The following is a 144,179-nucleotide window of genomic DNA, read 5'->3' as shown; positions in this document are numbered from 1 at the left end:
AAAGGATATTAATTTAGAAGATATAGCAAGGACAAAAATACAAACATTTCCCTGAAGCACCTGAGGGGACACTCTCCCCTATACCATCTTGATCCCTGAGGAAAGTGGGCTCAGATTTAATGAAGTTTCTGCTGAGAAATGATCCTTTCAAATTTATGCCCAAAAGTGACATGACTACGAGATGAGCTCTTATCTCTGCTACTACAGGGCTGGCTTTGGAATGTCATACTTCATTCCTCAGGGCCCCAAAGCTGGGTTGACTGTAAGATCCAGCACGGACTCAACTTGCCCTCTTGGTGGTTTGCTCTTCCAACCTTTCGAAACTCGGAAGATCATAACCTCCAATCTTCTGCTAAAATGAAAGAACGAATGCCAAAGCAAAACGCCTAGCCCTATATTCCAGGGGAGGAAAGGGAACAAGCATTTATTAGCACCTACTATGCGTCAGGCACGGCACTAAGCCCTTTACAAATATCTCATTTGACACTCATAACAGCTTTGTAAAGTAGGTGTTATTAAGATCCCTTTTTTACAGTTGAGAAAACTGAGGCAGGCAGCAATTAAGTGTCTTGTCCAGTGCATCTGAGGCTGGGTTTGAACGTAGGTTTTCCTGACTCCAGGCCCTGCACTCTATCCACTTTGACACCTAGCTGCCATACATTGACCTCAGAAAGGTTCCTTCAATTCGGGATTAGTGGACTAACCACACATGGGGACTGTGTCAGTCTGCTACACTCGGAGCACTCTTGTAAGGACTATGCTTATTGGCCACTCCCAAGAAGTATAGCATAGTACATAGAAAGACCTGGGTTCAAGTCCCATTTCTGACATATCCTGGCTGTATCCAACTTCGGGTGAGTCACAACTTCTCAACACTCTATGTAGCTCTCTACAACTATGAGATGTGGAGTAGTGCTGACTTGCATTCATAGGGGAAATCCTCTTATTTGGGAGTGCCCTAAACCAGAGGTGTAACCCAACACTCCTGAGTACACCTGAAAACAAAAAACAAAAAACCCAGGAATGGCTAGGTGGTATAGTGGATAGAGCACTGGCCCTGGAGTCAGGAGGACTTGAGTTTACCAGCCTCTGACACTTGATATTTATTAGCTGTGAGACCCTGGGCAAGTCACTTAACCCCATTGCCTAGCCCCCCAAAAAACCCAAAAAACCCAAAAGTACACCTGAAACAGAATTAAAATGTAACTGGGAAATATTTAACAACAGAAGTAAAAATATAATGGAGCATAGACTGTGTTAATATGTGGTTTTCTAAGGCAATGTGCCACTGGCAGGCATACTTATGTATGGTTTGAGTTTGACAGGAGAACTCTAAATGAATGAAATCACAAGTCCAGTCCCTATTGTTATGTTATGTATACATGTTATCTATTAGATAGGCTATACATTCTTTAAAAGCAGAAACTATTTCATTTCCAGCTTTGTATCTCCAGCACCAAGCACAGTGCCTGGCATGAAGTAGGTACTTAATAAATGCTTGTTAATGGATTAATGCTTAGTGCTGCTAAGGAGTCCATGAAAAGTCTGGATTATCCTTTGTTGGGGCTAGGAATAGATGAGCCGTGCTGTAATCAGGTTGCCATTCTCACCTCCCCACCACTGGAACCTCACTCTTTGCCTCTGGAACCACTCTGAGCTCTCATAGGCAAGAGCTTTATCTTACTTGGAGTTAGGCCTTCACAGCAATTCCTAGCTTCCATTTTCAAATCTCTGCTTACTCTCCTTCCACCCCCGTTTCCAAATCTCTCTGCTTACTCTCCTTCCACCCCCATTCTAGCTCTTCATAAATCATCTCCCTCTGTTAGAATGCAAGCGCGTTGAGGGCATGGACTGACTGTCTTGTTTGCTTGTATTTATTTGTCTCGGTGCTTTGCATAGTGCCTGGCACTAGTCAGCTATTAAGTAATGAATGGTTTATCTTTCTACAATCTCTTCTAAAAAATTCTGAGTTAGTGAGTCTACAAATGCAGATGAGATGAAGCTTGGGAAGGGTCTGATCAGAACCGCATGGCTTTGTTTGGCCATTGCAAGACTTACAAAACCAAGAGTAGGAAAAACATTATATTTAAAATATGATATCAAGCCCCAAACTAAAAAAGGAAGGACTTTTTGAGTGAAAAGCTAAGGAACATTTCTGGGCTGGACTCAAAAAACCACATCATAAAATGGTATCTGTTTAGCTCTAGGAGATAAGAACAAGAATAGCAAAGAGGCAAATTGTGGCTTGAAAACTTCCTAACACTTGGAGCTCTGGAAAAATGAAATGAGCTGCCTTGGGGGAGGGGTTCCCCCTCATTAAATATCTGCAAGCAAAGGACGGATGAGAGCTCATCAGGTAGGTTGTAGGAGGGATTCTTGTTCAGATATGGGTTGTGTAGATGGCTTCCGAGACACCTTCCAACTTTAAGACTGATTTCATTGTTCTAACTTTTGAATCAACCAATAAAAGTCTAAAGACTCCAGAATTTATAGGCATGTCTACAGTGGACATTAAATTACTGACCCTTTCTCTTTTACTATATCTGTATCTATTTACTATATCTAAAAATATAAAGAAAGATGTTATATGTTGGTTTTAGTGGATTATACTCTCAAGCTTGGTATTTGCCCACAGAGTTATTATGGCAAACAAAACCCCAATTCAATGGTAAGACTTCATTAGAAAAAGTATGCCATGCAGAAGGAAGGAGGTAATTGTCCTCTGCCCTGATCAAGCCACCTTTGGGATATAGTGTTAAGTTCTGGGAATCACATTTTAGGAAGAGCATTGAAGAACTTTAGTGTGTCCAGAGGACAGCAACTAGAATGGGACCTCAACTCATGCAATGTGAGACCTGGTTATAAGAACCAGAGATATTTATCTAGGAGAAGAGAAGATGCAGGCGGTGGAAGACATGATGTTCATCTTATGAAAAAAGGATCAGACATATTCAGATTGGTCTCAGAGGGCAAAACTAGAATCAAGGGATAGAAGTTGCAGAAAAACAGATTTAGAATTGATGTAAGGAAAATTTTTCTAATAATTAGAGTTCAGCCAAAGTGGAAAGGGCCACCTTAGAAAGCAAGGGGTTGGGGGCAGCTAGGTAGTACGGTGGATAGAGCACTGGCCCTGGAGTCAGGAGGACCTGAATTCAAATCCGGCCTCAGACACTTGACACTTGCTAGCTGTGTGAATTTGGGCAAGTCACTTAACCCCATTACCTAGCCAATAAATAAATAAATAAATAAATGCATTAAAAGTAAGAGGTTTCCCTTACTGGAAGTCTTCAAGCAAAGTCTGGATAACCACTTTTGGAGTATGATATAGCATAGATTCTTATTCAATTAAGGGTTATGTTAGATAGATTCTCCCAGATCTAAAGTTTTGTGATCTCATTTATGTCTTTTTAAAGCTAATTCTGTTCTTAGAAAGTGAATGTTAAAAACAAATACAAATTTTAAAATAATAATTCTATTTTCAAAATTCTGAACTTAACCCCCCAAAATAGAGCCTTTCTATATACACAGCAAAACAAAAAGGAAACATTCTATATGGATCTATGAGTCCACTATTTTTTTTTAAAGAAACAAATATAAAATAAATTCTACATATTACTTTCAAAACTATTACACTTGTTTTTACTTCCTTCTGAACTTCCTTTTGCTTCCTTCTGTGTATTTAAAATGTTACAATGGCCCTACTTCAGGACATCATTATCCCTACCACTTCCCTTAAACCCCCTTAGTTAATTAACTAGAGAAAGTTAGGACTTCAGAGCTGAAATATTTGTCTTACCTTAGGCAAGTTATTTAAACTCACTGGGCCTCAGTTTCCTCATCTGTAAAATGAGGATGTTGAACCAGACAACTTCTATGGTCTTTCCAGTTCTAAATCTTTGATGTGCTTACACCCTCCTCATTTTTACAGATAAGGAAACCAGGCGTTTAGGAGAAGTAAGCTGCCCAAAGTTTCTCAAATAGTGGCAAAGGTAGGAATTGAACCGAGGTCTTCTGTAACATGTTGTCTGTCTGTAGGCATGTAAATGTTTGTTGTATTTGTATTCCCATGGTAATCCAGCATCAGGAATGTAAAGCCACAATGAAAACTAAGGCATGCAGAATGCTCTTCCTGCTGAGCTGGGTCTTGAATCAATCCAAATGATAAGTTGGCCTTGTTTTGCTCCCTCATAGACGTTATTAGGTTAGTGAAGATCACACTTATCTGATGTCACAGGCTTTCAGAACCCAAACCACACACATAAATACTTTGTGTTATTTTTGTGGGATGCTGAGAAAGATAAGTACCTATGCTATAAAAGCATTCTGGGGAAGAAGGGAGACTCTAGTCATGAGAAATGGCTCAAGGGACTTCTGAAACTTATTTTCAGAACGTAGAGCACAAAGCCTTTTTGTTTCTTCAAGACACCTGGGTCTTTTAAAGGGAACAAGTTTTGTCAAGCCTTCACTCGCGGCTTTGCTATTGACTACACTAGCTGTATAACCGAAGACGACTCATTTCCCCTCTCTGGGCCTCAGTTTCCTACTTTGTAAAACGTGCTGGTTGAACTAGATGATCTCTTAAGACCCTTCTAGCTGTGCCAGTCTGTGTTCTAAGGTCCCTTCCAACTCTAACACTCTAGAGTCAGTGTTCTAGGGTCCCTTCTGGCTCTAGGATTCCGTGAGATCAGTCTGGCAGATGGGCAGTAATGTTTCTTAGGCACTTAGTATGTGAGAAGCACTCTAATAAACACTTTGCAAAATAAGTCAGGGAGCTGACACTGGGGAAAACCCCCCACAGGTCAAAACAGCAAGATACCAAGCACAAGGTTCTAGTGCTATCATTATTGTATATTATCATCAACCCTTGGTTAACCATAATGCTTGGAAAGTTGAGGTTAAGGGGTGGAGTCAGTGGAGTCAGTTCTGGGGTTCTTGTTAAATAAATTTTCCTGGTTTTAAACCAGGAAGTCCTTTTTGTTTCAAGTCTTAGTTGTTAAAAACAATTCTGAAAAGTTTCAACCCATTTTCCTGCTTTAGTATAAAAACTGTGGGCACCATGGAGTTTGGGGCAAATAGGATATTGACAGGCCAGCAGTCACATAGGGGTGAGTTCTAGCACTGAGATGTAAAGGGGCCAGCTGACAAAGGGGCTAATGGGTGTGATATAATCCTAGAATCTTAGAAGTAGAAAAGACTTTAGAATACAGGACATAGAACATTAGCCATGGAAAGGACCTTGGAGCATCAAACAGCTGTGGTGGAGTCAATCTTAGAGATCATTTAGTGTAACTGCCTTTTTTGACAGAAGAGAAAATTAAAGACCAGAGACAGAAGATGACTGGTCCAAGCTCACACAGCAAATTAATGGCTGAGTAGAGACTAGAACCAAGATCTCTCGGATTTTTTCAGCATACCATACTTTATTCCTTTTTAAACTGTTATTGATTAATTTTGTTTCACTACATTATATAAGCCCCTAATGTATTTCCAAATGAATCTCCCACAATGTTCCATTTTTTACAACAGTTGAATAAAATGACATGAAGGAATCATTGCAATCGATGGTATATAAAACCTTATACTTTAGAAGTTTTCCCACTTAAAAAACTATTTTTGTTATGAATTTGACATTCACAAACATGAACATTTCCATATCCCAAGAACAGAAAAGGAGGATTATATATGACATTATGAATTTCTATTATGTATGACATATCCAACATTTAAAATCAACATATGCCCAACATTGTTCCTCTTGTCTGTCTCTTTTTAACTTTTTTTCATTTAACTACATAAATACACATACACATATCTCTCTATCACGCTCCTCATTGGAAAAAAAAAGACAAAAACAAAATGCTTCCAATAAATAGACATAGACAAGCAAAACCTATTCCCACATTGGTACCTTCAAAACACAACTCTTTGATTTTGCTCCTTAAGGCCATACATTACCTTTCTGTTTTTTTTTTAATGTTGTTGTTTTTTGCTTAGGCAATTGGGGTTAAGTAACTTGCCCAGGGTCACACAGCTAAGTAAGTGTCAACTATCTGAGACCGGATTTGAACTCAGGTCCTCCTGACTCCAGGGCAGGATCTCTATCCACTGCGCCACCTAGCTGCCCCCATTTATTACCTTTCTGTCAGGAGATGGGTAGTATGCTTCATCATGGGATCCTCTGAAATAATGGCTGGTCATTATGTTGATCAGAGTCCTTAAGTCTTTCAAAGTTGCTTCTTTCTACAATATTTTTGTTGTATAAATTATTCTTCAGTTCATACAAGTCTTCCCAGGTTTCTCTGAAACCGTTGCTTTCATCATTTCTTATGGCACAATAGTATTCCATCATATGCATATGCCTTAATTTGTTTAGCCATTCCCCGACTGAACAATACCTCCTTTGTTTTCAGTTCTTTGCTGCTATAAAAAGAGTTGTTATAAATATTTTTGTACATATAGGGAAGGTGCCCCAGGTTCATGGAGGAATGTTTTACAGCCCCTCTTTTCCCTCACCATACCATCTTAGTAAAAGCCTTTGCTAAGAGCCAATTATGTTTCCTATGTGATAATTATTAAGAGCCAATTACATTTGCTATGTGATAATTCAACAGCAAGCACAGTGGTAGAGGCTTGTCAGCTCTAGTTTTAAAAGGGTGGTAACACACAAGGTCCATCTTTGAATCCCAAGATTAGTTATTCCCCCAAATGAGTACCCAACCTGCAAGTCTGAGCATCAAGTTACTTTGCGGGGCTAACCCAGAGGAGGTGCTATATCCACACCAGATCATCTCCAAAGTTTTTTCTGTCCCTAAGAGTCAATATCCTAAATGTCTCCCCAACTCTAATATTCTGTGTTCTAAATTCCCTTCCTCTTCTGTTGTTCCGTGTTCTAAGGCCCTTTCCAGCCCTCATATTCTAAGGTCTCTTCCATCTCTGACATTCTAGAGTCCAGAGTCTAAGCTCCCTTTCCAGCTCTAATATTTTATGGTTACAGTCTAACGTTTCGTCCAGTTCATGGTTCTTCAGTGACTGTGTGCATCAATCTGTCTTAGTGATTTATTTGAAGAGGTTTTGAAGTACGTAGCCTGGCTGAGCATCTCATTTATCATCACAGCAGCCACTGGAGGTACTTTTGTCCAGCCGGTCAGTGGGGAGGATGGAGAATCCCAAGTTCTAGTTTTTATTTTTAGCAGAAGTTCAGGCAAATCTTACACTCTCCCTAGAAAACTCAAACAAACACACGAGGCAGTGTTGAAATCCAGTGGGGAAGTGGGTCACTCTGCTGTTGGACTTGCACCAGATGATAAGGCTTCTGTTGCTGTTTAATAATGTGAGTCGCTATATTCATGACATAATTTATAATGAGGAGGAAGCGGCCGTCCATAGTGAGATTGAGCAACCACTGGACAAAACTCTTTAGCAGCTCATAAAGCCTGGGGAAGGAAGAGCCCGATGGGGCCCACATCAGCTGCTGGAGTTCAGTGGGCCAAGGGGTCATCTGGCCCTCTCTGTTGGGGAAGCTGAGCAAGCTCTTAAACTCCCAGCTTCTTCCTGCCTTTCTGTTCATTCTTTTGGGTCTCAGCAGATCCAGGTAAAATGAAGATTCCATAGAAACAGAAATATGATGCTGAAAGTTAATGAGCAAAGAATCCTCACATGCCTCCCAGGTCTCCATGTTTGGGTTGTCTGGAGTTTTTGCCTGGTCCCAGGTCTTCAAACACTCACCTTGCTGAAGCTCAGTGTTCCCCTGCCTTTGCTGGTTTTATTGTCATTGCCTTCTTTCTCCTGAGTTTTTTCTTGGTCATTTTTTTCTGTGAGGTTTCTTAGTAGGGAAGACAGTCTGGTGTAACAGCACGTGGAACTTGAAGTCTGAAGACGCGGGTTTGAGTCATTGAGTCAGCTATGTGACTTTGGGCAGGTCCACTGGCCTCTCTCATCCTCATTTTCCTCGTTAGATATGCTCTAAAGCTATTGGACTTTGCTTCCTGGTAGTACCACCTAAAGGAGAACAAAGTTTTCCAGGAATATTCTTGTTCTTGGTGTTTCTGTACAGACCGCTTTCCCAAAGCTTACTCTCCTAAAACATGGAATTTCCCATCTCACTATTTCCTTTGCCGAAGTGGGCAACAGCTCCCATCTCTCAGTTTGCTGATGAATACAGAGAGAAACTCTGGTTTTCTAGGGCTCTACGGAAATGTTTAAATGTTTGTGGTCCCCGAAGCTTTTTATCAACTCTCCTCATGGCATCAGATTTTTCTTCCAAATGCATTTACTTGTAGGGCATTCCCCCTTTCCATTAAGGTAACTTGGAGAGGCAATACTTGGAACCACTTCTTGCATTCCTTCTCCCCTACCCCTTTTTAGTTTTTCTGCAAAATATGCCCTAAAGAAGTAACTGTAGGAAGGTGGGGAAAGAGACAGAGACAGACAGACCTATAGACAATGACAGAGACCCAGAGAGAAACAGAGACAAGGAGACAGAGAGGCAAAGACAGACATAGAGAGCAACAAATAGACAGAGATAGGGAGACAGAGAGAGACAGGGACAAAGATGGACAGAGCTAGCCAGAGAGACAAAGAGACAGAGAGTTGGCATGTTTAACAAGCAGCAAAGACTGGCCGTAGGAATGGCTGCCCATTCAATTTTTCCAGATTCCTTTCTACACACACACAGGAAATACGCCAATAATAGCAACATCACAGAAAAGAAAGGCAAGGATGAGAGGAACTAGCTTTCCCACTAATTTAGTGCACAACCTTGAGTTGATCTTTTTTTCTGCACCTCAGTTTCTTCAAATGTAAAATCCATCTCTTCATCTGTAAAATGCAGGAATTGGGACTGGACAACAGCTGAGGTCCTGTTTGGCTCTTATAACACAACTCTATGATCTTCACTGGTAAGGGTTATTTGCTATGCTTATCATAATGATGATATTATAACAATTATGAAGTGTTTTAAAATTTGCAAAGGATTTTCCCCACATTGTCTCATTTTGGGTAACAATTCACATTCCTATAATGCTTTTTTCTTTAAAACGGATGTGATTTCATTGGAATTGAAAAGTCCTGATGAGGAAATTTCATCTGCTAATGCAAGTTCGTATGTGCTCTCCAACTTACAGGCTTAGAGACTTTCCTAGGATGCTGAAAGGCTTAATAACCTGCCCAAAGTCCCTTAGTCAGCATGTATCAGACACAGGTCTTGCTGACTCAGAGGCTGGCTTTCTAGCCTCCATGCCAAACTGTTTCTCACAGTGTTTTGAGGTTTACAAAATATTTTCTTGACAACCAGTTGAAGTAGGTAGTGCAAGTATTATTACTTTATTATGGAAGAGGAAACTGAGGCTCACACATACCCTGGGAAGCAATGGTGTAGTAATATGGCTGCATGGTAGAATAAGCCTTGGAGGGGGTTCAGGAAACATAAGTTCTAATACCAGTTCCATCCTTATTTACTATGTGACCTTAGACAAGTCATTTTACCAATCTAGGCCTTGGTTTCCTTCTCTGACAAATTCAGATAAGATTATGGATATGAAAATGCTTTGAAGAATAGAGTTCTGTGTTCAAGTGCATGATGACAGTATTGTCCTGGGAATGAGTGAGATTCAACTGTACCCTGAAGAATTATAGTAGAAAAAGGATAAGGTATTGGAATCAGGAAAATTGGGTTCTTTTGCTTATTAACCATGAGACCTTGGGTAAGTCACTTAACTTCCTTGGACTTCAAGGCCTTCATCTCTAAAATGAAAGAGCTGGATGGGATGATCCCTTCCAGCTCTAAATCCTATAATACTGTGAATCAGGTCCCCCAAGGGGTAAGTGAAGATTAAATTCACTTAACTCAGGGTTGGCACATGGAACAAGCAGCTTCCTGTATTTCCTTCTCCGTCTGGCTGTGATCTGAGCACTCTAGCCAATGCCTGCCCTTCAGCACTAGTAGATGAGGTGTGACAGGCTGGCCATTGAAGAGGTCTTGAATGAGTCCATTATCTGTGGCTAGACAGCCAGACTCGCCTTGGCCTAAAGCCAGATTCCCAGTCTCTCATTTCCTCCTCCTGCCCTGAAAAAGGCCAAAGCTCTCCCTGTCTCCCTTCACCATCCAGCACCTGTTATATGCAGCAGCAACCTCATGCCAAGGCCACCCTAGGTGAACCGCAGAGTGAGACCCAGGTGGATCAGGCAACGGGGCTTGTTACTTGTCCTCATACCTTGGGCGGTGAGTGGGAAGGAAATCTGACAAGTGAGTTGCCTGGATCTCACTCCTTTGAAATGTTCTAGTAAACACACATGAGGTAAGAAGGGGAGGTTAGGGCCAGAGACAAACAACTTTCACCCAGCAAGGAAAGCATCATTGAGACTTTAAAACAAACAAAAACCCAACAAAGCCACACCATTGCCCCACCTGCCTGAGAATTGCTGATGCAACTTGATGGGGCTGGACATAGTGTTCTGATCAGAGCTGTGGTCCAGTGTGACACGGGCAATCAATTTTAACCTTGTTCCCAGCATGAGGATATGCAAACAGCCTGTGAGGATCTGAGGAAAGAGGATCCAGGGTAATGTTTGATAGGTCATGGGATTACAGGATTTAGTGTTGGAAGAAACCTAAGAGGTCAGCTACTGATTCTACCCCATCATCTTCATTTTACAGATGAGAAAACTGAGGCTCAGAGAATTAGTGATTTGCCCAAAGTAACCTAGCTGATAAGTAGCAAAATCAGGATCTGAACCCTGGACCTTTGACTCCAACTTCAGCACTCTTTCCATTACACCAGGCTGCCTCTCAGGCAGAGTCTAGTCTTATCACAGGGACACAGGAGCTCAGCCACCTCAACAGTTATAAGAAAGCCCAGGTTCAGGTATCTGACATAAGCCCCAGTTCCTCAGCCACTCAGAATCAAACCTTTCTACCACAAGGCACATTTGCAGCCAGAACTTCTGGCTATGTATCTGCTAGACCCACTTCCTTTTGAGTCACAAGCACAGAAACTGTCTCCTGCTGACATCAGGTGGTTTCTCAATCCTGCCTAGTCCTGGTTTTGGAGTCAGAACAGAGGAAGGAAGCGGGTGTTCCCTTCTCCTTAGGAGCTATGCATTACGCTGCTAGGAGGGACCTCAGGACACAAGTTTGCAGCCCCCTGCTCTGGGCCCACCAGTACAATATGGGCCACGTGGCTGGCGAATGACATTGACACACATCTTTCACACGGGATGAGGCCTAACTCTTATAAACCAGGGTTGTGGTTTTTTAGAGGAAATGAAGTAAAGTCCCTTAGACTCAGAGTCCAACTAGGGGGAAAAGGGGTATAGGAAGCACAAACACTTGTGTCTCTTCAGCCTGTGGGAACAAAAATAGGGTACCCTGGGCATGGCACTGAGGGGAGAGGACAAGACTCTGCTGGCATAATGCCCTTAGGCCCCCTTAAGAGGGGGAGGGGTGCCAAACCAGAGCAAGTCTAGATTTTCTCTCACCTGTCGGGTAATGGCTCACTAAAGGCCAAAGATTTGCTGAGGACACCCACAATGCTGCCACCTGGGATATGGACCCTGGACTTTGAAAGTGGTGGTGTTAGTTCAGGGAAAACACTATTTAGTCTCACCATGGATAGGATTATGTCATATCTTAGGGCAGTATCAAACATTACATAGATTCGAACTTAAATGGAGATTAAATAACTTAATCTTAAGGTATTGGTGGATCAAAATAAAAATTGTAGGAACAACACAACTGTTCATTTAAATGAAATGGAGAAACATAAAAATATGTACTATCCAAGTTAATAGACTAAGAGAGATAAAATTTAAATGGTAGTTATAGAAAAGGAAACTGAATAAGAAATTCAAAGTGAAAAATCCAGTAACATATTGATTAACAAGTGGATTCCATGAGGCATTCAAAGAAAAATTAATTTTAATGTTATATAAATTGCTGCAAAAATTTTCCATGAGGCAAATGTGGTCCTGATACCTATACCAAGGAAAAAGAAAGAGAGAAAGAAACTATAGACCCATATCTCTAATAAACACAAGCCTCAGAAGCAATCAAGCAATGGAATAGGGTTTTTGTTAGAGCAAAAAACTGGAAACCAAAGGGATGGCCATTAATTGGGGAATAGCTATACGAATTAGGGGCAGCTAGGTGCTCAGTGGCTGGAGTGCCAGGCCTGGAGTCAAGAAGCTACAGCTAAGTTCAAATCTGGCCTCAGACACTTATTAGCTGTATGACCCTGGGTGAATCACATAATCCTGTTCCCATAGTTTCCTCATCTGTAAAATGAACTAGAGAAGGAAATGCCAAATCACTCTAGTAGCTTTGCCAAGGAGACTCTAAATGAGTTCATGAAGAGTTGGACATGACTGAAAAATGATTGGACAAAAGATACAAATTGAAGTATATAAAAGTAATGGAATAATATTGTGCTATAAGCAATGACAACAGAGACAAATTCAAAGACACCTGGGAAGACTTGTACAATTTGATGCAGAGTAAAGTAAGCAGAACCAGGAGAACAATTTACGTAATGACTACAACATCATAAACAAAAATGACTACAAAATGCTTAACAAGACTTAAGATCAGTTCAATGGCCAATAGTGAGTCCAGAGCACTTATGATGAATATATGTTCCCCCTAGTTCTTTGTAGAGAGGTAACCACACCTTCAGGTGCCTAATGAGATAAAAATTCTCAATGTGTAGATTTGTTTTCCTCTGTCAGTCAGTCAATAAAAATTGTGCCGGGCACTCTGTGACAGGCACTGTGCTAAGTGCTGAGGATACAATGCAAAGGCAAAAGACAGTCCCTGCCCTCAAGGAGCTTACAATCTAATGAGGAGACAACATGCAAACAACTATGTACAAGCAAACTATATACAATTTTTCTTAACTATATTTATTTGCTAAAAGAGAGACTTTGGGAAGGTAATTTGAGGGCACTTAATAATACCAAAAGAAGAAAAGAAATAAAAGTGTCAATGAAATAGTTTTTTTTTAAATACACAAAAGAGAGCAAAAGGGAAATCAGAAGGGAAAACAATCAAGCAAGTTATGTCAGAATCACTGTCTTAAACTTAAAATATGCATTAAAAAAACTAAACTAGGGGCAGCTAGGTGGCACAATGGATAGAGCTACAGCCCTGGAGTCAGGAGGACCTGAGTTTAAATCTGACCTCAGACACTTGACACTTACTAGTTGTGTGACCCTGGGCAAGTCACTTAACCCTGATTGCCTCACCACAAAGCAAAAATAAATAAACAAACAAAAAAACCCAAACTATACAACCCTCATTTTCTATTCTTCTTGTATAAGGAAATGCTTGTGTTTGTTGATTTTGTTCAAATTCATAATAATAAAAAATAAAAATTTAATTTAAAAAATGAACGTGATGGGGCAGAAAGTTAGAAGAAGTGTAATGTAGTAGAAAGAGCCTTGTTCCCAGAGTCAGAAAGTCTAGCTTCCTGTCCTGGTTATGATTTTGATGGTGTGACCCTGGGCAAATCACTGCCTTTCCCTCCGTCTCAGTTGCCTCATCTGTTAAACACTTACATTATTTGTTCTTACTTTTGGGGAAAGGGTTCTTTAAATTGTGAAGTGTTGTATAATATATGTTCTTTATTAAAGCTGGAAGAGTCCCTGGAAATCACTTGGTCTAATCCCCTTGTCTCACAGTTGAAGAAACTGAGAACTTTGGAGGAGAAATGTCAAGCCTAATCAACAAACCAACGAGAATTTGTTGAGCGCTTGTGTGTGTCAGGCACAGTGCTAGGAAGACAAAGACAGAAAAAAATGACACAGTCCCTGCCCTCAAGGAGCTTACATTGTATTGGATGATCTGCCAGGCTGCAAGCTCCCCCTTCCAGTAGTCAGGGCTTGAACCTATCCCATCCATGGTTCCTCTATCCTACCCAGTCTCCCCTTTGCCAAGGGAAGTTGTACAATAACAGTAATAATAACGCATGTCAATTGAGCTCTAGCCCTTTGACATGATAAGCAGATAAAATTTTGGAAAGTCTCTCACAAAATCGCAGTAATTTGCGTCTCCAGACAAAAATACCTGGCAAAATCAATATCTGGCTTGGTTTGCTCCCCGCAAAAGAACCCTCAACTCCTCTGTAAATATTTAGTCTAGTAAACTTTGACTATATAACACGCTTTATTTAACCAAACAACTAGGAATAAAAAACTAAATACAGTTATCCCTTCCACATTGCTACTTTCCCCATCATGGTTTCAATAGATCACAAGTCGGCATAACAAATTAAATGGGAATTTGGGGGGAGTTTTGCAGAAACCACAGATGACACGTGAAGGCCAGCAGATGACACAGAAAAGGTTTAGAAACTCAGAAATACATAAAACATATGTATAATATTGTATAATATCAACATATTTTATCTTTTAATACCATAACAATGCAGACTTCTTCTCTTGTATAAAAGCAGGGTCAAAAAATTTTATGTGGATTTTCCAAATCATGGGAGCATCATGCCCCTAATCCCTGCAATGTGGAAGGGATAACTGTGGTCACAATGGGCTGATAACTGAGCCCCCTGATTGTCAGCAAAATGGTCTTCCTCTGTCCATAGTGAATCAAGGAACACTTTTCTCTTATGTCCAGTTTTACTTAGGAGACCTAAACAGTCCATATGACTCAGTATCAGTGAAGGGATAAGTTGGGGTGCACATCTTCTGCATTGATGTCTCTAGCATTAGAAAGACTATGGATTTGCTACTCTCCATTTTGGTTCTATTGCCAGATCAGCAATCTCCATTCATTTGTCCTCAAAGCCTTAGCGCACATGTTTCCCTGGAGAGGCTGTAGACATGCCAACCTTTCTCCAGGTTCTGCCTGCAGTTTGATATTCTACATTTCTTCTCCTCGCAGTCCACTTCTCTCATGTATAGAAGTAGATTTTTTACACTTCCATGTGCTCTAGAAGCCTCCTGTGAATGAGAGAAGACCTTATTTGTATGCCTGCTATGTTACTGTTATCATAATTCTCACTTATATGGCACTTTGCAAATCACCTTATATACATCATCTCACGTGATCATTGCAGAGGCAGAATAGCATAGGGAAAAGAATTTTGACTTTGAAGTCATAGGACTGGGTTCAAATCCCAGCTCTGCTATATTTAACCATGGGACTTTGATGAAATCCTTTCACCTCTCTGGGCTTCAACTTCCTCATCTGTAAAATGAGAAGTCTGGACTGGATGGCCTCTAAAATTCCTTCTGACTCTAAACCTAAGATCAGCCAAAGTCACTGAGGGGTAGAGAGCTGAGATGATCATTGTAAACCAGTCAACAATGGGCATATATTGAGCATCTACCATATTCCCAGTATAGTGTAGGGCCCTGGGGTGGTGAACCTGTGGTCTTGAGGCAACATGTGGCCTTCTAGGTCCTTGGGTGCAGCCTTTTGACTGAGTCCAAGTTTTACAGAACAAATTGTTCCGTGAAGTTTGGATTCAGTCTAAGGACCACACTTGAGGACCTAGAGGGCTACATGTGGCCTTGAGGCCACAGGTTCCCCACTCCTGGTTCTAGGCCCTGTGAGGGATCCAGAATATAATCCTCGCCCTCAATCAATTGGTCAACAATTATTTATTGAGTGCCTACTATGTACAAGGCTGGGGATATAAAGACATAAATGAAACAGTTCCCGCCCTCTAGAAGCTTATATTCTTGGGGGGTACAACAATATGTACATGTAAAAATATATGCAGAATAAATGCAAATTAATTTTGTAAAGAGGAGTCACTACCAATTGGAAGAATCAGGAAATGCCTCTTGTAGATAGCCTTTGAACTGAGCCTTAAAGGAAAATGGAGATTTTAAGAGGTAGAAGGAAGAACAGAGTACATTCCAGGCATAGGCAATAGCCAATGTAAATATGAGATGGAAGAAGGAGTGTCATATGTGAGGAACAGTAAGAAGGCCAGGTTTGACTAAATCAAAGAGTGCATGGAGAGAAGTTTTATATAATGAGGCTGGAAAAGTAGATTGAGGCCAGGTTATAAAGGGCTTTGAATGCTGAACAAAAGAGGTTATGTTTACTCCTAAATATAATAAAGAATAAATGAATGGAGTTACTTTCAGTAAGGGAGTGGTGTAGTCAGACCTGTGGTATAGGGAAATCAGATCTAGGAATCATTTCCATAGAAATGATATTTCAACCTGTGTGAGTTTATGAGATCACCGAGAGACTGTAGAAAGAGAAGAGAAAAACGCTAAGGATAGATTCTTGGAGAACACCCACAGTTAGGGGGTATGATATGGATGATGATGTGACAAAGGAGACTGAGAGGTAATAGTCAGAGAGGTAGGTGGAGAACAAAGGAACAACAATGCCAAGAAAATCCAGAGAGGAAAGAATATCCAGGGGGAGAATGGGGTTGACAGTGTCAAATGCCACAGAGACATTGAGGAGGAGGACTGAAAAAAAGACCATCGGGTCGGGCAATTAATAAAGGGGTAACTTTGGAGAGGGTGGTTACATCTGATTGATACTGGAAGCTACATTGACAGGGGTTAAGCATTTACAAGGAATGAGTTTATAGTCTAGACAGGAATACAAAACTATACAAATCTACAGTTACCAATGAGTACAGAATATAATTTCAAGAGCTGGGAGATAAGAGATGGTGAGGACGTCAGGGAACGCTTCCTAGAAGAGGTGGAATTGAACTGGGCCTTGAAGGATGGCTGTGGGCTATAACTAGAGGAAGTGGGTGGAAGTAATAGAGAGGCAGATTTTGATTAATCCTAAGGAAGGACTGTCTAACAATAAGAGCTGTCCCCAATAGACTAAGCCATCCTGTGGGCTTGTGAGCTCCCTGTCATTCAGACAGAAGCTGGATCAGTAGATGTCAAGGCTATCGTAGAGGGGGATTTATGCATCAGGTTAAGGTTACATTAGACCATCTCCAAATCTGAGATTGCAGGTACTGCTCTTTACTCTGTGTGATCTGAGTGCATCTGAGCCTCAGTTTCCTCAGCTGTAACAGTACAGTATTGGGCTAGATGATCTCAGAGTCCTTCCAGATGTAAAATGCTATGAACTTCTGGGGTTCCTTTTAGCTCAGAGATTCTATGATTTGGCGGGTAGAATTTGGAGATGTAAAGTGGAGAAAGCATGCTGTGGTGGAAAGAACGTTGGATTTGGATTCAGGAATTCTGGATTCCATTCCTGGTTATGATACTTCAAAACTATGAGACCAAGGGCAAAACAATTAATTTCTCTGAAGCTAAGTTATTATTTCATCTATGAAATGGGAACAATAATACTTATATTACCCACCTCATTGGGTTGTTGTGAGAATTGCTTTATAAACCTTGAAGTGCTATGAAATTTGAACTAATATGATTAGAGGCGCATGAATAGAGGCCACCCTCAGTTTTACCCTCCTAGTAGTTAGAACTGATCTCAGATACTGGGTTGGCTACCTACTACCTGTGTGACCCTGTGCAAGCCTCATCCTGAATCTGGGCCAGTTTCCTACTTTGGAAAATGAGGTTGTTGGATTACATGATCTTTGAGGTTCTTTCCAGCTCTAAATCCTATGATCCTGGCTGATCCCTAGGAGTTGAGGGGTGGGAGTGGGGGTGGGGTGGTACTAGCAAAAAGAAGAGAAGCTTGGCTGGGAGCTCTCCAGCAACAAGTGGAAGATAAATTTTCAGCCCCAAGATGACAGGCAACATTCTGTCCCCAGCATTGCTGGCTGGTGACACACTGGCTTTGAGCCTGAGCCAAAAGTCACTTCCAGACCCCAGGAAGAAAAGAAGGAACAGGTGTGAGCCATCACGATCATCTCTCTCTCCTCTCTCTCTCTCTCTCTCTCTCTTTCTCTCTGTCTCTATCTCTCTCTGTCTGTCTCTATATATCTCCCTCTCTGTCTCTCTCTGCCTCTCTGTCTCTGTCTCTCTGCCTCTCTCTCTCTCTCTCTCTCTCTCTCTCTCTCTCTCTCTCTCTCTCTCTCTCTCTCTCTCTCTCTCTCTCTCCCTTTTCCCCGCCCCCTGCCCAGGGCTACCCAGAATCCCAGCAATAGGCCCCAGTGCAATAGGATGTCTGCTGTTTGGGGGAGACAGGAGTATGAGATCAGACCTCATGCAAGCTATTTCTGGAACTGCTGAATAGGTGAGGGTCTAGTCCTAATTTGTGAAGAACCCAGGACCTGTGTCCCAATATGGGGTAGTAGAATGATTTCTAGATTTGGAAGTAGGATCTCAGATCCTGAGTCTGTTACTTGCTGTCTATGTGATCTTAGACACTTAATTTAATCTCTCTAAGCCTCAATTTTCCCTTATGTAAAATGAACTTTGGTTTTTCTGGATCTTAGGCACATACACACAAACATGCAAAAACTCTATTTTTTTTCATTTTAGAAATGAAAATCAGATTGCAATAAATAATGAAAAGTAAAATAAAAATTAACAATAAAAAAAATGAAAATCCTTTTGCAATAGGATTTTCTTAAGCCTTCTACCCAAAATATACCAGCAAGCATGTCCAAATACCATTGCTTATGAATTGTCATTGTTTTATAATAAGGCAACTTGGCTCAATCACAGAGGCAAGAGGAAAAGAAAGGAGAGGCCTAAAGCCCAGTTCTGTGAAGAGTAGCACCTCTCCCACAGGGACAGGATCATAGATGTAGAATCTGTCCACTTCATTTTACAGATGAAGAAACTGAGGTCCAAAGAGTCAGTCAACCAGCATTTATCAAGCACTAATATTCCAGGCACTAAGCTAACAGTAGGGATAAAAAAAAAGACAAAAAGACAGGCCCTGTTCTCAGGGAGTTCACAATCTAATGGGTAAAAGCAACATGTAAACAACTATGTACAAATAAGATATATCTGTAGGATAAATTGGTGGTAGTCTCAGAGAGAAAGCACTAAGATTATGGGGAATCAGGAAAGCTCCCCCTTTTTTTTTAAACCGGAGATGGCACTTTAGCTGAGACTTGAAGGAAACCAGGAAAACTGATAGGCTGAAGTGAGGAGGGAAGAGAATTCGAGGCATGGGAGACAGCTGGAAAATAGGAGTTGTCCTCTTTTATGGAATGTGGAGTGTTACTTACAAAAAATAGTGAGGAGGACAGTGTCTTTGGATTGCAGAACACTCCAGGGTGAGTAAGGTGTAAGAAGGCTGAAAGGTAGGAAGGCTCCAGGTATGAAGGCCTTTCTAAGTCAAACAGAAGATTTTAAATTGGATCCTATAATTTATGGGCTCCATATTGGGAACCACTAGTGTTGATTGAATGGGGACAGAAGGGAATATGGTCAGACCTGTGCTTTAAGAAGATCAATTTGGCAGCTGAATGTAGGGTGGATGGGAGTGGGGAGAGACTTGAGGCAGGGAGGTCCACCAGCAAGATATTGCAATAGGGCAGTGTTAGATAATAAAGGCCTGAAGGCATATAGAAGAGATATTACAAAGGTAGAAATAACAGGACTTGTTTGGATAAAGGCGAGGGGTGAGAGAGTGAGGAGATGAGGACGGCATCTAGGTTGTGACCCCAGATGACTGGGAGGTTGGTGGTACCCTCCACAGTAGCAGGGAAGTTAGGAACAGGGGAAAGGGAAGGCTTGGAGGGAAAGACAATAAGTACAGTTTTGTACATGTTGAGCTTGAGATGTCTATAAGCTATTCAGTGAGGTTAACTGATTTGCCCAGGATCACACAGCTAGTAAGTATCTGAGGTGGGATTCAACCCCAGGTTTTCTTGACTCTATTGGAGTACAGTGTTCTATACACTAGCGTTCTATGCCACATCCAGTGTTCTACACCATGCTCTCTTTTTAGTCCTTGGGTTGTAGGAAACACTGCTGAGAGATTGTTCTGTCCTTCACAGCTATCTCTAGCCTGTGGCATGTAGCATCTATTCTGGGGTTCTTAGAACTATAGGTCTGACAGAGTACTCCAGGTGTCAAGTTTGTGGTATCAGGCTCAGAGCTAAAAGGGGACCTTAAAGATGATTTGATCCATTTTCCCCACCTAAGACAGAAATCTCTTCTATGACACTTTTGGCTCAGGCAGAACTATATCTGACTAAGCCTAGTGATTATCTACTTTTTTTCCCCTACTTCTTAAACAACAACAACAACAACACATTGTAAGGAAAATGATTTCATGATAACCAAAAGTTCCTGAGAGGAAGAGAGATTCATTGCTTTTATCAACTCCATCAACATATGAATAGTTAATCAGCCTAGACCAGGTAAAGTCAAGTCAAGCCAAGTCAACAGGCATCTATTAATCACTTACTGAAAAAAATAAAGTAGGATCTATAAAGATAGAATGGGGCAGCTAGGTGGTGCAGTGGATAGAACACTGGGCCTGGAGTCAGGAAGATCTAACTTTACACCCAGCCCTCAGATGCTAGCTGTATGACCTTGGGCAGATTTGTCTCAGTTTCCTCATCTGTAAAATGGGGATAATAATAGCATCTACCTCCCAAGGATGTTGTGAGGACTAAATGAGATAGTAATTATTAAGTGCTTAGCACAGTGCCTGGCATGTAGCAAGTGCCATGTAGATGTTAGCTATAATTATGATTATTAGCCATAATAATAACTTTTCCCATTTATGGAGCACTTTATATTTATAGCAGCCCCTTTCTCACAACAAATATTTGAGGTAGAGGGTTCCAGAATTGTTATCTCCATTGTTTATAGATCATTGAAGAACCCTATAGGTCATTTATCTAATTTTCTCATTTTATAGTAGAGGAAACTGAATATCAGAGAGAAAATCTAGTGACTGGTACTAGATCAAGGTCATAAGTGACAGAGCTCGGTTTTGAACCCAGATTTTCTGATTCTAAGTTTGGTGCTCATTCCATTACACCAAAGTGTAATTAACTCTGCTGTATATAAATTTAAGGCTCACAGTCCATCCAACTCAATGGTAATAGGAGGGTTGGAGTATATCCCCCTGTTTAAGTTCAGGCCTGATGGATGCTCATGGGATCAAAGGGACATAGGATTTATAACTGGAAGGTGCTTTGGGGATCATCTAGTCTCAAAGTGTGGTCCTCTGACCTAGGGCAGGGGGCGCCCTGAGACCCTTGCAGGGATTCCTCTAGCTCAAAACTATTTTCACAATAATGCTGAGACATTATGTGCCTTTTTCACTCTCATTCTCTCGTAAGTATATGATGGAGTTAGCTGCAAACGTGAAGAGTGAGTTAATCTTTTCTGCAGAATTGTACTTTTGCCTTACAAATGGACAAATCTACAGATAATGACTGAACATACCATTTTGTTCCTGTTATTTGGTTTTGTAGTTTTTCACTTGTGTCCTACTCTTCATGACCCCATTTGGGGTTTTCTTGGCAAAAATGCTGGAGTGATTTGCCATTTCCTTCTTTGGCTCATTTTACAGAAGAGGAAACTGAGGCAAACAAGAGTAAGTGACTTGTCCAGGGTCATATGATTAGTAAGAGTCTGAGGCCACATTCAAACTCACAAAGATGAATCTTCCTGACTCCAAGCCCAGTGTTCTATCCACTGTGCCATGTAACTGTTCCCTATTAGTTATTAGTACCAATTAATCACCAAAGATCTTTGTTTATTTATTTACCTTCTTTGACAGAAAGATAAAATGCAGATCATAAACATAAAGACATAGAACATAAGTGGTGATGAAATATTCAAAGTGTCAAATAACATTTTAAAATCTCACAGTTTATCCAAGAACAACTGGACCATGGATTTTACTATAACAGAATGCTAAAATAGGTCATTGGTATGATTTCAGATTCCCCATTACAACTAACCTTTAAGAAACCTACCACTTAGCCAGTTTTGATGTGGAATCAAAAAAGAATATCCACAATTCTCTGAAAAGATTATTGAAATGCTCCTTCCTTTTCCAACTACATATCTGTGTGAGGTAGGATTTTCTTCATATACTTCAAGCAAAACAACACATTACAACAGATTGAGTTCAGAAGCAGCTATGAGAATCCAGCTGTCTTCAATTAAGTCAGACATTAAAGAGATTTGCAAAAAATGTAAAAAGATGCCACTTTTCACTAATTATTTTTTTGTTTTGGAAAATATAGTTATTTTTCATTAAAACATTACTTGTTACATGTAATGAGTTTGTTATTGTTATTTTTAACAAATTAATGTAAAATTTTATCAGCTTTAATTTTAATATGTCAAATATCTATAGATAGAACCTTCATAAACAAAGCTCTTTGAAATCCTCAATACTTTTTAAGTATGTAAATTGGTCCTAAGGCCAAAAAGTTTGAGAATTGTTGATCTAGTCCAATGTCCTTCTTTTATAGAGAATAAAACTAAAGCCCAGAGAGATGAAATTACTTACCCAGGTCCACATAAAGATTCTCAGAAAGAGCTAGAACTGGATTTGGAAGTAGAGTCCAAACTCCAGTACTGGTACTTGCTACCTGGGTAGCCTCTCAAAGCCTAGTTTTTTTTATCCATAAAATGAGACAGTTAAAGTGTATAACTTCTAAGGTAGGAAGAACCAGTTCTAAATCTATGGTCATATAAGAGAGGACAGCCGTCTGGATGTAGGGGTTCCTGGCAAGAGCATCCCTGAGGCCCTTTGGTTGAATGTCAGTGTTCCCTGGATTGGAGCTGTAGCGACTAACAGTGGATAGGGGGAAATCTCCTATTTGACCAGTAACAAAAGGCAAAATGTTAGACTGGGGATACAGGCAGTGCTAGAGGAAAGAGTATAGAGGAAAGAGTGCTGAGTTAGGAGTCAAGAGACCAGGATTCTTGCCCCAGCTCTGACACTAATTTGCTGTGTGACTTCAGGTGACTCTTCTTATCTCTCAGCCTTGGTTTGCTCATCATAAAAAAAAAAATAAAATATCTGCTTTGCCTACTTCACAGGGTGTTTTATTGTTATCATCATCAATAATATTAATAATATTAATAGCCATCAATAATATTAATAATCAAACTATTGTATCTATTACTAAGTATTGGTATTATATTAATGATTAATAATATTGTTGTTAATGATGATAATAATGTCAAAACCATATGAGCACAGAATCAAGTCTTTATCATCCCCATCATCCTGTCTGCCACTGGAATCATTCTAAATATGCTTTCAGGGAGCCTGGGCAGAAGATGATTTTCTATCCACTACTTTTATTCAGTTATAAAAAGCACTCATTTTATTCACATATACAACAGTCCATAGTACATTCAACATAAAATAATAGTAGCAGGATAATGACTTGTTTCATGGCCATTTCTATCTGAATCTGATCAAAAAAAGATTAGAATGAAGTGATGATGATGATGATGATGATGATGATGATGATGATGATGATGATGATGATTCTACTCTCACAGTCCATCAACCATCCATGTCATGGGAGTAGGGGATGTTGCAAGTAGGGATGTGAGAAAAATAAGGGAATTCCAGCCAGGGAAAGGAATAACAGAGACTTTGTATACCCTTATTCATGACAGTGGCTATGAAAGCCTGGCAGGAACCCTGAAACATGATCCAATAGGGCTCTGGTAATACCACTGAATGAGTAAAGCATTCCAGCCAGTGTGATGCCACTGTTCCTATGAATATAATACATAGATGGGCCAGCATAAGGTTGTCCACTGGTGCTATTCAAAACCATTGTGATGAGCAATTTGAAATGGAGGACAACATTTGAGATGAGAGGCTCCATTTGTGTTCTGGTATCACAAGAAAGCGACATATATTGGAACAAGTCAGAAATGCCAATACCCCTTTTGCTGGAAATGCTTCAGTGCAGATGGTACTAACCATGAAAGCAACCAAATTACAAGGATAAGGTAGACTAAGGACATTATACTTTCTTATTTTGAAAAATTAAATTTTATTGAAATCTTTTATTTTATATCACCAACATTTCCCACTACAGACCTCTTTTCACCCCTCCCTAAGAGTCAGCCTTTATAACAAAGAAGAAAAAAGGAGTGAAAAAATTTGAGAAACCTGGCAAGCATATCAAAAATGTCTGATGTTATTTTTAATGATAGACACCCATAGTCCCCCACCGCTGCAATGAAGGGACAGAAGTGCTTCCTCATATTTCTTCTCTGGAGCTAAACTTAATTATTATACAGTTAAGTCATAATTAATGCCAGCTCCAACAAGTAAAATTCTACTTAGTACAAATTACAGAATGATACCAAGTCACATTTAATGCAAATCAAAATTCAACTAAGTTGACTTGTGTGAGCTAATCAATGGTTTTAACATGACACTGCTTTGTCAATTTAGGGGCAGCTAGGTGGCACAGGGGATAAAGTGCCAGGCCTGGAATCAGGAAGACCTGGATTCAAATCTGGCCTCAGACACTTACTAGCTATGTGATACCAGGTAAGTCAATTAACCGTGTTTGCCTCAGTTTCCTCATCTGTAAAATGAACTAGAGAAGGAAATGGCAAATCACTCCAGTATCTTTGCCAAGAGAATCCCAAATAGGTCACATGAATGAAAATGGCTCAACAACAACTTTGTCAATCTGCACTTGCCTATTGTCACATGTGGATGTGATGCACTTCTATGTACCATATTCTCAAAAGTTGTGTTATTTTTTTAAAAAAGAGCTCTTAACAAAATGGCAGAGAAGACCATCTAGTTTGTATCGCTAAAATATTTTAAATAACAATAAAAGTGTTTTCACTATACCATCAGTGTAGGCTTATCTTTAGGTATAATATTTAGTCATTTAAATTTTTTTTAAAAATTTTAAATTTTGCTTTCCCTTGAATCAAAAATATTTTTCTTATCTTTTGCTGTTTTAGTATGTTAATAAATATTAAAAACCTATTTGATTCTTTTCCACTGCATATTACCATTGGACTGGAACCAAATGACCACATTTTACATATGATTATAACTTCAAATAGTGCAAATTTGAATAATACACCCACTTCATGGAGATTCATAACTCCAACAAATCAGGACTCATCTGTAATTTCACAGCATTCAACCATGCTTGTTTCATTATTCTTTCCATTTACATTCTTGTTGTCATTATGTACATACATTTATATAGCACTTTAAGGTTTTCAAAGTACTTTTATATACATTATCTCATTTGATCTCCACCAGAGTCCTGTGATGTTGGATCTATTATTATAATTCACTTTACAGATGAAGAAACAGGTTCATAGAGGTTAAGTAACTTGCCCAAGTTCACATAGCAGGTAAGTATCTGAGGTAGCATTTAAAATCAGGTCTTCTCAATGCTATTTCCAACACTTTATCTACTACCCCACACTGTCACTAAATTCCAAAGGAAGCAACAAATATGGGATCATTTTTGAAAAATATAAGGTGCCATAAGAAAACTGGAATAGGCTTTCTCCAGAAGCACCTGAGCTGCCCATCCTAGGAATTTCCGGGTTCAAACAGAATCTGGAGTACTGCTTGTCTGGGTGGCTCTAGAAAGGATTTCAGTACTATTTGGATCAAAGGGACATAATGACCTCTAGGGTTCCTTCCAGCTTTGGGTTTCTGTCATTCTGTAGTTCAGATTTAAGGTGGTACTTACTGATGACTAGGGAGGACTCTATTCCCCTCTGGGCTCATAAGAACTTATTGTCAAGCCTTTCCCAGATAGACACTGGGATAGAAATCAACATGGCCAACAAGAAATCCTTGTGTCAGCCAGGAAAAACTCTTGGTTGTAATTACCTGGAAGAACTTGTCCCGCAGGCTGGGAAGGAGGTTGTGGTTGCCATGGGACCCACCTTGTGTACACAAAGCAAGACTTACCCAGGAGCAGGAAGTACTCCAAGAAGGTGGAAAAGAAAATCAGCAGAGGGCATCTCACCTGCTTAGAGTCAAATGATCTCATCCGGATCATCCTTCGTTCCAGGTAAGTTCTCAATATCTCAGAATATTAGTAGTAATTTACCTTTCTATAGGGTTTTAAGATTTACAGAGCAGCATGTTCCTTACATCAACCCTGCCGCCCATTTTATAGATAAAAAGACAAAGATCAGTAGGATTAATTGACCAAGGTAACATAAATAGTAAATTTAGGAGCCAGAAGCTAAGCTTACAGCTCTCAATTCTCAGTCCAGTGTTCTGTCCACTGCCTAATTTGATATTTCAACAGATCTTTAATCTCATATATGTGGGTTTTCCCTCCACTGATACAGATCAAAATCCATTTATGCCTTTTTATCTTACATGGCTCTTGTCCATGGACTCCCATAAATCCTCCACTGGAGACCCACCCAACATGCTGGGGGTTTCTAGGTCCTTTTGATATTTTGCGGAACCAAGGCAACACTCATGCTGTCCATTTGTCATCCCATTAATTTGTTTAATCACTAGCTCAGTATGCTAAAAGACCCTGTCAAGGAACTGCTTTGAAACAGTAATACATTTGATCAGGAAAGAAATTAATAGTAATGTAACAGAAAACACTTTCCAGGTGTCCAGAGAAAGGTAGCCCCTTTCTTTTTCTTAATATTTAAATTTTTATTTTGAATTCCACTGTTATCAACAAACATTTCAATATACAAAGAAAATTAGAAAGAAGATTTTACTTTTTAAAAAATAGTGAACTTCCATTATGTAGAACTTGTTTTTAAAGAAGTATCTTTTTTTAAAAAGTATCTTTGTTACAACCTTGTTGGTTTATATATTATGTATCTCTGTATATAATATAAATATATTTTATAGAAAAGCATTTCTTTTCTACAAAATATGCTTTTTTTAATTACAATGTATAGTATGTGAATATATTGGTATTACATAAGCTATGTGTTATATAATATTTATATAGTATATTATATATTTATGTATAAATATACATATATCGATAAGATTATTACAAAGGTACTTCTTTGAAAACAAGCTCTATATAACAGAAGTTCACAATTTTAAAATAAAATACACTTTCTTGTTTTTCTTTATATTGATTCATATATATGTATATATCACACATATATAAAAACAACCTTGGATGAAATACCTCAGCATATATATATACACACATACATATCACATGCATAAATATAGAGTATGTGTATGCATTTATATATTTCTTTAAACATACATAGAATATGCATATACATGAATGTATATATGTATATATGCATGTGTATGTGTACACAGTATAAGAACACTGCTCTATTTGTTCCTTTTTGCATTTTTTGGTTTTCTTCTAGGCATTTAAAAAATGTTTTGTTAGTGCTCTTTTGGGAAGAAACGATCACCACCCACTAACCTACCACCCAGTCCACCTTAAGAAAAGGCTTCCCTTGTATCACATATGAACAGTCCAGCAAATCAAATCAAAACACTGACCATGTCTGAGAATGAATACCTTATCTTATATCCTTAGTCCTTTATCTCTCTGTCAAGAGGTTGGAGGTATTTCATCATCAGAGTTTCGAAGTTATAATTGTTCATTGCTTTGATCAGAGTTATAGGGTCTTTCAAAGTAATTTTTCTTCGTATTATTGCTGTCATCATGTGTATTTTTCTCCTGGTTAGGCTCATTTCACCATGCATCAGTTCACAGTCTTACCATGTTTCTCTGAATCTGACATATTTTTCATTTATGGGTCAATAACATTACATTAAATTCATATACCACAATTTATTTAGCAATTCCTAATTGATGAACACTAATTTTGTTCCCAGCTCTTTGCTATTACAAAAAGTGTCAGTATAAATATGATTGTACATATGGGCCATTTCTTTCTCTCAGTGATCTCCTTGGGGTATATGTGTAATAGTAGTACTGCTGAAACAAGGGTATATATAGACAGTGACTTTTTGGATATAGTCCCAAATTGTTTTCCAGAATAGTTGATCCAATTCACAGCTGTAGTAACTGTGTACTAATGTGCCTGCCCTCTCATAACCCATCCAACAATTCCATTTTCCACTTTCATCATATAGTTCAATCTAATGGATATGAGGTAGTTTTCCAAATTGTACTTCTCTAATTATTAATTTGGACAATTTTTCATATGGTTATTAATACTTTTTATTTCCTCATTTGAGAACTGAACATTCAACATTTTTTTAACCACTTATCTCTTGGGGAATGGCTCTTGTTCTTTTAAGATTGCTTTAATTCTTTACATATCTTGGGTATTAGACCTATATTAGAGAAATTTTTTGAAGATTTTCCCCAATTGTTTTTCTTTTCATTCTAACTATATTTATTTTACTTCTGCTGAAGCTCTTCACTTTTATGTAATTGAAATAGTTCACTTTATCCACTTCTTTCCTTAGATGAGCATTTTTTCCCCCTAGCCATCATTATGAAAGCAATCTCCTTCCCTTCTCCTCTTATTCTTTTATGGTATGAGCTTTTATTGTTGGGTCTCATGTCCATTTGGAATTGGTCATAAATTTTGTAAAAGTTTGGCTAAATGTACTTCCTGCAATAGTACAGTTTTCTTAGTATTTTTTTTGTCAGAGTGTCATATTCCAAATGTTTGTATTCTTAGATTTCTCGAAAATGATTATACTTTGATTATTTCAGTGAAATAGCAGGATACAAAATAAAGACACAAAGTCATTAGCATTTCTGCATTTACTTTGTAGCCTGCTATTTCACTGAAGTTACTAATTCTGTCAAAAAATTTTGGTTGGGGGCAGCTAGATGGTGCAGTGGATAGAGTATCAGCCCTGGAGTCAGGAGGACCTGAGTTCAAATGTGATCTCAGACACATGATACTCACTAGCTGTGTGACCCTGGGCAAGCCACATAACCCCAATTGCCTCACCAGAGGAAACAAACAAACAAACAAACAAATAAAAAATTGCCAGTGGTCGTTTAAAAAAAAATTCGTTGAATCCCTAGAACTAGATAAATCATATCACATAGAAAAGTGATGATTTTGTTTCCTCTTTGCCTATACTTATTCTCTCAATTTCTTGTTTTATTGACGTAGCTAGAATTTCTAACACAATATTAAATACTAATGATGAAAACGAAAACATTTACTTTACTCCTAATCTTACTGGAAAGGCCTCTGGTGTTTCTCCATTGTAAGTAATGTCAGTCCTCGGTTTCTGAAAAATGACAAAGGAAAGGTTCATTTATTCCTATTGCTTTCTAGTTTTTTTCCCCCTTGCAAAATGAACATTATGTTTTGTCAAAATCTTCTGTATCTATTAACATAATCATATAATTTTTTATCATGCTATGATCTATTATGTTTATAGCTTTCCTAATATTGAGCCAACCTTGCATTCCTGGTATAAATCTAACCTGGTTATAATGAATAATCTTTTGGATATTTTGCAGTATCCTCTTTGCTATTATTTTGTTCATTATTTTTTGCATCAACCATTATTAGAGATACAGCTCTGTAGTTCCACATATCCCTGGTTTAACTATTAAGGCCATTTTTATTTCAAAGAAGGATTTCTTCTTTGGATATCAGTAGGATACCTTCTTTTTGTATTTTTATAAATGACTTATGTAGAATTAGAGTTAGTTTTCTTTGATAAAATTTGATAGAATTAATTTTAAATCCACCTTTGCCTAGGGTATTTTTTTCTCATTTGGATATTCATCTATGACTTTTTCTTTTCTTTTCCCCAAGATAAAATTGTTTAATTTGTCTTTTAAGTTATTTATTTTTACCATGTGATTTTGCAAAATAGTTCTAATAATTTCTTTTAATTTTTTGTGATTTCTTATTTTTTATTTGGGTAATTTGTTTTTCCTCTTTTAAAAACTAAAATTAACTAATGCTTTGTCTTTTATAAGTCTTTTCAAAAATTCAACTTTTACTTTTATTTATTAATTCAATGAGTTTCTTTTTCTTCAGTTTTATTTATTTTTTCTTTGCTTTCCAAAATTTCCATTTTGGGTTTTTTTTTTACAAGTTGGTTGTTTTTTTAATTATTGCTTTTATAGGTTCTTCTACTTGTAAGCCTAATTCAGTGATATCTTTTATTTCCCATTTGCTGTTGAATGCAGTTAGAGATAGAGAATTTCTGCTTTGGCTCTATCCTGAAGTTTTGTTGCATAGTCTCATTGTTATAATTTTCTCTGATAGAAACATATGTTGTTTCTATTATTTCATCCATACATTCTTTAGGGCTAAGTTATTTGGTTTCCACTTAATTCTGAATCCTTTCTTCAAATTCCTGATTTATAATTTTACTGTGTTGTAGTCAGTAAAGAATGTGTTTAGCAGTTATGCTTTTGTTTATTTGCTTATCACATTTTTCTGTCCTAGCACAGCATTAATTTTATAAAGGGGCCATACAAAACTGAGAAATACATATATTCCTTATGATTCTCACTCAGTAATTGTCCGATATCTATGAAATCTAATATTCCTAAAATTCTTCTTAAATTATTTCTTGTTTATCTTTTTGTTAGGGCTGTCTAGGTCTGAAATGGTAGCATGGAATTATCTGACAATTTTAATTGTTTGTCTGTATATATCTCTCTGTAGTTAAAGTATAAGACATTGATGGAGGCTCATGAGCTAATTTAAGAGTGGAACCAAAGAACAGTCCCCCCTTCTGGGCTACTTTTTCAACTTGTACTCATAGGTTGGGTTCCCCAGAAAACAACTTCCCTAGATTTGAGATTTCAAGCATTAACATGATTTTATTAGTAACCTTATTTTTCACTTTCATATTGGCAACCATGTACATTTACAGCTATACATGGTAGAGAGAAAAAATGAGAGGCAAGATGTGGGCAAGTATGTGGAGCAGCTAATATCCTATTAGACTCTTCACGGTCTCGTCTACCTTACTGTTGTAGAGTAAAGAGCTCCGTATGCATTTGTTACGTATTAAGGATCTCAAAGGGTGCACGAAACAAATGTCACTGACCAATTTTTTCGAGCTGGAACATCCTTACAAACTTCAATGCCATTCACCAATTGTAAAGGAGAATATTAGAGGTGATATTGAGACCTCACTAGTCTCGGCATCTTCCAATAGCTGTGAGTAAAGCCTGAAAAAACTCTCCCTTGGTTTTCAGAGGGTGGCCATGGCAGAGAAGTTTATCTATTTATTTATTTAGCATTCTTTTTTAAATAAGATTTTGAGTTCCAAATTTTCTCCCTCTCTCTCTTCCCTCCTCCCTAAGATGTAAGCAATTTGATGAGAGGTTATAAATGTGCAATCATGTAAAACATATTTCCATATTAGTCATGTTGTATAAGAAGAAATAGAACAAAAGGAAATAAAAACTATGAAAAAAATAAAGTGAAAATAATATGCTTCAATCTGCATTCAGACTACATCAGTTCTTTCTCTGGATGTGGATAGCATTTTCCATCAAGAGTCCTTTGGAATTGTCTTTTGTCATTGTATTGCTGAGAAGAACTGAGTGAATCACAGTTGATCATCACACAATATTGCTGTTACTGTGTACAATGTTCTCCTGGTTGTGCTCACTTCACTTCACATCAGTTCATGTAAGTCTTTCCAGGTTTTTCTGAAATCAAGGCAGAGAGGTTTACAGCAGTATAGCCCCTCATACCACCATCTGACAGTGGAAGGTAAAGGTCAAGTTAAAAAAATGTTTTGGTTTTAAGAATTTTATTCACTATATGTTATTTATGGCATTGTAGATTTCATGGATTATGAAAAATGAGTATTGTCTGAAATTAATTTTTTAATTGAGATAGCACAAAAAGTCACAGAATTCTAAGGAATTACTAGCAAGAAAAATATTTTTCATGTTACTAATTTTATTTGCATACTGCATTTTATGAATTATTTCATGGTTACTATATTAGGAAAAGTATATATTATCAGAATTAATGCTTTGTTACAAAGAATTGTATGCAGAAAAGTGTATCTTCAGGAATCTCTAGTGAAAGATTACAGTTTTTGGAGTTTGGAGCAACCTCAATCCCTATTTCCCATAGGTTTCAATGTGTCAACATTCACATTTTTTACTTTCATGCAATTTTCTAGAAACATTGCCCTTATAAAAGTTGAGGATTGATTATGCTCTGCAAGTCCACACTTTTAAAATTATAGATCATGAGCTCCTACTAATACATTTACTTTTTATAGTTATTTGATGCAATTAGCTCAAAGGAAAGGCTTTTACTGAAATGGCATAATGTGAATAATAATAATAAATCATTTCCCCATAAACCTGAAGTACATTTCCTCACAAATATGTACAATGTCAGTGGAAAGGGTTGTCACACATGCAAAGAGTACTCTAGTAAATAGACACAGCTGTGAGGAATGAAGGTGACTAAGGCACAACAGTCCTCCAAAGTCCTTTCTCTTTTTGTGGTAATCTCATGCTAATTCCCTTTGGGTCTCTGCTAATCAGGTCACTGATCTGCACTCTCTGAGACTTCCCCTCCCTAAATCTCAACTCTGACTTTTAGGACTGACTCTTTCACCTGAATCAACTCTACAGTTGGTTGTTCTGGGCCTGCTGTCTGAGAGGCATAGCATTTCCTCCTGGGCCAGTTGCTTCAGTGCCTTTTTTATTGATGTCCTTAGGACAAGTCTAATAGGCTACCAAGATGTCAGGTGGATTCCACACCCAAGACCTGACTAAAGTACAAACATTGTTAATACCCCACTTGATCATTGAAAGATGAAAGAGAAAGAGATCCAGGAACCTTAGCCCATCTATCAGGCAGCTGCCTTGAGGAAGAAATTATCCCAGTCAGTCCCCATTAGGAAAGTGCTTCAGCAGTCACATCATATTGTTGTGGCTAAGTCTACTAAGGCCTTGGAGTTTAAAACATCATGAAGGTATTGAGCATTTGTTCTTCTTTATGCCAAGAGGGCAAGCTACGTTTGTTCTCTCAGCGTGTCTGGCAGAGAACGGCTCATTTCTGCTTAGAAAAATACTCCTTACTCTTCTGGAAGTCAGGCTTGATTGTATTGCTCCCAGGTTTCCCAGACAATTGAACACACCACACCGTGCTTCTCTGTGAATTGGACTAGCTACAGTGACCCAGCCACATTAAAATCATTGATGGCATTCTGTTGATTCCCTTCAATGAGAGAATGAAATTCTCTCATTTGCCTTAAAGATACCATCATCTTGAGCAATAGTGCATTTTGGGTCACACATCAATGGAATATTTATGATTTCCAGTCTGTCTTGCTTTATGGGAGCATTGACTCATGTGAAGTGACAGAAGTGGGAGTCCACTGAAGCACCAATCTCTTGACAGTTGAGTTTCTTAAAAAAATCAAATCTTCTATATGATCATTGAACATGGTGATGCCTGTGGGACATACAAAAGTGAAGTCCAGGGAGTAAGACAAATACCATATATTTCCCTTTGTAATCAGAAAGGCTGCTGTCTTTGACCTGCCCTGCTGGCATAACCTAGCTTTGAAGTTAGGGGCTGGGTGCCCAATCCTGACATTTCCTGCCAACATGCTGACATCAACCACTCTGCACCTCTTTTGGGTCATGTTGTAAGATGCCATTGCCAATAAAAGGAGGGTTCCTCTTTCTTTCAGAGAGTGAAATCCCTTCTCTCGTCCCCACTGGACTCTGAAAGAACTGGCTCTCTTCTCAATTGCCAGGATTGATTCCCCTAATAGGCTTGCCTATTCTCCTTAAGGCAACCAGGGATCCTTCAGCTAGCTAGCTAATGGCTAGCTAATCTATAATTCAATCAAATTAATTGAGGAACTTGTTGATCTCTCTTACAGGTGTAAAGAAGTATAAGCACTTCATTATACCCCTTTACATGAGTAGTATTTTCCCTTTTCACCTACATAACACACCTGGTAATAATGCATTAGAAGCCAAATGATAAAGTTCCATTATCACCAATGATAACAGTACACCACTATAGAAACACTGACGAATTTATTCCATTTCACATCTATTTATGAATCTTTTTCTTCCCTTTTTTCCCCTTTTCCCACAGCAGCTGTGGGAAGACAGACTATTTCATTTTTCATCTTTCATCTTCATCTACAAATGGTCTTGAGACAAACTGATTTACATGGGTACTTTTTCAACTATATCACAAAGAATCAGAGCTGCATAAACTTTATATATATATATATATATATGTATGTATGTATGTATGTATATATATACATACACATACACAAATATTTGTGCAATTTTCTAAGTTGATATGCAGCTCATAAGGATCCTTATACATAGCCCAGCATACACAGTTTCTGTTTGAGTTTGACATCACTGATCTAAACCAACCCTGAACAAGAGTCCCCACTAAAACTTACCTAGCAGATGGCCAACCAGGCTTTACTCAAAGACTTCCAATGAGAAAGTCCACTACCTTCCAAGGCAACTCATTCCATTTTTAGATAGCTCTAATCATTAGAAAGTTTTTCCCTACATCAAACCTATTTGCCTCTTTGCAATCCTCACTCATTGCACCCAATTTTGCTTTCTGGGGCCAGTCTGAACAAGTCAAATCCCTCTTCCATATATCTCACCATCTCCCTCAATGCCATATGTATAGTATAGGCACTTAACAAATATGTTGATTTGAATTGAATCTAGTCCACATCTCATTTACAACAATAGCATGGAAGATTTTGTCAACTGCTTCACTAAAATCTAGATAAATGTGGGTAGATAGACTAGATAAATAAGGTCTAGAAACAAATGAACAGAACAGTCTAGTGATTGATAAACCCAATACTATAAGCTACTGGGAGGGAATTCTCTATTTAATGAAGAGAACTAAGAGAACAGGAAATTGGTATGGGAGAAAATAGGTTTTGACTAGAATTTACTCTTTATACCACAGGTTCCAAATGGAAGTAAATAGAAAAGGTCACATTATAAAAAGATTTTAGAATAATGGAAGGAAGGAAGTACCTTTGATCACTCTTGGGAGGAGAATTCATAATCAACCAAGGGGTAGGGGAGATCGCAAAAGACAAAATTGTCCATTTCAATGATATAAAAGCCAAAAGCTTTTGCCAAGCAAAATCAATTTAGCTAGAATAAGAAGAGAAGCTACTGAGTGGGGAGAAATCTTTGAAGTATATCCAAGATATTTTGGAAACTGATTCAAATGTATGATTATAAGTCATTCTCTAATAAATAGTGGCCAAAAACTATGAACAGTTAAAAAAAGAAATAAAAAATAATCACACAAAAACTGCTCCAAAATCACTAAAAATAAGAAAAATGCAAATCATCAACTCTAAGGTTTCACCTCATACCCACCATGTTGTCAAAGATGTTAAAAGATGTAAATTGTTGGTGTGAGAGAAAGGGGCTGTGGGAAGACAGCATATTCCTTACAATAATCCTGTTACACACTTTTGGTGAAATTGCAAATTCACCAAATTGTTCTGAAAAACAGTTTGGAAAGATGAAAATTATTAAATCATTCATGACCTTTTGTCTCAGCAATCCTGCTACTAGATAAACCCCCTTTAAGAGGTTAACAGCAGGAACAACAAGTATAATATTATTCCAAAAGGATTCATTATAGCACTTTTATAGTAGAAAATCTAGCACCCATCAATTAGGATACAGCTGAGCAATTGTGGTACATGAATTCATGGAACAGTATTGTGCCTTAAGAAATGATGAATATGAAGAATTCAGAGAAATGTGTATGGGAAGACTTCTATAATGTGATAGTGAAGAAAGTAGAACCAAAAGAACAATATATACAGTGAATTCAATAATGTAGATTAAATAACACAAAATTATATAAGAATGCAAATTGCAACAATAAATCTAGGTCCCAGAGGACTGATGACGAAACACATTTCCTTCCTCTCATTGGAGAGGTTGGGCCTACAGATGTGGAACATTGCATGCCTGTAGATTAAAAAGTGTTTGTTGATGATGCTGTCTCTTGGTTTCACTTACCTGTTTTGAAGGAAGGTAATATTGCAAGGGTGGTTATTAAGAAGTGACTGTGTTTTTTTAAAAAAAAAAAGATATAAGTAAAACATTTAAAAATATATAAAAATTTAACCTATGGTGAATTATATCTATACTTTCCCCCTGATTTCCAGTCTAATAACCCTATTTTTAAAAGAATATAAGATTACTTATTATTATGACTTACTCTTTTTCTGTTGTGGTCTGTTATTTATTTCTCATCTATATTAAACACATTTTTAATAGTTATATACAATTTTATATATTATTGATTTTTTTTAGTGTACTTTACCTCTCTGTGGCAATAATGGTCAGTAATAACACAATGCAATAATAACATAGATGTTTATTCCAAACTCTATTTTGGTTATTTCTATTATAGTAAAAAATATTATATACCTTATTTTTATATCATAATATTAAATTTTAACTGAAAGTAATCAAGCTTAGGGTATATACATACTATTATTTTTATAGAACAATCATCATTCAGTCAGTTTGAATTTCCTCTTCAAATGCTCATAGAAATTTCTCTAGTGGTAGATTTTTGTTGATGAATTCTTTGAGGTTTTGTTTATCATTGAAATGAGATCTTCTGTTTTCAAACAAAATGGCTATTTTTGGAAGGTTGGCAATTTGATGGTCCAATCTTATTTTTGTAGGATTTTTGTTCCACTTTGACGTTTTTTCCTTTGTTGCTTTAGTGAAGTCCACTGTTACTTTGATTGTTTAAATGTGACATTTTTTTTCTTTCTTGAAACTTGGATACTTTTTTCATTGTCTTTACAATTCTCGTAATATGCCCCACTGAATTAAAGTTAGAACTTCTTTTTCATAGTGTACTACGAATTTTCCCTACTTGTAGAACATTTCCTGATCTAATCCATTGTAGAAAAATTCCTCTAATTAGGTCTTCAAAAATACTGTTTGTTATTTTTTGCTTTGACTTACAACTCTGTTTTGTCCGGAATGCTCAGTAAGTGCTTTTTTTCAGGCTATTGCTTCCTAGAATCTATTCTTTATTTTTTTATTATTCTGCATTAATCTTTGTTCAGTTTTGTTGCCTCATAAGAACTTTGGAATTGATTGCATGACATGGGAGACACTGGCACAGGACCGCCCAGCATGGCGGACTCTCGTCAGAGAAGGTGCTGTGCTCTCTGAACAACACAGAATTGAAGTAGCTCAAAAGAAATGTGAGATGCGCAAATTTAAAGAATCCACCCCAAATGTTCATATGGACTATTCATGCCTGACCTGTGGTAGAGCATTCCGAGCTCATATTGGTCTGATCGGCCACAGTTAGACACAATGTAACTTGACTCCAACATAGTGATGTCATTTTGGTACTCTTCGAGAATGAAGGACGTGTGTGTGTGTGTGTGTGTTGTGTGTGTGTGTGTGTGTGTGTCTGTTATTACCTGCTTCCATGGATGAGTTAAACCCAGGAAATAGTTTTGTAGTTTTCCTAGTTGATGCTTTGTCGTGTGTGTGTGTGTGTGTGTGTGTGTGTGTTTATTTACCTTAAAGTTCTTCTCTAATTCCTTTAATGTATTTATCGCCATAAGTAATGGGTAACAACTACATTAGCTTGAAATCACAGTAAAAGGTCAGTGCTCTCTGGAATGCCAGGCTGGACTCTGGGCTGGGTCTCCACCACCATATCAGCTTTCTCAAGTGTGGAACTGGACTGCAAAGAATTTTCTTATTGCTGGTAAGATGGAGTGTGGCTGAACAGTAGCTTTTGGCTACTGAATATGTGGGAATTTTTTTTGGTGGCCGGGGGGGGGGGGATGGAGCTTAGAAGGAGAGTCCCCACCCACTGTGGATAGGTGAAGTGAACCAGGCATTTCTTAGACTTCAATTAGCAGTGGAGTAGATGAGGTCAAGGGCTACTCTTTCACTTAGACCTAGCTGTTCTTGAAGGGCAGAAGACAGTTCCTCAAGGCCTCAGATTGGATCTTGGACTTGTAAGCCAGACTCCAAAACGCTCTAATGAATAGGTATATCCAACAGTCATTGCTTTAAACCTAAAGAGCTCAGGTCAGTGGAGGGTGGGGAATGGAAAAGAGAAACCTTATATCCCTAACCTAGTGAAACAGGAAGTGTGTGTGAGGGGCCTAGGGAAGCAACAAAGGCATCAGGTCTAACTCAGCATTGGATCTGAGATTCTAGAACTATAGGTATCTGTAGCTCCCTAGGCAGGGGCTCTATTTATCATTTGCCCTCATCTCTGGATGGTTCTCTCAATTTTCCTTTTTTATGTTTTTCTTCTTCCTTCTTCTTTCTTTATTCCTGGGAGAGTGAGGTGGGGAGATTAGGAGAGGGAGTAATGTTCCATGGTCAGAGAGTGGCTCTCTTATTGCTCAGCCATCTTATTGGAGGTATGGGTGTGACTCATTCTTAATGAAGTCATGCTGCTTCTTTGTGATCATTGCTTCCTTTTGTAGATACCTATGAACTATAATTTTTATTATACATTCTAGAATTTTGCTAGGAACTAAAGTGAAACTCACTAACCTATAGTCTGCAGGCTGTTTTCTTCCTTTTTTTTTTAATCAGGACGTTTGATCTTTTACCACCCTCTATGATCTTTCAAAAACAAAGACAATGTGTCAGCAGTCATATCTACCAGGTCCACCCAGTATCCTAGCAAGTAGTTCGTCTGTGGCAGGTTGACTTGAACTCTTCAAGAGCAGGTCAGTACTCTTATTATCTCCCTACTTATCTTAGGTATCAACTCCTACCAGCCATTTACGTTTTGTCCCCCTTCCAAAGATCATTCTTCTTAGCAGAGAAAACAGAAACAAAAATAAGAGTTAATCAGCTTAGACTTTTATCTGTTGCCTGTTATCAGAGTCCCATTCACCCCAAGCTGCAGTCTGGCCCCTTCTTTGATCTAGTCCCTACTTTGATCCTCCTCTTTACCCTGATATAAGTAAGCAATCCTTTTTGTTTTCCTTAGATTTCCTGTTAGATTCAAATTACCCTAAGTTCTAGCCTTCTTGATAGTACGTTTATGCCCGTGTTTCCATCTTTGGTACATATTTTTTTAGAGATCCGTGTTGGTCAATAAGCTCCTCTTCATGCTCATCAAAAATCATGTCTCTTTGTGTTTTCAGAATTTCTTTTTTGAGAGCTTCTTGTTTCTCTAGGCTGGCTTCCCAGGTCAGTGGAGAGGCCAGAAACCATATTGCAAAGGATTGAGAAATGATTAGGTTTGTGACGACTTGGAGTCAGGGAATGGAGGCAATTCTTTCTTGGGAGTTTGGTTGTGAAAGTGAGGAGAGACAATAGCTTGGGGCAGGGCTGGTAGGGTCAAGTCAAGGTTTTTTAAGAGTAGGGGAAAGAGATAATATATGAGAAGATAGTGAAGATGAGAGATAAGGATTAAATGATAGGGCTAGCTCCTACAGGAAATGAGAGGGATACCACATAAGTTTGGCTTTAGCTAGAAGGGCAGACTCTTTTTCAGAGTGAAGAAGAGGATGTGTGAATACATAGAATTCACTATTGGCTTGACCTGGGGCGAGTAACTTCCCTTCTCTGAGCCTCAGTTTCCCTACTTATAAAATGAGACTAGACCATTTCCAGGAACATTCCCCTCCAGTGCAAAGCCCAATCGTGTGACTCAGTAGTGGGAGTTCTTATACTAGAGGACATAGGGTAACCTGGCCCCTAAGGTATCCAGGGCTGAGAGGTTGGTTTTAAAGAGCAAGAAATGGATACTTACGTCAGATGAAATAATCCAATCAGCCTGCAAGGTCCTCCCAGCGTAAGGGACTGCCCCTTTTCCATGTTCTGTCTGTTTATCAAGGCTCTATTACAGGAAGCTGTTCTCCTTCTCCAACCTCTAGGTTTGACCCCTTTCATCAATTTATCCACTTAATAATAACTCTCATTTCTATGGTATTTAAAGATGTTTGATTACAGGTAGCTAGGCAGCACCAAGGGAAAGCGCTTGATTTGGAATAAAAAAAATATTGAATTGGAATCTGGCTCTAGACACTTGCTAGCTAGGTGACCCTGGGTAAGTCACTTAACCTCTCAAACTCATTTTTATCATCTGTAAAATGGGCCTAATAATAGCATACCTCAAAGAGCTGTTAGGAGGATCAAATGAGATAATTGTAAAGCATTTTACAAAATCAATAAGGAAGAAAGAAAATTAACATTTATTAGACACCAGCTGTGTGTCAAGCACTATGCTGTTATCATTGCTTTTTGACAAGCAGTCTCCCCACAAAAAGCCTGTCAAGTAGGAAGCACTATTTATTTCCACTTTACAGTTGGGTGAGCTAAGGGACTGTAGAGAAATGGAGAGGCAGGAAGTGACTTATCCAAGGTCATACAGGTTGTCCTGACTGAACTGAGATTCAATCAGGCCTTCTTTCCACTGAGCGGAGGTAATGCTATGGCTTCACCGAATTCTTGTGACATTTAAGTCAAACTACAGAATGAGACACCTGATTCTTTTGAATTCTTGCTCCAGTGAGAATAAGTAGTCAAAGAAAGAATGAGAAAGAGAAAAGAGAAAATGGTGATACAGAGAGATAGAAAAAGATATGAAAGAATAGATCTAGAGATACATGGAGTTACAGATGAAGATAAAAAGAGAACGAAATAAAAAATAGAATAATAAAAAAGAATCCTTATAATTGGGAGTCCATAGAAATACCTGTCAAAAATAGGAGTGGACAGAGGAGGCAGTGTTGTGTAATAGAAAGCCCATTAGACTGTGAGGAAGGAAACCTGGGCTTATTGCAGCCCAGTGATCCTGTGCAGGTCACTCTCCTTCTTTCTACACCTTGCCTTGGTTTCCTTCTCTGGAAGATCAAGCAATTAGATTGGATAACCTCCAAAGCCTCTTCCCAGTTCTGGGATTCCAGTAGTCAGCATAATGTAGTAGAAAGAGCCCAGGCCTAGGAATCAGGAGACTTGAGTTTGAATTCAGTTTCAATTATTAGGTGTATGATCTTAGGTAAAACACTTTATCTGAGCCTCAATTCTCTCTAGTGTGTAACAGGGACAACAGTGTTTACAGTGAGTACATTAATTACCCTCAAAGAGTTATTATAAGGCTTAAAGTTCTATAGAAATGGGACTTTTTATTCTGAGTTTAAATCTTTTTAAAAAAAAGTCTGTTTATGGATTGCAGGTGATTCAAGGCAAGATTCATGGGAGGATAGAGTCGGGGGGATGCAGGCTGCAACACATGACCTGTGAGGATCTGTGTGAGAGAAATCCCATAAAACACGTCTTCGAGGAAAAGAAGATGGGCTGGTTATATAACAAGAGTGAGTAATAACAGTCCAATAACTTCACTGGTCCCCAAGAAATATCAAATGAACCAGAGAAAGACCTCCAGCACATGGGGTAAGTCCTTTGGGGAGGAATTTATGGACATGGACAAGCATGACAAAGTCAGAAAGTGTGGGACGATTCTATTGTACACCATGGAGGGAGGAGATCTGTCAAAGCATATGCTGATGGTCAGCCAGGAGTCCAAAGAACCAGTGAAGAGGGAAGGAAGGAACAGGTGTTTCTGAAGTGCTTACCGCTGTATTTGAGGCGCTGTGCCTATTGCTTCACAAATAGCATCTCGTTTGATCCTCACAACAACCCCAAGAGTTTTTACTCTTTTATTTTACTATATTTTACTTTTTTTTTTTTTACCATTTTATTCCCATTTTGTAGCTAAGGAAACTGAGGCAAAAGACTGGCCCAGAGTTGCCCAGCTAGTAAGTACCTGGAACCAGACAGGACATCAGGTCTTGACTTCAGGCTCAGCTCTCTATCCACTGATCTTCTAGGGGAAAGATTATGGACTCAGAATGAAGCAATTAAAAAAATATATCTATATGGCCAATGTAGGAATTCATTTGGCTTGACTATACATATTTATAACAAGGGTTTTGCTTTGCTTTGTTTTTCACTGGCAGAGAAGGAGAAAATAGTTTTGGGTTTTTTGTTGTTGTTAAATGAAAATAAATTAAATTAAATTTTTAAAAAAGAAAGTATATGCTAATCCTTTAGCCCCCAACCCCTATCTGCTTGGACTGGGCCATCCTTGGAGCGGTAAAGTCCATTTCATTGTTCCTCAGACCTCTACCCAGGGGACCATTGTGTTCTAGTACTGTGGACCCTTACCAAGAGGCTGATCCAAATAGCCTAGAGAAAAGCAAATTCCAGAGGGTGGGCCTAATGCTTCCACATTGTTCAATGACCTCGTGGGTTTAGGGCAGCCCTTCAGCCATGCTCAGGAGTTGGACATTTCTGGACAATCCTTAAGGACCTTGACAAATGGTAACATTTCTTCCCATAATGTAGTACTTTCTCCTCCTTAGGGCAAATTTGCTTCTGACCTGATAACAACAACGCCTTGTGCAGCCAATAGATAATGTAGCCACCCTCTCCTACAGATAAAGAAAGGAAGGCTCAGAAAGGCTGAGACTTGCTAGAGCTGGTGCAGCAGTCAGGGTGCAAAGCTGGTTACCTGCCTTCAATTGTAACAGTCTTCTAGGGGCACAGTGTTATCCAGAGCTGGCAAAAGGTATGGAAGATAGAAGAAGTAGCCCTGGGCATGGGTCCTAAGGGTCTGGTCTAAGCCCCAGCGCTGCTATTTTCTAATCTGAGGCAAAGCCATTTTTCCTTTCCACACCTGTTACCTCCCCAGCAAAATGAGGGGATGGAGTTAGACATCCCTAAGATTCTTCCTACTTCTGACATTCTAAGTTTTACACATTTTTTCTTTTTTGTTGCAAACTTAACACTCATTCACAAACACAAACTGTTCAATATATAAAGAACAAGAAAGAATATTATATTAAAAAAACCATGAACTTCTGTTACATGTGGATTTTAAAAGAAATATATGTCACAGATATGTATATATATATATATATATATATATATATATAATTTAACAACCTAGTAAGCAAAATTGTTGTATTTGTATCTCTTTCTGAATCCTTTTGTTGTGTGCACTTTTTACAATATCATATTGATGATCTTTCATTCACACGTCTACCATGACCTACTACCCCCATCCTCACTACAAAGAGAAGTCTTCTTTGTAATAAGTCTATATAATGAAGCAAAACAAACCAGTGTGTCTGAGAATACTAGGATTCCCTTTCAGTTCTCCATCCTCTACAGCATTATTAGTCTTCAGATCACTTTTTACTTCTCTTTCTCATTTCTCTCCACACCATGAAAACATGGAAAACAGCCTTCCCATTCACTGGCATTGGAATGACCTTAGATGGAATGGAAAGCCTGAATGCTGAAAGCTGCTGTTATTCTGAGTGAAGGAATTTTGACTGAATTAGAATCTGAGCAGAGACTAACCTGGGGGAAAGTTTTGAATTTTTCCAAAGCTAGGAGTGAACAGAAACTAGAAATTCAATGTGTGTTAAGTACCGCTTGCTACGTACAACACACTGTTCTAAGAGCCAAGGAGCTAAAATGATAATAGCTCTTGATTTGATAGCACTTTAAGCTTTATAAATATGACCCTGCAACATAAACCACTTCTGCCTTCCCTCCCTCCCCCAACATCCCTGTGAAGTACAAGAATTTTTATTCTGATCTTACAGATGAGTAGACCAAGCCTTAGCAAGCAGCAAAGCACTTACCCAGGGTCATACTGCCAGCAGAGGTCAAAGCTCAGTGTTTAACCCAGACTGTGTGCACAGTCTCTGACCTCATGGAGCTTACAGACTAGTTGGAAAGATAAGACAAGTACCGAGATAACAAGAATATAGATTAAAAGACAATAAGTACATAAGAAGAATGCAAAGTGCTATGAGATCAGAGAGGGAAGGGCACCACTTCCAGCTAGGAGAACCGGGAGGCTTCATTAAGGAGGTAGAATATGAGCTGGGTCTTAAAATATGTCAACTGAGATTCGGCTGAAAGAGCTTTTCCAGACTCGTCATTCAAGAAATGTTGTGAACAAAAGTGCAGAGACCTAGGAGAACAGGATGTCCTCAGGGAACAGTTACTGGTCCAGTTTGGCTCCAGCCTATAATCTGTGAGGGGAAAGTGTGTGACATGAGACTGGAGAGGTAGAGTGGGGGTCAGATGGTAGACAGCCTTGGATGCCAGGCTCAAGAATTTGTATTTTATCGTATGGGCGATGGAAAAAGCAGCAAAGTGGTTAGAAGAAGCGATACAAGGACACTCTCAAGATCTCTCTGATGAACTTTGGAACTGATTGCATGACATGAGAAATGCTGGCAAAAGACCACCCAGCATGGTGTACCCACATCAAAGAAAGCACTGTGCTCTATGAGCAAAGCAGAATTGAAGTAGCTCAAAAAAAATGTGAGATGCACAAATTTAAAGACATTCGACTCCAAATGTTCACACAGACTATCTGTGTCCGACCTGTGGCAGAGCATTCCGAGCTCGTATTGGTCTGATCAGCCACAGTCAGACACACTGTAACTTGACTCTAACATAGTGATGTCATTTTGGTCCTTTCTGAGAACGAAGGACAACAACCAAGTGTTATTGAGCAGGGGCATGATCAAGACGGATGAAGTGATAGAGACAAAGAAGTAATAGGTTTGGAGTTAGGAGGCCTGAGTTCAAGTACCAGCTCTGTCAAATAAGAGGCACAGGAAAAATCACTGACAACTCAGATTGTAAAATGACTTACAATGGATGGAAGTGCAAACAAATGATGGAAAATCAGCACATAATGTGACAATGTCTTCAAGGATCATTTCAGCAGCAACAAAGCATGGGACTGGTAATGAATACTATGGATAATCTTTGAAAAGTTTTATTTAACTATGATGGAAAAAAGATGAGGATCAAAGATGGAATAGGTCTACTGCTCAGGATAGATGGAATAATAGCAGAGAATGGAAAGAAGGCAGAATGACTCAACATTTACTTTGCCTCTGATTTCTCTTATAAGAAGAATGATCATTGGAATGGGAAGAACAGAATAAAAATGGTCAATAAAGAGTTGAAACCTAAGATAAACAAGAAAATGGTGAGATCACTGAGTTGCCCTCAATGAGTCCAAGACATCAGGATTGGACAAACTGTAATGCAGGTATAACCCACAATCATCTCTTCTATTTACTCTCTGAGTTACAAAGTCCAGCTCAAACACCACCTCCTACATGAAGCCTTTCCTTATGCTAGTGCTCTCTTTTCCTCCAAACTATCTGATTTGTACACATGTACAGAAATAAAATACGTATACATACATACATATATGTATATGTGTGTATATATACACTATTTCCCACGATAGAACCTGAATGCAGGGACTATGTCATTTTCCCCTTTGTATACCCAGTCCCTAGCCCAGTTCCAGACACAAATGCTTAATAAATACTCATCGACTGATTGGTTGGTTGCATGTGTAACTTTGGGCAAGTCATTTCCCTTTTTTCCATCTTAGTTTTTCATCTCTAAAATAAAGGCTTTGAACTAAATGTCCTCTAAGCCTTCTTCTAGATTCAAAATTCTATGAATCACCCTGGTCAAAAAATAGAACTTCTATCATACTGGAGGTCACAATTGACTAAATTTTTTTATGCTGTGTACTTTCAGATGGGTTCCCATGATTTTGGCAAGAGGCACATTAAATCCACTCTGAAATAACTTTTGTCACAAACACATCTATCAACTGTAATTTCCCCCATTTCTAAGGGATGCTGAGAGCACTAGCAATGCTTGACCCTTTACTGTGTTGTTGTTTTTTTTAATTGTTGACTGGCTGCCATATGGATGGCAGCTTGTTTCTCCAAGCTGTGAATGCCTCCCCTTTCTACCTTCTCTTAGCTGTTGCAAATTCTGGCCTTCTGTGTCAGGCTCCTGTTTACAGAAAAAACTGATTTGATTATATCTTTCAAGCAATTATGATTTTTCTTAGAATAGCTCAGCCAGAAACATGTAATCAGAGGCACTGACTGTATGTAAAACCTTTAACTGACTGAATTTCCCACCAGTGATAATAACTTTTCTGGGCAAAAGAAGTATACGAAACATGGTTTTCAACTAAAAAATGTGTTGAGGGAAAGGCTATTAGAAAAAGATTGATGGCTTTTCTTGGAATGAAAACATTTGGAGAACTCCGTGGTAGTGGAAAGAGCCTTGGGTTTGGAGTGAGAGGGCTTCTGCCGCTTATTTTCTATGTGCCCTTGAGCAAGACCCTTCCCCTCTCTGTGCTTTAGTTTTTTTCCCCTGGAAAATGAGTGGGTTGGGTTAGATTAGCCCTATGGCCCTGTCCAGCTCTAAATTCTATGGACCCATAAGCTTCAGGCAGGACTGTCATGGTAAGAACAATAGGTGTGGAACAGAAAGAAGGAGGTAAGCTCCTTGAGGGCAGAGATAATTTCATGTTTGTTTTTGTCTGTCCAGTGCCTACTGCAGAGCTTGGCAGATGGTAGAAATAAGTGTTTATTAAGCACCTACTATGTACCAGGGGCTGTGTTAAACACCTTACAAATATCATCTTATTTGATCTTCACAATAATCCTGGGAGGTAGCTGTCATTGTGATCCTCACTTTACAGTTGAGGAGACTGAGGCAGTCAGAGATTGACTTGCCCAGGGTCACACAGCTAGTAAGTGTCTGAGGCCAGACTTAGTATCTCATCTTACTGACTTCAGCCTGGTGCTCTATCCACTGCTTCCTTGTTCAATGATTTATCAATTATTGATTGAGATAACTGAATTCTTAGAGAAACTAGCTGTGTGACCAGGGGTAAGTCCCTTAGCCTCTCAGTCTCCCAACTAACTCTCTAAGACTCTAAGTTAGAATCAAGTTGCCCATCTTTATCTTCTGAGGGATTTCCCATGTGGTTCCCAGCAGTGATGAAATCATAGGCCTGGCCTCACCCCCTGAATTATCTAAAGCACTTTTTCTTGCATTATCTTATCTGATACTCACAAATACACTATAAGAAATGTAGGGCAGCTATTCATAACCCTTGGTCCAAAACCAAAGTTTTAGATTTACTTGGATTGAGTTCAATATTGAAGGATACTCACAGAATATTTTGCAGGGCAGGTGGAGGGGCCTCTTGCTCCCACCCGGGATTTCCCCAAGAAACAGAATTTGGCTCGCATCTAGATCTTCACACACACGCACACACACACACACACACACACACACACACACACACACACACACACACCCCTACACACACACGCAAACATGCACACATAAGATAAAAGAGCTCTCTTCTCTCATGAAAGCACTTCCAATACATCAAAAATAGAACAGGCTTATTTAACCCAACAAAAGTGCAAAGGCCTCTTGACTTAAAATGTCATCTTGTGTTTGATTCCTCCCCTGCCCCCCAACCAACTCCTAAGGGAAAAGCACTGGGTAGACCTGGTGCCCTCATAAAGGACTGTTGATCTGGGGGGTAACTATGAACTATCTCAGAGCTATGACTATAGATAGAACTTTACACATTGCTATGGACTCTTCAGAAGAAAGTAAGGCATGAGAGCAGGTATTCAAGAAAGAGGCCAAAGCAATTAATTGCCTTCTACAGTCAAGACTTCCAAGTGCCATCCCTAGAGAGATTTCCAAATTTGGGATTTTGGGCCAGTGCACTCAAAGGCACCCTGGTGTACCATTATTAGGGACTTTAAATTTTTAAGTATGGGGGTAGAGTATGTGCCCAAGAGGAGTCTTTTAAGAACCTCCTGACTCCTTCTCTGGTCTCCTTGATAAAGGGGTTAGGTCTTTGATAAGGGAATAAATTGTGAACTCACTTAAACTTTACTTTTAAGAGATCCAAGGACTCAACAGGACCTTCTCAGGCTCTTTCTGGGCACACTCCACATATTTATACTTCAGTATATCAAAAGAGCCATGATTTTCTCATTCTGGACAAAATCTGGCACACCTCAGTAGATGTTCTCTATGACTTAATATTTCTGAAACAATTCATCAGCTGGTGTCCAACTCTTCCATGATGAGCCTCTCCGCACTGAGCCAGGGTGTTCTTTGGAAGATAGACATTCAGCCATTATGGCTTGGTAGGGTGGGCCAGAATAGAGGATCACAGGCCCATAGAATCATAGGAGATTCCAAGCAAATAGAAAACTTAGAGATCAGTAAATCTAACCCCTTCATTTTTTCAGAGAAAGAAACTGAGGCCCAGAGAAGAAAAATGGCTTGTCTAAGATCCCATAGCATTGTTCTTCTGGCATATATGGTCCTTGAGAACCCAAGATCTCCATACTATGACAAAACATCAAGAAAAGACTTCAATCAAGGCAAATGCTTTTATTCAATTTTGCAAGTAAGGAAAGTAAACTACAGAGCAGTTGAGTGACAAAGTACAGAATATTTTTAAAAACAGGGATTTTAGTGATCCTTTAGCCCAATCCTTTCACTCTAAAAATGAGAAACTTGAGACTAGAGAGGTGAAATTTTTTTATTAAACAATTTATTTATTAATTTTTAGTTTCCAGCATTTACTTCCATAAGATTTTAGTTTCAAATTTTCTCCCCTTCCCTCTCCTCCCCCCACCCCAAGATAGTGTGCAGTCTGCTATAGGCTCTACTTATACATTCATCTTAACCATATTTTCACATTAGTCATGATGTAAAGAAGAGTTAGAACCAATGAGAGGAACCGTGAGAAAGAAGAATCAAAACAAAAGGAGAGGAGCAAATAGTCTGCTTCTGTCTGCATTCAAACTTCATAGTTCTTTCTCTGGATGTGGATAGCAATTTCCATCCTGAGACTTTTGAAGTTGTCTTAGATCCTTGCATTTACTAAGAAGAGCTAAGTCTATCACAGTTAGTCATCTCACAATGTGGCTGTTACTGTGTACGGTGTTCTCCTGATTCTGCTCACTTCACTTAGCAGCAGTTCATAAACATCTTTCCAGGTTTTTCTGAAGTCCACCTGCTCATCATTTCTTATAGCACAACAGTATTCCATTACATTTATATACCACAGCTTGTTCAGCCCTTCCCCAATTGATGGGCATCCCCTCCATTTCCAATTCTTGGCCACCACAAAAAGAGCTGCTATAAATATTTTTGTACTTGTGGGTCCTTTTCCCATTTTTATGATCTCTTTGGGATACAGACCTAGTAGTGGTATTGCTGGGTCAAAGGGTATGCACAGTTTTATAGCCCTTTGGGCATAGTTCCAAATTGCTCTCCAGAATGGTCGGATCAGTGAGAGGTAAATTTTTTTTACCAGGATCACTTAAGTCAGTAAGGTTTAGAGCTGGGACTAGGACCCATAGCTTCTGATTATCAGATTAGAATACTTTTCCCTTGTACCACACTATTTAATTCAATATTTCAAGAGATGTGTGACATCATCAACTTATGCATTCCCTCCAACAGAACTATTATTAGTAGTATCATCTGTCTAATTTGGGGGCAAATTGTTCAACCTCTCTGAGTCTCAGTTTCCTTGTCTATAGAATTAGGAAGTTAGATTACATGATTTTTAAAGTTTCTTCCAGCTCGGAAAACTCAAGATACTATGAATGAATTAGGATAGAGATATTGAGAAACTTCTTCTACTGATGCCTGTGTGATAGAGGAAATGACCAATCACGGCCCAGCTCTTAAAACCTGTTCTGTTTGCAGTGTGTTCCGATCTTACCCCAGTGATTTGCTGAGGACAGCAGATTTTTAATGGGAGGTTTAGGTGAGTGGGAAGAATGTAATGGAGAGCAGGCCAACAACGGTCTAGTGCCTAAGTTCGTGCTCTGTATAACCCACTAGGAGGGACAAATTCAAGCATGATCTAAGCAATGGGCCCTCATTGACTGGTCCCCACCACTACACTTGCATAAAAATAGAAATGAAAAATATGACAGTCAATTAACCATAACAACCATAAAATTTTACCACGTGGCAGCTGCTGCTCTATTCTCAGAATTTCCAACTCTTCATTTTCCACTAGATCCTCCACTTAGTTTTAACTCTATGAACACCATGCTTCCTCAGGATAGGCTCATTACCAGAAATCTCACTGTCATGGTGACTGCTTCAGCTGTGGTACTCAACACCTCCTCAGTAGACTCAATTGCTTCTCTCCCCTCTGATTTGAGGGCTGGAGGGCAAAACAAAGAACCCCTCCCAGAGCCTCCCTTTATAGAGGCCTCAGAATTTCCAACTTGTCATTTCTCACCTTCTGATCTCCTTGGTTTCCACTCCCCCATTGTTTTCATGCCCCCATACTGGGTATCCTCTGGTGCCTTACCACCTTCAGCTTCTTTTTATATACTGTCTTCCCCCATTAGATTGTAAGTTCCTTGAAGGCACAGACTGTCTTTCTTATTATTTTTACACCCCCCCCCCCCAGTGCTTAGCATGGCACACTTAATAAATGTTTATTGACTATTGGTTTAACACTCTGCATTTCCCTTCTGTTCTCATTGGGTCTAAATGTAGCCCAAACCATATTGTCTCTTTCAGCAGTTCAACAGTTTCAATATTCATTCATCCAACGTCCAATAGATGTTTATTAAATACCATCCTAGTAGGCCCGTAGTGCTGTGCTTTGCAGGGTATGTGTAGCCTGGACACAGTCCTCGGGAAGCTAGGACTTTATACACTGCTGATCTATAGGAGCAAGTTGGCCACTGAAATGACAACCAAAATAGGCTATGTCTTTGAACAGGGGGGCAGTTTCAGTTCATCAGTATGTAAGGATTTAATGTGAGGTTCCCCCCACCATGAGTCTAAAATATTCAGATGATTGCAGCCAGTCAGACCAGAGAATTGTGTCAAACCCAAAGTCCTTAGAGAAATGAATCATAGAAATAACCAACAGATTTGTAGAATGTCAGAGATGGAGGTGACTTCAGAGCACAGCATGGTACAACTAGAAGTAACCTTAGAACATAGAATGTCAAAGGAACAAGCCTCCCCTCCGTCATCTCTTCTGAGAGCTCTCCTAGCCCAACTGTCTGACTTCCATTCTCTCTCTCTCTTCCAGCATCATCCTTGCTTCCTGCAAATGTGTCCAACTTTGCTCCCATGCTTAAAATATCCTCACCTGACCCTACCATTTCCTCAAACGAAGTTCCATTATCTCTCCTCCTCCCTTTCACTGCAAAACTCCTAGAAAGAGTAACCTATATTCTGTGCCTCTGCCTTCATTTCCTCTCCACCCACTCATTTCCCTTACAATGTGACTTCTGACCCCACCACTTGACTGAAACTGCTCCCTGAAACTTTGCTCAGGCTTTTTGAACAGTTAAAACTGATGAGCTTTTCTCAGGCATTTTCTTTAATCCTCTTCTGTAGCTTTTTACACTGTCTCTGTCCTCCCCAGGATACTCTTCTCTCTGGGCTTCCCTGACATTGCTGTCTCTTGGTTTTCTTCCCACCTAAATAACTCACTCCTCAGGCTCCTCTAATGGTTACCCATCTTCCTTCACTTAACGGTGGGTATTGGCCGAAAGCTTTATCCTAGACCCATTTCTCTTTCCTCTATGCTTTCTAATTTTTCATCTGGATGTAAATACTTCCCAAATCTGTATACCCAGTCTTTCTCTCTTTGCTAAGTTCAGTCCCACATCTTTACCTGGATGCCTTGTCAACATCTCAAATTCAAAGTAGCCCAAATGAAACTCTTCTCTTCTCACCACTGAAACGCATCTCCACTCCAAACATCCCTATTTCTTCTGAGGACACCACCACTCTCCCAATCACCTAGATTTATAACCTAGACTCTTCCTCCTCCCTCACACTCAATATCCAATCAGTTGCCAGTTGCTTCTACTGCTATAATGTCTTTCATATCTGTCCCCTTCTGTTCATTTACACAGCCACCATCCTACCTCTCCTAGACAAGTTGCTGTAATAGCCTCCTAATTGGGCCCCTTTATTGAGGCCTCTCCTCTCTCCATCCATCTTCCACATAGATACCAAAATAATATTCCTAAGGCTTGGTTCTGACCATGTCATTCCCATGTTCTAAAACCTTCAAAGACTCCCCATTGCCTGTAGGGTAAAATAAAAACTATTTGGTCTGATGTTTAAGGGCCTCCAAAGTCTGGGTCCATCCTACCTTTCCAACCTTATTTTATATTATTTCCTTTAGCATACTCCACATCCAGACCAAGCTAGAATAGATGCTTCCTGATCTCAACACTCCAATTCCTGACTCTCAGTCCACAAATATTTATTAAGATCTTATTACGTGCTAAGTGTTAGGGATACAAATGAAGACTGAGAAAAACAACTGGGGAAATCGGGGAAGACTTCATAGGAGAGATAGTTGAAGTGAGCTTTGAAAAAACACAGAGCTGAAAAAAGAAACTGCAGTAGCTAAACATTCAGGGGAGCAGAGAGTAGGAAGGCTTGTATTTTATGGACGGGGGATAGCTTATACGAATTTGCTGAGGCTGTCACCATCCAACAGCCAACCCTTTCTGTGCCTTGCTCATGACATTCAATCTCTGATTCCCTGTTAGTGTTTTCTTTCTCCTCAAATTATTTTGTATTTACTTATCTACTCAAAATAGACGTTGTGTCTTTCAAGTAGAATGGGGTCTGCTTCAGAATAGGGACTGTTCTGCTCCTATCTTTACATGCCCAGTATGGGTAGCCCACTACCTTTCACAAAGCAGACCCTTCCCAAATTCTTGTGTGTTGACTTAGAACTGGAAGAGACCATAATAGAACATAGGCTGTCAGAGCTGAACCTTAAAGCATGAAACAGACACTAACTGAGAGCTGGAAGGGCCCTAAAAGGGGGACAACATGGAATATTAACTCTGGAAGGGAGCTTAGACATAATCTAGTCTAGGACTTCTTAACCACCTTTATGACCTTCGGCAGCCTGGCGAAACCTGTGAACCCCTTCTTAGAATGTTATTTTCAAATGTATAAAATAAAATACAAAAGACTCCAAGGGAAATGAATTATGTTGAACTAGTTTCCAAAAGATTTTTTTTTAAATAAATGTCCAGACTCCATGTTAAGATCTCCTAATCTAGTTCAACATCCTAATTTTACAGGTGGAGAAAATCAGGTCCAAAGAGGAGATATGAATTGCCCTTATCACTAACATTCTACAGATGATAAGTATTCCATCTTACCCCAAGTCCAGAGCTTTCTTTGGGATGAAAGAAAGCTATAACTCCACTCTGTTTTGTAACAGGTACTCTCCTTTAAACCAACAAGATGCCAGGTGGGATCATAGGCATAAACAGTCAAGGATCCCAGAGTCTAAGGGTGACTGGCTGTCCTGGAGGTCTGTGTTGCAACCTGTGTATTTACTGTGTTGAATCTCGCCTCTTTCGGGGCCCCAGTATCAGTGCTTTGAGATCCTTTTTGGCAGGGACCTTCATGTGCTATCTTCTCACACGGGGAGGGCTGCTCCTCCCCTTTCTCCAAGGGGTCTCTGTACAGGCAGATCAGGTTGCCCAAGGCCTTGGCAAACAGAAGGTTTGCGTGGGCGCCCAGCACTGGACATGCTACCTGGGCTTGTAACAGACAGAGGAAGCCAAAGCCAGATGGAGCGTCAGATCAGGCGTTTGTTTTTCTAGCAATTAAGGGAGGGGGAGAAAATGTTGCTTGTAATTAAACAAGGAAAATGTTACATAAACCACCCCCCACAACAGCTGCGCTAATCCCTGGAGGGGACAGCAGAGCAGTGGGTTAAACACTGTCAAGGCTGGGAAATATTTGGTGTCTTTCAGCTTGGAGTATCCAGTGTTGAGGGAGGGGGTTGGGCCATTTAAATTGCTGCTGCTGCTGCTGCTGCTGCTGCCATTTAGGATGTCCCCCACCCCCTAGCCAAGTGGGAATCTGTGGACCTGCAGCCAGGAAGCCTGCAAAAAGCTGTAAGTGGTGAATCATTACAGAATGACAAATATCAGGACTACCTGGGACCTTACAACCAAGAACACAAAATGTCAGAGCTGGGAAAACCCTGGACTCCTCACTTATACTCAGCCCACACGTCCAAATTGTTGCCAAGTTCTGCCGTTAGTCCCTTTGCAGCATCTGTCCCGATGTGTCCCCTTTTCACCACTGAAACAACCACTTACCCCTACCTTAACCCCCTCAAATCCCCGTCATGAACTAGCGAGATAACTTAGTTTATCTCCCTGTCTCAACTCTTTCCTCTCTTGGAGTCTGCACTCTACTTAGCTGCCAAAGTGATTTTCTTGAAGGGCAGGTCTGACCATGTCACCCCCCTTACTAAGTAAACTGCATTGGCTCACTATTACCTCCAAGATCAAATACAAAATCTTCCACTTTACTCCCCTTGACATAGTGTTCTTCACAAGGACACTGGTCTACTCACTGTTCCTCAAACAAATCACTCCATCTCCAAACTCAAGAGTTTTTGCTGGCTGTCCCCCATGTCTGGTATGCTCTAAATCCTCACCTCTACCTCCTCGGCTTTCCTGGCTTCCTTCAAGACTATCAAACTCCACTGAACTTCTACAGGAGGCCTTTCAGAGTCTCTCTGCCTTTCTCCCAACCAGTGCCTCCAAGATTACCCTCTATTTACACACACACACACACACACACACACACACACACGCATATATATATATATGTTTGTTTGGTTTTTTTTGCCTACTCTCTCCCCAGTTGAATGAGGCCTTTTCGGGTCCAGGAACAGTTTTTTTTTTCTTTGTACCTCTAGGTCTTAGCACAGTGCCTGTCTGCTCAATAAATGCTTGTTGACTGAATGAATTAATACAAAACATAGAATTTCAGAGCTGGAAGGAACTTCCACGCAGAATATTCTACCGTCCACCATCCAGGCCACCTTGACATCTGCTCTTCCGCTACTGTGTGCCTACCCCCCCCCCCATCTTGCTCTAGGCATAATAATCAAACCAATCGACTCTTCCTTAGATTGACTCACCATCACTGTGACTTCCAGACCAAAAATCCCTTCCCTAACCACTACTCCTCTGTTTGTTTTGTCTTTCCCTATTAGAACAGAGGTTCTCTGATGTGGGAACAATCTTACTTTTGTCTTTTTATTCCCATAATACCTGGCATACTTCAATAGCTTGACAAATTTGTTTTCATTCATTCGCTCACCACAGAATATTAGATCTCCAAGGGAACCTTGGAACACAGAACATAGAGTGTCAGAACTAGAAAAGATGAGAAGATACTGTCAGGGCCAGAAAGGACTTCAGAACTGGGCATGTCAAAGCTCGAAGGAACTTTAGAGCATAGAACAGGGATGGGGAACCTGTAGGCCACATGTTGCCCCTGGCAAAGAATGTTAGGGCTGGGTGAGCCACAGAGACCATCTGGTCCAATCTCTCTCTTATTTAATAGAGAGGCAGTGCTGTACCACGAAAAAGAATGGTGGACTTGGTGTCAGAAGGTGGAGGATAAGAAAGCCCTAAGAGTCTTGGCTCTGAAACTTACTCAACTGTGTGAGTAGAAATGTTGATTTCTCTCTTCAGGCACCATTCTCCCCTTACCCTGTCTCAATTGTTAATTAAAATATAATGGGTTATTTTTTATACATGAGGAAATGAAGTCCAGAAATGTGAAGTCACTTGCCTAAGGCCCGATAGCTATTAAGGAACAAATCTGGAGCTGGGCCTCAGATCTCCCGAGTTACTCTTTCCATGGCACCAAGCTGCCTCCAGTTGGGAGTTCACTGTTGCCTTGTTTCTCCTTCCATCTTGAAGAGGACCACTGGCAGCTGGGAGGCAGACTGGCATGAGTATTGACTTGGAGTCAGGAAAATCTGAGCTCAAATCCCACCTCAGACACTTACCTGGGCAAGTCACATAACTTCTCCTGTCCTCGCTTTCCTAATCTGTAAAATGAGAATGACAATTGCACCTATCTCACAGGGTGGTTGTGAGGATGAAACTTATATGTAAAGGTCTAAAACACTATATGAGTTAACTACCAACAATAACAAGGACATGACTAATAATAATCCACCTAAGCTCCTCTGGATTCATGATCATTTTTTTGCCTGCTAGATATTCAGCAGGAAGTAGATAGAAATTATTTGTACTCCCATTTTACAGATGGGAAAACTGGGGAAAGCATGGAGTCAGGAAGTTAATTCACCTAAAGGACTTTTACCTAGTCCATAAGAATGAGAGCTTCAGTCTCTAGATTGGTAATGGTCCCTTTCATCCACATTCAGTAGGTCACCAGCTTTTCCTCTCCTCAAGTTGAGATGGCTGGCTCCGGGCGAAGCAGTGAATGTCTGGGCCCCGAGGCCCCATTCTCACTCTATCACCACCCACCCAGTGAGAAACAGGAAGCTGAGATCAGGCCCCAGTCTTTGAGAGTTTTTTTTTTTTAAATGGAACCCTAGAGCTGTCAAGGTTCCCTCCCTTAAGAATATTATCAAAGCTTTCATCTCCTGGTCATTAGCTGGAATACCTGTTGGGAACACCCACCCACTCACCGTTTGATGCTGGTGCTGACTCACCTGTTTTCCCAGTTAACTCTTGGTCTAACATAGATACCTATATTCATTCTTCACAAATTGAGGAAGATAGGGCTGAAGTGTTTTCCCACACAGCAGAAGTGTCTAAGGTCATGCAGGCAGAGCCTCGGTATTATAGGATTTGGAATTGGAAGGAGCTTCAGAGATCCTGCCACCCAAGCCTCTCAGTTTAGAGATAACGCAATGGAAGCCAAGGGAGAAGAAAGAACCTACTCATTGGCACGCAGGTACTAAGTAACAAAGGCAGTTATTTGAATCCAACTATTCTGATCCTAAATCCATTTTTCTTTCCATCATATATCTGTGTCCACACACACAGGAAGAGGTTCACACAGGGGCTCAATTATCCTGTCCAGGGACTTAGTGGTCATGCCTCCCAAAAACTCTCGGTGTGTGCGAATGGTTCAGCCTCTATCTCCCCAATTTGGAAAGAATTCGTATAATCCTGTTTGCCTCAGTTTCTTCATCTACAAAATGAACCTGGAGAAGGAAATGGCAAACTACTATAGTATATTTGCCAAGGAAACCCCAGATGGGGTCATGAAGAGACAGACGAGACTGAAAACAACTGAACAACAACAAACATCTACATTAGAATAAGAGAGAACTTCTGTTCCTATGGGGGTGACCCTAGATGGCCACTGAAGTCTCTTCCACTTCTGAGAGTCTCTGATTTCTGTGATTTGCTTTGGCCTGAAAGTAATCTGCTACAAGTTCCCTATGAATATAATGATTTTTAAAAAAGAAAATAGCTAATGTCTCATTAACACTAACTGCTTGTGTGACCCTGGGCAAACCACTTAACCGCTATGTGCCTCAGTTTCCTCAACTGTAAAATGGGAATAATAACAGCATCCACTTCTCAGATGAGATTTGTAAAGCACTTAGCACAATGCGTGGCACATAGTAGGCGCTATATAAATGCTTATTCCCTTCCTCCCTTTCCCTTCCCCTTCTATACCCCTATACTTTTCACAAGCACCAAAAGAATAGTTCAGAGAAAGGTAGGGCTTCTAACTATGGGGTGGCAGACTGCCCAGTGTTAGTGCCCAAGGCAGTGGAGAATAGGAAATTGGGATAGGAAGGAAAGGAGACTCTGCCTCAGGAATATGCTGGAGCCAGCTCATACCTCTTGGAGAACTGATTGTTAAATTTTCAGTGAGAGAACTTTCATCTTGGAAATCAGCAAAAGCTACAAAGCTGGGCTTTCTTTGTTGCTTTGTTGGTTGTCTCCACTAAAGAAAGTGATAGAGAAAATGTTAATAATGAAGATTAAACTTAAAAGTGTGCCTTGCATATATTCCATCCTACTGTACTCCCAGAGCCTATTGTTAAACATTTACCAGTATACTCCTGCTCTAGTTTTAGTCTGGGTTCTATAATAGACTTTCCTGCTGTGTGACCTTGGGCAACTCACTTAACTTCTCTAGGCCTTAGATAGTTTTCTATAAAATGGGGTTGGGTTAAAATTCAGGGGTGGGGAACCTTCGGCCTTGAGGCCACATGTGATCCTCTAGGTCCTCAAATATGGCCTTTTGACTGAATCCAAACTTCACAGGACAATTCCTTTTATAGTATCCAAAATAACTTCTAGCTATTTTGATGATCCTGTAATAAAATCATACTAGAGTAATTTCCCCGCACTCCGCATGAATTCCTTCCTTGTAAAGTCAGAGGGTACAACTGACCACTATGATGATGATTTACATTTCTATAGTGCTTGTTAGTGTTGTTGAAATATCCAATCCTGTCTGACTCTCAGTGACTCCATTTGGGGTCAGCAGCAACATGGGAAAGGTCTCCCACAATAGGTGAAGTTTGACCTGAATCTTCAAGGAAGCTAGGAGACATAGGAGAAGAGAGAGAGAGCATTTCAGATATAGGGAACAGCCACTGAAAAGGAAGGGAATTGAGAGATGGAGTGTCCTGCATAAGGAAGAGCAGGAAGACCAGTGCAGATGAATCAGGAGAGTTATGTGGAGGTGAGTTAAAAAAAAAAAAACCAAGCAGAAGATTTTGTATTTGATTTTGTAGGTAATAGGGAGTCACTGGAGGTGAGTGAGTAAGGGATTTGACAAGATCAGACTTGATCTTTAGGAAAATCGCTTTGGCAGTGACATGGAAGATGGATTGGAAAAGGGAGAGATTGAGGCCAGGAGACCATTTAGGACTATGGCAGGCTAGTAGGCATCGGTGCCCACAGTAGGTACTCAGTGAATGCTTGTGGAATTGGGTTGAATTCAGATGGACACAGTGCCAATTTTTAGGTTGGGAAATCCACAAACAACACCTTTTTTGGGGGGGGGGGGAAATGCCTTTCTAACAATCAGAGTTATCCCAAAAGAGAATGAGCAGCCCTGTGTTGCATTTTTATTTATCTTGTTGAACATTTCCCAATTCTATTTTAGTCTGGTTTGACAGGACTCCTGTAGAGGGTATTCCTGCTTATCAAAGAGTCAGGCTAAATATACTCCAAGGATCCTTTTAGCTCTGATGTTCTTGGATCTTATACTGAGCACCTTTAGGTGCTGGTTAATTACCCCACCTCTCTGGGCCTTGGTTTCAAATCCGACAAATGGGCATATTGAGTAATAACAAATAATAATAGCTAACACTTTAAGGTTTGCTAAGTGCTTTACAATTATTTCATCTTCTCCTCACAACGACCTTGGTAAGTGCAATTATTATCTCCATTTTTACAGAAGAGGAAACTGAAACAGACAGAGTTTAAATGACTTGCCCCATCATACACATGATGTGTCTGAGGCTGGATCTGAACTCAGGTCTTCCTGACTCCAGGTCCATCACTTTAATAAAGTCATTTACTTGCTCCTAGAATTAGAGGATGACAAATTTTACAATTCTGTGACTACAGTAAGTATGACATTTGAGCAAAAGTGATGAAATGACATTATGTCATAAGCCTCAATTCTCTTACAAATTTGGTAATTATAGACTCCCCAGCAGTGCTGTGTTTGGTGCTGTCAGCTTTGAGATAACTCAGGTGCCCTCTTCTGGCTAGAGGACTGTTCCCATTAGCAGCTGGATAAGCTGGAATCTGGAAATTCTTTGGCTCTTCTTTTTCCAATGTTCAGACAAACCAGGGTGCTTAACTAAATTAAGCCAAATGCTGAAGGCAATGCCCTCTGGTAGGTCGGTAGGGATCATTGTTTGGGCTGAACCATGTTGAATCCACAGGAAGGACAATCTCCAGAAAGGAAAAAGAACTGAGTCCAAGGTCCAATAACTTGTCCAAGGTCATGCAAGTAGTAAATGCCAAAGGAGAATCAAGGCCAGGTCCTCAGATTCCAAATCCAGTGCCCTGGCCCAAACTGCCTCATGGTAAAGTATTTGATTTATTAAAGATGTGAGGGAAGGGTTGATATCACCTCTTGAATTCAGAGAATAAATGGCCCAATTGCTTTCTACATAATTCTGTCTGTTTTGCTGCTCAAAGTCCTCTGTAAAGGTCAGAAGATTGACCTTTACAGAACCCATTGCTTACCCTCTGACCCTCCATAGTCAAATAGGGTGCACATAATTAGCTAGAGTTTTTAGTGTCAGGTGTACAAGGCTCCATGCCTCCAGGCCTCATGGATGGCTGCCTCTGATTGGGATCCAGTCATATGGTGGTAGGATTGGAAACTGGAAGGAAACTCAGAGACTATTTATTGACTAGTCCAAACTTCTCTTTTTATAAGTGAGGAAAGAAGCTCAGAGAGGGGTAGCGTTTTAACTAAAGTCACACAGCTAGTAGTAATGGAACTACTATTTGACTCTAAATTCAGTGCTTTCCATTATCCTACACTCCCATAATGGACAATATATACTACTAAGGGTGTAAAGGCCACAAAGTGAGGTTATTTAATGCCCAGTCAATAAATTTCTTTTTAGAGAGAAAATGGCTTCTTGCTGTACAGATCAGGATCTGTCTTCAAGCTTTGTTGCCCAGTTTCTTTGTTCTACTTTACATAGCCCAAGTCCATCTTTTTGTTAAGATTTGTCTCCTCTGTATGACAAGAAGTATCAGCAAAGAAAATTCTAAAACACGCAGACACACAATGGATTCCTAGAGAAAGGCATGATTTAGCAGATACCTGGCAACCTGGAACCTATAAGTTGTACTATTTGCATTCCAGTTTAACCACTGGCTTACTGTGTGACCTCCAAAAAAATCAAGGGACCAGGGTTATTCTGCAGATTAAATGAAAAATAGTATACATGCCAACTACTGCCAGGTAGAACAGAAAACCCACTGGATTTGAAATAAAGAAGTGCTAGGCTCAAAGCCTGCCTCTGGCACTAATAATGTGACAAGTCATTTAACATGTCTGAACCTCATTTTCCTAATATGTAAAATGACAATAATAATACTTGTCTTACCTACCTCACAGGGTTATTACGAGGATCAAATTACCTCATCTATGTGAAAAATTTCCATGTCTTAAAATGATATAAAAATGTCAATTATTATTACTTCCAACCTTCTTCCTCAAACTGCAACCCCCTAAAGACACACAACACACAACACACACACACACACACACACACACACACACACACACTATTATCTATCTCACAGTGCTGTGATGAAAGTGCTTTGTAAATCATCAAATGCTAGCGAAATATGAACAATTACTTATGCTGTATACAGGGGCACATATAAAGATAAATGAAATCTATGTAGTTTCTGCCATCAAGGAGCATGCAAATTAATAAAAATATGCACAGAAATAATAGAAATTGATCTATTAAATAACAGATAAATGAGCTGGTAGTACAAGGGGGTGTTAAAGTAGTTTCTACAAGTAGTGATGTTCCTTCATACTAAAAAAAAAATCAAGATTATAAAACACAATATTAATTGATTTTAGTCCTATTTCAAAAGGATTTTCCATTTTTACCAAATAATTCATCTAAGAAGACCTTTAAATAGTCTAGAATCATGGTGGTAGACTGTCAGAGCTGGAAAGACTCTTGGAAATTATCTAAAATGTAAGTTATATTCCCAACACCCAGCAGAGTGCTAGCTACTCTGTGCCTAGGTTATTTGTCCTTTGTTCTCAAAATGGACCATGGCATCAGGAAGGTGATGCTATGACTTGCAAATGAATTGGATTTAAGTGAGGGAGGGTTGTGAAGTCACCAGCCTCACTTTCTCCTCTGGAGTCCTCTGGGTCCGGTGGCAAGATATGAACCAGGATGGCTGGAGATGGCCCCCAGGTACTTAATAGATACTTGTTGCTCAGTCTAGCCCAGAGCTACTCATTTAGTTGTTCTTGAATCCCCTGGGGCGATTTATCTAAAAATTCCTTAATGTTGTTTTAAGTGGTAAGTTGTTGCCCAGCTACAGTATAAGTATATTTTGCCTCTGTGACAACAGCATGTACTTTTTGAAGCACTAGAGATTGGTTTCTGTATTTTAATTTAAAACAATAACAAATTGAAAATGCTTGCTCACACAAATTTGTAGTGGCAAATGGTAGGAGAATTTTACAAGTTCTCCTGCTGAGAGCTTTCATAATTATAAGTAGAATAGAATTTTCCATTTTATAATTATATAATATAATTTAAATTTGTAGATTTTTAGGTAAATGTTATCACAATTATTGTATTCAATAAATTAATCTAAAAGAATATTATGAGTATTATATTAAATTACCCTAGGGGTTCATGACACTGTTTTTGCTATTGTTCAAGGAGGTTCATGGAGCAAAAGATATTGAGAACTACTGAGGTAGTCCAATCTAATTTATTGATGATGACATTGAGGCTGAGGGAGGAAAAGTAATCTGCTGAGATCTGCCAAAATTTTCAACATGGTTTAATAGCAAGAAGACTGGATTTGGAGTCAGAAGACCTAGGTCATCACCTGCTTCTGCTGCTTCTTTACTATCTGTGTGACCTTGGACAAGTCATTTCAGTTCTCCTATATTCTAAGATCTCTTCCAGCTATAAAAATCCAATGATCCTCTCCTAATTTACTTACAAACATAAGTTTTGAGTTTCTCTGCTTTTTATAATGGTCTCCTCACCCCCTAAAAGCTTTCCACACCCTTGCCCTTTCCCCAATTCCCTTCCCCTCTCTTAAGTTGTCAAAGTATAAGAAGCCAATGGAAATTCCCGTATCTCAAATTGTAGGCTTCTATTTATATATGACTCTTCAGCACCTGTGTAAAGTGAGGTTCACCTCTATCTGTGGTAGTTATTTCTTCCCAGAGAGAAGGGCCAGAACCAGCCTTATGCTCTATATTCTGAATTATTAAGCTATTTGTTTGAGTATCTTATCCCTTCACTAGACTCACACTTGATAGGGCAGGGACCTTGTCTTCTCTAAACTTTTGTATTTCCCTCAGCATGTAACCCTGACCTCCTAGCTGTTCCAGAAACAAGACACCCCATCTCTTGGCTCCAGGCATTCTCTCTGGCTTTCCCCCAAGTCCAGAATCCTCTCCTTCCTCCATTCTGACTATTGATTTCCCTGGCTTCCTTTAAGTCCCAACTAAAATCCTACTTTCTACAGGAAGCCTTCTCCAACCCTTCTTAATTCCATTGCCTTCCCTCTGTTAGTTATTTCCTATTTATCCTGTATATAGCCTGCTTTGTATATAGCCTGTTGTCATTTCCACATTTGATTATAAGCTCCTTGAGGGCAGGGACTTTTTTTGCCTCTTTTTTTTTTATCTCCCGCACTTAGCACAGTGCCTGGCACATGGTGGTCACTTAATAAATGTTTATTAAATTGAATCAAACCTAACACAGTGCTACACACATGAGTAGAAGATTAAAAATGTCTGTGCATTTTGTAGAAATGTCATGCAGTAGGGGATAAAGAAGAGAAGGGAATAAGCACCCCCTATGTGCCAGTCACTATGCTAAGCATGTGATATTGCTGTTCATCCTCCTTTGAACTGGTCCACTTTGGGTGGTGGCCACAAATTCATAGTCAGTAATTGGGCAGGTAACGCAATCAGGGCCTCTGGAAATCTTCAATTCAAAGGTCATAGGATGGCCAAGTTTCCACAATCAGGAGGGCAGTTAAATTGAGCGATGATAACAGAAGGGTGCCAATAGCCTAGCAAGGGAGTTACCCTTGTCCACACTCTGAAGCTGCTTGCAGACAATAGATAAAAGTAAGGGGAGTCCAAGCATCTGGGCAGCCATTGCTAAACTGGTCTTTATGCTGTGGCTACTTTAAGCTGATTATATTCCCAGAAAGGAGATACCAGAACTAAGTGATATTTTATTGCAGCAGAACAGTAAAGCTCTAGGGTAGCTGGTTACCTGGCTGACTTTCCTTATAACTTCTATGTTTGAGCTCCCTTTTCTTATTTGCATTCTCGAATAAGTTCTGTGAGCTGGGCTAGATTGGAGTATGAGCTATCAGTAGTCTTAGGCACAGAAAGCCTTATGAGCATCTGGCCTTTTTCTCCATTCGGAAGACCACCACCTTAATTTAGACCCCAATCACCTGTCACCCAGACTGCTGCAATAGCCTCCTAATTAATCTTTCCCTCTCCAATCTGTCCTCTATACATCTGCCAAAATAGTGTAAGGCACAGGTCTGGCCATGTCACTCTCCTGCTCAAATACTGTCAGAATGTACCTCTATGATAAGATATAAACTCCTCATATTTTCAGTCTTATTTCATATTCCTTTCCTTCATGGCCTTTGTCTTCAAACCAGATTTACGTATGGGCTGTTCCTGAACTCAACCTTCTAGCTCACACATAGTTTGTCTCCCAGGCCTGAAATGTACTCCCTTCTCATTTTCATCTCTTGTAATCCTTATTTGGCAGGCAGGAAGGAAGCAAGGAAGGAAGGAAGGAGGAAAGGGGTGAGGAAGAGAGAAAATAAGCATTTATTAAGTATTTACTATGTGCCAGACACTCTGCTAAGCCATGGAAATACAAATAAAAGAAGGACGGCCCCTCCCCTCAAAGAGCGTACATTCTGGTAAAGGAAGCCAACACACAAAAGAGAATTGAAAAGGAAGGGAGTTTGAGGAGGGGGATGAAGGCCAGTGTAGGGTCATGGTGGAGTTGTCCAGAAAGTCAGGAGCAGAGCCAGGAGGGAAATGAAAGCAAGCTGGCCTTATTGCTTACACAAAATAGAAGCCCCAGGAGGAACTCACTAATGGGACAAAGTGGCCAGCCTGGCAAAGGGTGTTCTAGCGTAAGGAGGTCTCAGGTGTTGAGGGAAATTTCAAGATAAAACAGCAGCTAAGGTATGATTTTTAAATCTTGAAAGTCAGGAGCAGAGCCTGGTGGGGAATGAAGTCTGGCTAACCGGGGCCCTTCCACAAAAATGAAACAGTAGGGGATGTTAGAACAGAGGGTAGTAGAACATAGAACATAGAATATAACAATTAAAGATGACCTTAGAACTAGAACACAAAATAACAGAAGGGGAAGGGACCCAGCACTTGCTCAGATGCCACCTCCTCATTAACCCTTCTCTAAGTGAGGCTGACTTCTTTGCTTAGCTTTGCCTCACTTAAATCCAATACATGCACAAGTCAAGACATCACCCTTGTGATGTCATTGGTCCACTTCGAGAACAAATGTCAAATGACAACAATGCCCTCCACTATTAGTCAGTATCATCCTTCCTCAAATTACCTCATACTTATTCATCTGTTTTCTTATGGTATCTTTACCCACCACCATCCTGTTTTAGTAAATTATAAGCTCCTTGAGTGCAAGGACTGGTTCATTTTTGTCTTTGTATTCCCACTATCTAGCTCAATGCTTGCACATTAATAAATGTTTGTTGAATCCCAATGAATTGCTATCTCTGTGTCTTTTGGTAAACTCAGTGACAGCTGCATCCTTGACCAATCTTTCTGAATCTTTCCTGTTCCCTTGAGCATCTCTGGGTAGGGAAAGACAACAGTCTAAAGCATAGGTTCCCAAAGAGGGTGATACCACCCCCTGAGGGCCACTGGAATGATCCCAGGGGGTGGTAGTAGTCTCAGGTACAATTGGGGGGCAGCAAATAAAAATAAGTATGTGGTAGAAGCATAAGGAAAAAAGGGAAGATTTTGAAAAACCATTCATACATGTTTCATCTGTCGTGTAATAGAGTTAAAGTCATAGTGATTACATTATTTTCCGAATAAAGACACAAAATGCAAGTTATAACTGATCAGTGGGCAAGTCCGCCAACAGGTCTTACCAAGCAAGTGTTGGTAAACACATGTAGCGCATTGTGGGGAAGTCCAGCATGCATAAGCAGGAATATGTGCATGTAATGACTTGTTTACAATACAATGCTATCTGGTTACAAGACACAATATTGCATCATCAAAATTTCAATGCAGGAAAACCCCCACAAATTTACAATAGATTATTAAATTTAAAATGCATCATTTTTTAAAAAATTGGTTTTTTGAAATGGCAAAAATGTAAAAAAAAACTGCTAAAGGGTTAAAGAAAGTAGATTTCCAGGGGGACATGGAGTAATTTTTTTAAAAGGAGGTGGTAAGCCAAATAAGTTTGGGAATCTCTGGTCTAAAGGATGTTATAGGACTTGATACAAGTGTTGGAGCCCAGGAGCAGTAATCCAGTGAAAGGGATTGGACCATATGACCCGTCACTTTCTCCTTCTGGGCTTCAGTTTTCTCATCTATAAATTTAGAGTATTATATTCTTAGTTCTCTTCTAACCCTCAATGCTATATTCCTATGACCTTCAGGTACTTTTTGCCTTATATTTTAATGGCCCCTCCCATTTTGTCTTGAAGAGATCTCATATTTGCTAGTATGCCTCTTAGATTCTCTGGGCCTGGTAAATATTTATTGAATGATCATATATGCAATCAGCATTTTGCTTCTGAAAATTTTACCTGGAGCATAATCTTATTCCTACCTGATTTCCAGACTCTCTCCGAAGTGTTCCTGCTTGTCTTTTGCACAAAGTGTAACCTGAGTATCTTTTGTGTGCACAGATACATGGTGGGCTCCTGCATGTTTAAGGCGCCAGGAGAGAGATGCACATAAATGACTCTGGGTAAGTAAGTCCAGGTTAGGGCAAGTGAAGGCCTCAGAAGAAAGAAGTCAAATAATTGCCCCTTTCCAAGAGCATTAAGTCATCAGTTTGACAGCCTTCCTGAAAGACATCTTGGTTGTATTTGGGCAGTTATGGTCCTAAGTCTTCCTTAAAGTGGGGGAAGTGGGCTCTGGAAGAGAAAAGGAAAAGAAGCAAGAAGAAAGGGAAAATGAAGAGATGGTGAAGACAGCGTTTGAGCTAGAAGTTGCCTTAAAGTTTATATAATCTGATCTCTTAATTTAATTTCTAGAATTTAACTTTTTTTCACTTAATAAGCATTCATTTTCTCTTCTTCCCACTGGGGGAAAAAGCAAAACAAACTCTTTGTAACAAATATGCATACTCAGGCAGAAAAAAAAATTCCTGCATTGACCACATCCAAAAATGTAGTCTCATTCTGCATCTTGAGTCCATTACCTCTCTTTCAGGAGGTGGGTAGCATGGTTTCTCATCCATACGCTCTGAAATTATGTTTGGACACTGCATTTATCAGAACATTTGAGTCTTTCAAGGCTGTTTGTCTTTACCATGTTGTTATTGTATTAACTTCTCTTGATTCTGCTCATATCACTTTGTTAGTTCATTCAGCCTTCCCGAGTGTCATCCCTTTCATCGTTTCTTAGTGCATGATATCCCATTGTATTTGCATACCAGAATTTCTTCAGCCATTCCACAATTGATGAGCACTCTCTCAGCTTCCAATTCTTTGCTACCTCAAAAAGAGCTATTATAAATATTTTGGTATATATGAGTCCTTTTCCTCTTTTATCTCTTTGGAGTATATGCCTTGTACTAATATTGCTAGACCAAAAAGATATGGGCAGTTTAGTGATTTGGGGAACATGGCTCTAAAAGTTAGGCCAATTCTCAGCTCCTCTAACAGTGCATCAGTGTTTCCATTTTTCTGCAGCCCTGCCTACATTTGCTATTTTCCTTTTTCCATTGTCTTTTCCAAACCAATTAGTGTAAGATAAAACCTCAGAATTACTTTAATTTGCATTTCTCTAATTATTATGACTTGGAGCATTTTTTCACATGACTGCTGATAGTTTGGATTTCTTACCCCTGAAACTGACTGTTCATATCCTTTGACCATTTGTCAATTGCTACCCAATCTTTTTTTCAAATGAGAGAAGAGCCCCAGAGAGCCCAAGGTCACACAGCTAGCGGTCGAGCTCTCACTAGAACCCAAATATCCTGATCAGTAAGTAGTCCAGAGCTCTTTCTACCTCACGCCCAGCTCATGTATAATCAATCCATCATGTCCGTGGCTGTCCTAGATTCAGTCTCTATATTCATGGCCCATAAGCCATAGCACTATAAAGACAGTACCGGCTGCTGATCTCTAGTAGAGATTACCCACCATATATCAATGTGGGTTGGAAAAAGGAAGAAATAATAATAAAAATAACTGTGATTCCTGTTCTGCTTTAAGAGGCTTTTCTTTGTAACAAAAACTATGTGAAACAAGTAGCACAACTGTTGCTATTGTATGTTTTATAGCAGAGGAAGAGACACAGTACCCATACCTGTGTAAATGAGTATTGATCAGGGGCTTTGCCACTCAACATGAGCTTCAGATTCTTCCTGTGTGGTATAGATGCATCCTTTTTGTTAAGGACAGTTGACAAGGCCTGATTGATTTCCATTGCCTTAGACTGACCCTAAGGTGATTGGTTGCCTGCGACTCGGACTCTTATTTGAGAAGTCACCCCCACCCCATGCCAACTTATAAAAGAGAGAGATTGTTTGATCGTGCTTGGCTCTTTTCATTATTCTTATTTTTATGCAATTGGGGTGAAGTAACTTGCCCAGGGTCACGCAGTGTCAAATGTTTGGTCTGAGGTCAGATTTGAACTCAGGTCCTCCTGACTTCACGGCCAGTGCTCTATCCACTGCTCTATCCACCTAGCTGCCCCAGTGCTTAGCTCTTTTGCCTTTTCCCATTTCAGAAGACAGACCAGGGTGCATCAGAATAGATCTTTGTATATGGGGTAGGGTAAAGCAAAGGTCACACACAGCAGAGTGGCCAGCGAATTGGGATGCCTAGGAATTCTTCTCCTTCCAGAGATGGATAATGGCTAACTTTGGGTAAAACTCCTGGGAATTTCATGAGCTTACCTTCTGCAGCCTGAATCATGAGAGGGGATTTCCTAGTTCAAGAGATAACAGCAGCTGAGGCAGCAATCCCTGTGCTTCAGAAGCATATGGTGCATGAGCATTGGGCTAGAATACACAGAGAAGTGTTCTTAAACCATAGCCTCTTATGTAGAGGAAGAGGGGTGGGGATGTGGTGATATTTTACTATCAGAAATAGCATAATTTCAGAATCTACCCTTCTAGGCAGAGAAGGGAGTCAATCTAATGTTTAAGGAGTACCTCAAGTCCAAGAATAACCAAATGTGAAGTGCAGGCATCAGACCTTCTAGACAAAGGGAGCATAAGTAGGGTTCCTGAGTAGCATTGCCTCTTAGAGAAAGAAGAACCTCATCCATGTGGTTTCCATGACTGACAGAGTAATTAATAAAAGGGACCCATGACTTAGGGAGGCAGCTAGGTGGTGCACTTGCCTGAAGTCAGGGAGACTCATCTTCGTGAGTTCAGATCTGCCCTCAGATGCTTCCTGGCTGTGTGACCCTGGATAAGTCACTTAACCCTGTTTGCCTCAGTTGCCTCATCTGTAAAATGAGCTGGAGAAGGAAACCAGTATCTTTGCAAGGAAAATCCCAAATAGGGTCACATAGAGTCAGACATGACTGAAAAACAACTCAACATGACTTAGGGAAACAAAAGATTTGTACCTTTCTACCAATGCCACCACCAGCATTCATTACAGTGAGTTAGTTGAACAGTATGCAGGTCCTATGGGAAGGGGGTTACTTGTCTAGTAGAATGTATACATTTTATTCTTCCTGGGAGAAACCTAAATAGGGGATACTCCGAGTCTTGGCCACTCCAAAACTTAATTTCCTTCTGAGGAGAGCTCATAGGCTCTTATGTCTTTGTATATCTGTTCATAGGCTCTTAAGAATCATTTGCACCCTTTTTATTTTTCTGTGGGCTAAATAAAGGCTTTCTCATATGTGATCTGCATTTCCTAATTTCAGTGCTTGTAAAGGAGGCAGGGACCTTATTATTCAAATTTGGGGAAACCTAGACATGAGCTATACCTAAGTCGCATTTGGAGGTTCTCTAGAGTAAACTCCAGGTAGAGGTGCAATCAGCCAAAGAGAAAATAACCCTCAAGTCAGCCCCCAGGATGACAGCTATGCCATGAAGCAGCTAGATGATGCAGTGGATACAGTGCTGGACCTGGAGTCAGGAAGACCTAAATTCAAATCCAGCCTTAGACGATAGTTGTGTGACCACTTAACCTTTGTCTCCCTCAGTTTTCCCAAATGTAACAAGGGAATAATAATAGCACCTACCTCATAGGGTTTCTGCAAATATTAAATGAGGTGATGTTTGTAAAGTGCTTAGTACAGTGCTTAGCCCATGTTGTTGTTCAGTCATGTCCGACTCTTCATGACCTCATGGACCATATGGTCCATGGGGTTTTCTCAACAAAGATACCGGAATGGTTTGTCATTTCCTTCTCCAGCTCATTTTACAGATGAGGAAACTGAGGCAAACAGGGTGAAGTGACTTGCCCAGGGTCATACAGTTAGTAAGTGTCTGAGGCTGGATATGAACTGAGGTCTCCCTGACTCAGGAAGTGCAGACTCAGGTCCAATACTCTATCCATGGAGCCCCCTAACTGCCCCAAGCACATAGTAGGTATTCAATAAATGCTTCTTCCCTTTCATGTGAGATCAGAGCTTTTTGTGGGGTTTTGATGGGAGTGAGACAGAATCATCAGCCACTAAACGTACTTAGAGCGCCCTCCTTCCTTGCCTCCGCTTCTTGGAATCTGAAGTTACATTCAAGACTCCACTCCCCCCTGTAGGCTTTCCTTAGATTTCCACGCAGGCATGCGAGCGCCCACGCACGCACACACACACACACACACACACACACCCTTCCCAGCCACCCCCACCCCCACCACCCCCTTGCTTCCCAGAAATTACTTTGTATTTCCTTGGCATATATTTTGTATTTACTTATCTATGTACTTGTTGCCCACCTCCTCCCCCTTCTTCTTCCCCTCCCCCAGAAGAACATAAGCTTCTTTCAGGAAGAAACTGTTTTCATTCTTGTCCTTAGTTAGGTACCTAATAGTTATTTGTTGAATTGAGATGACTTGACCAGAGTCATGGAGCTAGTAAGAGTCAAAGTTGGGATTTTGAGCCTAAGGTCAAAGATGAAGTTGGCTGAGATCTACATTGGCACCTGGAGTTGAAAACTTTCCACAGGAACATCAGGTAGATGAAAATCAGCAAAATTAGGATCTGACTTGGAGTATTTTCTTTGACTCTGTCCTATACCTGAGAAGGAAGGGGTGGGGAGGGCAGGGGAGCTCAGTGACTCTCTCCTTCATAACTGAAAATTGTATTCCATTCAAAAACACCCTTGAGAAAGCAGCTTCCTAATACCGAGGCCCCTCACTAAAGGTTTATGCCTTGGGCCCATCCCGTGGTTTCTAGATCTTTTGATAGGAAGAGCTATTTTTGAATGGAAAGAATAGCTAGACTTTACCTGAGTCTTTTGAGACAAGGCACTATTGTTATTGGTCTCAACAGATGGTTTTCTTTGGGCCCCACTTCCAAGGGGGGTGGGAAGGGACGGGAGAGAGAGAGAAGGGAGGAGTTAGGTTGGAAAGAGCTTTGTGAGGTTTCTCGTCCCCAGGCAAGCCTGGATAACTGTCCTATGCATAAAAATCTGCACCAAAAGATCTCAGAGTGCTTATTGCTGATACTTTTCATTTGGCACCTCATAATATACTGCCTTGGGACATTTCCTGTATTTTCACATATGTGACTTGTCTTCTTAGCTAGAATGTTAAACACCTTAAGGGCAAGGAACAAGTCTTAAACTTCTTTGGATTCCCCCCAGAGTTCCTACATATAGTTGGTCCTTAATAAATGTTTGTTAAATGAATGAATGAAAATGACATTGTCAATACCCTCCGCCAGGGAATGGTTTGAAGATCAAACTACCCTCCAAGTCAGGAAATCCCACCCCTATCCCTCTGTCTAACCTAAATCTCCCATGATGCACTGGAAGTATATTTCTTCTTGTCATCAACTGGACTCCTCTTTCTTTGTCTGAGAATGTAATTCAATTTCCTTCTTCCCTTCACTCAGGAAGACAACAGGACTGCCCTGTCCTGATTGTCCTGGAAACAACCATGCCAAGCAGTGGGAACAGCAGAAGAAGCTCCATCTTTTGTTTCCCTGGTAAGCCTAAGGCTTCCAGGAAGAGAAATTCTAATGCTGGAACCAGGAAGTCTGTTAATTAATCAAAGCAGTGATTCTAACACCAGAGGTTCAGTAAACAGCTGGCCTCTTGCCACAGTACTTAGCCATTCTCTTGGCCTTAGGTCATCTGGCACCCCAACCATACCAGAGCTCTTCATTGACCACCTGTGTTGTTTGAATAGAGTCTGCAAGTTACTTAGGCTCTTCCATTGAGAAGAATGTGGTGGCAGAGAAGAGGGAGAGCAAAGGAAGTAGAACCTTTTCCTTTGAGAAAGGAAGGAGTGAGGGAGTGAAACAAGTCAACATCTATCATGCCCTGCATATGGACTTCTAGAGCACTCAGCGTAGTCAAGATTTAATTAAATTTAACTTAGCACACATTTATGGTTATTTTACCTATGACAGGCAATGAGGCAGGCATAGTAGGTCTGGCCTCAAAACTAGATTAGACTTGGGTTCAATTCTGATACTGGCATATGCTGGCTATTTGACCCTGGGAAAGTCATTTAACTTTTCCATGCTCTAATATCTAGCATTTACATGGTTACTAGAGCATTGTATATGTTATCTCATTTGATCCGCATAATAACCTTGTAGAGTAGGTGCTATTATTATCCCCATTTTGCAGATGAGGTAACTGAAGATGAGTGATCAAGTAACTTGCCCAAGGTCACACACGGCCCGTATCATGACTGGATTCAAATTCAGGTCTTTCTGACTTCAACTCTCGTGCTCTTGTCCACTGTGCCAGCTAGCTAGCGCTAGGCAACTCTCTAGGACTATATGTTACAAAGAGGATGCTGACTAGAATTGGCAGATGATATTTCCTTGGAAGATTCCTACATCAATAAAATCATGGGTTTAGGTCCTATCCCTATTATACTTGTACAAAAATCCTACTCTGATGCTTCATGGTACCATGGAGATGACCCTGAGGCATCAAAGGTTATGTCAGTGGACTATAAGCCCTGTCAGTTTCTTTTAACCTAGAAAGGCTTTTAAGCTGGTGAAAGGCTATCTACTGTCTGAGGACCAACCTAGTCAAATATGGAAAAATCCTATCATCAATTGGTTGGCCATTAGGTGATGAATTCTTTGGCCATGATAATCCATGGAAAAAAGGAAAAACAAACATTGGCCCTTAGTCCTTCACCTTCTCCTTCTATTTCCTCTTCCTGTTTTGTGATTTCTCCTTTCTCATTTTAGGTATTTGTAATTTGGCTTTTGCTTTCTTTTTAAAAATAAAATTAGCTAATGAGTTACCTACTTATTAATCTTTTAAAAATATCTAGTTTTATTTATTCATTCACTTTTTTTTCAATTCAGTATACTTTTTTAATATATTGGGATTTTTAGTTTGCTGATTTTCTAATTTCTTTTTAGTGGTATTATAATTCATTGATTTCTTGTTTCTATCTTTTGCTGATGAATTTGTTTAGAAATATAAAATTTCCCTTGAAGATTGCTTTGGCTGCATTCTACAAGTTTTATGTTGTTTCATTTTTGTTATTTTCTTTGGTAAAAATTATCTATTGTTTCTATTATTTGTTTTTTTAACCCATGTCTTCTTTAAGATTATATGACTTAGTTTCCATTTAAGTCTGAGTCCTCTCCTCAAATTGTGTTATTTATTTATTTTTTATTGTGCTGAGGTCAATCAAGAATTTTTAATGTCTATTTTTCTGCACTTAAGATTTTTATACCCTTATACATGGTCAGTTTTTATAAGGATTCCATGAAAAGCTGAAACACACTCTTATGTATATATGCTCTTCACAGTTCCCATTAAGTAGTTATTGGATGTCTATTAAATCTCATTTTTATAGGATTCTATTTAGATCTTTAACTTCTTTCCTAGTTGTCTTTTTTGTTTAAAGTTGTCTAAGTCTGAGAGGAGTAATGGTAAAGTCTCTAGCAATTATCATTTTGTGATCTATTTCTCCCTGTAATTCAGTTAGCTTTTCCTTTAGAAATTCATATGCTATACTATTTGATGCATGTATATATGTATATATATATATATATATGTTTAGTATTGATATTGTTTAATTTTCTATGATGCATTTAGAAATAATATAGTTTCCTTGCTTGTCTCTTTTAACTCCATCTATATTTTACTATTGTCTTGTCTAAGACCATAACTGTCAGCCCTACTTTTTAGCTTCACGAGATAAAACAAATTCTACTCTAATCCCTCATCTTAATTCTGTGTGAATCTTTATGCTGCAGATGTGTTTCTTGTAAACATTATTGGATTCTGCTTTCTAATCCATTCTGCTGCCCTTCTTTGTTTTAGGGAGGAGTTAATCTCATTCATATTTATAGTTATGAATATTAGCTGTGTTTCTTCCTCTAATGTATCCTTTATAATGTCTTCTTTGTTTTTTCCCCCAAACTCATTTTACAAAGAAAAATAAGACAGCAAAATAAAGGGAGTGAAAACAACATAAATTACTGTAATTAGAGGGGACTGAGATTCTACACTTTTGCCTTTCCTCTCTGTACCCATCCCAGACCTAAATTTATTGGTCTCACCCTTGCTGTCCCTCCTTTTAATCCTTCATTTATAATACTTGAAGTTTGGTTTGCTTGTCACTCTTCCCTCTCCAATTCTACCCTTCAGTTCTTCTCTTGTCTCTTTCCCCCCTCACCTATTTCTCTGTTGTTTTCATATATTTATACCCTAAAGTCCTCTTGCGTGTGTGTCCAACTTTCACACTCCTAGTTCAAATAAGATTAAGATTCATGAAAAGTTAGCTTCCCCCTTACACTCTTTCTCCACATTTGTATATTCCTGATGTGCACTAATGAAAAATCATGATTTCTCTCTTTTCTTTTATATCTTTTCTTTTTGGCTAGGCAATGGGGTTAAGTGACTTGCCCAGGGTCTCATAGTAAGTGTTATGTGTTGAAGTCCAGATGTGAACTCAGGTACTCCTGACTCCAAAGCTGGAGCTCCATCCACTGCGCCACCTAGCTGCCCCTATCTTTTCCCTAGTACATACCTTTTCCTCTCCTTTTTCTTCACTCTAATCCTCAAATAAAATAGCATAAAATCACACTTATATCCTGAGTGTCTTCTTTTGTTCCCCTTTGACTCTTGAAGAAGAATTTTGATGGATAATATCTTCTATTAAGAAATCAGCACTTGATCATCACTGAGTCCTTCCAAATTCTTCAAATTTAATTACTTTTCTAAGTTTCTTTTATCTCCAATGCTTACTTTTGTTTCAAAGATCCTGTCCTGGTTTTCTCAACTGGAAAGTCATCTATTCTATAGGAAGGCCATTTCCTCCTCTATAATATATTATATTCAGTTTTGCAAGATAAATTATTCTTGGCTGTAAGCCCTTTTCTTTTTACTTTTGGTAGGTTATATTACAAGATTTCCTCTTTTATATTGCTGCTAAGTCTTAAGTAATTCTGACTATGGTTTCTTGGTATGTGATCTCTTTCTTCTTGCCTGCTTATGGTAGTTTTTCTTTGGCTTAAAAACTCTAGATTTGTAAGTCAATAAGCATTTATTAAATGCTTACTAAGTGTTAGGCATTGTGTTAAGTTCTGGCAATACAAAGAAAGGCAAAAATAATCCCTGCCCTCAGGAAACTTAAAATCTAATAAGGGGGGCAACATATGAACAACTATGTACAAGCAAGATCTACACAAAGTACATTAGAGGCAGTCTCAGAGAGGAGGCATTACTATTAGGAGGGAACAGCAAAGCCTTCTTGCAGAAGGTGGGGTCTTAGTCTAGACATCAAGGAAATCAGGGAAGGCAGAGGCAAGGAAGAAAAACTTTCTGGGCATGGGAAACAGCCAATGAAAATACGCAAAGAACAGCAAGGAGGAGACTGTCATTGGATCATAGCATAGGTAGAAGGGAGTAGAATGAAAGAAGACTGGAAAGATAGGAAGAAGCCAGGTTATGAAGGGTTTTAAAAGCCAAAGAGAGTTTTTTTTGGGTTTGATCCTGGAGGTCATAGAGAACCACTGGAGTTGCTTGACAAGGGGGCATGACATGGTTAGACCTATGCTTTAGAAGATCATCATTATAGCTGACTGGAGGATGGACTGTGTGGAAAAAGACTTTTGAGGCAGTTAAACTAACTGGAACTACAATAGCCTAGGTATGAAGACATGACGGCCTGTACCAGGGTAACAGCAGTATCAGAGAAGAAAAGAGCATGTTGTGAAGGTAGAATTGATAAGAATTGGCAACAAATTAGACATGAGGGATGAAAGAGAGAGTGAGTTGAAGATGATACCTAGGTTATGAGCCTGGAGGACTGGGAGAATGGTGGTATCCTTGACAATCACAGTAAAGTTAGATGAGGGTCGGAGTTGATGGGGAGAGAGATAATGAGTTCATTTTTTGATATGCTGAGTTTAAGATGTCTATAGAATATCCAGTTTGCAATGTATAACACACAGCTAGAGATGTGAGATTGGAGGTCAGTAGAGAGGTTAGGATTGGATTAATAGATCTGAGGATCATCAGCACAGAAATAATGGAATCCATGGAAGCTGATGAGATTACTAAATGAAATAGTCTTGAAGGAGAAGAGAAGAGGGCCCCAAGTAAAGAGCCTTAGGGTTACCTATGGTTAGTGGTCATGACTAGGTTGAATATAGAGCAAAGGAACGGTCAAATAGGTAAGAAGAGAACTTAAAGAGAACAGTTTCGTGTGGTACAGAGGAGAGAGTTTCTGGCCTGGAGTTAGGAAGACACTTGAGTTCAAATATGGCCTCAGACACTTAACAGCTTTGTGATCCTGGGCAAGTCACTTAACCTCTGTCTGCCTCATTTTCCTCAGCTGTAAAATGAGGACAATGATAACACCTACCTCCCAAGATTGTTATGAAGATCAAATGGGCTAATATAGTAAGCTCTATATAAATGTTAGCTATTATTACTATTAGAAAAGGGTGATGTGTCAAAAGCTTCAGAGAGTTCAAGAAGGATGAAAATTGAGAAAAGGCCATTGGACTTGGCAATTAACAAGTCACTGGTAACTTTGAAAAGAGTACTTTCAGTTGAATGATGAAGTGGGAAGGCAGACTGCAGAGAGTTAGGAAGAGTGCGAGAGGAAAAGAAATGAATTGCTAGTCAGCTTTGTGGAGGGGTTCAGCCACGAAAGTTATAGGAGGATAACTAGTGAGGATAGACGGATAAAGTTAGAGTTAGGCTATAAAAATTCCTGGGTGTGTTCAGTTTGAGGTATCTTTCCAAATATAACCAGTGATTTTTTTTCTTTTCTTTTTATTTTGTTCTCTGTCTCTAATAGTTCTGAATAATTTTCTCTTATGCTTTCTTGAAATAACAAGTAGGCTGGGGGTTTTTTGGTTTGGTTATAATTTTCAGAGAGTTTAGTAATTCTCAAATTCTCTTTCTTCATCCTGATTTGTAAGTCAATTGTTTTTGATAGAGATCTCTAGTTTTTCAGTCTTTTGACTTGTTCTAATTTTTCTTCTTGACTCAATTTAGTTTTGTTTGCTCCATTCTATGATTTTGAAATGTCAGTCACTTGGGTTTGGTTGACCATCTTTTTCTCTAAGATGTTTATTATCTTTCCAAGTATTTCAACTTCATTTTTTGTCTCTCATTTCAGCTTGTCCTGTATTTCTTCTATCTACTCTTGGAGTCTTTGTGGATAGCCCATTTTTTTTTTCCTGAGGCTCTGCTTGTGAAGATTTCAGAGTTGTTTTCTTCTTCTGAGATTTTTGTCTTAGGATTCTTTTAACCCATAGCATTTCTTTATCACTGACATTCTCTTCTTTTACTCATGTCTATATATTCAGTTCTTAGATTAGGGTTGTGTACAAGGAATAGGATCTCTCCTTTACTATGCTGCTGGATGGATGCATACACCCAAGTCAATCTCCCACCACAGTTCTATGGTGGGATAATTTATACTTGAATCAGTTCTTTCCCCCACGGCACACCAGAAACTGCTGCTCTTTGGTCCTTAGGCAGGAGGCCATCTGATATGAAGCCTTGCATTCTTCCATAATCTTGGCCTGGGATTTACATATTATCCTGGGATTAGGAACAATTAAGTACTGACATGGGAGTTATCACAGAATATGCTTTCAGTGTTAGATCAAAATCAAGGTAAATGACAAATTAACAAAAAGGACAAAGATGAACAGGTGACCTTGCATGTAGTTATAACAACTCTGACTTGACCTATTAAAACAAGCTACTTAGGCTAACAAAAATGGTAAATGGAAGAAGGTATAAATATTGATTTTGATTATGATTTTTCCCTACAGAAATTTGAGTGATGCAAATAGCTACCATGATAAAAAGGCCAAATGTGCCCAGAAGCTGCCTTACCCAGAAGACAGATAGGTTAACCAAGGGCAACATTAGTTTAGGAGAGAAACTCATCTGTAAAACATTATGCCCTTCCCAGAAGCTAGTTTAACTGAGTAATGGAGCACCTCTCCCATCACTGATGGCATACCCATAGCAAATTTTGTGAGGCACCTCAATAGAATGAAAGAACATTGAGGCCCTACTATTCCAGAGCTGGAAGCTCCCTACGCACGTGCCTGACTACCATTGTATTATAAGTTCATGCCCATTCTTTCCTCCATAGACTCTGTATGTACTTGTGGGAGAGTATCCTCCTGGTGTTAGGGGAAATGGAAATACTTTCTAACTATTGTTCTTGCAATGCCATTTAGGCAAATGGTTTTTATAAACAACTAAGTCTATTGGATGATTGTTAAGAGAAAACTGACTGGTGAGAGCTCATAAGGTAGATTTAGAAGGACATCCATCCACAAAGTTACTCCTAAATCCCTAAAATTAATAGCAGCCACCCCTCCGGGGACACAATCTGCCAGTGTGTGTGGCAATTGGGTAAATGAGCCCTGAAGAAGGTGTTACACAGGCAAATACAAAATAGATACAAAATAGATATGAAATAATTTTGGGGAAAAGATACTAACAACTGGGTGGATCAGAAAAACCTTCAAACCAGAGGTGGTACTGGAGTTGAACCTTGAAGGAAGCTAGCAATCTGAGGAGGCAAAGGTGAGAAGGGACTGCATTTCAGGCATGGAGACATCCAGCACAAAGGTGTAAAGAACAGAAATGGAGCATCCTACCCCAAGAAGGCCTGTATGGTCAGACTTTAGTGTGCACAGAGGGAATTAATGTGAAATAAGGCTGAAAAGCTATAATGGTGACAGGTTGTATTGTGTTTATTGTCTGTTGATTCCCCAGTAGAATTTGATTCTATAAAGCAAAATATAAAATAAGAACTCTTCTTCAACAAGATTTCCTATGTATGTTATGATCATACAAGATTCCTTCACTAACAAAACTTCAGAGATAACTTGAATAAATGACCCTTTAATTATTAAGCCAAAGCAAGTCATAAAAACAGGGAGTGGCACGCTCACCAAAAGTACATGCACTCTGTCACGAAGGAAGTCAAATGCAGAATTCAAATGGAAGCAGGATTCTCTGTGGGTGGTGAAGGTTTTCAGATAAAAATCCTCTTTGTGCGTGACATAGTGATGATGGCATTGAGCCCCCAAATATTATAGGACCTTCTCAGTGAGATATGTGGCCACTCCAAAGAAAATAATCTAAAAAAATCCATACAAAAAAAACCCCAAATAGATTAAAATAATGCCTGCTGCCCATGACATAAAGTTGGATAGTTAGTCCCTTGTATGAACTAATGAGGCTATCCTTGCCCATATGTAGGTTGGGCACTGCAAATGACAGTAACTTGGGCCCCAGTTTGAACAGGAGGAGGGCAGACTAGATCTCATATGGGAAATTGTATATTTTCAATGGTTACAAATAATCCGTGATACACAACATCAACACCAATATTCTTCCTGTGGTGATGTATAGTTATGAATCATGCAAAACCACAATCTCCAAAGAATCAAAATTCAGGGTGACCCAAGGGACAATAGGGAAGTTAAGTGCCTGATGATAGCAAATAAACTGTACTATGTTTTTAGTGATGACCTGTGTATAACAAGTGTCACAAGGGATATTTTCCAGGAAACATATGATTGAAAAAAGAGGGGTGTTGGTCACGTACTAAGGGCAAAGAATAATTGATAGGCAAGCTAAATGCTATAACACATATCCACAAAATTTTTAAAATATGTAGGAGCCTATGAAAAATGCTCCAAATCACTAATAATTAGAGAAATACACATTGAAGTAACTCTGAGGTTCTATCTCACACCCAGCAGATTGGCAAAGATGACAAAAGAAAAAAACAAATGCTGGAGGGCCTGCATAGGAACAGGCACACTAATGAACTGCTGGTAGAGCTGTGAATTGCTCAAGTCATTCTAGAAAGCAACTTGGAATCACACCCCCTTCAAATCTCTAGACTGTGTATACCCTTTGACCCAGTGATATCATTATTAGTCATGTACCCCCCAAAAAAGATCAAAGAAAGAAGAAAAGGACACATGTCCAAAAGTATTTGTAGCAGCACTCTTGTAATGGCAAAGAACTGAAAACTAAGGATGCATCCACCAATTAGGGAAGAGCTAAACAAATGAATACATGAATGGATATGTGAATGTAAGAGAATATTATTCCACTGTGGAAAATTATGAAAGGTGCGGCTTCAGAACAGCCTGAGAAGACTTTCATGAACTGATTCAGAATGAAGTGATCAGAACCAGAATAATTTATACAATTACTATGACATTACAAAGAAAAACAACTTTGAAGGGCTTTAGAACTCTGATCAGTGCAATGATAAACTATAAGTCTAGAGGACTGAAGATGAAACATGCCAACCACCTTCTGCCAGAGAGGTGATGAATTTAAAATACAAAATGAGACTTACATCTTTGGACATGGTCAAGATAAGAATTTGTTTTGCTGGGTCATGCATATTGGTTGTGAGGGTTTTATTTTAGGGACTAGGAGAGAGAAGAAATCCTTATAAATAGTAATTTATTTATTTATATTACCAAAAAAAAAAAAAGACTTGGAGGAAGGCTCCAAAATGTTGGGTAGATCCTCCATGGGGGACTTATGGGAAATTGTTAACAAGAATCACACAAAATGAGAAGGTGTGGGTACAATTTGATTTACCCTGGTGGAGAGAGCCCACACCTCACTAATCATGGATCCTTCAAGATAAGGCATCTGGTGAAGGTGAAGAAGATGACCATAGAGGAGGAGATGGCTAGAGAGTCAGGCATGAAGTGAAATGTAGCCCAGCCTTTCTCAACTGTAGGTACAAACTCCCAGAGAATATTGAAAAGATTAAATGACATGCCCAAGGTCACACAGCCTAATGAGTATTCAAACTGCCCCCCCCATACATGGAATTCTCTCCCTCCCTCATCTGTTCTTTGGCTTCTTTGACTGTCTTAAAGTCTCAGTTAAAGTCCTACCTTCTGCGAGAAGTCTCTCCCAGTGGTCCAGGTTTACCAATTGATATTGGTGTGAGTGCTATGTGCTATATATCATTTGAAATCATTGAGCCTGTATATCCTATTTGCATAGAGAGCTGTTTGACTGTGATCTCTCCTTTTAGACTGTGAACTCTTGGAAAGCAGGGACTGGTTTTGTTTTTAATTTGCTTTGCCTTTCTCTGTATCCCTTGTGCTTATCACAGTATCTGCAACATAGTAGGCCCTTAATAAGTGCTAGTTGATTGACTGACTGACTAATCCAGGTCTCCTGACCCCAAATCCAGTGATCTCTACAACACCCCATTCTGTTTCTTGGCAAATATGTGTAAGGCATTGTTTAGAGCCCTAGGGAAGTAACTATAGATAAAGATAAATGATAAAAGAGACATAGTGCTTACCTCTGTGTCATTTACAATTTTCTAAAGGAGACCACAACATATAGGCATATACATAATTACATTTCAGCAATGCAACAAATGTTTTTAAGCACTGACTATGTACAAGTCTCTCTACTGAGTGTTGACTGTAAAAAGAGAAAAAAGTTGACCTTGTGCTCAGGGAGTTTACAATCTGATGCAAAAGATATGTCATCTACAAAGCTAAGCATAGTATGGTGGTGGTTGTTCAGTCATTTCAATTGTGTCCAACTCTTTGTGACCTCATTTGGAGTTTTCTTGGCAAAAATACTGGAGTTGTTTGCCATTTTCTTCTCCAGCTCATTTTACAAATGAGGAAACTGAGGCAAACAGGGTTAAGTGACTTACCCCGGGTCACATAGCTAGGAATTATCTGAGGCTGGATTTGAACCCAGGTCTTCCTGACTCCAGGCCCAGTGCTCCATCCACTGAACCACCGGCTGCCTCTAAGGATCACATAAGAAGAGTTTAAAGTATGTGCAGATCCAAACAAAGGACTATAAGAAAATTTGAGGAGAGAGAGGTTTTAGGGTAACATAATCATAATACACGCTTGGTAGAAGGCTAGTCATTGTTGGAGGGCAGTCTAAGGGTCTAATTTTGGAGGGCTTATCAGACATCATCATGATTATCACTTATAGAGTCCTTTACGGTTTGCAAAGCACTTTACGTATTTTATTTCATTTGATCTTCACAACAACCCTATGAAGTAGGTGCCATTTTTATTCCCATTTTACAGATAAAGGAACTGAGATTAAGAGGTTAAGTGACTTTCTCAGGGCCCTGTGGCTAGGAAGTGTGTGAGTCTGGATTCAAACTCAAATCTCCCTGACTCCAAGAACATCAGTCTACCCACTGCTTTAAAACTGGAATGGACCTCAGAGGTCATTCGGCCCTATTCTTTCTCTCTCTCTCTTCCTTCCACTCTCTATTTTTTATGAGGAAACCTAGGTTTAGAAAAGAGAAGGAACTTGCTTAAGTTCCCATATACATAAATAGCAGAACCAGGCCTCCCACCCAGTTCCTCTGATTCCAAAGCTAGCGCTTCTTCTATCCCATTACACTGACCTCTTGCTACTTCTCTTGTTTTCTCTTTAGTCCCAGGGTGTAACTTATGAGAAACAGAGAGAGAACAAGAGAGAGTAAGACAGAGAGAGAAAGAGAGAGACAGTGAGAGAGAGAGAGAGAGAGAGAGAGAGAGACAGTGAGAGAGAGACAGTGAGAGAGAGAGAGAGAGAGAGAGAGAGAGAGAGAGAGAGAGACAGTGAGAGAGAGAGAGAGAGAGAGAGACAGTGAGAGAGAGAGACAGTGAGAGAGAGACAGTGAGAGAGAGAGAGAGAGAGAGAGAGAGAGAGAGAGAGACAGTGAGAGAGAGAGAGAGAGAGAGAGACAGTGAGAGAGAGAGAGAGACAGTGAGAGAGACAGAGAGAGAGAGAGAGAGAGAGAGAGAGAGAGAGAGAGAGAGAGAGAGAGAGAGAGAGAGAAAGTTGATTTGTGATGGATTGTACAAGCCTTGTGCTCCCACCCAGCCCGGGGATGTTGGGTGCAGGCTTCTAGACTCAGAGCTTAATCTTATTTCTCTTCCTTTAACTAACCTCCTCTTTCCCCTTACCTCTGTGCAAAGGCAAAGGAAGAGAGGAAGGTTTGGGGGAGAAAAAGGAGCAGTGCATAGTATGTAAGCAAACTCAGTGTAATCAGACAGGGACAGCACGGAGGGGACAATACTGGGGCTGGAGGTCAGAAGACCTGATTCCACTGCTTGCCACTTGCATGTACACAGCTTAGCTATGTAGATGCCACGTCTTTTGCATCAGATTGTAAACTCCCTAAGCACAAGGTCTGTGTTACTTTTTTCTCTTTTTATAGTCAACACTCAGTAGAGAGACTTGTACATAAGTCAGTGCTTAAAAACATTTGTTGCATTACTGAAATGCAATTATGTATATGCCTATATGTTGTGGTCTCCTTTAGAAAATTGTAAATAACACAGAGGTAAGCACTACGTCTCATTTATCATTTATCTTTATCTGTAGCTCTCTCCCTAGTGCTCTAGGTCTCACTTCCCTTACCTGTAAAATGAGGGTATTGACCTACATTGTCTCTAAGGTTTCTTCTAGCTCTAAATCTATAAACCTATGAGCCTGCCAAAGGCAAGCTCATTCTTACAGGTCATTCCCAGGATTCACTCCTAGAATTCACTACAGTTCTGCACATAGAGTCCTGACATCACCTGAATTCATTCCCTGTGCCAAAGAAGGTTTCTCTCTACATGTTGGAAGTTGTAGGGCCACTGTATGGTCCAGAACTTGGAGCCTTGGAGGCAAAGGCTGGCACAGGACACAGCAATGATGGAGCCAGGTCCAAATTCAAGGTGCTTAGCTCTTTCTCTCCCCACCTCTCCCCACTTTCTTTCAGGGAATCCTTAAAAATAACAATGACTCCTACTTCTATGGCACTTTAAAACTGAGAAAGGGCTTTACTCACAATAACCTTGTGAAGAAAGTAGAGGTAAGATTATTATTCCCATTGTACAGATGAGGAAATTGAGACTCATAGAAAGGAAGTAACTTGTGCAATACCACACAGTTACTCAGTTCCTGGATATGAGGCTAGATGTCTCCCGATGTCAAGCTTGGTGTGGTTCTACTATACCACACTACCTTTCATTATTAATAGTTGTTATCGTATAATACTTATGTACAAATTCCATTACATATATCATCTTATTTGACATTCAGAAGCAACCAGGTGGTACAGTAGATATAGCATCAGATTGGGAGTCAGGAAGACCTGAGTTCAAATCTTGCCTTGGACACTTACTTGATGTGTGACCTTCTGCTGGTCTCAATTTCCTCAAATGTAAAATGAAGATAGTAATAGCACCTACCTCCCAGGGCTGTTGTAAGGATCAAACAAGATATTTTGTCTTGCAAACGTGAAAGCACTATATTATAAACAGTACCTATCGTCATCATCATTATTAAATAGCTAACATTTACATAGCACCTACCATGTGCTGGGCACTATGCTAAATACTTTGCAGATATATCTCCTTTGATCTTCACAACAATCCTGGAAGGTAGGTGCTCCATTTTACAGATGAGGAAATTGAGGCAAACAGAGGTTCAGAAATTTCTCCAGTGTCATACAGCTAGTAAATGTCTGAGATTAGAGTTGATATCAGGTCTTCCTGATTCCACATCCAGAACTCTATGCAGTTTATCATCTAGCTACCTGAGTCATCATCATCATCATTATTATTACCATCTTAAAGGTAAGTTGTATAAGGACTATCTTTTTTTGACAGATAAGGAAACTAAAGAGCAGAGAAGAGAAGGAACCCAGATCATGTAACTGATAAGTAGTAGAGCCAGAATCAAACCCAGATTCGTTGAGCAATGAGCACTTAAGCACCTACTGTGTGCCAGGGCCCTGTGCTAGCTGCTACATCTTCAGACTCCATTTCCAGCACTTTTTCTACCTAGTATAGGCAGCATAATATGGTGGATCATGTTGAACCCGAAGTCAGGGAACTTGGATTTGAATCCTACCTCCAGCACATGTTACCTGTGAAATCGCGAGGGGTGCATTTGCCTCTTACAGCCTGTTTCCTCATCTGCTGAGTGTTGATCACCTTACAATCTCAGCAGTGAAAAGGACCATCTGCGTGCCCTCGAGGCTGCAGGTTCCCCACCCCCAATCTAGTCTAACCCAGACCTGCAAGAGAACCTCCTCTACCACCTCCCCACTTGTGGTCATCCAGCCTTGCCTGCAAACCTCTAGGGACTGGAAACTCACTAGCTCGGGCCCAACGTGGCCGATTCCACTTTTGCATAGCCCAGATCGCTAGGAATTTGGGGTTTCCCCTCTTAAATGAAGCCTAAATGTATCTCTTTGCAACTTCCATTCACTCTTTTTACTTTGAGGACCAAGCAGAATAGGTTTAATATATTTACCACAGGTCAGCCCTTCACATAAAGATAACTGCCATGTCCTCCCTAAAGTTTCCCTTATGCAGTCTGCCTCATGGGGCTGGTATAAGGAAAATGTTTTGCAAACCTTCAAACATCACATAAATGTGAGCTGTTATCATCGTGGCCTGGGGCCTGGCACCTGCAGGGGTTGCTCCCAGAATGGGGTCCTACACGGCACTCACAGAGAGCCAGCATGAATATCCTGAGGTTAGCCTAACTCCACAGAGGGGAGTTGGGTATTTCTCATTCTTTTTTGGCTTGTTATACCTAGAACTCAAAGCAGAACTTTAAGGGAAATTTCTAAAAGTTCAGGCTCATATTTATGGTCTCCCCCAAAAAAGAATTAACAGGGTCCGTTCTAGAAAAGGTACTCATGGGGGCAGCTAGGTGGCGCAGTGGATAGAGCACCACCCCTAAAGTCAGGAGGACTTGAGTTCAAATCTAGCCTCAGACCAAACACTTGATACTTACTAGCTGTGTGACCCTGGGCAAGTCACTTAACCCTGGTTGCCTTAAAAAACAAAAAAGAAAGTACTCATTGCACAAAATGTATATCAGATATTTAAAAACTATTTGTTTACTCTACTACAAAGGAAAAATTTAGAACATTAGCATTAACTCATCATTATAACTTGCCACTGTGCCACCTAGCTGCCCTTTCTCCAGGGATCCAAAGGCAATAGGGAACCAATCCTTGTCCTCAAAGAACTTATGCTATAATGGGGAGAGAATAAGTACATACGTAAGTATAGATGTTACACATAATACAAGATAAATACTAAGGGTCTTGGGAAGGGAAGGCAGTAGTAGCTGGGGAGATTCCCACTAGGCAGCCCTCAGTGATTCAAGTACCAAGAAATTCCTGGGGAGGGGCATGATGGGAGAGCAAAGCAGTGGGAAATATGGGTAAATAAATAGAAAGGCCTCAGAAGTGAGTTTCTGGAAGGATGGAAAAGACGAAAAGCTGCAAAAGATTTTGAGCGAGAGAACAGTATGATGAAACTGGAATTTAAGTAAGAACATTTAATGACTTCCTGTTTCTAATGCTGCATCATGTTCAAGACTGATCTAAGTGGGAAAGCTAGTAATGAGGATTGCTGTGGATTGTTGCAATAAGCAAGATATGAAAATATAGATGAGGATGGTAACCATGAGAAAGTACAGGAGAAGATGGATAAAAGGAGTGTCTGCAAGGAGTTAAGACTTTCCCAATTCTCAGGTTGAAAATTATCTTTCCCTGCTAGGACCTCACATAGCCCTTTGTTTGTGTTTTCTAAAGCATTAATTATTTCTTGTCATTCTTACCTACGTAATATCTCCCTGCTAGATTGTGAGCTCCAAGAAGAGATGGGTGCCGAAGAAGGGGGTGGGGAGAAGAGGACGATGTGTACTAACAACCATGGCAAGTCAGTGCCAGGGGGGTGCCCAGGGAGGCCCTATGGTCATAGTGGAAGGGGGTACCCAGGAAGGCCCTATGGTCATAGGGGAAGGGATGTCCAGGGAGGCCCTATGGTCATAGTGAGAGGAGTGCCCAGGAAGGCTCTACCATCATAGTGGGAAGGATCCTAGATTTGGAAACAGACAACCAGGGTTTGAATCCTGGCTCTTTCACTTACTATCTATGTAATTTTGAGGAAATCATTTAACCTCTATGGGCCTCAGGTTCCTAATCTGGAAACTGAGGGAGCTGGATGGAAAGACCTCTAGGATAGGTCCCTTTTAGCTCTAAATCTACAGTCCCATGATCCAATCAAGACCAGTGGATTTTCTTTACCATTTTTGTTTACCCTTACCATTTATAATTACCATTGCTGGAATGACATCTGTTAAACATGGTGTGAGCTGACAGCCCATGCTTAGAATAGGTGCTTTAAAATATTTGTTGAAGTGAAGTAAAAATCCATGGTATTTGATGACTAGTTTTGCGCAATATAGGTGAAGGAGGAGTTAAAGGGACACCAAGGTTTTGAGGCTGGATGGTTGGGAGAAAGGTAGTATCCTGATTCAAACAATGTCTCCAAAGAGCTTAGCACTAGGACTAAAATTCTTACAATTTATTATACTTTTGGATTACTAGGAGGCAACTAGACAGTGCAATGGATCTGGAGTCAGGAAGACCTGAGTTCAAATTCAGATAAGCCACTTAACTTCTGTCTGCCTCAGTTTCCTCAACTGTAAAATGGGGATAGTAACATCACCTTCCTCTCAAGGTTGTTGCAAGGATCAAATGAGATAATATTTGTAAAGCGCTTCAGACAGTGCCTGGTACACAGTAGGTACTATATCAATGCTTATTCCCTTTCCTTACCTATCCTTACTAAAGATGATATCTAGGAGAAATAGTACCATCAACCATTATCAGTCTTTAACACCTAACTACCAAGATTAGCCACTCAGATCCTGAGCTGGTGAGATATAGAATAGGGAGAGGATATGGAGTTTGATGCTTTTCTAAGAGAAAACAGTTCTCCAGAGGCACCACGTTGGAATAGTACAGAGGCACTGAAATGGCTTTGAAATTGGGTAGCCAGACAGACAGTGGAGGAGAACCAAATTCAGCCTCCACAATAACTTTGCCTAGGGTTAGGCAGGGAAAAGTTCCAATAAAGGGATTTGGAAGACCTACACTAGAGTGTAGCTTTGTCCTTGACTAGCTGTGTGGCTTCCAGCCAACTGCTGACCCTCTCTGAGCATCAGTTTCTCCACTTCTAAAATGAAAGGAGCTAACTAAATGATGGTTGCTTCTGGTTCTAACACTATGTTTTATGTTCAAAAGGCCCTTCCAGCTCTAACATTTTATGCTGATTTTTTCAGTCATGTCCAACTCTCCGCGACCACATTTCGGGTTTTCTTGGCAAAGAGTGGTTTGCCAAATCCTTCTCCAGCTCATTTTACAGATGAAGACACTGAGGCAAAGAGGGTTAAGTGACTTGTCCAGGATCACACTAAGTGTCTGGGGTCAGATTTGAACTGAGGAAGATGAGTCTTCCTGACTCCAGGCCTGCCACTCTATCCACTGCTCCACCTAGCTGTCAAATATTTGAAGATGCCTTGCAGTTTTTGTAGTCTATGTTCTATGTTCTACAGTCCCTTGTAGCTCTGACTTTCTATGTTTTAAGGTCCCTTCTAGCTCTATCATTCTGAGCTCTAAGGCTCCTTCCAAAGATACCTTTCTCACAATTTGCCTTTCAAGCAATCACTTTCTTTTTCTCAGAAAAGAACTGCAAATCATGGGTCTGTTAGTTTCATTATTAGCTCATGCTACAGTTGGCAGACGCTATTCCAGTAATTGTACTGATCTGATCAAGTGGCAGAAGTTCTGGGTTTGGCGCTGCTAATGAGCTGTCTAATTGCTTTCGATGGGCCTAGGCACAGAGTATTAATGTACTGCGGTTGTACATGTATCTTTTTCTGCCCCTTGCCTTCCTCTTCCCTCTCCCTCCGCACTGAATCTCTGTGGTATTTGGGTTTCCCTTAGCATCAATGTGAAACTCTTCTAGCCCATGAAGAAGAGAGAAAAATCCAAGTTTCCGCAAGCTGTGGTCTGGAAGGAAGTATTCTTAGTAACCTGCCTGTAAAAACTTGGTTTGCTCAATTCTGGTCCTAAATACAGAACTGCTTTTCAGTAAACGGAAATCAAAGGAAATGTGTTCTCACCTCCCAGCCCTTGGAAAGGGCTTCTCATATACTGAGCCCAGGCCTGATCATCTTGGTCATCTGTTCCCATGATCTTTATCATATCTGGACCACTTGTTACAGGTGGTCCAGACAGTCACCTAGGAAGACCTCCTGGCCAGACTCTCTGGGAGAAGGGACCCAATGTTCAAAAACTTGGAGGATTCCTGGATTTGGAGTTTGAAGACCTGAGTTTGAATTCTGACTCTGCCACTTACTATTATCTGTTTGACCTGGGCAAATCATTTAACATTTCCGGGCCTCAGTTTCTTCAACTGCAAAATTCAGCAGTTGTACTAGATGATCCTCTAATGCTTCCAGTTATTCTATGACCAGTTGTTCAGTGCCATAAATCTTTTACTGGTTTGGGATTGAAGTCACTAGTTGCTATTATCAAGGGACATAGAGGTGGCTTTCTGCTTTGCCAATGGAAGGGCTCAGAAATGAAAGGAAGTCCAAAAACCATTCTTATGCTTTCTATGAGAACCATGTCTTTTATGTTATTGTGTGACCCACAAGTATGTTAAAATAAAACCTGCTTTTCTACCTATAATAAGAGAAGGCTGGGCTAAATGGATCTTTCAGATTCCTTCCAGTTCTGACATTTTTTGTCCTGAAGTCTCTTCCATTTCTGTTATTCTCTTGTAAGGAAATCCCCAGATAAATTTGTTGAGTTTCCAAATCAATTTGAGGAGATTACAGGACCTATGGACCTTTGACTGAAGTTGTCAGAGGGGGTATCTCCCATGGAATATGGGCATGACCCCTGGGGCTTTACTAATTACATTTCAGAGATAGTACTCCCACCATGACTGAATGACTGAGACTCAGGGTGATGGACTCTTACTGGAAAAAGAAACTCACTGAGATATCAGAGCTGCTTTGCTGGCGATGCAAAGTTCAGCTGCCTTCCAGAAGGGAGCTGATAGACTTTTCAAGACCTTTTGAATATGCTGTGTGTGTTGATGGACTCCTGTGAGTCCTTCTGGTCTCTTGTATCTTTGTGAGGTAAAAATAAAAGCTTCCCTCTTCTGTATATGCATTTGGTTGTCGGTGATGGTCAGTCCTGTCCAATTCAGGACAAAGCCCCCATTTGGGGCTTTCTTGACAAAGATATTGGAGTGGTTTGCCATTTCCTTCTCCGGCTCATTTTACAGATGAGGAAACAGACAAACAGGGTTAAGTGACTTGCCCAGGGTCACACAGCTAGTAAGTATCTGAAGCTGAATTTGAACTCAGGTCTTCCTGACTCCAGGCTCAATGCTCTATCTACTGCACCACCTAGCTGTCCTTGGTACATTTAGTGTTTGAATAAAAGCTGGGCCACTTTTGGGAAAAGCTAGACATGAGCTGAATGAATTAGAGATCTTCCTGGAGCAATTCCTGGGGAAGCCAATAAGTCAGAGAGAGGCAATGACTCTCTTGTGGTCAGGATGAAACCCAATTTTATAATTCCAAGGCCTCGGTGCCTTACAATTCTACTGTAGGAACACAGTTATCATTTGGGAGAGATAACTAGGCCCACTACACTGCTGAGAGCAAGAGGGAGCTCACGTTCTCATCAAGGTAGTGGCTGTGGCTGGAGTCTCTTCCTTCTCTCATTGGACCCTTTGCTCATTCTGGCTGGAGGCGGCTTGAAGTGTAAAAGATGTAGCCTGAGGCTGGGATGGGGCAGGGTGGGGGAGAGGACGCCCAAGGACTTCAGTGATTATTGCACATCTCCAACTGCCTGCAGGTCACTTTTCTGAATGACTAAGAGGGGAGTAGTATTTTATATTCTTTTTACTTTGAAGCGTCTTCTTTTAATTCCTAATTAGCAAAGGTGGTTTAATTGTATTTTAAAACCCAGGATTGCATTTTAAACCTCCAGCCTGCAAGACTGGACTGACTTCTTCAATCTTGGACTTCAATAAGTCTCTAAGAGTCAGCAGGGCTACCAAATGGCTAAGAGGCTAGAGTGCTGGGCCTGAAGTCAGGAAGACCTGAGTTCAAATCCAACCTCAGACATTTACTATGTGACTCTGGACAAGTCACTTGACCCTGTTTGCCTCAGTTTCCTCCTCTGTAAAATGAGCTGGAGAAGGAAAGGGTAAACTACTCCAGTATCTCTGCCAAGAAAACTCCAAAGGGGTCACAAAGAGTCAGGCATGACTGACTGAACAACAAGAAGAATCAGCAGGGTCAGGTACAAAAAGCTCTCTACTTTGAGTCAGAAGAACTAGGTTTGAAGCCCCTTCTTTCATTTACTGTCTGTATCATTATGGGCTAGTCACATCATCTCTCTGAGCCTTTTAAATGGGAATAATAATACTTCTACTACAGAACTCAGTGATAATTTGAGGAAAGGACTTTGTAACCTCAAAGTGATACAGACATTTGAGAGCATTAATATGACTCCTGTTCAACACTAACATTCTCATATTTAAGTGTGAAAGAATGCTGGAGATGATGTCCTCTGGTAGGCAGGAACCTCCTGCTTGACACTCTGGGGAACTACTAACTGTGACAGAGTGATCTGCGTGTTTCCTTACTTAAATACAGCAAAAGAAAAGCAATGAAAGTTGGGAGGGGGGAGGGAAAAGGTGCATGTGAGGGGTGGGGCGGAAAAAAGAGGGAGAGAGAGAAATGGGTCAAGCTAAATAAAATTGAATCATTGATTTCATATCTACATACATATATAGTGTTAACATTATATCTTGTTCTGGTCCCCCTGCCCACCTCCCTCTCTTGTAGTTGATATAGTAAGTGTATAAGTAGCAACAGCAGGAAGTAAGATTGAAGAGGGAAACCCAGATGTCATATACAAACTGTCCCGAAGATCAAAGAAGCATAATGTGCAAATTTAATCATGTTAACAAAAAAAGTCACATTCTGGTACAGCATCAGGGGAAACCATCTAGGCTTTGTTTTCAGAGCCTTTCAGTCCTATGATGTTTAAATCTCAGGCAAGTTCCAGACATCTGTAGTAAGACCAGCAGATCACCAAATGGTGATAATTTTGAGATGATATAGACATGTTAACTTTAAAGTTTTACTGACAACTTTGAGATGATTTGAGTATGTTAATGAACTAACCTCAAGGTGGCACAGATAAATGCTAGTTTGTCCCCCACAAAAACTTTAAAAATGAGACCTCAAACTCTGGTCACCCACTTCTCCTAGCACTTGCCATCTCCATTGGGTCCATGCTGCTGAGTGGTCCCAATGTAATCCATGGTTGTGTGAGTGATGGTCTGTGTCTCTTCCCCTCCCTGTCCTCTTCCTCATCCCTGCCTACCTTCCTTTACCCCTCTATTGCTCATCCCCATGCCAGCTGCCTCTGTAACCATTTTGCTGTTTGTCTCTGTACTTTCTGTGCCATTTGCCCCAACACCCTCTGTGCCTTATTAAAATATGATTGCAGTGGGGCAGCTAGGAGGTACAATGGATAGAACACTGACCTTGGAGTCAGGAGGACCTGAGTTCAAATCTAGCCTCAGACACTTGACACTTACTAGCTGTGTGACCCTGGGCAAGTCACTTAACCCCATTACCTAGCCAAAAAAAAAAATTTGATTGCAGCCTCATTTCCTGTTGTCACTGTGGTCTTTCCTGGTGAGTATCAAAAGAATCAGGCATAGACATGCCACATTTCATAAATTAATAAGTAATTTATGTATGTATATAAATATAATATATTTACATGTATTTATATATGTATAATATATTTGTGTGTATACCATATTTATATGTATATATATATATACATCTGCATATATACATATAGATTGTGTGTGTGTGTGTGTGTGTGTGTGTGTGTGTGTGTGTGTGTGTGTGTACAAAGCAGGGAGAAAGCACGGCCCCAGATCTTTCTAGGTAAGAGTGAATCAGCAGTCTTGGGATGGAAGACTGTGACTAGCAATAACTGGGTTGAAAGGTGGTTCCTCCACATTTTTCCTTTTCATTGTCTTCCCACACCTGGTTTGAAAGGAAAACCATTCCTCCAGAGAGGTGGAACTGAAGGAATTATGAGAGAAAGTCACACCCAAAATCAGGACACAGGGAGTGGCTGGGAAGGAGTGATACCACCCACACAAAGGTGGAGGTCAGAGGGAGGGGGTAACGAGTTCTCCTTAGCAGTAGAACATTATCTCTTACACCTCTGCTACATGAGGATGCTTCAGGCTCTGACATTCTATGTTCTAAGGCTGTGCACAGCTCTGATCTACTGTAACCTGACTTCTGGTCTCAGCTTCTCTTCAGCTTGTCTTCTCTAGTCTTCCCGTTCTTCTCACCGCCTTCTTCCTCTATTTTTCCTACTCATTCACCTTGGCATTGCCAGTGGGGTGAGAGGTTACTTGGGGCCTGGTGGTCAAGTGAGATATTCCAAAAGAAGAGCAGACCTTGACCAAATACCCCAGATGTTCCTATTTCCCCTGACTCACTAGCTTGTTTTCAGCAATGGTTAAATGTCATTTGTCCACAATTGTATTTTAACTTTTTGAAACTTTGGAATCCACATATAGTGGATATACTGTCAGTTGTTAAAAAAAAAAAAAAAACGGAATGCCCAGTTCCTTAGCCTTGCTGAATAAGCAGCAGTTCTTTGTAGCATCAAAGCTTTCAAGTCAGTCAGATTATATGATCTGTTCTAATATTTAAAAAATCTTCTTACATGAATCAATATAGAGTTTCAATATAAATGAAAGGAAATATTTTGACACATCAAAGGACATTTTTCCACCACTTCGATAGAGCCAACTTCTAAGAACCTTTGACTTTTAAAAAATAGTTCAACAAGCCTGAACCAATTTCAACTGAGACTCTAAAAAAAAAAATCATAAAAATAAATCATAATTAATAATTTCTTAAGAAAGAGGTCAGAGAATTTCCAGGGAATATTGGCACCACTGAGGTTGGGGGTTTTTTTAGAAAAGTACTTTAAAGGCATTTTGCCTTTCCCAAGGTAGAGTGAGTATGAAGGCAGTGATCAATACTTTTTTTTAAAACTTATGAACTAAAAATCTTATGGAAGTAAATGTTGAAAACTAAAAATTAATTATTTTTTTAAAAAAGTTATTACCTATTTCTGAGCCTCAGTTTCCTTAACTATAAAATGGAGTTGGCTTAGATTATTTCTAAGGTCCCTTCTAGCACTAACATTCAATTTCGAAGGACCCTAATATCTCCGATAGTTTATTTTAAATCTTAGGTCCTTTCAAGTTCTAATATTCTATTTTCTAAGATCCCTTCTAGCTCTGACAGTCTATATTCTTCCTAAATCCTTAAAGAGGATTTTGAGGGGAATGAAGAGAAAAAATAATGACGCTCATAAAACTTGAGTCCAAGTTTGGAGGAAGAATAAGAGTTGAAAATATTATAGTTACGCCTCCACAGGTAAATTGTTATCAAATTATTTGTAAGAAATAAGAAATTATTACCATTAATAATAGTCACCTATATTTACGTAGTATTTTAGGGTCATAGAGCACTTTACATACTCTCATTTGATCTTCAAAATGATCTCTGAGGTAGGTAGTACAAATACTATTATCTCCATTTTACAAATGAGGAGAGTAAGCATCAGAAAGGCAGGTATAACCGGGATTCAAAGCTGCATGTTCTGACTGCCAAGTCCAGTGTCCTTTTCAGGGCTTTTCAGGTGAAATGGTCTGATGGCCTGGGTATTTTTGTGTTTGTTTGTCCACTACAAGATCTGGGGAGGGGAGAGGGAAGGGGTGTTGCTCAGTTGTTTCAGTTGTGTCTAACTCTTTGTGACCCCATTTGGGGTTTTCTTGGCAAAGATACTGGAGTGGTTTGCATTTCATTGTCCAGCTCATTTTACAGATGAGGAAACTGGGGCAAATAGTGTTAAGTGACTTGCCTAGGGTCACACAGCTAGTAAGGCCAGATTTGAATTCAGGAAGATGAGTCTTCCTTGCTTCCAGGCTCAGCCCTCTATCCATTGTACCACGTAGCTGCCTCAAGAGAGTAGAATAGGCCCCAAATCTTACCCTGCCAGCACCACCATAGAAAGGAAGAGATTGGGCAGTTATCCACTTTCATTGATCAGTGCAGACTGCCAAACAGGGTACAATTATGGGATAAAGAACTGGAATAGATAATCACAGGATTGTGGGATCGTGTATTCCAACTCAAGGAGGACACTGAGGCCCAGAGAAGTAAATTGACTTGCCCAGGGTTACACGGGAGGTAATTAGGTTAGGTTCACCTTTAAAGTAAGAATCCCACCCCTAGACAAAGAAACCTCAGAGGAATTTGCCCTTACTTGCCCTGAGATCCCACTGCAAAAGATTGGATTAGCTGCAAAGTCTGGCCACTTTTCTAACTCTCCCCACAGCTAGGACATAGTTGTTCTGTAGCGGGGCCTCCACCTTCCTCTTGTTATTGGTAAGAGGATCCGATGTTGGAAGCAATCTTGAAGACCATTCATTTAGTTCAACCATCTCATTTTACAAGTAAGAAAACCTGAGGCCTTGAGAAAGAAGTTAACTGATTTGCCCAAGGTAGCACAGGTGAAACAAAGTTAAGAATTCAAACTCAGATCTTCTGGCTTGAAACTCAGCAGTCTTTCCACTGTACTATTCTATCTCTAAGTCCCCTGGCCATGCTCTAGGAGAGCCTGCATGGCTCACTGGCTCAGTAGCTGCTGGGCTGTGTATTTATTGGCCCTGAGTTGAAATTCTAGAATGCTCTGTGACCTGAGGAAATCACAGCAACTCTCTAGGCTTTGGCTTGTCCCCTTAGAAATTGAGAACAGTTCAAGTAGGAGAAAGTACCATAGTATTGGACAAAAGGAAAATGTTTTGATGTGGGAATAACTATAGGGAACAGGGCGTGCAGTTCCCTGTTTCGAGGAAAGAGAGATGATACCAAAACCCAGCTTTATCCTCTGCATTCTTGTGCAAAGCACACACACACACACACACACACACACACACACACACACACACACACAAAAGTTTCCACAGGAATAAGGTCTCCTTATTCTCTAGGTAGATCTTGGGGTCGCTTTGGGGTGGATGGGAATCGTTCCTCTGTGTTTGCACGCACTCCTGTGCTGCCTCATCCTGCCCACATTGTAGCCTCAGGGATCCAGTTCTGAATTTGACGGGATAAGCCCAAGATGGTGATTTGCCAAAAATGGGCCTCAGCTTCCACTCACCTGGTGGGGAGGAAGGGGGAGAAGAGCAGAAACAAAGGCTTTTGTTGTTGTTGTGTGTGTTTTTTTTTTCCTGGGCCTGCCTGGGGGATCCCTCCCAGGACAGAGAAATTTCTTTTCCTGTCTTTTCCATGAAAAGAAGCCCCTGAGGCCACAGAAGGATGGGGAGAGAAGGCAGCCAGTTTGCCAAGAGGCTGACCCTGAGCCTGGGGTCTCAGAGCGAGAGAACAGTAGAACAGGCAAGCTGGAAGGGGCTTAGAACATTAAATGTGGGTTGTTGGATCTAGGAGGAACCTTGGAAACCTTTTAATTTAACCCCATCATCTAATCGGTGGGAAAACCAAGGTCCGGAGGGGACAAGGCACTTGCTTACAGGATCAAATCCAGATTCCTTAGCCTAACCTTTAGGACTCTCCATAATGTGGCCAAAACCTATCTTTCTCCCCTTATGCCCCTCTTTTCCTCTTTGTTAGTCTTTTCATCCAAACAGACTGTTGTCTCCCCTGATGTGGCCAACCCCCTTCCCTTCACAGTCTTGGCCCTATGGTTAACCAGTTCAGTGAGGCACTATCCTTTATCCACTATTCCTTGCCCTACAGTCTGCCCTCTCAGCTTCTACCCCAGAGCCTTGGACACTACTGGAATAAAGCATGCTGACACTACAAATTGGGTCTATAACATCCATGTTATCTCACCTGACCTGGGCCCTCAATACTTCCCAGCAATCTTTTTACTCCTCTCTGATAGGCTTGTTGTTGTTTGTGCTTCGTTGGAAGAGGACCAATGACATCAGGAGGGTGACATCTTGACATGCGAGTGAATCGGATTGAAGTGAGGCAGAGCTGTGCAAAGGAACCAGCCTCACCCTCTCTTTCAGGGTCATTGGAGTCCAGTGGTAAGACATAGGTCAAGATGACTGGCGATGACCCCTGATTAAATGACCAAACTTGGAGAGAAGAGGACCTGAAAAAATGTGACTTCTTCCCTTCACTGCAGAGGGGAAGGCTGAGAGCATAGATCAGATTGTTTACGTGTTGGTTAGTTTTACTGAACTGCTTTTTTTCACTTCTCACAAAGAATGCATCAAATCTTCTGTCTCCTTGGTTCCTCCCCTCAGCCCCTCACTCCCAGCCAGTGGCCTGTCCTCCCTATTTTACAGAGAAGATTGAGGATATCATCCCTGAATTGCTTCCTGTCTCCTCTTCCACACCTCAAAACCTCCAAATCTTCATCCATTCTCTGCTCCTTTGCTTGCCTCTCAGAGGATGAGGTGGGCCCTTCTCCTTTCCAAGGACCAGCTCTATATTCTATATACATCTTTTCCCTTCCCACATTCTACAGGATTTTGATCACTATATCATTACCCCTCTCTTTCCAGGCCTCTCAACTCCTGTTACATCCTCTCTATTGGTATTTTTTCATGCGTTCCCATTCAATCGTTTATCACATCTACGTGGATAACTCCCAGATCTAGATACGTCCACCAGCCCAATCTCTCATGAATGTCCCAGGCTGACAACCTGCTGATCTGGACATCTCTACCTGAATGTCATGCTAGCATCTCCACCTCGGCGTGTTCAGAATGAAACATTGTCTTCCCCCTCCCAATTTCCCTTTTCTCACTATCTTTCCACATGGGCCCAAAACCAGGGAGTCAGACTTAATTCTTTCTTCTCCCTCTCCCACCTAACCAAGCAAATAGAGGTGGCACAGTGGATAGAGCATGGGGGCTGAAGTTAGAAGGAACTGAGTTCAACTCTCACCTTAGACACTTCCTAGTTGTATGACTCTGGGCAAGTTACTTGACCTCTGTCTGCCTCAGTTGCATTAACTATAAAATGGGGATGATAATAAAAGCACCTGACCTCCCAGGGCTTTTATGAGGATCAAATGAGATAATATTTGTAAGGTGCTTAGCAAAGTTCCTGGTACATAGGAAGTGCTTAATAAATGTTTGCTTCTTTCTTTTTCGTGATTTCTACCTCCACAATCACTCATATGCATTTGCTCCTTTCTATGTCTGCTGCCATCATTCGAGTCCAGGGTTTCATCATTTATCTCCTAGACTCTTCTGACTGGTTTCCCTGCCTCCAGTCACTCCCATGAAATGGGATCAGTTCAGATGAATAGACTTGGTCATCTCAAACACAGCTGACAAAATAAATAGTCATCCTGGTGCAGTGATTATGTCACTCTCTTGCTCAAAAGCCATTCAATGGCTTTCTATTGCTTACAAGATGAAAAATGTAGCCCCTCAATCAGGCCTTCTACTATCTGGCTGCAACCTACCTGTCCAGCTTTCTTTCATTTCACTCCCCAATACCTTCTCTACCTTCCAGCCAAAGTCCAGTACTCATTGTCCCTTAACTAGACTTGCCATCTTCTACCCCTTCACCTTCATGCAACTATCTTCCATGCTAAGAAAGTATGTCTTCTTCATTTCTGGTTTTTGAAATCCTTGTCTTTCTGTAAGACCCAGCTCAGGTGATACCTTGACCCTGATCCCCTCATTGAAAGTCTGTCTCTTCTTACTCAAATTCTACCAGAACAGCTTGTCAGAATCTCACCTTTGTCTCCAACATATTGTACTTTGCATAATTCTTAACTGTTTCCAAGGCTCCACTCTGACTTCCCATTTCTCTGACTCACTAATCCAAAAACCCCTTCCTGCTCACCACTTTTTTATAGGTGCCATGTTCCCTTATTAGAATGCAAGCTCTGGCTATAAATGTGTGTAATAAGGATTTTGTTTTTCTTGCTTTCTCAGTTGGTTGGGCATGGTGGTGGTAAAGAAGACGAATGTTTGTTTGAAAATATTTTAAAAGGGCAAGGGGAGGGAAATTTACATGATAACTTTATTATATTTTTGAAAGTTGTACATAATAGATTTCCAGTTTCATGTGTAATCATCTTTTTTTATTATACTATGTTATGGAAATGTTTATTTTATTCAAATTAAAAATAAAATGAGTTAATTTTTTAAAAGATTGTATCCTGGAATTTTTAGCAATAAATTAATAGATCTTTGCTGGAAAAAAAAGTCATAAGCTCCTTGAAAGCAGAGACAATCTTTCTCTCTCTCTCTCTCTCTCTCTCTCTCTCTCTCTCTCTCTCTCTCTCTCACTATTTCTATCACCAGAGCTGCTTAGTATAATGTATGGTACATAATGAGAACTAATACTTTGATCTATTCATTCATCATCCCTCTACATTACACTCATTAAAATGTAAGCTCTATGCATGTAAAAGTTCTATAATTTATCTTTGTGATCATTTACTGGATTGGATCATCCTAGCAGGATCCTGGTAAATGTTTAACAACAGGCTCTCCCCTTCCTCCCCTGCCCCAAATGTACACACCACACCTTTAAGTTTAATTTGCAATATTAAGATTTTTTTCTCCATCACTTTCTTAAGTCTAGGCAATCAACAAAACAATAAATATATCAAGCCCCGATTTGGAGCGTTCACCAGCTCCCAAGGTATAAATGTCCTGGTATTTTGACAATTGGCTCTCATGAGCTGGTATGAGCTGGACATCCCTGTATTGTCCCTTTCTATGTGCCTCTGTGTCTTTGTTCGCACCCTTTTCTCAGTCTTGACAATTCACCCCTCACCCCCAGCTGAATTCTTCCCACCCCTTAAACCCCAACTCAAGTCCCACTCCCACTAGGAAGCCTTCCCTGATCACGCTGGACCACAATGACTTGCCTTGCCTCTGGATTCTTATAGCTAAGGGTTGTTTGTTTTTTTCCTGTTCTCCTGATCGGTCACTTAGCACAAACTGCCCGAGATTGTTTATGATCTTTTTATGCGTGAGTTTTGTCTGCATCTAGATGTAAGCTGTTTGAAGGCAGATGTATCTTATTCACCTTTGTATCTCTTCGTCCCTTCCCCTCTTCTCCCTCCTTTCTCCTCACTTCCCCTGTCGCTTCTGAAGGCATTTGGTAAATATTTGTTCATTGGTATAAAGGGAAGAATTAATCTCCCAAGAGCTGTGTTTTGAATCATTATCTTTAGTACTCCTTGGACAGGACTAGATTGACTAGGGTCTAGAGGGCTCCCAACTCTTGGCTGAGAGATCAGCTACTTCTAAATCATTTCCCCACAATCTGTGAAATCAGAGGACCCAGACTTTCAGCATGTTAACTAAGCAGATTTTCCCCCTTCAACTAGAAAAGAAAGTTTCTCATTATATTTGTTCTTTCTTGTTTTTTTTTTTCTCCTTCCCACCCTCATAAATTTCTAGAGCAAGTGGGCTTTCCAGAATTTGTAGTCAAAATCCTGTGTAAGCAGATAACATGCTAACTGGTACAGCCCCAATAGTGGAGTCATCTGGCTCCTGGAAGTGGGGTTGGCATGCCAAGTACAGCACAGACTCCAAAAGGCATTGTCAAGGTTTCCTTCCATGGGTTTTCTAAACTTTCACACTCCATAAGGAGCCATTGAACATAGAACTTCAGAGCCGAAAAGGACCTTAGAGATTATCTAGTCCAAACCCTTCATTTTACAGAGGAATTTTACAGAGAATGAGGCCCAGGAAAGGGGAATGACTTGCCCAGGGTCACACAGACTTAGTGGCATAGCTGGAATAAGAATGCAATTCTCAGGCTTCCCAGTATTGCACGCCAAATGTTGACTTTTCTGCACTATCAATCAATTAATAAATAAACATTTTAAAGTAATGTGCCATGAGATTGGAGGTCAGCAGAGGAGATCACCAAGTATAAATGGAGAAGAGGACCCTGGACTGAATTCTGTGGGACACCTATGGTTAGAAGGCATAATATGGTTGGAGGGCATAAAGACAGAGCAGGAGTAGTAGGACAGGTAGGAGGAGAATCAGGAGAGGGTGGTACCCTGAAAACCTAGAAAGAAGAGTATGAAGGAGAAGAGGGTGATCAGCAGTGTCAAAGGCTACAGAGAGGTTGAGAAGAATGAAGCCTGAGAAAAGGCCACTGGATTTGGCAACTAAGAGATGACCAGTAACTTTGCAGAGAGGAAATTTTGGCAGATTTGTCAGAAGCCAGATTGCAAGGGATTCAGAAGAGAGTGAGAAGAGGTAAAAAGAAGGTACAGATTGTAGATGGCCTTTTCAAAGAGTTTAGCCACAGAATGCTGAAGAGATATAGGATGACAGTCATCAAGGAAGGAAGGAGCAAGTGTTTTTGTTTTTGTTTTCCAGTACAGAGGAGACATGCATATGTTTGTGAGGTAGTACGGAATGAGTCAGTAGATAGGGAGAGTTTGAAACTAAGTGATAGAGTTGGAATGACAGAGATGAGCACTTTGTCAGAGGAGATGGGATGGAATGGGATCAAGTTAGCAGGTAGAGGGTTAGCTTTGGTAAGGAGTAAAGCCACTTCATCATGTAAAATAAAGTGAAGGAGGAGAGAGTGGCAGAAAGCATATGAGTGATAGGAGATGTGGAAGAAGGGAGAAGAGGGAGCTCACAGCAAATGGCATCATTTCTTTTTCTGTAAAATATGAGGAAAGATTCTCAGCTGAGAGAGTTGGGGGAGGAGGAACCATGAGAAGTTTGAGGAAGGAGGAGAAGGTTTGGAAGAGCTACTCTGGCGAGTTGGCTAGTGAGTTGATAAGGGAGGTATAGTAGGATTGCCTAGCAGCAGTGAGGACCCAGTTGAGGTTGTATAACATAAATTTATCGTGGAACCAGTTGAAATGGTTGTGTGATTTTCTCCATATCTATGCATTTCAGCAGCACATGTGGAAGGAAGACAATGAAAGGTGAGAGTGGTCCAAGCCTGAAACTTGGCAGCTCAGGTGCAATCAGCAAAATGATAAGGGGGCTAGGGATTCAAGAGAAGACAGTATAGAGTTGAACTGGTTCACCAACAGGTTGAAATGGGGAAAGGAAAGAGAGTGACTAGTACAAAGGAGTTGGCATGGAAGAGAATTAAGGGGTCAAGGGCTAGGAGGTCATGGTGTGGATGAAGAGTATAGTTTGATAAGAGAAGGTAGAGGGAGAGGTAAAAAGCCAATAGATTATGGTAAGATAAGGGGATTTCTGAATTCTTGAACATGGAGGTGTTACATTTGTGGGTGATGGCAAGATCAACATTCTAACTATCTTTGTGTATGGCTGACATGGGGTGGAAAAGTAGGTCACAGGAAGTGAATAAAATGTGGAATCGAGTGGTTAAGATGTTTGAGGGAGAATCAATATGTATGTTGAAGTCCCCTAGTATGAAGGCAGTTGGGAAGGAGGTAAAAATTATAAGCTAGATAGCAAACTCATTGAGGAAGGAAAGGAGTGACCTGGAGGTCTATAGACAACAGCTACAAGGATTTTGATTGGGTGCCAAATGAACAGCATGAATCTCAAAGGAAGAGAACTTACTGAGTGACGGAGGTATGGGGAGAACCTGAAAGTAGCAATCAGGACCAAGAAGTATTCCAACTCCCCTAACTCAATCAGTGTGCCAAGAGGAATAAATGAAAGTATAGACAGTGCAGGAAAGGGTAGCCAGGGAGGCTGTGTCGTCGGGAGGAGACAGGTTTCAGCAATAGCTAGTAGATAGTAGGAGTGGGAGAAGAAAAGATTTAAGATTGTTTATGGAACAGGCATTCCAGAGAATGCAGTAGAAGGAGTGTGTAGTGTTTAAGTTGGAACTCATGTTTAAGTGGGATAGGAACAAGGAACTGGGGGATATAGACAGGCTGTTAAGAGCAATGGGGAACCTAACCAGAGAAATATACGGGCTTGGATAAGTGACTGAAAGCATCACAGAATGGGAAGGAAGAGTTGGCTCAGGACTGGGGCATTCCATCCTTGCCTTTAAGACATCCCTCTATGTAAAAGACTGGACCATTCCGTCTCAGCAAGAAGAATCTTGCATAGAATGTTCAGTCTAGGCCAGAGGAAAGGACCCTTTTCTTCCATTCTACCCCTCTATAGTACATGTAGGAAGTGTGTAAGCTAGAGGGGACCCAAGCAGGTGACCAAGCCTCAGCTGCCCTGGGGATGCCAGGCTGAGCACCCAAAGTCTCATTAGTTTGCCACCGGTACAAGTCTCCAAAGGACCTCAGCATTTACATCTAAGCAGGACACCTTCTTCGCAAGAGAATTTACCAGATCTGAATGAGCCCCACTAGAATCAATTAATCTCTTGCCCTCCCATTAATCACCACCATACTGTCAGAATGACCTCCCTAAAACACCTTTCTGATTATACTTGTCCCCTGGCACAAAGAATTTCAGCAGATTTTCATTATCCACAGGATTATAAAACAATCATAGCTTACAAAAAAGCATTTTCCATCCATCATCTCTTTTTGAACCTGACAATAACTTTGTGAGATAAGTCCTACAAATATTATTACCCACATTTCATAAATAAGGAAACATACTGAGAGAAGTTATGTGACGTAGGCATGCAGCTATTAAGTGTCAGAAGTGGGATTCAAGCTCAGGTTTTTCTGACTTCAGGTCCAGCCCTCTGTACACCATGCCATACTGATCTGAATAAATTTTTAGAGGCGGAATGGAAGCTAGAGGTCAGTTAGTCTAATATTCCCGCTTACAGATGAAGAAACTGAGGTCCAGATTGGGTAAGGGAATGGACTCAGACAAGTTCACATGGACATTAAGTAGTAGAACAGAAGCTTGAACTCAGGTCTATTCCAAATCCAGTGGCATTTCCACTGCAGCAGCACTAGAAACAGATATACCTAAACCAGCGTTCAAAATCTTCCACAGTCTGAATCCAAACTCCGTTTCCAGCCTTGTCTCTCACTGCTACTTTCCACTCAAGCCCCATTAGAATATTCTCCATCTTGACAGAACACTGAAGACATTCTCTTGAATGCTGCTCCTCCGTCTCAAATAGACTCCCTCTACCCCTCTATCTTTGTATGATGAAATCCTAGCATCCTTTGAGGCCTGGCTCATGCACCACCTCTTCCGTGAAGCATTTCATGACCCCACAGTTGGACATAATCTCTCTGTCCTGAATCATAACTCTTTGTAACATTTGTTAATAATAATAACTCTCATTTCTAGAGTGCTTTAAGATGTGTAAAGAACTGTAAGATAAATAGGGGTAGCTAGGTAGCGCAGTGGATAGAGTGCTAGGCCTGGAGTCAGGAAGACTCATCTTCCAGAATTCAAGTCTGGACTCGGGCACTTATTAGCTGTGTGACCTTGGGCAAGTCACTTAACCCTGTTTGCCTCAGTTTCCTCACCTGTAAAATGAGCTGGAGAAGGAAATAGCAAACCACTCCAGTATCTTAGCCAAGAAAACCCCAAATGGGGTCATGAAGAGTCGGACATGACTGAAACAACTCAACAATAATAAAAATATGATAAATATAAATGAAGACAGTGCCAAGCTTTTGCTTCATACCCAAAAAATTGGTAAAGATGAGAATAGTCAGTATTAAGAGGGCTATAGGAAGATGAGTACTCTAGTACACTATTGGTGGAGCTGTGAATGGGTCTAACAGTTCTGGAAAGCAACTTGTAATTATTCAAAGAAAGGGTCTAAAATATCCATCCCTTTGACTCAGAAATCCCACTTCAAGGCATAACTCCAAGAGGGAGAATGATAAAGGTCCCACTAAAATATTTGTAGTATAACTTTGGGTAATAGAGAAGAAATGGAAATGGAGTAGAAGACCATCAAGTAGAGAATGGCTAAACAAATGGATACATCTCCTCACGCCTTGACTATTGCAATAACCAGCTGCTGGGTCTGGCCTCGAGTCTCTTCCCACCCCAATCCATTCTCCACTCAGCCTCCGAAGTGATTTCCCCTTTCCTCCATACCTACCCCCCCATCCCCCATAAACTCAGTGGCTCCGTATTATTTCCAGGAGTAAATACAAAATGCTCTGTTTGGCCTTCAAAGCCCTTCATAACCTAGACCCCTCCAACTTTTCCAGTCTTTTTATACCTTCCTCCCCAACATATGCTCTTTTCCATCCAGTGACAGTCACTAGCCTCCTGGCTGTTCCATAAACAAGGCACCCCATCTCTCAGCTCCAGCTATTCTCTTTAGCTGCCCCCTATGCCTGGAACTCTCACCTCCTTCCACTCTGACTTCTGACCTCCCTGCTTCCTTTAAGTTCCTCCCCAACATATGCTCTTTTCCATCCAGTGACAGTCACTAGCCTCCTGGCTGTTCCATAAACAAGGCACCCCATCTCTCAGCTCCAGCTATTCTCTTTAGCTGCCCCCTATGCCTGGAACTCTCACCTCCTTCCACTCTGACTTCTGACCTCCCTGCTTCCTTTAAGTTCCAACTAAAATCCTACCTCCTACAGGAAACCTTGCCCAACCCCTCTTGATTCCAGCGCCTTCCCTCTGTTAATTATTTCCTATTTATCCTGTATATCGTTTGCTTTGTGTATATCTGTTTGCACGTTGCCCCTCCCCATTTCATTGCAAGTTCCTTGATGGCGGAGACTGCCTTTGTGCGTCCCCAGCACTTAACATATTTTATTTTATTTTTCTGTTTTTCCAAAAAGGTGGGACAATTCACTTTTTGTCCCATACAGTTTTCATTTATGATTCCTTGAAACATAGCTCTGAAAAACCAGGCTTAAAAAAGCCCACTGTGTTTCAAATGGAGCTACTTGACTAAACCTTTAAACCCAAATCACTCTGGCTCCAGCCCAAGCCTCTGTGGCTCATTGTTTATGAGTGTAAATAGTAATTGTTTTCTGTTCTGGTCAGAAACTTTGAGGGTCTTCCTCTTAAATATTTCTCTTAATATTTTTGTAACAGTAAATTAGGTCATCTTTTGTCTCAATTCTTACCTAGCCCTTAATCATTCAATGGATGTTGCCTCAGACTAACTGAGACCTGGAAAAGATCTTAATTCAAAAAGTCCAAAGTCACCCACTGCATCCTGGGCCATCACCAGCCATCTTGACTTGTGTCTTGCCACTGGACTTTGATGACTCTGGAGGACAGAGTGAAGCTGACAACTTTATGCAACTCTGCCTCACTTAAATCTAATTCACTAGCAAGTGAAGACATCACCCTTGTGATTTCATTGGTCCTTTTTGAGAATGAAGGACAAACAATAACATTTATCCTATATATAACTTGCTTTGTATATATTTATTTGCATGTTGTTTCCCCCATTAGATTCTAAACTGCTTGAGGACAGGGATATCACTTTAAGAAAGTGGGGCCTCAAGACATCACATATCATTAACAGCAGAGCCGGTACTAAGACTGGAGCTCAAGTCCCCAAATTCCTAATCCAGCATTCTTTGGCCATGTTGACTCTAAGGGCTTTTTCTTGACATAAATGAAGCTTCAGCTCCATTCCCATTAGTAGGGCCTATTGAAGGATGTAGGTGAGGGCAAAAGTCAATTCTAAATAAGGAGACCACATGACTTAGTGCTACAATAGGCCTTAAAGATTATCTCATTTGTGGTTTCCAGCCTTTTTTGTGGTGTGGCAGACCCCTTTGGGAAGTCTGATGAAACCTATGGACCGATTCTCAGAATAGGGTTTTTAAACACATAAAATAAAATACAATAAGCAGGATTATAAGGGATGAGCCTGGTGCAGTGGTCTGAAGTCCCTGCTGCTGGGGAGACTGAGGCTTGTGGATCAATTGATTGGGAGTTCTGAACTGAAGTAGGGCTAAAGCCAATCAGGAATCTGTACAAAGTCCAGCATCACTATGGTGAGTTGCTGGGAAAGAAGGACCACCAGGATGCCTAAGGACCCTCAAATTGGACCAGGTCAGGTTAAAGCTTCTGTGCCCATCAATATTAAGATCAGTCCCATGAGCGTCCGGCACTGGCACTTCTAGCCTAGGTAATACAGGGAACTCTAATCTTTAGTAATAATAATAACAACAATGATAATAATAATAACATCATTGAAATAAAGGTGTATTTTCCCCATCCAAGTCCATGATCTCCCCAAAATCTATCCACAGATGTCCACCCAGGTTAAGAACTGCTAGTCTAATACAAACCTCTTGTTTTAAATTATCTTATGGTTATTTTGTGTTTATTCTGTATACACTTAAATATATCCATACCTCTCCAGATAGACTGTAAACTCCTTAAGAGAACGATTGCTTCATTCTTTATCTTTGTACGTGCAGTGTCTAATACCAAGTCTGGCATGTATTGGTGCGTGCTTGGTGTTGATTGAGGAGGAAAGTGAGGTGTAAAGAGGGGCTGTAACTTTCCTAAGAGGGCAGTTAGGTGGTGCAGTGCACAGATCTCTCAGCCTAGGGTCAGGAGGACCTGAGTTTAAATCAGACCTCAGGCACTTACTAGCTGTGTGACCCTGAGCAAGTCACTTGACCCCGTTTGTTTCAGTTTGCTCATCTGTAAAATGAGCTGGAGAACGGAGTGCAAACCACTTCAGCATCTCTGCTAAGAAAACCCCAAATGGGGTCATGAAGAGCCAGATACAACTGAATAGACTCAGCTACAGCAACAACCTGCCTAAGGCTGTATAGCTAGTAAGGGGTGGGACCTGTATTCAAATTCAGTTCCTTTAACTTCTAGAGGCAGTGATCTTCTCCACCACCTTAAAACTGCCTTCCTAGCAAATCTGAATATTAGGCCTAGGTTGACCTAACACTATTCCTAATGGTTTATTTATTTAACTGTCCTCTTAAGTGACTCTTAGCACTTCAAAGGAGTTTTAGAAACACTTTTATTATGGCTGTAGGTGCTAAATGCCCTTAATGAAGACTGTAGCCACCAGTTAAATAAACAAATCGTTAAGCTAAGAACCCAAGTATGGTATAAACTAGGCCCCTGTCAATGATTTGCGGATACCTGCTGGAAGTTGCTGCAAGGGAGTCTGAGTCAACCATTCTTTACTGTGGGACTCTCAAAAAACCGTGAAAATTAATCAAACATTTATTAAGTGCTGACTGTGTGCAGAGTCCTGTGATGAATTGGGGGAAGGGGAAAGAGGATACAAAATCTAGATAAAAGGCTCCCTGACTATTTCAACCTTCTAGGCCCACCACACAGACAACTACACAATATGTAGACACAATAGAGTGTGGGCTTTGACGTCAAGAAGATTCAGTTTGATTCCTCAGATGCTAGCTATGTGTGTGACCTGGGTAAATTAGTTATCCTCTTTGAGCGTCCGTTTCCTCATCTGTAAAATAAGGTGGTTGGACCCCATGATCTCTGAGATTCCTTTCAGCTGCAGATCATGAGCCTGTGAATATTACATAATAAGTGCATTGTTGTTGTTATTCAGTCATGTCTTCATGACCCCACTTGGGGTTTTCTTGGCAGAGATACAAGAGTGGCTTGCTATTTCCTTCTTAGCTCGTTTTACAGATGAGGAAGTGACTTGACCAGGGTCACACAGCTAGTAAGTGTCTGAGGCCAGATTTTAACTCAGGAAGACTAGTCTTCCTGACTTCAGGCACAGCACTTTATCCACAAGTCACCTAGCTGCCCAAAGATGTGCAAAGGATTGTGTGCAGCCCAAGGGGCAAAGGTCATTATCAACAGAGGGTAGTAGAGAAAGCCTCACAGCAAGGGATAGCCTTAAGTAGGACTTTCAAAGGTGAGTGTGAATTAAATAACTAGACGTGGAAAGGGAGGGCACTCCAGCCATAAGGAATAGCATGGACAAAGACACTAAGGAGAAAAAGCACAGGAGCCAGTACTTAGCAGCATGTGCTTGTAGTAGGTGCTTAATAAATGCTTATTGACTTACCCACTATGGGCAATGGTCAGCAGTTCAGTTTCACAAGAGTATATAGAGAACAGTAGTATGGTTCTGGCAGCAGTATAAGACTCTCCAGGCAGGGTAGTGACAGATTCCCAAGTGCCTTGACAGCCAGGGAGAGGAATTTGAAATTTTATCCAAGAGGCCACTTGAACTCCATGCCTTTGCACAGAATGTCTCCCATGCATAAGATGGATGCCCAATCAATGGGGATCTTCAAAGATTTTTGAGAGGAGTGATACGGCCTCACCTGTTCATGCATAAGGAAGATTATTGTGAAGGATAGATCAGGAGAGGAAGAGGGTAGAGGCAGGAAGAGCTGAAAGTAGGCGATGGTGGTAGTCCCAGGCAAATGGTGGCAACAGGGATAGAGGAGGGGACAAATCCAAGAGAAGCTGAAGGGATGGGATGGACCCTAATTGACTGGATTCTAACTCACCGCTCCACAGAAATGGCTTTCTAAAAAAGGTGACCAAATGACCTCTCCATTGCAAAACCATCCCTCTTCCTTCCTGACCTCTCTGCAGCATTTGATACTGCTTGTCACCCCCTCTTCCTTTATACTCTTTCTTCTTTCTGGTGTCATGATATCACTCTTTCCTGATTCTCCTCCTACCTGTCTGATCTCTCCTTAGGCTCTTTCACTAGGTCATCATCTATATCACATCCTCTAATTGTGGGTGTACCCCAAGAATCTATCCTAGGTCTTATCTCTCTATATTCTGTCTTAGTGATCTCATCGGGTCCCATGGGTTTTGCAGGCGATTTCCTGCTCTACATACCTATCCATCCTTGGTCTTTCTGAAGAGTTCCGGTCTTACATCACCAACATCCTGTCAGATATCTCCCCATGAAAACCTTAAAGCCATCTCAAACTCATAGTATCCAAAAAGGAACTCATTATCTCCTCCCCTCCAACCTATTCTTCTTCCAAATTTCTCTAATTCTGTTGAGGCCATCAACAACCTTCTTAGTCACAAAGTTTTACGAACTCAAGAGTCACCTTCAACTCATCCCTTTTCCCTTGTCCTACCAACATTCAACCAGTTGCTAAGTCTTCTTATTTCTAATTCCCCAGTATCTTTTGTATCCATCCAATTCACGAAATCACCATTCAAATTCAGGCCTTTGTTACCTTTCAACTAGACTATTGCAAAAGCATCCTAATTGCATTTCCAATTTCTCTCCCTCTCCTATCTATCCTCTAGAGAGCAGCCAGGGCAGCTAGATGGTGCAGTGGATAGAGTACCGACCTTAGAGTCAGGAGGACCTGAGTTCAAATCTGGCCTCAGACACATAACACTTAGTAGCTGTGTGACTCTGGCCAAGTCACTTAATCCCAATTGCCTCGCCAAAAAAATAAACAAACAAACAAATAAATAAATGAATTCACTAATCAAATCCCTTCACTACTCAAGAAACTTCACTGGCTCCCTATTAGCTCAAAGATAAAATACAAACTTCACACTGACTTAAGTTTTAAAGCCCTTCACATTCTGTCTCCAGCCTGCCTTTCCGGGCTTGTTACACTGCACTTCCCATTCTACATTGCGGACTGCGTATTCCAGTTAAACAAGCTTTCTTGTTGTTCCTCAAACTTGGCACCCCGTCTCCATTCCTTGCACAGCCCATCTCCCGTGCATGAAATGGATGCCCAATCAACCACTTCAATCATAGGCCTCAGACTAAGAGCAAAAGTTCTTCAGACTAGAAGGGTGATGCACAACAATAGAACTGTGTTTGGATAGAAGATGAGACTTGGCCGTGCCCCAGAGATATTCTCTGAATTACTGAGTGAGTTAAGAAAAGGATTCATTGCAGAAAGTGCAGCAAATGTGGTTTTCCAGGACACCCCTGTAAACTGGCTAAGGGGATAGGGAGGACAGACTCTGACTCTGGCCTCGGGCAGACCCTGTACCATGCCCACCCCAACCCCTCTTTGGCTGGAGGAGATCTTGCAAGCTATAAAAAGGTCTGGAGGATACTGGCCTTCTCATCCTCTCATTAATGTCTTGGTGGTCTCCCCAGATCGTTTGATGGCAGTGTCTGCAATGAGATCAAAGACAGATGGATGCAGATTCACCTTGAATTTGAGTAGTGATTGCGTGAATTGGTTGGATACAAAAGATACTGGGGAATTAGAAATAAGACTTAGCAACTGGTTGAATGTTGGTAGGACAAGGGAAAAGGGATGACTTGAAGGTGACTCGAGTTTGTAAAGGCAAAAACCTTTGCCAACCCCTTTTACTTCTAGTGCCTTCCCTCTCTTAATTATTGCCTAGTTGTACTAGCTTGCTTTGCATATATATAATATGTGTTTGTATATATATTTGCATGTTTTCTCCCACATTAGGTCTTTGAGGGCAGGGACTGTCTTTTGACTCTTTTTAAATATTCTCAGCACTTAGCACAGTGCCTGGAATATAGTATGCACTCAATAAATTCCCCGGGGGAACTTCCTGAATGTATCATAAATGAGAGAAGAAGAACTATTTGCAACTGGGAACCTCATGTGCTTCCCCTGAACTCTATGTACTTGTGGGAGAGTGTGCTACGTACTTTTGGGGGATGTTTTGTGCCAACCGTTATTACTGGACCACCTTAACAAACACTGTAAGGTAGCTAATTGGTGTGGTGGATAGAGCACCAGGCCTGGAATCACTTTCTAGCTATGTCACCCTGGGCAAGTCATTTAACCTCTCTACCTTAGTTTCTTCAACTGTAAAATTGGGATAATAATAACACCTACTTCTCAGGGTGGTGAGGCTCAAATGAGAAAATATTTATAAAGCATTTAGTACAGCTCTTGGCACATAATAGGTGCTATATAATACAAGCTGCTGCTGCTGCTACTACTGCTGCTGCTGCTGCTGTTACCCCTTTTAAAAGCTACTTTAAGCATGAGCCGACTAAACTGATTCCCAGCTGATAACCCTGGAGGCAAGCACACCTATAGGGGTTCAGACCAAAGGCCTTAGAGAATCACTCATTGGGGATGCCCCTAGCTTCCTCAGGGGGAGCTGTAGCTAAAGCTTGGAGAGTGGGAGTTGAGGGAAGGATCATCAGAGCATATACGAGCTACATGCCAAAAAAAAAAAAGTAAGCTCTAGTCACATACCTGCTGCTTTTATGTAAGATCCTGGAGGGGTAATAATAGGTGAAGGGCCCTCAAAGGCCACCTAGGCCAACCCCTCATTTTAGAGTTGGGGAAACTGAGGTCCGGGGAAGTAGAGTGTGGGGGCTATTTTTCTCTTTGTCTTTGTATGCCCATTATAAGACACTCCATCTCTTGGTGCTGGGCATTCTCTCTGGCTGTCCTCCATGCCTAGAATGCTCTCCATCTACTGACAGCCCTGTCTTCCTTTTAGTCCCAATTAAAATCTCATCTTTTACCAGAAACCTTTGCCAACCCCTTTTACTTCTAGTGCCTTCCCTCTCTTAATTATTTCCTAGTTGTACTAGCTTGATTTGCATATATATAATATATGTTTGTATATATATTTGCATGTTTTCTCCCACATTAGGTCTTTGAGGGCAGGGACTGTCTTTTGACTCTTTTTAAATATTCTCAGCACTTAGCACAGTGCCTGGCATATAGTACACACTCAATAAATGTAGTAGTGCACTGAATAAACAGTTGGTGGATTGGATTACGCTGCATTGGACTGGACTGTATTGGACTAGACTGGACAGAGCTGGATTGGATTGGACTAGAACTGAACTAGATTAGATTGGACTAGATTGGACTAGAGTGGACTGGATTGCATTGGATGGAGTGAACTGGACTGGACTGGATATGAGAGGCGAGGGAAGGTTGGAAAAATTCAGGATTCATTATCCCTGTCCATTAATCCTATGATTTGAAAATAGGAGACCATGGGTGGTGATGTCATAGAGAGAAATAATGACAGGAGGAATGGATTTTAGGAGAAAGCTGACGTGCCTGGTTTTGGACAAACTGAATACTTTGGTGAGAAGAAAACATGGGAAAAGGCAGAGGCACAGCATAGTCTCTACCTCAAGGAGCTCACAGTGGGATTGAGTAAACTTTAAACCCTTCCTTGAGACCATTTGAAAACAATCTCATGTTAAACTGTGCCATTCTGAATGTAAGTTGCAAAGGGGTTTGGCTTCAGAGGTGGAGAAGAACCCTGTGTCAAGGAAGGCTTCCTATAGTGAATAGGCCTTGAGGAAATGAAAAGCATTTTGGATCTGAAGTCTTTGGGAAGACAGACAGAGAAGAGCCCTGAGTGTGAGGTCAGAGAATCTGGTTTCGGCTCCTGGCTCTCCTGTTTACTCCTTCTGTCATCATGAACAAGTCATTTAGTCATCTCTGGGCCCCAGGTTCTTCATCTGTAAACTGAGAATGCTATGACTGGGTGACCTCTAAGGTCTCTGCCAGCTCTTAGCTCCATGAGTTCTGGTCTCTTGCTTTTGGCCTCAATACAAGCCCCTCTGGGAAATCGAAGGATGAGTCAGCTTATTGTCATCTGTCTGGGGGTGGTTTAGGTACAGCCCTGGGTGGAGGCAAGAAGAGGGACTTGATTTCCTCTGCAGGTCCCTTCCAAACAGGTACAGCCACGTACCTGTTGCTTTTAGAGTCCAAGATGCCTTGGAAGAAGACAGCTGGTGTTGGCCAAGTCGCCAGGCTTTCACCATGCCTATTGTTGATGTCAATCTCTTTTTGGTTTGAACCTAGGATTTTATTAGTATAGGGAACTTTGCATGTGGACACTCCTTCTACTGATGCAAATCTGTACCTCATTTGTAATTCATAGTTTTAGAACTGGCTGGGGCGCTGAAAAGTTAAGTGATTTGCTCATGGTCACATAATTGGAATGTATGGAGGCAGCACCTGAGTACAGGTGTTCTTGATTCCAAGGCCAGTCCCTTCTGCATTACACCGTACTGCCAAACAAGTCCACATTTTCTTTCTTCTTTCCTTTGCCTTGCCTTGAAGGTCAGGTAAGGGAAGATGGGATGACTTTTCTTAGGCTGAGAAGGATTGCGACTTAAAGAGGTGAATTCAATTTAATTTAACATGTATTTATTAAGAGCCTGCTATGTGCCAGGTATCATCCTAGGTTTTGAGGATGCAAAGATAAAAATGAAATGGTCCCTGCCTTCAGGGAAGTTATTTTCTATAAGGAATGAATGGATAATGTTCACATAACAGACCTTGGAGCATCTATATGTAGTTTGCTTCCTGAAAGAAAGAAAAAGAAAGGAAAGAAGGAAGAAAAAAGAAACAAAGAAACAAAGATAGATAGACAGACAGACAGACAGACAGACAGACAGATAAATAGATAGATAGATAGAATAGATAGATAGATAGATAGATAGATAGATAGATAGATAGATAGATAGATAGATAAGAAAACCATTGGGTCTATATTTACCCAGAACTTTCTCCAGGCATCTTTTGACAAGCAGGTAAAATTAAAAGCCTATATGTGGAATTCATCCTCACCCTTCAGAACCCTTTCCTCACCTCACTCTTAACTCCTTGGAGAAGTTAGAATCTGTCTTGAACACGTTAGGAGGCTAGAAAAGGACTCCATGGGAAAGGACCTCTCCCTCCCAGAAATATAACATCAGGAAGAGACTGGTTAACTTTGCTAACAAAACCCTGAGGGGCCCATCCTGACAATGTGGTTCAGTGCAATGGGTGTTGAATCCAAAGTTGGAGGACCTAGGTTCAAATCCTGCTATTGCTTATTACCTTTGACCTGCCCACCTGCTTCACTTCTTTGAGACTTAGATTTCCTTATCTATAAAATGAAAGTTTGGACTTCATGACATTTAAAGTTTTTTCCAGCTCTAGATCTATGATCCTATGAAATCATATGCCATGATTAAATCAAAACAAGTTATACTGAGAGTCACTATGTGTGAGGGTCTGCAATGCCATACATTAGAACCAATGGACACCCATTGGTGGTTCCATAAAGCAACCCTGGGGTCTGCTCAAGGAGAAAGGACAGGTCCCCTAACTTTCTTCCTTTCCAAACCTCTGTCCAGGCCCCATCAAGCCAATATGCTCCCTAATCCATCTGGAAGTAGGGCCAGTCCCCTTCCCAAACTGAGCTGCTCAAATCCCAGAGACCCAACCCTAATCTGGCCGCTAGAGCCTCTCACCCCAACAGCAACAGCAAGGGATGAATCCAACAAGACATACGGAGCAGCCGGATTCAATTTCCAATGCACGTGGGCTTGGATGTTACTGGAAAAAATGCTGGGGAGGGGAGGGAAGAAGGAAGGCAGAGACGGATTTGTGTTTTGGGGGTTTGCCCAAGAGAATCCCAGACAACCTCCAAAGTCGTGTGGCGAGAGGTCTGACGAATCCATAGCGTCTCTCAGGGGCCCAGCAGCCTCTCTGGGTCCTGGAAAACGTCAAACAGGAGAGCTGGGATTCACAGTGGAGTCATAAACCCGATTAAAGGGCTGAAGGGCAGGATTTACAAGACTGGGATGGGGAACTGCTCCCTCCTGGGCTGACTCAGCCATTGGCCCGGGGAGGGTGGGTAACCTGGCAAAGATCTGCCAACACTGAACCAGCAAAGAAGGGCAGAGATCCCAGAGGCCAAAAAGAAACACCAGCCAGGAAAAATGGGAGAAGGTGGAGAGCATGGAAATGCCGAGTGAGGACTGTGGGAAAGTGGCCTAGAATGCATTTCCAAATCCAGCTCCAGCTCCACCTCCTCTAGGAAGCCTTCTCTGATAGCTCCAGCCAACACCGATCCCTCCCTTTCTCACCCTTCCATGACATATACTGTATTTACCACTTATTGTGGTATTTACCACAGGCTGCTTTATGTAGCTCTTAATATGATGCCGACTACATAGTAGTAAATGTCTATCAAGTTTTTGTTCTCTAGAATACGTCAAAGGGGGAAGGAACCTTAGAACGAAGGATGTCAGAGCTAAACAGGACCATAGAAAGTAGAATGGCAGGGATGGAAGGGACTATTGAACATAAAAATGCAGAGCTGTAAGGTCTCTTTGTAGAGGCAGCTGGTGGTGGCTCAGTGGATAGAGAACTGGGCCTGGAATCAAAAAGAGTTGAGTTCCAATATGGTCTCAGACACTTCCTAGCTGTGTGACCCTGGACAAGTCCGTTAACCCTGTTTGCCTCAGTTCCTCATCTGTAAAATAAGCTGGAGAAGGAAATGCCAAATCACACAGTATCTTTGCCAAGAAAATCCCAAATGGGGTCATGCAGTGTTGGTCATGACTGAACAATAAAAAGAGTTCTTTAGAACATCAGAGCTGAAGGAATCCTTTAGGTAATTTAGTCTAATGCCCTCATGTTGTAGATAGAGAAACTGAGGCCTGGAGGGGCAACCCTCACCCCTGTGAATTTATATAGCAAATTATGGCAGAATCAGGATTAGAATATGGGTCTTCTGACGCCCAGGCCGGTGTTCTTTCTAAAGCTCCATACTGCCTGTGTTTCCTATGTGCTTTGTCTCTTCAGCTAGACTATTATCTCCCTAATAGGAAGGATTGTGTTTTGTATCCCGTTGCCTACTCCCCGGTGTATATGTGTATATGTATGTGTTTGTGTGTATGTGTGTATATATATATATGTTTGTGTGCGTATGTATGTATGTTTTCCCATTATATAAATTTCCACATATGCATGTATGTGTGTATATATATATATATATATATATGTATAATATATATATATATATATATATATATATATATGTATAATATATGGATGTATTGGCCCTTAGCATATCTGTTGGCTTTTTATTGTTGTCATGCAGTCATTTTTCAATCATGTCCAATTCTTCATGACCCACTTTGGGTTTTCTTGATAAAGACACCAGAGTGGTTGGCATCTGTGGTCTTAGTGTGACCAACTACAGAGAGCTAAGGCAGCTAGGTGATGCAGTGGATAAGGCCTCGGACCCGGAGCCAGGAAGACTTGAGTTCACGTCTCTCCTCAGACACTCTAGCTGTTTGATTCCAGCTGGGCAAACCATTTGACCTTTGCCTCTGTTTCCTCATCTGTAAACTGGGGATAATAATAGCATCTATCTTTGAGGGTTGTTGTGAGATAAAATGAGATACTATTTATAAAGCACTTTGCAAACCTTTAAAGCGCTATATAAATGCTAGTTATTGTTGTTATTATTATTAAGGGTGGGTCATCCTGGGAGTGCAGGTTCAGAACTAGAGAGGGAGTTAGTCTAAGAGGAGAATACTATGAAAAGTATGAGACCAGAGTTTGGGGGCCCATGTGATATCAATGATAGAAAAGGTTTTTTTTTCCCCTCTCAATTCAACAAATATGCACTACTCTTCTAGCTTTGTTTTGCTTGAATCCCCTTTACATACTCAACCAAACAAGAGGACAAGTTGTTTCCTGAGCTCATCCCATTTTTCACTCTCTCCCTTTGTTAGAATGTGAGCTTCTTGAGGGCAGGGACTGTCTTTTGCCTTTCTTTGTATCACGGCCCTTAGTGTAGTATGTGGCATGTATCAGACACTTAATAAGTGCTTGTCAACTGACTAAGTGACTGTATTTGTGCAGGCTGACTGTCCCTCGACGTCTGGACACCCATAGGAGCACAGAGCTTCGTCATCTCCACCTGTTGACATCTGATACTTTCTTCAAGCCCCGGATGAGAGGCCACCTCCATCATGAAGGCTTCTGGGAACCCACCTTGGCCCAGGTGAAAGTGATCTCTCCCCTACTTCACATTTTTCTAGATCACTTTTGTTTGGCTCTTTCCTTTGCCTCTCTCACGTTCTTCTTCATTCCATACTTATTTGGGTACATATCCTATGCCAGTGGCAGCTAGGTGGCACAGTGAATACAGTGCTAGACCTAGAGTCAGGAAGACCTGAGTTCAAATCTGGCCTCAGACACTTACTAACTATATGATCCTGAAAAAGTCACTTAACCCTGTTTGCCTCAGTTTCCTTATCTGTAAAAATGAGTTGGAGAAGGAAATTGCAAACCACTCTGGTATCTCTGCCAAGAAAACCCCAAATGGAGTTGCAAAGAGTTGGATACAACTGAAAACTACTGAACAATAATAAAACCCATACCCTAAATAGATTGTAAACTTATTGAGGGCAGGGACTACATCATTTTTCATCATTGTGGCTCCAATATGAAACAAAGAGCATTTTTCATAGTAGGCTTTCTTGATAAGTCTGTTGAATTAAATTAATTATTTTTTCTATCAAAGGGTTATCTATAAAAGGAAGAAATTGGACTCCATCTCTAAGGCCCTCACAGTAATAAACCCTATAATCATAAACCTGAATGAATTCAAGTCCACTTTGACAATTGCCCCCTTTCACTTGAACATTTCCAGTGATGGGGAATTCACAATACCCTGAGACAGCACATTCTATTTTTGAACAGCTCTAATTACTAGAAAAAAAATTTTCTTAAAATTCTTTTAAGAGACATGAAGCCAAAATCAACTGGACACTCCCTTCTATTAGGCAACTGTAAGGAGTTTGAAAGTCTTAGGAGCACTCCCCAAAGTGCTAATGTATTTCTGGAGCCTTCAGAGACAATATGAAGATAAGGCTGAGATAGTAGGGCCCAGTTCTGCTCAGAGGGAAAAAAAAAACACGGGGTCCAGACCAGTTCCATGTCCCAGAGTCCCCCCAGAAACATTGGCTGGCTCCCTGCCCTTCCAAGACTTCTGGTTGGGCTTAAGGAAATACTCTCTCTAGTTGCCATATCAGGACTACACCTTGGGAAAACTGCAAGGCAGGTAAACTTATCCTCAACACTTCTCCTTCCTCTGTCCCATAGTCCCAAATGACCAGTGCCCTCAAATGATCAGATCACCAAATTTGTCTGGAATTTAAAGCTTGGAAAGACGCTTAATGTTTTGAATGGCTCAATCAAAATCCCAGGAGATCTCAGCTGGATAGAAAACTATTTACCAAGATGAAACTGAGGGGAGAATGAATGTAAAATCCTGCACTTAGGTTTAAACATTCATCTGAACTAGGGTAGGATGAAGCGTGTCAAGACAACCACTTACATGAAGAAGCCGGTATGAGATGGTAATCAGAACGGCAAATGCTAATGTGAGGTAGTTCAAGAAATATTTCTCAAGTGACTACTCATATACACAGACTGGTTCTAGATGTTGGCAATACAAAGATTTTTTAAAAAATAACATAATCCCTGCCCTCAAGAAGCTTGCAAGGAGGAAAGAGGAGGTTTGGTACAGTCATTGTGGGGAATGTGATAGGAAGTTAATCAGAGATGAATAAAAGAATTGTCATGTAGTGGGGAGGGCCCAGGTCAGGTGAGATAGCATCCTTTAGTGGTGGACTCAGTCCTACAGGTTGGGAGGCTTGAGAATGGCAGCCCCAAGCTGGGTGCTTGGGAAGAGCTCTAGAAATCTTTGCTGAGTGATGACAGCAGTAAACTGACCAAGGAGACAAGATGAATAACCACTGCTCTGCTATGCCCTGGGAAGGTCCCAAGCTTTCTCCTGAAGGGGTCTGGAAAATCACCAGGGAACACTCTCTGCCTCAAAGAAGGAATGGGCTTAGAAGGCTACACTTTGGCTCACTCCAACAAAGATCCCTCTTTAGCCAGGGCACAGCCAAGGAAAACAAGAGAGGATTCAGCATTAAAGGTGAACATACTTGAGGAGTTTGAATATGACGAATTATTTACACAGGTGTTGGAAAGGTACCTTAATGCCTTCCCCCTCCCTCAACTCTTTCCCCCATAGGTGCTGACGGATGTGCCAATAGAAAGGGCTTAGTCACATGGGTCTGCCCTTTGTGAATCAATAAGCCACAGAGAATAGGTCAAGGAATTGCAGCCAATGGGAAGTGTGCATACAATGGGCTGGCTGTCCTGTGGACCTCTAGGAGCCCTCTCTTTGTGGAGTGGACTGGGAGGGTGGATGGGAGGGGAGGCAGCGAGGCCACAGGCTCTTCCTGGGCCCAGCTTCCCCCTCCTTGGACCTTGCTCTGTCTTGGATTGATAGAGTTAATCCAATAGCATAAGCAAGATCTAAAGCCAGGAGGGGGTGTGTGTGTGCGTGTGTGTGTGTGTGTGTGTGTGTGTGTGTGTGTGTGTGTGTGTGCCTTTTTGTGTATATGTATGTGTGTGATTATGTGTATATGTTGTATGTATATATTGAAGAAGGGTGCATGAGTGTACGTCTATGTCAATGTGGGTGAGAAGATGTGGACTTTGTATGTACATACAGATATCTGTGTGTCTCTTTCCAGCCTTATCTCCTTTTCCTCTCCTTTCTCCTCCTCCCATTATTCTTCATTTCTCTGAAGCTTAGACTCATCTCTCTCCCCTTCTTGTCCTGCCCTCTTCAGTCTCTGTGCTTTTGTTTTCTTTGTCCTTCATGCCCAAAATGGACTCCCCATCTCACCCTGTTGAAATACTCCCCATTCTTCAATACCCAGCTCAGGTGACACCTTCTCCACGAAGCCTTCATAGATGTCTGGTACCAGGTGAATTTGGTCTCATACTCCTCAGCTCTTACCACACTCTACCTGGACCCCTCTCATGCACTTATCACATCCTGCCTTGTATCGTGATTATCTGAGTGAAAGTCTTCTCTCTCCCGCTGGATCTCCTGATCCTAGAGGACAGGGATCACATCTTAGTGATCTGCTTATTTCCCTCAGCCCAGCTCTAGGTGCCTGGCAGAGAGTCAGTATTTTAAAAACATTTTCCACAGAAGTGCATGTGAGAAAGTGTTTGCATACGATAGCAGAGACTGTATCTTCTTTGTCTTGGGATCCCTCAGCCTTGAGCATGGAGCACGGCTTACTACATAAATTTGTATTGAATGAATAAATGAATGAATGTATGTTAAAGAGAGTTAGAAAATGTAAGTCTGTGGGAGAAGTGGGACACTCTTCTCCCCTATGCCAGTAAGAAGAGTTTATTTGGGCTAAGAAGACCTGTTTCCTCATGGTTTCACCCCCCTCACAACTGATGACAGGGGAGATAGTGGAGACCCTCCTAAGGGGACAAGACTTGGATTAAGGAAATAATGACAAGTAGCTCTGCTACTTAGGAGCAAGTCATCTCCAACTCTCCATGACTCCATTTGGGATTTTCTTGGCAAAGATACTGGAGTGGTTTGCCATTTCCTTCTCTGGCTCATTTTTACAGATGAAGAAATTGAGGCAAATGAAATTAACTGACTCACTCAGGGTCACACAGCTAGTGTCTGAAGCCAGATTTGATCTCATGAAAGTGAGTCTTCCTGACTCCAGGCCCAGTGCTCTATCCACTGCACCACCTAGCTGCCCTAAGCCATTTTTCCTCAAAGGAAGGGAATTTGATAATCTCCCAAATCCCTTTTTAGCTTTAATAACAATTCTGGTCTCGCTGCCTCTCAAAGATATTGCATTCATTATTGTTCCAACCTGTAAAGTCTTTCTCCCTCGGACCAGTTCAAGTCTTCCTCACTATTTAAAACGCAACTTCAGTCCTGCCCTTTTGAGAAAGCCTTTCCTGATGACCCAAGTTCATGGACACATTATCAGCCTTTTATCACCATCTGCCTTGAGGGGCTTGGAGGTGTAACACAAAATGCTCCTGGCTTGTAGTACCTGGATTCGAGACTTTGCTCCACCACATGGTAGCAATGTGACTTTGAGCAGGTCATTTAATTACTCTTTGCTTCAGTTTCCTCATCCATAACACGGGGATAAAAATGCACTGCCTAGCTCAAAGGACTGATTCTTATAATAATCAGATTAGACCATACATGTAAAGTCTTCCATAACCATAAAATGCTACGTGGGATTAGAGCATTAGTGCTTGAAGGGACCTTAGAGATCATCTGACCCATCTCTCTCATTTTACAGACAGGGCTTAAGTGAGGCTCACATCAATGGGAGTATTGTTATTTCTTCTTCTTCTTCTTCTTCTTCTTCTTCTTCTTCTTCTTCTTCTTCTTCTTCTTCTTCTTCTTCTTCTGGCTAGGCAATGGAGTAAAGTGACTTGCCCAGGGTCACATATCTGAGGTCAAATTTGAACTCAGGTCCTCCTGATTCCAGGGCTGGTGCTCTGTCCACTTCAACGCCTAACTGCCTCTTTCGTTATTTCTTATATTGCCTTCTATTGTCATTGAAAACTACAGGGGATTCCAACTGCAGGGCTTCAGAGAAGCAGACCCTAGAAACTGTTGTGGGCTTTTCTTGGTGCTTCTTCTCCCCCCCCTCAGTAGGCATTGAATGGACTTGGAATGAGAAAGACTTGAGTTCAAGTCCTGATTTGGAATGAGAAAAATTTGAGTTCAATCTTGACTCCATCAATTATGAGCTGTGACTATGGGTAAGTCATTTCCCCTCTCTGAATTTCAGTCTACTTGTTTACCCACAGGGCTGAATTCCATGCATAGGGACAAGGCTTAGCTCCAGTTGGGCTTTCCCCTGGCTGTCGCCTGTACTTTGAATGTTCTTCCTCCTCATTGCTGCCCCCTGGCTCTCCTGGCTTCCTTCAGGTCCCAGCTGAAATCCCATTTTCTATAAGAAGCCTTTCCTGATCCCCCTTAACGCTAGTGTCTTCCCTCTGTTGATTGTCTCTAGTTCGTCCTGATTAGACCTTGTTTATATGTAGTTTTCTCCATTAGACTGTGAGCTCCTTGAGGGCAGGCACTGTCTTTTGCCTTTCTTTGTTTCCGCAGCTCTTAGCACAATAGCTGGCACAAGGTAGGGTGCTTAATAGATAGAAGGGGTTTTGTAAACCTTAAATCTCTATCTATGGAAGTGTGAGCTAGAACTGTCTTTCTAGCTCTGCTCCGGTCAGAGTCCTACACAGAGTTGAGAAGAAGGGTAAAGATAAATATTTATGAAGAATCTTCTGTGTGCCAAGCACTGTGCTAAAGTGCTTTACAAACAGTATCTCCTTGGATCCTCACAACAACCCTGGGAGGTAGGTACTGTTATTATTCCCATTTTACAGTTGAGGAAACTAAGGCAAATAGGGCTTAAGTGACTTTCCCAGGATCCGACAACTAATAAATTTCTGAGGCTGGATTTGAACTCAGGTCTTCCTGATTCCAAACCCAATTCTCAATCCATTATGCCATATATTTAGAATTATCCATTCACATCTCTTTCTCCCTCTCCTTGCCCCATCCTGCCACATAGCAATATGCTACTGTCTTTTTTTTTTCTTATTATTGGTGATTTCTTTAGAATAGGGAACCTCTCTAAGGAACTCCCTCTGCTTATGAGCATTTTCTCTGCAACTCAAAGTCTTACAGTTTTCTGGGGGCAGTGAGACATTAGGTGACTTACTCAGAGTCACACGGCCAGCAGCTATCAGAGTCAAGACGCAACCCCACATCTGTTTTGACTCTAAGGCTGGCTCTCCCACTAAGCTTCTCACCCTTGCGTTAGCTGATTTTAGTTTAGGGTCAATAAGCCTCTTTAGGGGAATTTTGTCTGAAATTATGAATGAGGACTTGTAGTGGTGATAAAGGTGAAATTAGATGTTCAGATCACATGACTAAGCAGAAAGATAGGAGCTAAGATTTGGGCCACACACTAGTTGTGTGATTGGGTAAATCACCCTCTCTGGGTTTCAGGTTTTCCATCTGGTAAAACAAGGCTAGCAACAACTGAAAAAAAAATCTGCCTCAACTCAATGAAGGGCCTTAAATAAATTATTTAATTCGGTTATTAGCCACTGAGTGGTTAATCCCATCTCTTATGCTTATGACCTGTGTGATTTTAGGTAAGTCACTGGGCCTCCATTTCTGTACCTCTAAAATGAGGGGATTGGACAGGAAGACCTCTGAGGTTCTTTCCTGGATCTACATCCTACAATCCTGCAATGTGTCAAGCCTAGAATTAAGCACTAGGGATGCTTCTGTAGGTCTTGATCTAGCCGGCCAAGTCATTTTTCCTTTCTTGGTTTCAGTTTCTCCATCTGAGAAATAACAAAATATCTCTCAGTGGGTTTTGCGTGGGATGAGATAGGATGAGATGAGATAAACAAGTGAAAGCACTTTATCTACATAGCATACCCTAGCTATGAATCTCTTCGATCCTTTGAGTAACCAAAGTCACAAGACGTGAGCTCAAATCCCAACACTACCTACTACTTACTATGTGACCTTGGGCAAATCACGGAACTTCTCTGGGCCTCAGTTTCCTCATCTGTTGAATGAAAGTTGGATTAGGTGACCTCTGAGGTCCCTCCAACTCTAGATTGAGAACTCTATGATCTATAATTTCATTGGTACAGCTACTTTCCCCACAGATGCAGAACTCAGCTCTTTGGTGGGTGGTTGGGGCTGAAAAAAATCCTCATCACACAGCAGCCAATTTGGGTATGATCTTGGTACTCGGCTAGGCTCTCCTCAGATCTGTACTCGAGCCTTTCTGGCTTAGTAGGACCTGGACAGCTTGATATTGGCCTGAAAGACCCCAGTGCTAGAGCTCATCCTTTCAGCTTCCTGGGACCTGAAGCTCAGCATTTCCAACGTAGTGCTCCCAATGGTGGATCTGGCCTAATATGGCTCCAGTGGGGTCAATTATAATACAGAGGAAAGAATACCTGATTTCAGAGGACCTGGGTTCATATTCTACTTAATACTGATTACTGGTTTGATCTAGGGCAAGTTAATTAACTTCCCAGGGCCCCTGATTTAATCCTCTGTAAAGAGGGAAGAGGTGGATTAGAGGAGCTCTTGTCTTTTCAAGCCTCTAGAGCTAAGATCCTACCATCAAATAGATCCCTTGAGGCCCCAAGTGGGTGGAACCATCCTCAAAGGGATGCCTCACAGAGGCATCTAGGTGAAGAGAATAAAGTCCTTTGGGCCCTGAGTCAGGAAGAACTGTGTTCAAATACTCCCTCAGATACTTACCAGCTGTGTGAACCTGGGTAAGTCACCTGACCTTTATCTGTCTCAATTTCCTCAATTGTAAAAGGAGAATAATGATAGTACCTCTGTCCCGGGTTGTTGTGCGGCTCAAGTGAGATAGTATTTGTAAAAAGCTTAGCACAGTGCCTGGCACACAGTAGGTGCTTAATAAATACTTGCCCTCCCTTATAGGGCAGCATGCTAGAGTGGATGAAAGACTAGATATGGAGTAAGGATGACCTGACTTTGAATCCTGCTTCAGGCACTTTTAGGTACATGACTATAGGTAAGTCACTTAACCTTTTTTTAGCCTCAGTTTTTTCATCTGTACAATGGGACTAATAATGGCACCAACCTCCCAAAATTGTTTTGAGGATCACATCAGATAAGGAATGAAAACCTTGAAATGCTAAATGAAAACGAGCTATTATTATTATTGTTGACAATGGATGCCCTCTTCAGGGGACCCCTCTAAGCTGGTTGTGGTCGATAACACCCAGCCCCAGTTCTCAGATACAAAGAATCTGACAGTGGCCCAGGGATTGAGTGGAAAGGAGAAAAAATAATTTAAACCCCATCTTTACTAAAGGAGAATGCTAATAGTGCTGCTAACAGACATCTGGGAGAATGTATTCAAGTAGATGAATCAAAACCAGCCCCTAAAAAAACGTTCATGCTTTAAAAGAAAACAGGACTGAAACTTGATTTAGTAAAAAAAGGGAAAAAAAAGAAGAAAAGTCAACAGAGAGGGATGGACAGAAAAAAAAGAAGCAGAGAGAAATGGACAGAGAACATCAAGAGAGGAGCAGAAACAACAGAGAAGTAGACATCGAGACAGAGGGAAATCAACACAGGGGATACACACAGGCAGACGAAAGAGAGAAATACAGCCAGACATCTCTTTCTGTAAAGACGAAAGCCTATGTTCCTGAGAGCTTCCCCCACCCACCCACCCACCCAATCCCTTTCCAAAGGACCATTTCCTAAGTGTGATAATTACCCTGTGTATGGATTAATAGCATTATACTTCCCCATTGCCTTTCATCAGGAGATCTCAAAGAACTTACCAAGCTTTAATTAAACCTCTCAGTGCCCCCCTCTGAAGTACTGTGAAGAGGTATTATTATCCCCATTTTTACGGGTGGGGAAACTGAGGCACAGAGCGGTTAAGCTGCTTGCCCAAGGTCACACAGTGAGTCAACTGCCAAAATGGATTTAGGCTCTCTGTCCCAGAGGCTGCAGACAGGTAACCTCCAGGTCAGTTTCCCAGCCCAGACACAAGAGTTCCCATTGCATTCCCAGCCCTACAGGTCAGATAGATTCATATTTCTAAGAACCCAGAAACGCAGAATGCCAGGACTATATGGGACCTCAGAATTCTTCTAGTTCAGGGGTGAGAAACCTGTGGCCTCGAGGCCACATGTAGCCCTCTAGGTCCTCAAGTGCAGCCCTTTGACTAAATCCAAAACTCACAGAACAAACCCCAAATTTGTTCTTCGAAGTTTGGATTCAATTTGTTCTAGCTGTGTGACCCTGGGCAGTTCACTTAACCCTATCTGCCTCAGTTTCCTTATCTGTAAAATGAGCTGGAAGGCAAACCACTCCAGAATCTTTGCTAAGAAAACTCCAAATGGGTTACAAAGACTCGGACACAATTGAACAACAAAGTATGTGTCAAAGGCAGGGTTTGAACCTAGGACTTCCTATCACTGAGACTGACTTTCTATCCACTATTGCCTCTCATTATGACACCATGCTTCTTCTCACTAGCTGCCCAAAATAAAATCCCAGTTTCATACAATAGTAAATCAATCACTCTGAATTGCTTGAATTCAATTCAATTCGATGATGATGATGATGATGATGATGCTTTGTGGACGGTGAAGACAGCTATTCTTCTATAGAACTTTTAAGTTTACTCATAATTTTTCTTATAACACTCCTGGGAAACAAACAGGGCAAAGAGTATTTATCCCCAATTTACAGATGAGAAAACTGAGGAGAAGGAACTTGCATAATAAGCATCCAAAACCAGGTCCTCCTTTCTGTAGGTCAGGGGTCCTTAGTCTTTTTGTGTGTGTGTGTGTGTCACAGACCCCTTTGGCAGTCTGGTGAAGCCAGCCTGGACCCCTTCTCAGAATAATATTTTGTATAAAATAAAACACATTGGATAAAATAAAGATAAAATAAACCAACTATATTGTTATCAAAATATTAAAAAAAAAAACAGGGTCATAGACCTGGGTTAAGAATCCCTGCTCTAAGTCCAATATACAATCCAGTTGCACCTTCAGGGAAAACCCTTCCCAGGTCTTCAGGAGTTTCTCTTTAATGTCAGTGGTAGTTCTGGCTTCTCTCCAAAGCTGCTTTTTTAACAGTACTCCCATCCCACCCTGACATTCTCTCTTGCTCCCTTCTGAACTTTTTGTAAGGTATCCTTGGTGCAGTCACACGCCAGGACAACTCTAGGCTACTCTAAGCACAGACGTGTTAAACACCAGGGATCACCAACCACCCGGCCAAGTGAATTTGGAGGGGGGGGGGTCTCAAAGACAGCATTTAGGGGGGACCCAATTGGTAGACATGGTCTGAGGGAAGATGCCTTCACTTTGGCTGAGCCCTGAGGACCCTGTGGTCTTTTAAAAGTAAAGCCTTGTTCTTTCTCATCAAATGGACATTAAAAATTGTGACATCTTAGAACTGGGATAGACCTCAGAGATCGAAGGAACATAGGATCTAAAACTAGAAGAGACCTTAAAGATTATCTAGCCAAACCCAGCCATTATACAGAGGAAGAAACTGAGACCAGAGCGAAGTGTCTTAACCAAAGTCATTGATCTAAGACTGGTATTCCAATGCAGGTCTCCTAAAATGAGAGACTATTTGTAAAGTGCTTAGCACAGTGCCTAGCACATAGTAGGTGCTTCATAAATGCTGTTCCCTTTCCCTTTCTTCAGTCCAGGTCTATTTGTTAGCCTAACAAGGAGCCTGCCTTATAACTAAGTGAGGAGGAGGGGGTGGGGAAATCCAGTCCATCTCTCCTAATTGTTCTCTTTCCCTCAGGTCCATACCTTTTCCTCATGAGGGATAATTGGACTTTGTCTGTGGTTGAATCAAGCCCTTCATTGTCAGCCAGGGCAGGCCCAAGCCAGGGCGGGATCTGGCAGGTGGGATGGGGCGTCAGTGGGAAGGTTTGAGCTTCCTGACAGACTTTACCCTCCAGGAACTGGCTGGGGTCCATTCTGGGTGGTGTCCATGCCCTGAGCCCTGAGGCCCAAACCAAAGTCCTTAAGTTGGGAGAGTTTAGGAATGACTCTGGACCTGAACCAGCCAAAGGCTCAGGCCCAGGAGGCCACAAAAGGGGAAGGGTCCCCCCCCCCAAAAAAAAAAAAAACGACAAAGAACTTTTCTCCTTTGGGAGCGATTTTCCTAAACATAGTAGTATCCATTTGCCTTAGAATGACAGAATCCCAGATGATTAAGGGCCCTTCCAAATTTATGGTTTTCTGATCATGACATACTAACTTTGTGACCTTGAGTAAATCAGTATTGGCTTCTTCTCTGAACTGAATATAGTAATATCTATCAAACCTACCTCATGGGCTTGGGATGAGGATCAGTAGAAATGGCACTCAGAAATGAGTACTGGTTTTGGAGTAAGAGGAACTATGTTGAAATTCCATTCCTTGTATGATTTTAAATCACTTAGACTACAGGGGCCTCAGTTTCCTCAGCTATGAAAAGAGAGAGTTGGACTAGGTGACATTTAAGTCCCATTTCAATGCTATATCTATGATCAAATAAAGCTTTAGAGTCTTAAGGGACTTCCTGGAGTCAACTAATCCAACCTGTACCAGAACAAGATACAACATACTCAAGTCATCCAGCCTCATATGGAAGATGTATAGGGATGGAGGACTCACTGCCTCCCAAAACAGAGTATTTGCCTATTAAAACACTCCTCCCTTTTCCAATTACATATCTATGTGAGCTGGATTTTCTGGTATACTTCAATTGAAACAACATATTTCAACAGACTGAATAGGGAAACAGATAGCAGAATCAAGCTATCTTCTCTTAAGCCAGACAACAAAGAGATTTATAAAAATATGTAAAACAAAACCATTCTTATGACTGAAATTTTTTTTTGTTTTGGAAAATGTAGTTATTTTAATTAAAATGTTATATTACCATATAATAAATATTTTATTATTTCAATTGATAAATAGGTATTTTAAAATGTTATCCATTTTAATTTCTAATATAGTAAATAGTGTTAGATATAAGCCACATAGGCAAAAGCTCTTCGGGGCTCTCAATAATTTTTAGGAGCATAAAGGGGACCTGAGACAAAAAGTTTGAGAACCCCTATAATAAAGATAACATGTATAAAGAAGTGGTGATGAGGAAGAAGTATTGTTCTGAGGAGGGAGAAAGGGATGGAGGTGGAGATGGGAAGGTCCCCAGACACATGGTGAGATGGCCTGAGTGGATGACTGACTGGGATAGGAAGTGGAAACAGGGTTTGATTAGTGCCAGAGTCCTTAACCTGAGGCCCAAGGGATCTGTGGGTAAATTTCACGGAGTCTGTAAATTTAGATAGGAAAAAAATTATATGTATATTTTTTACTAATCTCTGAATAATAACTAAAATGTTACATTTCCTTCCATCATTTTAAAGCATTATTCTGAGGTGTCCACAGGCTTCACCAGACTGCCAAAAGGGATCTATGACACGTGTGCACACTCAGTCACCAATCACTGGGAGGGCCCTAGGACAGGAGCTCCAAAAATGAGCACATTAACTTTCCCAAGGGTTGGGGACTGGATTCTGGAAGCATTGGGTGTGAAAGCCTCATCCAATGTGAAAGGTACTGATCCAAGTCAGAAGGAGCTAGTAGGGATGAGGAGGGGCAGAAATTCAAAACCATTTTTATAAGAATACTAAGATATTTTAGTTCCTAATACAATAAATATTGATTGATAGAATCCCACATAAGCATATCCTCTTCAGGATCATCAATAATTTCTTAGAGTGCAAAAGGATCCTGACACCAAAATGTTTGAGAATTGCTGGATTAAAATTTTTAAGACCCTAAATGTTCCAGTTCCCTGTCTGGGGTCAGGGTACTGGGAAAAGAGAAAAAAAATTAAAAAAGGAAGGAATTTAAGAGATTATCTAGTTCAATCCTCTAATTTTACAGCAAAAGAGATGAGGCGCCTAGAGAGGTGAAATGACCTATCCTATATCTTATAGTGGATTGATTTCTAGGCACTGGAATTGGCTCCTATTGTTTTTTTGTTTTTGTTTTTTTAGGCAATTGGGGTTAAGTGACTTGGTCAGGGTCACACAGCTAGTAAGTATTAAGTGTTTGGTCTGAGGCTGGATTTGAACTCAGGTCCTCCTGACTTCAGGGCTGGTGCTCTATCCACTGAGCCACCTAGCTGCCCCTTCCTATTGGTTTTTAAAATAATGATTTTTATCTTTTGTAAAAGCTTCAGGGAAGCTTATGACAGAACACAGAGGGATGGACTAAATGACCTTTCCAGGTTTACCTTTAGAGCCTATCAGTTCTAACGTCCAAGAAGAAGACCCAATATAATGGTCTAGATGCCTTGAAGAAAGACAAGGAAAAAATAGGTTAGCCAGGCAGCCCCTTGGCCCCAAGCTTTATTGAATGGTATTCAAGGGCCTAGTTCTGAGTGTCAGAAAACCTCTCATGCCACAGGCCATTGTGGTACTCTTCCTCCAACCCCGCCCCTCCCCCCCCAAGAGAAGGAGGGAGTTCCTACCCTTGGACTTACTGTATATGATTCACAACCCTGCCCCAGTTGTGAAATCTGGGAATCTTGCGGGAGGCCCGGGAAACTGTATGTACCCCCAGGGGACAGTTGTCTGGGAAGGGAAGGCAGACAAAGAGTTAAACTGGGTATGTGAGAAGGTGGGGAGGAGGGGACTGGAGAGGCCTGGCTGGAGAAGGAAGCGAATGCTAAGCATCGGTCCCAGCTGGGAACACTTGGATTCTGCCTTTGGCAAAGTAGCCTGTGGTTTCTGGGCCTGACATCACAGGTTTTGCGTCAGCTTAAGTATGTCTCAGATCCACTTCTTTCCTTCCTCCCTTCTCCATCCCTACTTTCCTTTTTTCCTGCCCTCCCCTGGATTCATTCCTCTTTTCCCCTTCCCATCCCTCTTCCCTTCTCTTCCTCCCTCCTTCTCCTCTCTTGGCTCCCTTTCTTCTACCCCTCCTTCCTTTCCTTTCCTCCTCTTCTTTCCTCCCATCTTTTTTCCTTTTTCCTATTCTTTCTTCCTTCTACTTCTCCCCTCCCCTGTATACCTTCTTTTCTTCCTCTTCTTCTCTCCCTTTCCTCTTCTTTTCCCCTTTGTCTCTCCTCCTTACTTATCTTTACTCATCCTTCTCTAACTCCCCCATCTCTTCTCTCTCTTCCTATTCTTCATCCTTCTTGCCTTTCTTCCATTAATTCCTCACCCTTCCTTCCCTCTTTTACCTCTCCTTTTTTTCTTCTTCCTCATTATCTTTCTCCCCAATCCCTTTTCTGCTTGGGATTGTGAAGTCTACAAAGTTTATTTTCAATGCCCCATATCCCCCTGCTTCCTGGGTTTTACAACTATGTTCTTCCTACTTACCCTCATGCTACTGTTTCCACCCACTCCTCAACCCCCACCTCCCACCAGGGCCCCAGGCTCTTCTCTGTTCCCACAACAAAGCCTGCCTTCAGGAAAAGACCTGATAGTCACTATTAACTGCGAATGAATCTGACTCTCTTTCAGTCTGTAGGATACCAGCTTTCAAGGTCCCACTCAAATGCCATCTCTTTGAAGCCTTTGATGACCTCCTGAGCCAGAAATGATCTCCCTTGCCCATGAATTGGCATAGCCCTGTGCTTGTCAGCTGCACTGTTCCTTCACTTTCACATTTGGCTCTAAGAGATAATTTGATTTCCATGGACATTATCATCCCCAAAAGGTTGTTGTTTGTCCTTCATTTTCTAAGAGAACCAATAACATCACAGGTGATGTCTTGACTTCCTAGTGAATTGGACTTAAGTGAGGCAGAATTGCACACAGTCATCAGCCTCACTTTCTCTTCCAGGGTCATCAAAGTCCTGTGGCAAGACAATCGGGATGGCCCAAGACAGCGGATGACCTTGGTGTCTTAGATGTCTCACCAAGCTCTAAATGCTCCCCAGCATCTGCTTCAGCCGCCATCATGGCTGTTGGAATAAATTGTTGTCCTCTGCCCATTCCACCAGGGGAAGTCTTCACATGCTTGAGATAAACATCCCCCTAACTCACCTACAGGTTTGAGGCCTGTCAGTTACCTTCAACCTCGTTGAGCTCATCTGTCAAGGCGGTTTTACCAGGGTGGAGCCACATGGCTCAGGACTTTTCAGCACCAGCTAGAAGAACCACCTAATTCCTCATCTTTCCAGCCCCCATCCCCCTTTTCTACCCAACCCCAGCTGCTCTGGGACTTCCCACAGTCTAGGGTCAGAACATTCAGATTCATAGGCATTGAGAATTAAAGAAACTTTAAAAATCATTGAATCAAATCCCCCCTCCCTGGCCTCCAGGAACAACTCTGGTACCACTCACTAGGCACTTACCACAATGCCTGGTATTACTGTGGATTAATGTTTTAATTTGTCTCTTGCCTCTCAGCTAGACTAGGAGGTCCTTGAGGGAAGGGATTGTGCCTTGTAACATTTTTTTTTTTTAGGCAGTTGGGGTTAAGTGACTTGCCCAGGGTCACACAGCTAGTAAGTGTCAAGCGTTTGGTCAGAGGCTGGATTTGAACTCAGGTACCCCTGACTTCAGGGCCAGTGCTCTATCCACTGCGCCACCTAGTTGCCCCTTGTTATCATCTTTCTAACCCCATATCAAACACATTATATAGCAAATAGCAAGTACTTAATAAATATGATGAATTGAATTTTGTTAAACCTTAACACTTTACTACTCAAAGATCCATTATTTCACCTCTGTTAACACTCCCTCCACTGATAGATGGCAGCCACCCCACATCTGAGTAGGTCTTCATGTGCTGCTGTGGGGTATATAAGTGGGAATGGGGAGTGAGGGGATGGGGAACCAATCAATTAACAAGCAAACAACAATGAGTCAGTACCATGCTAGGAGCTAAGAAACAAATTCAAAAGTAAAACAGTCTCTTCCCTCAAGTAACTTACATTCTACTAGGGAGAAACAATATATTCATGGAGAAGTACAGATAAGATAGCTATAAAATAAATACACAGTGGTGGGGGCCAGAGGGAAGGGCGACACTAGGAACTGAGGAGTCAGAAGGAGGTGGCATTGGAATCACATCTTGAAGAGGGTTCCAAGAGTCAGAGGAGAGGAGGGGGGCATGCCAGGCTCACAAGACAGGCTATGCAAAGGCACATATGTGGGAGATGAAATCCTCTGTTTAACTTGGCGTAGCGCAAATAAGAGGGAGTAATATGTTATCAGCCCAGAAAGAAAGGCTGAAGGTGGCATTTAAAGGGCTTTAAATGCCAATCGGAGGAGTTTGTATCTGATCCTAATGGCAATGGAGAGCCCCTGAAGCTTCTTGAGCAGGTGAGTGACAGTTAGGCTAGTGCTTTAGGAATATCAATTTGGCCTTTGGGTGGAAGACAGGGAGAGGGAAGAGATTTGAGACAGGGGAATAATTAGGAGACTTTTGAGGAGACCATTGAGGAGACTGGTGAGGTTCTTCAGAAAGGTGAAGAGAATCTGGATTAGGGTGTTGTTGTGAGAGGAAAAAGAAGGAAGTGGCTAGCAGAGATGTTGAGCAGGCGCAATCCATAACATTCGGTAACAGCTTGGATGTGAGGGTCAGTGAAAGTGAGGATTGGAGGATTACTCTGAGGTAAATAACCTGGGGAGCTAAGAAGACGGCGGTGTTCTCAAAAAAAGTAAAGAAATTAGGAGGAACTGTGATATCCAATGTTCTGGCATTGAGTGTCTCAGCACTTAGCCAGGCTGGTTCTAGGACAAGGGACCATGGGCCAAGTTCCAGCTTGGTAATACTTACAGAGCTTGCGCTATACTGGCAGATCCTCCAAAAACAATCAACAAGCATTTATTAAGCTCCTACTATATGACAGGTACCATGCCACCTCCACTACAAGATGAGACCTCAGAGGAGGACTTGGGTAGAGATTGAACCATAAAACAATAATCAGGAGCTTATGATAATTATTATTCCTTCTCCCCCCCCCCCCATCATTAAGCATGGGGCTGAGCACAGAGAAGATGTTCCTTGAGACTTGCCGATTATTTGAAAAGGCAGTTTCCAAGGCATGGCCTTCCCATCCAGTCTAACCCCTTCCACTTCAGCATCTCTCCCTCTCATTTTGGGCCAGGCTCATTGGTGTTCAAAGTAATGGCCTTGCATCCTCATCAGCATAAACATAATAAATTACATGGGAAAACAACAAATGTTTATTGGGCTCTCATGGCAATGGCAGGAAAAGCAGAGATTGAAAGTGAAAGGGGTTTCAGGTTAACCCTCAGTTCACCAGAAAGAATAAAAAAACCACATACACACACGTGTGTGCGTGTGTGTGTGTGTGTGGGGGGGGTGTATCCACCAACCCTGTCCCTCCTCTCCCTCCTCAAAATGTGGCTCAAGATTTGGTGTAATCTGGGGCAGCTAGGTGGCCCAGCAGACAGAGCACCAGCCCTGGAGTCAGGAGGACTTGAGTTCAAATCTGGCCTCAGACTCATGATATATACTAGCTGTGTGACCCTAGGCAAGTCACTTTAAACCCCAATTGCCTCACACACACAAAAATTATAATAATAAAATAAAGATTTGGCGTAATCTGATTCTCATAACTGAGATTCAGGAGATTTTTCTCTGTCGCCAGCTTGTCTTGTGACCTTGAATAAATGGCTTCCTTCTCCTTGAGCCTCAATTTCTCCATCCAATGGAGATTATGGCAGCATCAGAAAACCTAGCTTCCAGCCTCATCTCTGCCACAGGACCGTAACAACAACTCCCACCCCCTGACATTTCTGCAGCACTTTAAGGCTTGCAAAGTTCTCTATGTGTATTCATCTCCTTTGGTCTTCATATCAACCCTGTAACATAAGTACTGAAGGTATTATCTCCATTTTACAGACAAGGAAACTGAGACTGAGGGAAATTTAGTGACTTGTCCAGGATCATATCGCCTGAAAAGTGCGTGAGACAGAATTTGAATTAACTTCAATCACCCAGGCCTCCGTTTCCCCGTCTGTAAAATGGGAAGGGTGGTGGTGATAGTGACTGGACAAGATGGCTACTAAGATCCCTTACAAAAAAAAAAAAAAGAGATTCCTTCCAGCTCTAAAACTATGCTCCTTTGAGGGTCATTACACAGTTACCTTAGGAGGTGTGTGACATCTACCATACCATCCTATCTCTCACTTGCCACTTACCTCCTGGGTAATCTTGTGCCAGTTACTCATAGGATTATAGGATCAGAAATTTAGGGCTAAAAAGAAACCTCGAGGCTATTTAGTCCTACTTCTTCCTTTTACAGATGAGTAAACTGAGGCCCAGAGAAGTTAAATGACTTGTCCAGGGGCATGCAGGTAGCAAGTTTCTGAGGTAGAATTTGAATCCAGGTACTTTGCCTCCAAAGTTAGGCCTCTTCTCATAGAACCAAGCTGTCTTCCTGGGCCTCTGTTTCTCCTGTGTAAAATGAGTGGTCGGAAATGATCTCTTCCAGCTCCAGAATCCCACAATCCGAGGTTCTTTGTCCTGACTGCCTCAGAAGATTGTTGGGGGGAGGGGGGGTGAGAAATAAGATAATGGATTGAAAAAGCTTTGAAAAAACGAAGAGAGCGCTGCCTAGGAAGGGGTTGTTTTGAAGCTGCAGTACTATTCCCAGAGGTTCTGTGCCCTAGACTGGAGGGCTCGCTCAGAGCCTGTGGCCAGGGTCAGGCTGGGACTTTGTCCTCATTTTCCCTTTCTCGGTTCTCCAGGCCGAGAACAAGGAACCAAGAACTTTCCGACAGGAAGCCGGATGGTTTCCATGATGTGGGGGCTGTAGCCTCTCAGTCGGAGAGACACATTTTTGGTTGTTAAGCAGCCCTTGGAAACAATGGTTTCAATTAGCTAGGGATGGGGGGGGAGGGGGAGGCTGGGTTTTTAAAGTCAAGACTGCTCTGTGAGAGCTGCTCCCCAATCCTAGAGAAGAGGCTCTATCTTTCACTAAAGAATCAGCCCCTTTTACCTCTCTCTGAAGCAAAAGGCCAAATCAGAGGGACCGAACCATGCCTGGAAGACAAACCTTGAAGCATGGGTAGGATTCCCACAGGCAAATAAACGGGTGAAGGAAGGTAGAGAGCACCTTGGCCCTTTGCCTCTGGGATATTATGTACAGCTGTACCCCGAATCCTACCCCCATCCCTGCCGTGGAAAGCCATCGATCATAGAACATAGCATGTCAAAACTTAAGGTGCCTATAGAACATAGAATGTCAGAACCAAAAGGGACCTTAGAACTGAGAATATAAAATGTTAGCATTGGAAGGAAACATAGAACCTAGGATGTTAAAGCTATAAAGAGATCTCAGGATCGTCTAGCCCAGGGATTCTTAGATTGGGACACATTGAATTTATTTTTAAATATTTTGGTAACTATATTTCAATATAATTGGTTTCCTTTGTAACCTATATATTTTATTTTATGCATTTAAAAATGCAATTCTGAGAACAGAATCTGTGAACTTTACGTTTTGGTAACTATCAAAGATGTCCATGATGCATACAAGAAAATGTTAAGACCCCTTGGCCTAGTCCAACCCCTGTCTGTTTTACAGACAGGAACACTGTGCTTTAGTGAAAGGAAATGTTTTGTGATTTAAGAACCCAACAGAACAAACTCAGAGATCTAATCCTTGCCTAAGACAGTCACCACAGATGAATTCCCTTTTTAGAGAGTGAGCTTTGATATAAGGAATAATCAAAGTGAACTTGAAGGCCCTGGGCTGAGGGGAAGGAGATTAGATGGCAGCCCCATAGTTGGAATGGGGAGCAGGAGAGAGAGATTGGGTCTGGCAAACAGAAGAACATAGGGTCTTGAAGATAACCTCTAACCTTCTCAATTCTGCCTTGAATAGCTCTGCTATCATGCAGCTCTCAACTTGGGTTATTCAGGAAGAGAGAGGCCTAACAGTGCAATGAAATCAGGCCAGGCCTGGCTTGAGAGAAGAGAATTTTCAACAGGAATATGAATTTGTGGCTCAGTGTGGGTACCAGAGACCAAGCTAATTTTGTAATTGCCAGAAAATTAGAGGCCTGCTGTGCTCCTTCTGGATATGCAAATCTCATTCCCCAATTGCTGCCTCTGATGAGGTTTCTATGCAGATTTCTGCATACTAATGAAATCGCACTTTTTCACTTGTGTTGAAGTGATGTGCGTTAGCAGCCCTGGCGGCCTCCCCACCTATTTTTCTCTGGATGTATGTGCCAGTCTTCCAGGCCAGAGGCTGTAGCACTGAACTGCCTGACTTTCTCATGGGCCCTCAGTGCTGGTGCTGGGTTGAACCTCCAGCAAAAACTATAGAACCAGAGAATGTCAGAGCTAGAAGGATCCTTAGGAATGTCAGATGTAGAATGTTAGATTGTTAGAGCTAGAAGAGGCTGTAGAACTTAGACCATCGAAACTGGAAGGGACCTTAGAGGTCATCTATCCCAAGAACTCTGATCTCTAGGCTCCCAAGTATTTGTCACTAGGTCTTCCACCAGGACTGAAAGAGCCAAGACAGCGGTCAAATTAAAGGCTGAGTGGACAGTTACAATAGAAAGTCAAGATGAGCAAAGGATTGGGGATTAGGAAGGACAAAGAAAGCAGTGGTTAAAAGGTGAGCAAAAGGTCAGAGTGGGAAAATATGGATCCTTCAGACACCAGGAGTGAGGACAGAAGGTGGCCCAAAGCCAGACTTTAGAAAGCTGCTATCTAAAAATTAATCAATAAGTGTTAGAAAGGTCTTTAACAGTTCTGGGACATTAGAACTTTACAAGTTGACTTCACATTATTCTTCTTTACCTCCAACAAAGTACATTCCAGTTGCACTGGCCTACACCCCGACATTGCATTCCCCATCTCCATGATTTTGTCAGGCTGTCTCCCACCCCTCTTTGCATCCACCTTTTGGAGCCGTTAATTTCCTTCAAGGCTCAATTTGAGCAGACTGCCTCTAAGAGGCCCAGTCAGAAAACATAGATAGTACCTACCAGGAAATGCCCTGGAAAGTGAAAAGGAAAGGGCTCCAGTTTGGCAAATTGATTCTCATTTCCAGAGGGAGAGAGGAAAAGGGAGAGATGAGATCACCAATGGGCAAAATGTGTCAGGGAATGTCATTCTGGGGAGAAAAAAAGATAAAAATTCTTGGCTGCCTAAAGTTAGAGTCTTTTGTGCCAAGAGCAGAGCTCTAATAACTCCTTGATTTCCCTTAATGATAATTTCCCCTTTCAAACGATGGAACAGTAAACACAAGGGAATTTTTTTTTCCTGGATCTGAGTCTTACCAGCAAGGAGAATCAGGTTGGTTATAAAAATGGAAACTATAGGAAGTTACCCTCTTAGAGTTTCTGATAGAGGTGAGGAAAGCTCACAAGTGTCCTAAATGTGGTCAGAGCAGATTTATAAGGAATCAGAAGAAAGACAGGTAGAATTCCCAAGACTAAAATTCAACAAAGGAAGTAAGCAGAGGAGGGATGGGAAATTTTAAGAATGAAATTCTGAAGACGCAAGAAAAAAATCTTCCAATGAGGAGGAGAAATGGAAATCATTTGAAAAGACCAATGTGGATGTCCTAACTATACTAAATATACAACTTCAATTTTTTTCTTTATTGTTTTATTGAGTGTTTAGACTTAAGAAAGTAATGAATAAACTGCTAATAATGCAAATTAAGTTTAAAAGACTGTTGTGGGTAAATTTGGGGTTGAGAGGGTGAGGGAGAAGCCAGTTGATAAATATTTTCCAGCATATTCTTGTTACATCCCTGTCTGCTTGGCATCATAGTTACAGGAGAACCTGTCTTAAGGGATTACTACTTTAAAAAATTATTTATATTTAGTTTTCAACATTCACTTCCATAAAATTTTGAGTTTTAAATTTTCTCTCCCTTTTCCCCTCCCCTCCCCCTTTCCCAAGATGGCATATAGTCTGATATAGGCTCCACGTATACATTCATATTAAACATACTTTCACATTAGTCATATATAACTTCAATTTTCAAAAGGTATACACAAGGGGCAGCTAGGAAGTGCAATGGATAGAGCTCCAGCCTTGAAATCAGGAGAACCTAAGTTCAAATCCAGTTCAGACACACAACACATACTGGCTGTGTGACCCTGGGCAAATCACTTAACCCCAATTGCCTAGCAAAAAGCAAAAAAAAAAAAAAAGGCATACACAAAAGAGAAGCATGAGGGCAGACAACTGAGGATAGATACAAAAGGATGAATAAGATATGCTAAAGCTCAGAATGAGCAGGGACTAGCTAGTAAACTAATGACAGAAAAAGTGGGAATGTATAAGCTATACTGGGAAAAGAGGATGGACAAAAGCTTTGAATCACTGCTTAGGGTACATGGATAACTGACAAGAGAAAGGAGGTATTGTGGCTCAATTTTTATTTTGCTAGTTTTCTCTGACAAGCAAAATGACCTTTAGACTGGAGAAGAGAGAATGAAAATGGTCGCTAGGAATTTGATACTTCAGCTAAGTAAGGGGTTGGTAAGATAGTACCTAGCTGGATGAATTCAAGTTGTCTGGTCTAGGTGAACTATATCTTTGGACAATGAATGAATTGACTGGTATACCTGCTGAGTAATATTCAAAAAGGCATGAGAAGAGGAGGATTGGAGAAAGGTGAATGTTATCCTGGTTTTTGAAAAAGGGAAGAAAAATCCATCCATATACTACAATAGACCAGTGAGCTTGACTTTGATTCCTATATTAAAGATATGGCTAGTGAACTCTAAAAAGGAAGTGACGACCCCAGTGACATCCAGCGTGACTTAATCAAGAACATTTCATACTAGCAAACCTTATTTCCTCTTTTTTGGACAAGGCTACTAAACCAGTAGACAGGGGGAATGCAGTAGATATAATTTTGCTAGATTTTAGCAAAGCATTTCTTAAAGTAGCTCCTGCTATTTTTGTGGACAGTATAGAGATATACTTGACTCTGTACTGTTAGACATTTTTATCAAATATGCAGATGCCACAAAGCTAGGAGATAACGCTCCAAACTAGGCAGAACCAGGATCCAAAATACAGCTTGACAGAATAGAACATAAGACTGAATCTAACAAGATGAAATTTAATAAAGATAAATATAAGGTTTTACACTTGAGTTAAAAAAAAAACCCAAACTTCCTAAGTACAGGTTGGAGGATTCATTGTTAGTAGTTTTTCTGAAAAAGATCTACAGGTTTTAGTGAACCATAAACTTCATAAAAGTCAACAATGTAATATGGCAGCCAATGAAGCTAATAGGGCCTTAGGCTATATTGAGAAGTATCATTTACAGGAATTAGGATGGGCTCATCTTTCTAATTCTGCCTTGATAAGACCATACCCAGGGTACTATGTTCAGTTCTCAACAGCACAGTGTAGCAAGCATATGGATAAACTGGAGAATGTCCAGAGGTAGACAACCAGAATGGTGAAGGGCCTTAAATCCATGCCATATGAAGATCCATAGGAGGAAGTGGGGATGGTTAGCCTAGAGAAGTTGGGGGGACATGATATCTGTCTTCGAGAACTTGAAAAATTGTCATGTAATAGAGATTGGCCTCAAAAGGGAAAACTAGGGGAAAAAAAAGATGCAAAGAAGCAAATTTAAGTATGATGGAAGGAATAACTTCCTAACAATGAGAACTATCCAGAAGTGGAACAGGCTACTTCAGGAGATAATGGGTATCTACTCATTGGAAGTCTTCAAGCAAGTTCAAGATGACCACTTGTTAGGTCACAGTGGGGATTCTTTTTTGGAATCTACAGATGTAGTTGGTACTAAGTGACTCCTAATGTAGGCCCTTCCAACCCTAAAGTTTTGGGATGCTGTGGTATGGTACCTACCTGAAGTTAGGAGGCTGGACCATATGACCTTTCTTGAGGACCCTTTGGGCTTTGAGATTTTTTGCTAAACTCTGGCAGGAATAATACTTTCATTATTCCAGATCTATATATTAGAGTTGTGGAGGGGATAAAAGCCATGATGGAGATGGAGCCCCTGGGACCCAGCAAGGAGAGACTGAGGACAGAGAGGAAGGAAGCCGGAGAATCATGTGTCTTTTTTCAAGTCAAGGGGTCAGACATCGGCTGGGAAGGTAAGGAGGTAACATCAAAATGAGTGCCTGACTCTGTACAGAGTCACAACAGCTGCACAGTTTTCTTGAGTTCACAGTATGGAAAGATTGCTGGTCATGTCTCTCTCTCTCTGTGTCTCTGCCTCTGCTGTCTTTCTTTGCAGTCACATCTGCACACAGTTAATGACTCCCCCAGGGAACTGCTTATGCATGAGATTATACATAATAATATATTATACATGTAAGTTTGTATACATACATATACACACACATATGTGTGTGTGTATATATCCATCATAAGTTCATAGAATCACAGTACTGTATAGAACTTTAGAACAAGGAACATTTTGTGTTCTATGAGAGACTTAGAACATAAAACATAGACTATTAGAGCCACAAAGAGCCTTAGCACATAACAGAGCCAGAAGGAAACAGAACATAGACTATAGAATTCTAGAGCTGGGAAATCCTTAGAACAAAACATAAAATGTTAGAGCTGAAAGTAACCATAGAACATAGAATGCTAAATGTTACAACTGGAAGAGGCCTTAGAACACAACATGTAAAATGTTAGAGCTGGAAGTAACCATAGAATATAGACCAATAGTATTTTAGAGGTAGAAAGAGTCTTTAAAAATAGAAAGCAGGAAAAAGAAAATAGAAAGGGAACTGGAAGGAGCCTTAGAATATAGAACATAAAATGTTAGTTCTGGAAGTGATGTTAGAACATAGACTAATAGAATGTTAGAGCTGGAAGAGGCCTTTAGAATATAGGATGCCCAAGCTGGAAGGGACCATAGAACACAGAATGTCAGTGCTGGAAAAAGGGGCCCTTGGAGATCATGTAGTCCAACCCTCTTGTTTTACAGGGAAGGAAGATGATGTACAGGGCAGGAAAAGTTCCAAGGTATATAAAGTGCATATGTACACACATATATATATGCACATGTATATATGTGTGCTGTGTGTATGTATATACATTCACATGACTTCATCCATGTTTCCTACATTGACCCAACCTACAGCCCTTCCATACCTTGGCAGACAATTCTATGATTTGATGTAGCCAAAAAAATCATTACTCGGTTGCCGTCAGGTGACGAGGCTCTGTGAACATAGCTGAGCTGGTTCTCAGATGACAGACATCATGTAGTCTACCACTAGGTCTGTACTCATAGCCATTTTAGGGTGGTAGGATTTGACAAAATTGTGGTTCCTTTGCCACAACCTTTGAAGAGATGGGTCACTTCAGTACTATGGTTGGTTGTTGTCTGTTCTCGAAAAGGACCAAAATGACATCACTATGTTAGAGTCAAGTCACATCGTGCCTGACTGTGGCTGATCAGACCAATACAATCTTGGAGTGCTCTACCATGGGTCAGGCACAAATAGTCCATGTGAACATTTGGGGTGGATTCTCTAAATTTGCGCATCTCATGTTTCTTTTGAGCTATTTCAATTCTGCTTTGCTCATAGAGTACCTTCTCTGATGAGGGCATTCCATGCTGGGCAGTTCTGTGCCAGTGTCTCCCATGTCATGCAATCAATTTGAAAGTTCTTAAGAGAGACCTTAAGAGTGTCCTTGTGTTGCTTTTTCTGACCACCATGTGAGTGCTTGCTCTTTTAAGATAGTCTTTTGGGCAAGCCTATGTTTGGCATTCGAACAAGATGGCCAGCCCATCAGAGTTGCACTCTCTGCAGTAGAGTCTGAATGCTTGGCAGTTTAGTTCAAGAAAGGACCTCAGTGTCTGGTACCTTATCCTGCTAGGTGATCTTCAGAATCTTCCTAAGACAATTCAAATGGAAATGATTCGGTTTCCTGGCATGGTGCTGTTAGACTGTCCAGTTTTCACAGGCATACGCTTCAGCACTATAATGAGGCATTGGAGGAGGACCTTAGTGGAAGAATGTATGTGCATGTGGGCATGTGGCTATGTGTATATAAGCGTAAGAGAGAGGCAGAGGCAAAGACACAAAGAGGATCAAGTCAAAAAAGTATTTATTAAGTGCCTGCTATGTGCCAGGCACTGGACTAAGCCATGGGTCCAAAGGAAAAAAAACAAAAACTAAAACTAAAGTAAACTAAAAAATCCAGTCCCTGCTCTCAAGGAGCTCACAGTCTAATGAGACAACATACAAATAATTATGTAAAAAGTAAGCTATACACACACACACAAACACAAACACACATACACACACACACAATAAGTTGGAGAAAATCTCAGAGGGAAGGCACTGAGATTAAGGAGAACCAGGAAAGACTTCTTGCAGAAGTGAGACTTTTACACGAGCCCTAAAGGAAGTCAGAAAAATTAGGAGTTTGAGATGAGGAGGGAGACATTCCAAGCATGGAGGACAGCCAGCAAAAATACAGAGTTAGGAGATGGGAAATGTGTTTAAGGAACAGCAAGGAGGTCAGTGTCACTGGAATGCCTAGTATATGGAGATGAGGGAAATGTGAGAAGACTGGAAAAATAAGAGATAAATATGTTGTAAAGGGCTTTGAATGCCAAACACAGGATTTTACATTTGATCCTGGAGGTCCTAGGGAGCCACTAGATTTTATTGAATGTGTGTATGTGTGCATGGAGGTGGTAGTGGTGGTGATGGTGTTTTAACATGCAGACCTTTGCTTATAGGAAGAGAAATTTGACAGCTGATTGAGGGATGGTCTGGAGCAAGAGATTTTCATCAGGGAGACCAATTAGACAGAGGCCAATGAACAGAAAGAGACAGACAGACAGAGGAACAGAGGAGGGAAAGAGAGGGAAAGACAGAGAAGAGAGAGAGACAGAGAGACAGAGAGAGAGACAGAGAGAGAGAGACACACACACAGAGGGGGGAGTGAGAGAGAGAGAGAGAGATCTTATGCATTGCTAGGCGAGTTATTTTCATATATTCATTACAGAAAAGAATATGATCTAAAGCAGGCCCATCTTGTACCCCAGCCAAGAAGGTTACAGTTACCAAGGAGCCAAGGAAAG

General features: G+C 40.9%; 1 long non-coding RNA gene and 1 pseudogene across 2 annotated transcripts; one reads left to right on the top strand and one right to left on the bottom strand.

The window, feature by feature from the left end:
- The first annotated feature begins 25,695 nt into the window (after nt 1-25,695).
- Nucleotides 25,696-133,036, top strand: LOC144455869 (uncharacterized). 2 transcript variants are annotated; one of them, XR_013484689.1, is made up of 4 exons: nt 25,696-25,871; nt 40,981-41,198; nt 117,545-117,686; nt 131,966-133,036. It is a non-coding gene; the product is annotated as an uncharacterized LOC144455869 (long non-coding RNA). The 2 variants fall into 2 exon arrangements; XR_013484690.1 differs by lacking the exon at nt 25,696-25,871 and adding an exon at nt 38,259-38,521.
- LOC110206652 (peroxiredoxin-1 pseudogene) lies at nt 32,806-33,367 on the bottom strand (annotated as a pseudogene).
- Nucleotides 133,037-144,179: the final 11,143 nt, after the last annotated feature.

Source organism: Phascolarctos cinereus, unplaced genomic scaffold (genome assembly GCF_003287225.1).
Source record: "Phascolarctos cinereus isolate Bilbo 61053 unplaced genomic scaffold, phaCin_HiC Scaffold_2;HRSCAF=192, whole genome shotgun sequence".
Lineage (NCBI taxonomy): Eukaryota > Metazoa > Chordata > Mammalia > Diprotodontia > Phascolarctidae > Phascolarctos > Phascolarctos cinereus.
Note: the sequence above shows the minus strand (reverse complement) of the source record. Positions and strands in the feature narration are given on the sequence as shown.